We start from the raw sequence: 144,179 nt of genomic DNA on the forward strand, positions 1-144,179 counted from the left end.
TCTAGATAGGCTAATTACAAGTAAAGCTCACTCACTCTCATAAGAAAATGATCAACAAATGAAAACCCAAAAGTCTCTCAAGAATAATCTAAGGTAAAGGCACAAGAGAGAGATGGAGAGTGAAGATCTTGAGGAGAAGGAGAATGAATGCCTTTTAGTACTCTTAAAATATTTATAAACTCCTTTGTTGCTTCCCCAAGAGTCCCAAGGTTCATATATATAGAGGGGAGAAAAATACACAATTTTTAAGCTCCCCAACGGTCTTCTCGGACTCCGGGCTCAGAGCTCCGAGTCCTTTTTTTTTAACCTGGAACCATTCTCGGAGCTCTGAGAATTTTCTCGGAGTTCCGAGAAGCCTACGAACAGCAGTTTTTTTTCTTATATTTTTGCTGTCTTTGTTTGGGCTTTTAGAACTTTAATTTATCAAGTTAAATGGAATGTCATGAAGGTCCAACAATGTTGGGACACCACTATGAACATTCACAAACCCAATAAGTTCTACTTAGGTTGATTTTAACTCTCCTTTGTGCCATAGACCTAGATTATACATGAAGGACCATTTACATTCTAAATTTACTTGGTCTTCAATCTTGTTGGCACCTTGTAGAGGCTTTGACATGTCTTCACTCAGCTCCATTGATGCTTGAGCCAAGCTTGAACTTTTGAGTTGATTACCATTCTTGTTAGGCTAGAGTTCAACCTTGTCTTTGAATACCTTTGAGATGGTGATGCCTTCTTCATGCCTTTGATATCACTTTGAGCTTGAATAATTTGCCATTTGTCATGCACTCTTGAGGATGCTACACTATCAACACCATAACTTTGCCAATGGAAATCATTAGTGTATAAAACATTTATTTTATAACAAATTGAGTTTGTTAATCATCAAAATATTTCAATGGGAGTACTTGTTGAACCTTTGGGCTAACAAAGACCAAGTTGGACGTTTTTTTCAGCCCTTTTCTAAGGTTGAATTGATTTTCTTTATACAAAAAGCTAGGGTTTGCAAAGAATAGGTAGTTTCCTTTGTGGGGAGTCTCACATTAGCTAGTTTCTTATTTTTCTTCCTTATCTTTCCTTCTTTTTAGTTTCCAAATCAACTTGAATTCTAATTGTGATTACTTGCAAACCAAGGCATACTATTTTGCAGAAGGTAGATCTTTCAAGACTCTTCTAGAAGCTCTCATACAATGGAAATAACATATATATGAAAGATTCCAGTCCAAAAAAGACTGCTTAATGTTAGAGCTCATTTTTACCTATTTAGGAGCAGAATTAAGAAAAGTCGTAAACTAAAAAGTTGTATATCTTTTCGAGACGTTCGAAACAAGTATAATTATAAAATTTTTAAACGAGAAAGTAAAAAGTTATGGCCATTTTACTAACATGACCATACTAGCACTTTCTAATTATAACTCTTCCTTCTTTTCATTCTTTTTTTTTCAAACACATCAAATATGACATCACAATCCGACCTCATCTATGTTGGATGCCCAACTAAGTGGGCCACCCATGTGGGGCGCCCACTTATGTGGCCGACCCCATGAGTGGGTCCACTTGGGCCCCTTCCTATGTGAGCTTGCCCAATGGGCCTTCTCACATGGGTTTTGGGTTTTTTTCATAAAAATTTGATAAAGTTCTTTTAAATTCAATATTTTATGGATGGACCTAATCCATGTGACCTTTATGGTGCACCTCTAACATATGGTTGAGCCATCTCTTTTGGAAAAAATAATTTATTGGACCAAACGCTCTCATTTGACCAATATGCACTCGAAAAGGGACCAAAGTGCATTCAAATCAAGTTGCCCTTAAAGGAGGAGTTAAAAATGAAAAGTCTTCGTGGTCAAACTTCAAAAATAGAAACTTTTTAAGATGGCTCTTTTTGATGGGTGATATCAAACATGATTACTTGGGATTCCCTGAAAATGCCCAAAATGCCCTCGTTTTACAAAATTTCCAATTCAAGTCAAACCCCTAAGAGTTTCTAAATTTAGCAGGTTTTCAAAAACTCATGAAATCATTTAAGACTCCTTAGACACATTCTAAAGGTCAAGTAAAACACATTGGAAATGACCAAATTACCCCCGAGGTGCAAAATAGGTGAAAATAGGGAAAATCTTGAGAAATTCTAAAAATAACAGGTGTTTTCACTTGATTGGAAACTTAAATTCTCATCTTTCGGAGACCATTGGAACATCCTAGAAATCTTTAGGATTGCGAATCAAATTCAAAACACCTAAAATGAGATGAAATCTACCATAAAATGCATGGATGCCTAATCTAATGCGGAATACAGACTCGAGACTTGACAAATCAACTAAATCTTTCGCTCTTTAAAGTGTAGCAAAATGGGGGGTGTCTACGCGTACCGGTGTCGTTCCCGGTAGCGTAAATTTAGATTCCAGTGGCACATTGAACTTCTAGATAGCTTCTGTTGAAGCTCCGCATTATATTTCTTTGTGGTTGCATTGGCTCTTTACCCTATTCCCGTGTAACAAGCTAAAGAGGGAATTTGTTGAATTTGCGTTCGAAATTTTCCATCACCTCTTTGCAATGAATTCTACCCAACAACCTACCAATGTAAAATGGAGTGAAATTTACTAACTTAATTGACATGTGCCTTTTCATTAGGGTTGGTGAGATTGGTGGGGAATATACTGCTAATCTATAGGAGTCATAGTTGTCTGCAATGTGGTTACTCTATAGCAATTTATTTCCCTCTATAGTATCGCAGCAAGAAGCGACTAATATCTTCTGGACCCGTAACATTAATCAATATCTTATTTAAATGAATTCGTAGGAAGAAAGGGGTGGGGAAACATGAGTCTAAATTAGTAGGAAGAAGGGATTATAATATAATCAGTAGTTTAAATTATCAACCATTACATCTTACAATGTCATTTCTCACTAATATTTTCCCCACAGTTACATTGTCATTCCCTCGAATTGTTTGTTGTTAGTATAACGATATTGGGAGTGAGGAGGCGAGTCGATTCCCTTCGGGCAGAGAGGCAATACCATTTACTCTAAAGGTGCAGCTTTAGTTTTTGGTTGACCTAAAGTTGGGCGGTTGAAAGAATTAGTAGGAAGAAGGGATGAGGAAGCAGTAGTAGAGAGTGTATAGCTACTTATAACGTTAGTCATAACTCGCTTCAAACAAGTGGAAATAGTAACCTTATAAGGAGCCGTACAGATTCTACTACTACTTCTCCACCCCCTCTTCCTACTAATACTTTCAACCCTCCAACAGTACGCCACCAAAAACTTCGTCTGCACATTAGGAGTAAATGATATTACTTCCCTGCCTGGAGGGAATCACCATGCCTCCTCACCCCGACATCACTTATACTAACAACAAATTTGCTACAATAAGTGATAACAACACTAGAAGAAGCAGCGCCAGAAGAGTAATGACAGATGTAGGTGTAGGTTGGACGTTCACATGATCCTCTACTTCCCCTCTTTCTGACAATGGCACTTGCCGAAGCGTGTACTCACTTAATTGTTCTTCAGCCTCCTCCAGCGCGGTATAAGAATAATGTACGACGCCACTGTAGCCTATACATGGCGCTCACACTCAGGCCATGAAGTGAAGATTTCTTGTTGCCTTCCCCTGAAAACTACATTGTACTTCTTCCTCTCCATAATTTTCCAAGGTTTTTGGTGAGAATGTATGTAAGCCCAAGGGTTCCCATGGGTTCAATCATTCACCTTACCTTCTTATTTTGATTCTAGTAAACCCAAATTGATTAGCATTTATGGACTAACGTGTTGCTTTGAGACGTGCTTTATACAGGAATTAGATGTCATATCACCATTACACAACTCAACACAACACATGGCATGCGGATCCACGTACACAATGATCAAGGAGCTTGCACTCACATTGGAGACATCGCCATTTGGAGATGTTCAAGTCAAGAAGATCGAGATGAAGATCCCACAAGTTACCTAGCAAGTGTCAAGAAGAAGCTTGGAGATGAACCAACATGGTGACACATCATGCACCTTTCAACATGCATTGAAGATTGGAGGAAGTCACAAGAGCCAAATCAAGTTCAAGATGTTCACTCGCAAGTTGAAGAAGTCCAACGAAGTGCGAAGGAGCCGATACATTCCAAGAAGACTCAATGGTAGTATTTTTATAATGTATTTAGAGTTCTCTTGATTTTATGTTAAATTCACTTTCAAAGGTTTTGTAAGCCCAATGGTTTCCACCTTGGCATTCCCATCTTATTTTGATGATTCCATTACACAAGTGATTTATGATCACTAATGTGTTTGAGTGTCTAAGTTGTAGATCGCATTGGTGCTAAGTCAAGATTGCTTGGATAAAGGTCAAAGAAGCTCTCATTGGACCACATCATGACGGCCAAAGACATCGAAGTCCAAGACAAATGAAGACTTGAAGAATCCATTGAAGACCAAAGTCATATTTAGATTGTAAAAGATCCAATCTTAGTTTTAGATTTTAGAGGCATAATTAAGTAAATAAACAAACACCCTAAATATATAAGTGATTGTCTTTGTGGAGTTCCAACACCTTGGAACCCTCATAGCAATCCCAACTTAGTGTTAAGTTGGAAGCCTAAAAACAAGAAATGAAAATCTGCATGAAATAGGCTTCTCGGAACTCCGAGAGAAATTCTCGAAACTCCGAGAAATATTCTCGGAACTCCGAGAAATGGTCCAGTAGACTTTTTTCCAACTTGTGTTTGTATTCCCGGAACTTCGAGATTTTTTCTCGGAACTCCGAGAATACTACAACAGTCGGATTTTTAGCCGTTGCGAATTTTCCAGGAATTACAACAATGCCATTGAACGGTCATATTTGGCTTTTCCTATATATATGGGCATTTCAAACATTCCAATGATCAATCCTAACACTCCTAAAACTTCATTTGAACATCCAAAGAGTGAATCAAACTTGATTATGTCTCTCATCCTCTAAAGCTTAGGATTTGGATCATAGGCTAAATTTGTACATCTTCTACAATTCCTGTAAACCCTTGTGAGGGATTTTTTGTTCTTTCTTTCTTATCAAGAATGTTGTATCGGGCGAGTGTTCGGAGAAGCATAGCCTACTCTCTGTGGTGAAGATTGCCACCAAGGTTAAAGGTAATCGGAATTTGTAATCGGCACCGATCTTCGCCGAAGTTAAGAAGATCACATAGTGAAGCCATCAACGGGTTTGGTTGGTGGAGTGGAATAGGCCTCGTGTTTAGAGGACCGAACCACTTTAAATCTTGGGTGCAATCTCTCTTACTCTTGCTCTTTATTTGCATTTGCACTTTAGATTTAACTTGTGTGCTTGAATTTCTTGTTGATCTCTTAATTTCCAAAATTGAGTTTGAGTTTTCAAAAGAGTTAAAACTTGTTAGAAACCTAATTCTTCCCTCCTCATTTGTTGCCAATTCGGGACCACCCTTGGAATTTCACTTGGTATCAAAGCAAAGGCTCTTAAAAGATTTTATTTTCTATAAATCTTTGGTAAATTTTTCTTTAAAAATTTCAAAAAGGGAAAGATCATAAGATCTTTGGCAACTTTCTAATTGTGAAATGGCGGATAGAAATGGAACCGGACTTCCGGAGGGCCATTCCACAACTAGACCTCCCTTCTTTGATGGGTCCAACTATGGACATTGGAAGACAAGGATGCGCATCTATCTTCTTTCGATAGATGTGGAACTTTGGCACATTGTTGAAAATGGATACATGTTGCCTTCCAAACCATTTGAAGAATGGAATGTCGTAGAAAAAATGCATGCAAATTTAAATTACAAAGCCATAAATTCTTTGTTTTGCGCCCTATCTACTGAGGAGTTTAATCGAGTTGCTCTTTTTGATTCCGCCAAGGTTATTTGGGATACACTTGCCGTTACCCATGAGGGAACATCTCAAGTTAAGGATTCCAAAATAAACTTGTTAAAGAGCAAATATGAAATGTTTAGAATTGATCAAAACGAAAGCATTTTCAAAATGTATACCCGCTTTTCTAAAATTTCTAATGAACTAGCAAATCTTGGTAAATCTTATCCTACTGATGAGCTTGTGAGTAAGTTGCTTAGGTCTCTTCCTCCATATTGGGATCCAAAGGTAACCGCCATACAAGAATCAAAGAATCTCAAGACGCTAACCATGGAGGAGCTTGTAGGATCTCTCATCACCCATGAGATGCTCCTCACTAGCCGACAAGAGGAGAAGAAGCCGAAAGAGAAAGCAAAAGAGAGTCGATCTCTAGCTCTAAAAGCCTCCAAAGCGAACTCATCATCCTCTAGCGAGGCGGATAGCGATGAAGAGAAGCTTTAAGAAAATTTAAAAGCTTATGGAGAAAGAAGCATAAAAAGGATAAAAAAAAAGAAGAAAGAAGAAGGTGATGTTGAGGGAGCCTTAAGATGCTTCAATTGTAAGAAGATTGGACACAAAAGACCGGATTGTCCACTTCTCAAGTCATCTTCCTCAAAATACAAGGAAAAGAAGGAATGGAAGAAGCACAAGGCTCTTGCCGCCGGTTGGGATGCTTTGAGCACCTCGGGCAAAAGCTCAAGCGAAGGGGAAGAAAATAAAAAGGATGATCTTTGCTTCATGGCACTCACCCATGAAGATGAGGTAAATTCAAACCCCTCTTGTAATTCATCAAGTAGTGATAGTGAAAAAATATCTTATGATGAATTGTGCAATACCTTGCATTCTCAAATTTCTAAAAATAAAGTTCAAAAGAAATCTATTTCAAAATTAGAAAGTGAACTTAATTTTTTGAGGAATGAATCTTCTTCCAAATCTCAAGTTCAACTTGAAAATTTTAAACTTGAGATTGAAACCCTTAAGGGTTGTTTGGATGAGAAAACTTGCCAAATTGCAAAACTCCAAGATGTGGCAAGCTCTTCCAAATCTTATGAAGATGAATTTAATGATTTTCTAAATCAAATAATCCATCTTCATAATGAAAATAAAAGGTTAAGATTATGTCTCCATGGATTCTTAAATGGTGACAAAATTATTGACATAATCTTAAAGAAGACTAGTCAAAGACCTAAACATGCATATGATAGGACTAGCGTATCTAACCCTCATGTTAGATGCCATTATTGTGGAATAAATGGTCATTATCAATTCCAATGTGCATCTAAAATTAGGGATAGTGTTGGAACCAAGAAATCTTGGGTTCCCAAAGCCCCCATATAATTTTCATCGTATGTGCTTAGATTAGGGGCTTGCTCTAAAATTGAATATCTTTTTATGGTTAAATACACCCTCTTGTATTGAATTTGTTTTACAAATAGGGGGAGTTCTAGGTTTGTCTTTAAATTAAATATTGCATCCCTCTGTTTCTCTTTTACCTCAATCTTTTTGATTGATGCCAAAGGGGGAGAGAATTCTAGTGTAAGGAAAATATGAATGCTTTTATTGGAAAATCCCTTGTGCTTGTCATCATAAAAAAGGGGGAGATTGTAAGCCCAATGGTTTCCACCTTGGCATTCCCATCTTATATTGATGATTCCATTACACAAGTGATTTATGATCACTAATGTGTTTGAGTGTCTAAGTTGCAGATCGCATTGGTGCTAAGTCAAGATTGCTTGGATAAAGGTCAAAGAAGCTCTCATTGGACCACATCATGAAGGCCAAAGACATCGAAGTCCAAGACAAATGAAGACTTGAAGAATCCATTGAAGACCAAAGTCATATTTAGATTGTAAAAGATCCAATCTTAGTTTTAGATTTTAGAGGCATAATTAAGTAAATAAACAAACACCCTAAATATATAAGTGATTGTCTTTGTGGAGTTCCAACACCTTGGAACCCTCATAGCATTCCCAACTTGGTGTTAAGTTGGAAGCCTAAAAACAAGAAATGAAAATCTGCATGAAATAAGCTTCTCGGAACTCCGAGAAATATTCTCGGAACTCCGAGAAATTGTCCAGTAGACTTTTTTCCAACTTGTGTTTGTATTCCCGGAACTCCGAGATTTTTTCTCAGAACTCCGAGAATTTTTCTCGGAACTCCGAGAATACTACAACAGTCGGATTTTTAGCCGTTGCGAATTTTCCAGGAATTACAACAATGCCATTGAACGGTCATATTTGGCTTTTCCTATATATATGGGCATTTCAAACATTCCAATGATCAATCCTAACACTCCTAAAACTTCATTTGAACATCCAAAGAGTGAATCAAACTTGATTATGCCTCTCATCCTCTAAAGCTTAGGATTTGGATCATAGGCTAAATTTGTACATCTTCTACAATTCCTGTAAACCCTTGTGAGGAATTTTTTGTTCTTTCTTTCTTATCAAGAACGTTGTATCGGGCGAGTGTTCGGAGAAGCATAGCCCACTCTCCGTGGTGAAGATTGCCACCAAGGTTAAAGGTAATCGGAATTTGTAATCGGCACCGATCTTCGCCGAAGTTAAGAAGATCACATAGTGAAGCCATCAACGGGTTTGGTTGGTGGAGTGGAGTAGGCCTCGCGTTTGGAGGACCGAACCACTTTAAATCTCGGGTGCAATCTCTCTTAGTCTTGCTCTTTATTTGCATTTGCACTTTAGATTTAACTTGTGTGCTTGAATTTCTTGTTGATCTCTTAATTTCCAAAATTGGGTTTGAGTTTTCAAGAGTTAAAACTTGTTAGAAACCTAATTCTTCCCTCCTCATTTGTTGCCAATTCGGGATCACCCTTGGAATTTCAGGTTTTCAAATGGTTTTCACACTTAATTTTTATATCCTTGAAAACCATACACACACCCAAAAATGTGTTTGAAAACCTAGGACTAAAGACCAAAGACCATGGCCCAAAGCCCATGAATTTTAAATGTTAAAAAGGAATTTCAAGTAGAGCCGGTCTACCGAGGTGTCCCAGGCGACCGCGGAAGCAAGGTTGGAAATCCAACACGTGGTTTCAAATAGCGGGTCAGTCGACCGGGGTGATCCGGGCGACCGCAAAAATTTCCAGCATGGTTTGGGCGGGCGACCGCCATGGGCCGATCGACTGTGGATAGGTTTTTAAGCGAAAATTTTAATCGAACAGGTAGCCCGATAAGGACGGGCGACCGTATAGCTCGCTCGACCGTGCCAGTCTGAAAAACTAGCTGTTGGAGCTTGCGGGGCTTGACTTTTTCAACCCAGTTATTTACAGTTTTACCCCTTAACAGTCATATTTTCAAATGCGCTATATATACACTATCAAAACCTATCTAAACAACCTTTTGCAAGATAAAATCCTATCCTTTTGAGCTTAAAATTTCATAACAAAGGTTTTACCTCTTTGAACTTGTATTTTTACATTCTATCAAAAGGAACTCCATAGGCTTTACATTTGTATCTTTTCTTGGAGTGTTTGTGAGCTTAAGAGTTTGTAATCCGTCTATCAAGAAGCAAAACGAGAGTTTTATTTTTTGTTCTTCATTTGTATTGAGAGTCTTCGATTCGGCCCGGTAATAAAGGTGAATTCGTTGTAAGAGGGAGTGTACCCTAATAAGGCTTCGTGCAGAAAGGGTTTGTTCCCTTTGGAGTTGGAAAAGGAGTTTTTACGGCGTGGAGATTCGCCATTGAAGAATCTCAACTTTAGTGGAGCACCCAAGGAGAAAAACTTGGAAGAGTGGAGTAGGTCTTATGATAGACCGAATCACTATAAAAATTGTGTGTTCTTGTGGTGTGCTTTCTCTCCTTCTTCTCTTGCACTTGTGGTGATTGGTAATCTCTAACCCTAGCTTGTATTTATGTTTTAATAGAACAGGGGTTAGTGAATACATGATAAAGTAATGTGTAAGCCCTAGCCTTCATTATTATGGTTATTTGAGCAAGGTTTAGACTAATAATTGCTTAATTAGTAAACCAACTTTAATAATCCACCCAATTAAGCCAAGAATTTTTAAATAGCCAATTCACCCCATCTTGGGTTGTCACACTTGCATTTCAATGTATTTGTGCAAAAAAATCAACAAAGAAAAAGAAGATCGAACAAACCCTAAATGCAACGCATATCTTAGTGATCGAGAAGAAGGAGATCAGTTACCCATGTACTATTGACAATATAACGAAATCAGGATAGGAAGAGCTGCGGTAGCAATACTGCGCTAGGGTTTCCTTAAGGAGTGATATATATATATATATGGAGAGAGAGAGAGAGAGAGAGAGAGAGAGAGAGAGAGAGAACGAACCGACAAAGGGTTAGGGTTACGGGTTGAATACAAAATGACATCGCCATTTCTATAATAAGTCACCGACACATTATGTACAAACTTCAGCAACATCATCCAAAAAAAAAAACCACGCCTAGCCGGTACGCCACCAATTCTCCACCGGATTTACCCACTTTGTGTTCGGTGGGTGTTTTTAGCCCAACTACGTGAGAGCGCAATTTTGAGAATAACCCACCTGACGTACCAAGGAAAGGCACCAGAATTCTTACTGAAATTTACCCAGTTACCAAGTTGGGAATCCTGAAGTTATACATCTGGATAGAATTCATTGCTTCTCTTGGATGAATTACGAGGAAGAAAACTGACAATGAAATGAGTATTGTACATACTCACGAATAAAAAGGTGGTTGCCCAACTATTCTTGACATGGAATCAACCAGAGAAAGGATATCACATTATTGGATTACAAGCAATACTAAGTTATACTGTTTTCAAAAATTCATGGTGTAGATTTTACCTACCTAACGGCCGTGAATGTAGGAGGCGGTTAACATCAACTGTAGGTCTCCTGATCGGATCATTCGCGCACCTTCGTTTGTTGTGGCCAAGTTGACCACAATTACTACATCTATTATGTACTCCAGAACTAAAGGCTGATTCTTTTCTCTTTTTCTTTGGCCTTCCAAGAAGTCTTTCAAATTTTGGCGGATCGATGGGATCAATTGAGCTTCAGGTTGTTGCCACTGCAACATGTCTAGTGTTGTGTCAATCACTTCTCTATACGTATCACGCAGAGTTTCCGACCGGTACCATTCCTCAGTGAAGTCAAACACATCGACTTTTCTGAAACCAATGGCTGCCATTGCATGAGCACATGGTATTCCGAAAGTTTGAAACGCACGACATGAATATGTCTTCTCTCGTAAGTCAACTTTGTCTTGGTGATACTTCGAGGACACCTGAAAGAGAAGCGAATCGAGAGTACTAACATTCATTCTCACTCCCTTCTCATTATCCAATTATGTAAGCCCAAGGGTGCAACCCATTCATATTTTGATGGTAGATTACTAATGGTTGCTCTAGTGTTGTGATTAAGATAGGAATCATTGAAGTCATCACTAGAAGCAAAGGGAAGAAGGGCTCAACTTGGAGCTAGTCAAGCCGTGGTGGTCATCCTACAAGTATTGAAGACTTAAGGAAATCACATGCACCCCTGTTTACATGTTTAGATCCCGTTCATTAATGTTCGGATTCGGACGCTCCATCAGAAGGTCTGATCCATTGACACCCCTAAACATCAGCCTACATTCCGTACTTTTCTCTAAGTGAGGGAGTAGTGCGGAGGAATTTGCTAGGGAATTTCTCGAAAACGTATTTTGCAGCTGACTGTCTCACGCCAGAACTGCCACCTCAAATGAACAACAAATAAGACAAAATCTGCTGACAAAGTGAGCCTATGTAGGCTGTTCTCTCATGCAACAGTCAGCCGCAAAATGCCATTTGGAGAATTCTCTAGCAAATCCCTTCCAAGAAACAACTCGCTCTATTCCGAACCTTCTCATGTTGTGCATTTTCTGGCTCTCACCCTCTCTCCATCCTTCCTTGAGAGAGTGAAGGGAGAGTGGGGCTTTCTTCTCAAACCCTCGCGAAAGAAACCCTAGAAAGCTTTAATCCACTCTGTACCATCTTCAACTGTTTCCGCACATCGAGTTCTTCAAAGCTCGTAACCTCCTCTGCTGTTGCTTGGAAATCATGGGTTCAGGTAATAGTTTCTCGTAGTCTCCATGTTTTTCTCCAATTTTTTCGTCGAATTTAGGGTTTTTAGGTTATTCTGTATGTTGTTTTTGTGCTGATTTATGCGAGTGGAAAGGGCCTTTTAGGTCGATTTATCATACTTTGGATTCTCTTTTTTCTTTTTTCAGGAGTGGATGAATCCTTTTTGTTGTTCTACGATTACACTGTTTTGCTTTTGTTTGAATTCTGGTTTAACATGTCTCAAACCTTTTTCGTCTTTTAATGAATGATTGATGGTTGTTTGGCATTAAGCGTGCAATATACCTAGTTTTTTTTCTTCTAGATATTTACTTTCAGGAATGCTTAGAGCGTTTGGCTTATAGGAAAATACCTTTGGTTAATCTGTGAGAAAATACAATGGTTTCAGCATCTAGGTTTTTAATTTCTCGATATCAATTCAAATGTTTGTTCTTGATTTGGAAATTTGTTGACGGTATCTTAGATGCGGACATGGAGGATTATGGATTTGAGTACTCTGATGAGGAACCTGAGGAGCAGGATGTGGATATTGAGAATCAGTACTACAACTCAAAAGGTACCTACTGAAATAGCAAAAAAAAAACATTTATTCTGTGGCATTGTTTGGGCTTTAGTAATTTTTGCTTTCTCCCACTTCAAGTGAAGGCATTATTGATATACATTATAAGCACAACGAGAAGGCGTTCTGTACTAATTGATCCTTGCATGGATTCGCTCTTGTATGCTAATTGTTCACATTTTACTAATGAGCAATACAATTACAAGAATGGTTGCATGCTAGGAGCCTTAGACAATGCCAGTCGTTGTTATACGTTAGACATGTAATGCTGTCAGTACTGGTGCTAAAAGATTGGTCCTTCACTTGTTGATCATTTGCCAGTCAAAATTGCTCTCTTTGATGGCTTTCACTTAATCACACATTATATGCAAATGCTTTGTATAGGGTTCTTTGGATCTTGGTGGTTGATATAGTGATATGTTCTCGAAGTAAAAGCAAATTTATTTTGAGCTTTCATAGGTAGTATGAGTTATGTTGGAATCATAGCGTATTGATTACGATCTATGAGTCGGGATCTTTCCATCGTATTCCTGATATGCATATCTTTTGTTGTGTGCATGATATAACAGATCTGTTAGGTGCGGAGGTAGTTGACAGGGTTGGTTTGTACCTTGGGCTGGTGTTTTCTCTTATATATATATGAGGAAAAAGAATGCCCTCGAGTGCATATCACTTATATGCGCTTGAGTTATAAGTCCTATTCCTATTGGCTTCTATATGTGGGCCCAAACGTCATATGAGGAAATGAAAAAGTTATCGAAACGCGTCTTGAAAGGAGAAAAAAGTTATCGAGGTGCATCTTCTTCCACATACCTCGCGAGGAAAAAACCCTAGAATTTCTCTCCTCTCTGCCTCGAGCTCTCTCTTCTCTAGCGCATTCGAAGGGGAGAAATACACTTTCTAGCCTCTCTCTCTCTCTCTCTCTCTCTCCTTTGACTCTCTCAGTTTCAACTATCTGTCTCTCTTTCGAATCTCTCACTTTCGAATCTCTCTCTCCTTCGACATCAGAGAAGCCCTAAATCAAATCTTGAGGATCTCTCCCTCGCGCTCGACATTCTCTCGAGGGTTTGAAAGTAAATGTTAGTTTTTTTCCCTTTTCTTTCTTTCATTTACATCGAGGGTTTGAATCAGATTCTTCGATTTATATTTAGGGCAGCCATTGTCTATGTTTTTTCCTTTTTTTGTATTAATTCATCTATTGTCCAGTCCACACACAAAAAGTGGAATAGTTCTCTCCAGTTCTGTCTCAAGCCCTAATCATTGTTCTGTCCAACTATTCATTTTTTTTTGTATTCCACAACCCTTAATACAGATTAACTTATCTATTCATCAATATGTTTTAGAACTCATAGTTCTATCCAATTTTGTTCAGTTTTAATCTGCATTAAAGCAAATCAGATTCTCATATTTTAGAACACATCAAAGTAAACTATTAAGTCCACTTTGATGAACTGGACATAATTATTCTTTTTTTTTTTGTATTGAAAAACCCTTAATACAGATTAATTCATCAATATATTTTAGAACAATGGTTAGGGCTTGAGATAGAACTGGAAGCATATTTCTGCGCTTGAATTTGATTTTGGGTGCAATTTCTTTGTGGACCGGCAATCTAAATTTATTTTGTAGAAAGTGAAGACAACTGCTATAAGATCATCCCCTAAGATTGTTGTTGATTTCAAATCAGCATTTGTTGGTTGTGGAATCAATGATTTGTCAAAATTTTAAAGATCTATCTTATTTTTAATGATCTGTCAAATTTTTAATCCTGATTCTTGTTTTCTAGATTAATTAACGATCTGTCAAATTTTTATTCCAGACAATTTGTTCTTACGTGGTATTTGTAGTATTGAAGCTGGTTAAAAAGGTAGAGGCATGCTCATATTTTGGGTAGTAAACTACAATAGTAATACTTATAGTGTATAGATTTGAATTTGTCTTTGTTGGACCCTTTGTGATGAATCTAATGATATTGGTTGCACCTGTTTTGGTGTTCAAGAATTTCGATTCAGTTATCTTGCAGTTCATATTGAAACGTAATGACATGCTGAAGCAATAATAGTGCTACCTCACGCGTACGACCAAACTCGAAGTTCTGTTTTTGTGACCATCTAGCAGTTCGGAGAATTACTCTGGGCGACATAAACAATAACCAAGGGCGGTCGTATTGGGCGTGCGCTGGTTACAATGTGAGTAAACGTTCGATACTTGTTATCTTTTTTTCTTTTTTTTTTTGCAAACTTGTAAGAATCTAATGTTATAAAACATGCAGTGCTACACTTGAAAATATTTTTGTTGGGGTGACGAGGCCGACACAGGCAGGGAGGTAAGTTTTCACAACGGATGCGCAGATAGTGGCGAGAAGGGGACAATCGAAGAACGCATCAAAGCACTTGAGAATGTGATCACCTTGCTAAAGAATGAAAACATGTTGGTTAAAGTCTTAGGAATTATAGGGTTTTTGTTTTTGTTTTATTTTGTTCATGTTGGAAAATAATTTTTTTTTTTTTGAATGGTAATGTTGGAAAATAATTGGCAACAGAAAAATTATATCTTTTGAATTTGAAAGAAACTCTCCCCTTTTCCTCCAAATTTGTATTTCTTTACCTAGTATCAGATATAGAGAAACAACTCAGAGAAACAACTCACTTCATTTAAGTAATCTCAATCAATAAATCCTTCTTATGTTACAAGAAAAGAACCAAAAAAAAAAAAGTGTGTGTGTGTGTGTGTATATATATCCAAGAGTGATGAAATTTTTGTTCACGTTCCTTTCTCTATGTTTGTGTTACTTCAATTATCAAGGGGTGGCCCGGAGATGTGCTGTAAGGTATTGTGATCTAGACGAAGGATTATCAGCATATGATGAAGCCAATGGCTTAAATGAAAGAGATAAGCTTGATTCCACATTTCCTGGTTCTAGACCTGAACATAGGGCAATGGACTTGTTAGAAACTGTTGGGACAACCCTCTCTAGTGTAAAAGAGAAGTCATATATAAATACACTAAAGGAGGCGGTCGCAAGTAAAAAAGTGGGGTGACTATATCACTTCCCATAGATAAAATGTTAATTTGTGGCCCACCCCTTAGATTTAAAAGAGTAGTAATTAATGCCTTATAACTTGCATGTCTCAAGCCCAACTAGGTCTATACGTCATGTGACACTGTTATGGTGGATCTCTCAAAGCAATTGTATGCTGAATTCGAGAACAAAACAAAATGACATGTAATTGTATGCGAAGGTTTTGCTAGAGGTTAGTGCATCAAGGGGAAATCATGTAGGTTTTTTCATCAAAAAGTTGGTGTAGACATTGATAGCCAGTCGAGTGAAGCAGACATGGCTGTGGCAACCGGGAAACAAGAACTCAAGGGTGTTACAGGTACATCAAGAACTTCTCTTGTGGAGCATGCATGTCGAAGAACACTTCTACAATAAAAGTTTCTTACAGGTCCGTTGCCTTATATTCAGGTCTAGAACTAGGAAATGTGGGATCAACCTTGTCTGCTTCATTTGAGCCATTGGCTTCATCATATGCTGATAATCCTTCGTCTAAATTACAATACCTTGCAGCACATGTAGGGGCCACCCCTTGATCATTGAAGTAACACAAACTTAGAGAAAAGAACATGAACATAACTTTCATGACTCTTTGATATATATTTTTTTGTTTCTTTTCTTATAAAATAAGAAGGTTTTATTGATTAAGATCACTTAAATGAACTGAGTTGTTTCTCTATTTCTGATACTAGGTAAAGAAATACAAGTTTGAAGGAAAAGATGATAGGTTCTTTCAAATTCAAAAGATACAATTTTTCCATAGCGATTGTTTTCCAACATGAACAAGATACAAGAGAAACAAAAACCCTATAATTCATACGACTTTAACCAACATGTTTTCATTCTTTAGCAAGGTGATCCTATTCTCAAGTGCATTGATGCGTTCTTCGATTGTCCCCTGCTCGCCACTATTTGCGCATCCGTTGTGAAACTTTACCTCCCTGCCTGCCTCGGCCTCGTCATCCCCATGAAAATATTTGCAAGTGTAGCCCTGCATGTTTTATAAACATTAAAGTCTACAAGTTTGCAAATAAAAAAAATAGATAACAAGTATGGAACGTTTACTCACATTGTAACTAGCGCACGCCCAATACGACCGGCCTTGGTTATTGTTTCTGTTGCTCAGAGTAATTCTCCGAACTGCTGGGTGGTCACAAAAACAGAACTTGAAGTTTGATTGTACGTGCGAGGTAGCACTATTATTGCTTGAGGATGCCATTACGTTTGAATAGGAACTGCAAGATAACTGAATCAAAATTCTTGAATACCAAAACAGGTGCAACCAATAGCATTAGATTTATCACAAAGGGTCCAACAAAGACAATTCAAATCTATACACTATAAGCATTTCTACTGTAGTTTACTACCCAAAACATGAGCATGCCTCTACCTCTTTAACCAGCTTCAATGCTACGAACACCACGTAAGAACAAATTCTTTGGAATAAAAATTTGACAGATCATTAAAAATAAGACAAATCATTAAAAATTTGATAGATCCTTAATTTCACAACCAACATAAGCTTATTTAAAATCAACAACAATCTTAGGGAATGATCTTATAACAGTTGCCTTCACTTTCTACAACACAAATTTAGATTGCCAGTCCACACAGAAATTGCACCCAAAATCAAATTCAAGCGCATAAATGTGGCTGCCACTTCTGTCCCAAGCCCTAACTATTGTTCTTAAATATATTAATGAATGGATGAGTTAATCTATATTAAGGGTTGTGAAATACAAAAAAAAGGAATAGTTGGACAGTTCATCAAACTGGACTTAATAGTTCACTTTGATGAGTTCTAAGAATCTGATTTGCTTTAATACAGATTAAAACTGGACAGAACTATGAGTTCTAAAATATATTGATGAATGGATGAGTTAATCTGTATTAAGGATTGCAGAATACAAAAAAAGGAATAGTTGGACAGAACAATGGTTAGGGCTTGGGTCAGAACTGGAGATAACTATTCCACTTTTTGTGTGTGTACTGAGGATGAATTAATACAAAAAGGAAAAAAACATAGACAATGGATTCCCTAAACATAAATCGAAGAATCTGATTCAAACCCTAGATGTAAATGAAAGAAAGAGAAGGAAAAACCATCGAGAGAATGTCGAGCGAGAGGGAGAGATCGTTAGGGGTGTGCATTACTCGGGTAAAACCGAAATAACCAAACCGACCGAACCGAAATGGTTAATTCGGTTCGGGTGTTTTTCTATTCGGTTCAGTTTTGGTCTTTGGTTGACAGAAATTTCGGTTTTTGGCTTTGGTTTCGGTTAGCTCGAACAAAAAATTCGGTTTACCCGAAAACCGAACTTTGTGTTCATTTATCACCATTTCTGTTTTGTACATCGGTTTTGTAGAACCAATTTATTTAGAGAAGTGATATTTACGCCCCTTTTCATTACTAGGGACACCCTTTGTCAGTGTATCAATGACTAAAGAGGGACTGATGTACTTTCTTTTTTTGGGTAGGTAGGGCTGATGTACTTTAGTCAAGAAGAACCCAGTGGATTTGATTGCCAGGATTGACTAAAGAGGGGCTGATGTACTCTTTTCTTTGGGTAGGTAGGGCTGATGTACTTTAGTCAGGAGAACCCAGTGGATTTGATTGCCACGATGGGTGTCCCTATTAATGAAAACATTGAAAAGGGGCGTAAATATATATATCACTTCCCTTTATTAAGTGGGAAAAGGTAAGACGTTAAATGCATATTTACCTGTTCTTTTTACTTGGGACAACCCTCATTCAATCAGTTAATCGAGTAAGACTAAAAGTAGGTTCTCATGGGTAAAAGAAGGGGGTGAATAATATATGAGGAAGTAAATAAGTAATGACAAAAATCAATTAAAAGAAAGTTAGGGTTCTCTTTTCTACAGTGGTCTTTGCCCTTTGCTCATTTGCTGTGAAGTGTGAACTTGGAGAAGAGAGGAAGAAGACCGCCGACTAGCGATCACCGTCACTGGCCACCCTGACTCCATGACCCTCCGTAAATCATGCCGAGGTATGCCACTATGCCATATGCCTGCTGCCGACATGAAAGGAACCCATTCTCTCTGAAATTTCTGGAATTTTAAGGGTTTTTTTTTAAGCCCTTTCAGTTTCAGCCTTTCTCTTCTGAAATTTCACGAATTTAGGGTTTGATTCTTCTATAATGTTCCGTTCTTTCACTTCTTTGTGTTCAATTTGAGAAGATAAAGGGTTTCATTGTTGGGGAATGATATTTCCCCCCCTTGATGGATAAAATCCCACCATTTGTTTTTCTGGTTTAGATTTGTGCTTCCCATTTTCAGTTATAACCGAAGTAACTGAAAACCCGAAATAGAAATTTGGTTTTGGTTATTTCAGATATCAAAATATTCGGTTGTGGTTTCGGTTAGTGTGTCCACATAACTGAAATATTTCGGTTCGGTTTAAACCGAATGAACACCCCTAGAGATCGTCAAGATTTGATCTAAGGCTTCTCTGATGTCGAAGGAGAGAGAGCGAGATTCAGAACTGAGAGAGTCGGAGGAGGGAGCGATAGTGGAAACTGAGAGAGTCGAAGGAGAGAGATTAGCTCGAAAGTTTATTTCTCCCCTTCGAATACGCTTCAGGCAGAGAAGAGAGAGCTCGAGGTAGAGAGGAGAGAACTTCTAGTGTTTTTTCCTCGCGAGGTATGTGGAAGAAGACGCACCTCGATAACTTTTTTCTCCTTTCAAGAGACGTTGCGATAACTTTTTCATTTCCTCAAATGACGTTTGGGCCCACATACACAATCCAATAGGAAGAGGACTTATAACTCGAGCGCATAAAATTGATATGCGCTCGAGCGCACTCTTTTTCCTCTAGATATAATTAAATATATATTTACTTTTCGCCTATCCACTCCCACTTTTTGTATCTTTTCTTTATATCTTGAATGTTATTTTTGTGTTTGTTCTTTTTCTATTGAATTCCATTATTATTTCTCAAATAAATACATAAAAGCCTATAACTCTAACTTTCAGTTCCACATTTTGTAATTTACCCACGGGGGATATACCTCAAGGTTATCTCATTAGATGTCTATTCAGCTGGCAGAGAAAGCAAGGGTGCAGAAATCAACCATCATGGAGTGTGAGTGTTTCCATTAGGCTACCTAATGATGAATCTTTTCTCGGCATAAATACAGCACTTCGAGAAATACATTGATCAAATTTTACAATGCCAAATCCCTTGCCTCAATTGCATTTCTGCCCTTAATCGTTCAATAAAAGTGATTGTTGAGGCCTTCAAAATCAGCTTTCCTTGGATTTCCTTACTGCATAGTTAGAAAGACGGTTTTGGGGGAAAAAATAGGGAGGCAATTATCTGTTATTTGGCAAATGTGGAATATAATTTGGGAAAAATGGCGTGATTTAGGATAAAATAATAAAAGTTAGGAAAATATAAGAAAAGTTATGGTGCAAACCTGGGGTTCACGATTAATTTCTAAAACTCTAGGAGCTCAATGGGGAGTATTCTTCTCGATGAAATTAGTTAATCCATATCCCAAACAGAGAGACAAACCAGATTTAAATAAAAGTCAGTAGAGAAAATTCTTTCACCTTAGTCAATTTGAGCCGGGTAGATTCTTTCACCTTCTTCATGAGAATTTTCTAAAGGATTCATTAGCTGACCCCAACTAGTTTGGGACAAAGGCTTAGCTGAGTTGAGTTGAGAGAAAATTCATGGGGTTAGTTTTTAAAGATAATCCATCAAAGAAAGATTCAACATGAGGCAGCCAATGCATAAAATCAATCCCCAATAAGAAAAGACATAATCTAGTAGGTCCCATTTAATAAAATAAACTCTGCATACAATCTGTCCGGAAATAAAAGATTATATCGAGGGCCCAAAAACCTAATCTAATGTGAGGAAAATAATCCTAAACAGGTGGAACAAGATGGGGATCAATCCTAGGATGAATGGGTGGCTAAAACATGAGAATAGGGCTGAAAATAACAAGGGGAAATCTCACCCAATGGCGCAACAGTCCCTATGCCTCGGATATGCATGAATGAGGTCCCAAGAGTATGTTGGAGAAGCTCGTCGGCGCGAACATGCGAAATAGAGGGGGAAAAGAAGGGAAGAGCAAGAAAGAGAGAAGGCGAATATAGTGCGAGCGAAAGAATAAGAAATTAATAATCCAAAAACCAAATATAATTTTCCACCTTTGATCTATGGTTCTTATAAAACCATAACCCAAAAGAGAAGAAGAATGGCTCACAGCCTATTTTGCAAAGCAATAATTCTTTATTCCATAAAAAAAACGTCTCTCCCATCTTCACACATTCACATATAAAAAGATAAAAGCCCTACTCCTTCAAGACTCTAGAAAATAGAAAGCATCCAATAATAAACTACCTTATCAAAATTCCTAACAAAAGAAAACTCTCAAGAGATAACTTCTAGGATTTCTAACTATGAGATAAGAGGATAATTAGAAATAAATCTCTAAGATAAGTTTGTTTCCTAAGATATCTCTTAGGCTTTATTTTCAAATCCGAACTGTCCAACAATGCGCCTGCATCTGACTCCCCTGGTTGGAGAAAATCCGTCCTCGGATTTGAATCTTCGAAGAGCGCACGTCTTGACTAATTTTCATCCCATGATTCAGAAAAACTCGCCCACGAGTTTTGAAGTGTTGAAGAATGCTAAACATCTGAAACTTTAGAGTATCAAACTCTTCTGCATAATCTCTAGGACAAAAAGATAATTTTTCTCGATCTTGATCCGGCTTGAATTCATAAAGATCCAGTGGAGGCTTCAATGTATAATCTCATAAAAATGGATCGACATAATTTGATGAAGAAATCAAATTAATATTTCGCCATCTACCTTCCACTTGGATCTCCACGCCGACAGATCCAATTTCATATGCTCCTTCATTCGTCGTTTCATAGCACACAATAGCCATCTCATCCTCGGAACTCCCACTTTCAATGATAGAAAATCCTTTTAACTCAATGTGTGATAGCTGGGGTAGGCCATTTGGGTTGTGGCTTTGTTTTGGAGGCTTACTCAAAGCTATAGATTCCTAGTTACAAAGAAAGAGATTGATGGGGCTGCCTTCAGAGTCAAGTTTATTTAATGCACAACAAGTTATGTTGATTTTAGTTTCGGATATTCTTTTGCCTATTCGTTAGAATTAGTTGGTTATTAAGTGTACAATATTATTTTGTAAATTCTTTTTTTTTTCAATTGTTTATATTCTTCAGCAATTACTTGCTAAATATTGGATTGCAGGGCTACTGATTTTAATATTGCTGGATTCTTTTTGTTGTTTTTTGTGTCAAAATTGTCATGTTTGTTGTACCAGTAAGTATAAATCCATCTTTAACATTATCCTTTTGTCAAGTTTACCTGGATACTGTGATGTTTTTCATTTGCAAATTCCATATACATGATTAATCCTTGATTTCAATTCCTTGTATTGACACTAGAACACAATTTTTTACAGGTTTGGTGGAAACTGATCCAGAGGAAGCACTTGCTGGTTTTGCTGAAGTTGTTTGCATGGAACCTGAAAAGGCAGAGTGGTGCGTCGCTTAGATTGATCTACTTTGTCATAGAGTGAGGCAAAGCCTTGAATGGCTTGAAAGGAAGTCTGAAATTGTATATCAATGGTTTATTTACTTTTGCAGTGGTTGCCTCTTTTTTTTTGCTTGTTCATTCTTAACAGTTTTTGTTCATATGACTTCCTTTGAGGGTGAGGTAATTTATGTTCGACAAGTGAAACATGAAGTTGATTTTTCTTTATCAAGTCTTTTAGTTTTTTGTTTCAATGGAACTTCTATAATCTATTGGACTTCTAAATCTTGTGCACATCTAAGTTCTAAGGTTAATCATGGGCCTTTTTGTGAGTTATCAAACAAAAGTTCCTTTTTATTAACTGAACCTTTTAATGCTAATTAGATTAAATTTGTCTGGTTTGAGAAACCCTCGTGTTATTGTTAGAAACATGGAGCAAACTTTATTCTGGACCAAAGGCAATGAATTTTGCGCATGTACATATTTTTACTGTGCATGTATGTACATGTGTATGCACAATTACTACCATTCATTCATACATGCACATAAACTACATGCTGTACCCAAACATGACCACGACAGTCTGGTTGGGATTATATGGTACAAATTTTAACCTGAAAAATTTCTGTATTTTATTGCTTCAATTGTCCTGCTTAAAATTTAGACCTCATTTTTCTTTAAACCAATTTCCTTTTAGATTCATCATTCTTCCAATTTTTCTTCGGGGCACTTACTGTACAAGCAATCTGGCCTAAAAAATTCAATTTGTTTGGTATTTGTTGTCATTTGCCTAAACGATCGCCATTTTTTCCTTTTATTCAGGGGATTCAAAGCTCTAAAGCAAACTGTTAAGATTTATTATCGGTTAGGGAAGTATAAAGAGATGATGGATGCTTATAGAGTGATGTTGACTTACATTAAGTCAGCTGTAACACGAAATTACAGTGAGAAATGTTTAAACAACATAATGGATTATGTTTCTGGGTCTGCAAGTCAGAACTTTGGCCTCCTGCAAGAGTTCTATCAGACAACACTACAGGCCCTTGAAGAGGCAAATAATGAGGTTAGAAGTTAGATTCAGTACTTAAAAAAAAAGTAGATTCAGTATCCAATGGTAGCGCCTCTAATGTCAAGGGTGGATGTATTAACAACCTTTCTTTTATTTTCTGCAGAGACTGTGGTTTAAGACAAATCTTAAGCTTTGCAAGATTTTGTTTGACATGGCGGAATACGGTTGTATGAATAAGGTATATTGTACGATCAGATAATTAAGTTCCGGTTAATTCTTGAATTATTGTATGCCTTTAGTTAGTGTAAATGTTTATTTATTCCTCTGGGCTCTTCAGATCTTGAAGGAACTTCACAAATCTTGTCGAAGAGAAGATGGTACCGATGATCAGAAGAAAGGGACACAACTTTTAGAGGTCTACGCAATTGAAATCCAAATGTACACAGTAACCAAGAATAACAAAAAGCTCAAGGTTCGGCACCTCTTACTAGTTGCTGCATATTATCACTTGTAAATTAGGTTGACACATTGCTTCTCATCATGGCACAATAAGTGACTGGAATTCAGTTAGTATTGTAGTATTTGTTTTTTTTTTTTTGAACGGTGAAATTTATCAAAAACAATCAAAAGCTCCCTGACTCAGATGGTCAAGCTACACCAAAACAAACAAAGGGAAAAAAAGAGACCTTCAAGGGGGAAGATGATCAAACATCTATAGTGTTACTCTCTCCATTCCCAAATGAGTGAGATGATCTGCCTCACTATTAGCCGATCGCAGAACATGCTGAAAAACTGTGTTATGATCATCGACCAAGTCCAAGATGTCCTCATTAGCATCGACGAATCTCGGAGCATATGTAACTCCATCTGTTATCCATCAAGTAACATTTTGGGAGTCCTCTCAACAATGATGAAGTCTAACTGAGACTGATCCATAAGTCTGATCCTACTCCGTATAGCCTCAACCTCTACCTCATTATCCGTCTTGCCAATTGGCTCGGAGTAAGTCATTTGATCTCATTCTTTGCATTGCAGAGAATGCCACATGTTCATGTCAGCACCAGATTTCCTATGCTCAAGCCATCAAATTTGCTTTAGAAATCCCGGGATGCGCTCCAGTAATCCTACTTAGCCCAATCTCCTCCCAAGATCTCCTCAATAGCATCAACAAACCATTGCTGTAGTTCTTCTCTCAATTCGTTCTTGTGACTCCCTAAGAGTGTTCATTTCGTCCCCTAATGATTTAACGCGGTCTTCCATTTTGGTTTGTGAACGTGTTTGTATGCTCATGAACTACGAGTAAGGAAAGAATGGGATTTTGGCTGATATACCACGCAAATAACTAAAAGTAATGCAACTAAACTATGCTAATGTAATGCAAGGAAACAGGTATGTAATAAAGGAAACTACTTAAGGTTGGTATAAAAATAGGGTTCGAAAAATCAAGGTAAAAGGGGTTTTTACGTGGAGGAAATAAGGGTTTGATGAAAACAAGGTGAATATGGGCCCTATGTGCAAATTTAACGACTATCTATTGATAGGAATATTAAGTCTTGATTTCAGTAAAGAAGATGCGTACCTCGGAAGCCTACGAATAGCCTAAGAAGTCCGGGTGGTCTTCTTGACAGCAGATCTGTCACGGATCGTCGATCGGATGTGTGAAAACTGATGATCGGATGAAGGAACGTGATCGACGGCTGTGATTGCTTCTGAAACTGTGCTGAAAATCACTGTGCTGCTGAAAATAGGCTGGATGTATTCTAGAAGTTGTCACGAAAAACTTCTGTGTTGAGGTCGAGGGCCAATTTTGAGCGGAAATAGCTCGGGTGAGGAGAGAAAATGCGATGGGGTAGAGAGAGAAAGTAGAGAGAGGGAGCGAGAAAAGAAAATTCTATTTTTTTTTTCTTTTTTTTTTGAGGGGGGTGCCTAAAGATAAACTAGGGGGTCAAATTGGGTTGAAAAAAGGAGTGGGGGTGCCCAAGGGAAGAATGTAGGGGATAGGAAATTAACTTTAAAAGTAACTAAGATAGGGGTGTCCCGGAGGAAAAGGCGTAAAACTTATCTTAGTGTATAAGATAAGTAATGATTTAAATAAAGGGGTGTCCAAGGAGAAAGTGGGGTTGGGAAATATGTATTTGTTAATGGAAGGGGAGTGTGCAAGGGAAAGAGGGGTATAAGGTATTAGGTAGCTTATCTTTTGCTAGAAGAAACCAAGTTACGTGGGAACAACAACAATAAAGTGTTGTATGAATGATAACTTGCTTCACAAGTTATTGTGGAATCGGTGGATTGAAATGGGCAATAGAAAAGTGGGTTGCCTTTATTGGTTGGCAACAGCTGGACCCACTTTGTTGCTTCCTTACATGAGAAGGTAACTTTCCTTTTACTGATCCTTTCCTTCTTTATAGTTCTCAGGCTATTGAAAATAACTTCCAAACCCTTTTTATTTCAGATTTGGGGATCTCCTCCTGCCCAAAATATAAGTTCAATAGAAGAAACTTACCAGTTCAATGGACACGACAAGAGAGGGTTCCTCTTGTATCCTGGTGGAATACGGCAACGGAAACTCCCCAAAATCTGGTTCTTGCGGAAATTGGCCGTGGCTTGTGGCTGGGTTGTGTGTTGCAATCGGAAAATCCAAGAGGATGTTGACTCAAACTCAATGATGGTCGGTTAGTTATGCAGGTTTTGTGAAAGGGCAGTTTTGGATTAATGGCATATGCAGGTTTTGAACAACAAGGGTGGTGGCTGGGAGATGAAGTAAGGGTTAGGTTGGGTATTGGGTTAAAGAGATGAAGGTTAGGGTTTTAAGAGGTTGAAGACAACCGAGTTGATTGGGTGAGTCAACTCAGCAGCACGAAAAACACCTTCGCAGATTTTCTTTGCAGATTTTCGGTGAAACACGAGAATCTTTGGATTGAGAAGACTTGGAAAAAAAAAATCGCTAGAACTCTTGGATCTTTTGGCTTTGATACCAAATTGATGTGGGCTGTAAAGAGAAAATTAGAAGAAGAAGAAGAAAGAAGAATTAGGGGGAGAATAGAGAGAAGAATAGGGGAAGAGAAAGAGACGAACACAAGAGGGGAAGAAGAATTCCCAATACTTAATCAATATTCATCCAAAATACCAATAACGTTGGTTTATGGCTTTAAATAGCCAAATACAACCCACAAAAATAGAATCATACTAAAACTAGAACTTTAATAATTAGAAACCTACTAAAATAGAACTCTAAGAGATAAAAGACTAAAATATCCCTAACAAAACTAATAATAACAAAAAGGTCCATGTGGGGCCTAAATAATAACAAAAACAACTCTATGGGCATTTCGGAGGGCGGGCCCGTCTCGAATAGACGCGCAAAGGGCGCCGATCTTCATCACTAGGCTCCCTGGGTTGTTCGTGGTGCAAAGAAATTCCTGATCCCTCATGTGCTTCCCTTCTTCCTTTTTGTACTACTCGGTTCTATAAGAACTTCCTTACCCCTTCGCTGAGGCAATGGTGTGCCAATGTCTTCTTCATCATCCTGCTTTTCTTTTTCGTCTGGTGTGCCATAAAAACCTCCAACCTCTGCTCTGGATACGCTCATCCTAGCCCTTTCTTTTCTCTTTGCATCTAAAAGTTGCTTCATTCGATATTTTACATCTTCAGTCACTTTTTTGCATGATGCTACTTCACCAGGAACAGTCGCTAAATGTTCTTTCAAGCGGGTTATACCTCCATCCAATATGACTTTGCCACAGAATATGCAAGTTACTTAATTTTTTTTACCAGGAACCAATGTACCGTAAGCCCATGCCGGGTCATCCGATCTAGCGGGTGCCGAACCAGTAGAGGATACTCCTGCAGAAGGTCCCGACCCACTCATTCTGAAATGAAGAAGAAGAAAGGGAAAAATGAATTAGAAGAAAGGAAATGGAAACAAATTACAAAAAAAATGAAGTAGAAGGTTGAACTTGAGGTTGAACTTGAGTTGAAGAGAACCTTGAGGTTGAACTTGAGTTGAAGAGAATGAGATAATATTAGCCTTTACTCACTTGAAATTTGTAGTGTAACTTGTAATCCTTCACTTGAAATTTGTAGTGTAACTTGTAATTTGCAAGCCTTTGGAAATAGTTCTTGTAGTTGTAAGTTGAAGGTAGGCCTTCCCTTTGCTCCAAAATGGACTTGGATTGAGTTGAAGAAGAGTGTAGACTTGTAGGAAATTTAATAGAATAGATAGTGTAAGTGAAAGTAGAAAAGAGAAGGAGAATCACTTATGTGAAGGTGGATGAGAAGAAGGTAGGGGAAAGGTTATTTATAGAGTTTTTTATTGTTTGTGCAAGTAAAAATGACTAAAATACCCTTCCCAACAGCTATAAACGGTCACATTTTGAGGCTAAAATGGTTAAAAATCCAAAAGAGCCGTTACAGGGGCATTGAGGTAATTTCTGTGAAAAACAGTCAAACTAGCCGTTATAGGCTATTTAGGACGAAATTCAAAATTTCGTCCATTTCGGACGAAATCCAAAATTTCGGACGAAATGATCGAAATTTCGGTAAATTTCAGACAAAACGAAATTTTGAGGATTTCGTTCCGTTTTCGGAATGAAAACGAAACGTTTCATCCATTTCGGACGAAACGAAACGTATTTTATAACATTGGTTGTGCGTGAAAAAAGGCCAAGAAAAATGATAGGAAAAAAAATACAGATGAAAAAGGAAAGGTCACCGTCAAGTGGAGAAATTGCAGAGGCTTACCTAGACCTTCAGTGGAAATTTTTTTTGGAGGAGGCAAAGGGTAAATAGGCCAAAATAGAAACCCTGACAGGCAAAAGAAACATAACAGATATATGTGTTCCAATGCACCATATTCCGTTCTTCAGAAAGCAGCTAGAGGAGGAAAAGAAAGTTTTGGAGGAGGAATATGAGTCGACATCGGAGGGCGAGGAGGGCATGGCTGAATCCAACGTGGTTCCTCCACGAGAACCGGCTTTTTCTTGAAACTCCATGGATGCTGAACTCAGTGGGAATATAAAAGAATGCATGGAAAGGGCTGTTGGCAAAGAACCTGTCGAAGGGGATGAAGAGGCTTCTGTGGAGGAAGACAAGGTTTTTTCTGAGGAATTTGAGAGGATGCCAAAGATGGGGACTGCTTTCGGGATCGGCTTTGAGGAAAATGTGGAAAAGACAAAGGAAATGCTGTTGGAATTTGAGAGGCGGGATAGGGCGGAGAAGGTGAAAACTCTAGGCAGGGGACTTAGAGAGCTCAAAGCTCTACAAAATTCCAAAAATGATGAGGGGTTCCTCATTCTGTGAAAAGTTTTTTGGGAAAGAGTTCTTGGTTATGGGATTGGGTATAATCTTTTTGGATGTAATGGAGTCAGACATTGAGACTCTGGATGGGAAGGTTTCTTTTCAAGATCTATGAGGAAGATCGCAAAAGGTTGTTCTTATGTTTTGAAGTTGTTCTTATGCTTTGAGGAAGATCGCAAAAGTCTCTGGGGAGTTTTCTTATGGGTGTTCTATTCAAGATCTCCGAGGAAGATCGCAAAGTTCATTTGGAAGTTTCATATGTTTTTTTTTTTGGTTTGGATTGGGAATGTAAATGGAGATAGTTTTTGGATAGTTTTTTTCTTATCTTTTAGGGCTATGGAGTTCTCTCCTTAGCCGCCTTACGATGTAATAATGGGGGACTCCTGGTCCCTTCTTCATGTATCTTTCGTATGAATTATCAATATAAATGACAAATATATATATATATATATATATATATATATATATATATATATTTGTCATTTTTCAAAAAAGAAAAGAAAAAAGAAACCCCCGATTTGGCTAGATGATCAGCTAGATCATTGGCTCTTCTAGGAATAAGCGAAAACGATATAGCTCTAAACAAACTCAGGTCTCTAGTCTCATCAATGAACTTGGCAAGTCTCCATGGGCCGTTGCTACTCCCTTTTTGCCCACCGTAAAGAATAGGACGAGTCACTAGCCATTTCTAGGTTATGCCTCATCTGACTAATGAAAATGCACAAATCGTATTGTAGAGCACATATCTCCATTTTAGTGCAATCATTATAACCTATTGGTCCAGCAAAAGAGTTGGATGTTTTCGCTATCATAGTTCCTAAAAACGCCTCCAATCCCTTCCATGCCTGGCTTGACAGGGGAGACACCACCGGCATTGAGTTTGAAGACATTCCTAGGAGGGGGTTTCCACCTAGCTACCACTTTTGTTTTGGGGATGCTTCCAGTAAAAATCGAATCCCAATTCCAAATGATGCTTTCCGTTGAATAACCCTTGGAGAGCTGATGAACAGCCCAAGATGCCTCTGTCAATCTAACTTTCCATACCAACCATCTTAAGCTACAGTCTTTATCATCAAATATTCGAGAATTCCTATCCATCCAAATGATCCATGAAACTGCAAAAGGTGTGAGTTGCTTAAGTATCAGACCCAAGGAGCCCAAACTTATTACTCTCCAATTTGAAATCATATCTTGGATCATATTGTGAAAAACCTAGCTCACCCATACCATGAAACTGCAAAAGGTGTGAGTTGCTTGAGTATCAGACCCAAGGAGCCCAAACTTATTACTCTCCAATTTGAAATCATATCTTGGATCATATTGTGAAAAACCTAGCTCACCCATACCATATGAGCACCTGTTTCCAAATAAAGGTCATATGGCAATGAATGAAGAGATGAGAGATGGATTCTTCCTCCGTTGTGCAAAGATAGCATTTGTTTGTCAAATGAAAATGTAGATATTGTAGCATGTCCCAAGTGTTAATCTTGCTGAGAGTTGTCATCCAGCAAAAATACTTTTTAACTGTAGGGGGGACTAAGGGTCTCAATTCTCTGCCAAGGAAAAGTAGCCGTGGGGTGGCCCAAGAATATGAAAAATAATTTGACAGAGAAGATGCCACTAATTCGGAGTCCATACCCTCCTATCTAGTTGATCTCTTGGGATGTAATATACCTCCAATCTACAAAGAAGCTTAGTATAGCTAATGGATTCAGGGTCTGATAGATACCTATACAACTCTACATCCCCAAACCATCCTTTCCCCACTCTTGGAAACACTATGAGTCACACACATTTATTCTTGGCAATACTAAAGAGGCTCGGGAATTTGTAGGATAATGAGACAATACCTGACAGTCTTGCTAAAAAAACCTACTCTCTTCCCATCCCTGACCCTAAATATAATCCCTTGGGTAAAACTCTCAGAAAAAGAAAATGGATTTCCTCGCACCCGGGCCTCGACTCCTACCTAACGCACCTGCCTCTCACCCATCCCTTGCTTCCCCAGATAACTTTTCTCCAAAGGGCATCATTTTCGTTTCCGAAAGACTAAAGCCATTTTCCCAAATGGCCATTGTTCGTCTAACCAAATTTCCTATTCTCAAACCCCCTTCTTTCCTTGACCAGCACACCTAATCCCCATTTACGATGTGCCTCAGCTTCTTACCTTCTTCCTTGCCTTCCCATAGAAAATTCCTTCGAAGTTTCTCCACTTTCTTCGCAACTGATGCCAAAATCCCAAATAAAAGCATGAACTAGTCTAGAAGATTGGTTAGGGCTGCTCTTATAAGAGTGATGTGTCCTCTCAAGGAAAGAAAGATTTTTCCCAACTGGTCAGCCTTTTCTCCATTCTCTGTCTAATAGGATTCCTTAATGTTATTGAGGGAATGCCCAATCCTAACGGTAAACCTAGGTAAACAAGGAGAAGAGAAATGAAGCTGTCAATCAACCCTAGACTTCATCCCATATTTGCCCACGACTTTGATCCACATTGCACCTTGCTATGGGGCTTTCTCCAAATTAACTTTCTATCCTGAAGCCACTTCAAATCATCTCAAGACGATCTATATGTTCTCAATCTATTCTTGAGATGCTTTGCAAGAAATGATCATGTCATCTGCAAATTGGAGGTGGGAGACAGCTCCCAAGGCTGACTAGATTCCTAACCACTTCAATCTGATTAGATTCCTTAGCTTTCACTAACATCCTGAGTTAAGTCTTTTTGAACAATCGTGAACAAGAAGGGGTAGAGCGGATCTCCTTATCTTAAGCCTCTTAAGATATGAAAAAGTCTCATTTGGGCTTCCATTGATGATCACCGAGAAAGATGGATTTGAGATGTGTTCTTTCATCCACTTCTTCCAAGTAAACCCAAAGCCCAATCTTTCCAATATATGGTATGTTAAAACCCAATTTATGTGATCGTAGGCTTTTTCATATCAATTTTACAACCAACCCCGGGAGTTTTGTCCTTGTGTCACAACTCGAAACATTCGTTTGCGATAGCACCCCATGTAGAATCTGTATGCATTCCAGAAAATTTCTTGATACGAGGAGATGATACAAGCCACAACATCTTTGAGCCGGTCTGCTAAAACTTTGGCTAAAATCTTCTAAATGCTATTGATGAGGCTAATGATTTTAAAATCGTTTATCTCCTTCGCCTCCATCCTTCTTGGGTATAAGGGAAATGAAGGTAGACTTGAAATAGTAATTCTGTTTGCACCTCATGTGGAATTCTTCAAACATCATCATTATATCTCCCTTTAAACTATCCCACATTCTGGAAAAGGCCATACTGAATCCTTCTGGTCTAGGCTTTTTATCACCATTCACAACAAAGATCTAATGGAGACCATCCTAGGATACATATTCTAATTTTTAAAGTATCCTTTATGTTTTTTTTAAATCCTTTTAAGTTATAGGAGGGGTAGAGCAGTATTTTCCCACCAATATCACTTGGTCTCTTTAAGTTGTAGGTGCTTAAAATAGGGTCCACATTTTTATAACAAAAACCCTAATTTATATGGGCATTTAAGTCATTTGTAATTGATAACTTAAGTTATTAAGTGACCACAAGGGCCTGCATGATAAAATAGGTGAGTCCTTGTAAATTGTTGGACTTGAAATGGGTTACATTAAATGATGAGTTAGGAGTGCTAGTGGGTTGGAAGCATAGTTGCCAAAGTGGAAGCAAGTGTGATAAGCTATGCTGGAAGCAAAAGCAGGAACCGAGAGGTTTAGAAAAGAGAAAATGCAGAAAGCGAAAAGTTTTAAAGAAAATTTAGAGAAAATGTGTGGGAGGCGTCATTGAAAGTCAACATGAAGCATATAATTAGCCTCATTGGAAGCATGGTTTTAAATTTCAGTTTTAGCTGCGACCGAAACGAAATTTACATGAAGTCGTTTCTTTACAAGATTTCGGCGAAATTTCACTGAAATTTCGAAATTTCGCCAATGAAATTTCATTTTTAGCCTTTTTTACAAAATTTCCACCGAAATTTTAAATAGATCCACCGAAATGTTATAATTCCCATCGAAATTTATGAAATTTCCGAAATAGCTGAAATTTCTATTGAAATCGCCGAAATTTACACCAAAATTTTAGACATTTCGGTTGAAATTATAAAAAAAAAAAAAAAATGAAATCATAACCATATTTTTACATGATTTCGGCCGAAATTTCGGCCCGAAACCGAAACGTTTCGGTTTTGGTGGCGACTGAAACCGACACCGAAACCGAAATTTAAAACCTTGTTGGAAGCAAACAAGAAGTACATAGAAAGAGTATGATTGTAGAAGATTAGGGAAGAATGGTTAATATAAGTAAGGATTACTAGAATTAATGATTGCAGGGGTCAGTCTCTGCGTTAGGTAACTCCAAATCCTAAATGAGTTGATAAAAGATTTAGCTCCTCAATAGCTTGAGAGACCATGGTCTTTCGCTAGCCTAGGCACTTTGGTCTGGGAGTCCTTCTTACTATGATTAGTCAAGAAAGGAGTAGACAAAGGAATAGAGGAAAGGATTATGTGCAGATTAGAATTAGGTGTAGTTCAAGAACTGTGTGCAGTACAATAGAGGAAAGGAATAGTTGGTTTTTTGTAATTTGTTCTGCCTACTTTTGCTAGAATGAATGATTGCAGGATTACTAGGTTGGGTGTAAGGTAATTTGCTAGAATGAATGATTGCAGGGGTCAATCTCTGCGCTAGGTAACTCCAGATCCTAGATGAGTGGAGAAAAGATTTCCTCAATAGCTTGAGAGACCATGGTCTTTCGCTAGCCGTGGCAGTTTGGTCTGGGAGTCCTTACTGTGATTAGTCAAGAAAGGAGTAGACAAAGGAATAGAGGAAAGGATTATGTGCAGATTAGAATTAGGTGTAGTTCAAGAACTATGTGCAGCACAAAAGAGGAAAGAAATAGCTGGTTTTTTGTAATTTATTCTGCCTACTTTTAAAATGGCTTCGGGTATGATTGTGCCAATTCATCTTAATATTTTGTATTGCAGGATGGGACTCCTAGTCCCGAATGCTTTTTGAATATTAATGAAATTTGTCATCTTTCAAAAAAAGAAGTAAGGATTACAAGTAGAAAAGAGAACTTCTTGACTAATTATTATTATTATTTTTAGGAATTTACAACTTAACATGTTTTATTCATATTTATCTAATGATAAATTTTTAGAAAAAGATCCACATAATTTTCATTTGAAACTTAAGATGAGTTTTCAAGTTTTAAATGCGCTCAATTTTAATATGATCCTTCATCATTACCAAAAGGAGAAAATATCCATCCATCTCCGTTTCAGCCGTACACAGCGACTTTCATCACAATTTCAGAAGCAATCTCAGCCGTCGATCACGTTCCATCTTCTGATCAGCAGCTTCCCGACTTTCGATTGACGATCTGTGACAGAGCAGTTGTCAGGAAGACCACAAGGACTTCTTCGGCTATTAGTTGGCTGTTAAATTTGCAAAAGGGCCTACATCAACCTTGCTTTCATCAAACCCTTATTAGCATACCCTTTTATCTTGAATCCTTTTTTGCAAACCCTTTTTTGTTGCACCATCTTTAAGTAGTTACTTTTACTACTTTCTTGTTCCCTCGCATTACATTAGCATAGTTTAGTTGCATTACTTTTAGTAATTTGCGTCATATATCAGCAAAAACCCCATTCTTTCTTTACCCGTAGTCCATGAGCATACAAGCACATTCACAAACCAAAATGGAAGAAAGAGTCAACACCTTGGAAGATGTTGTGAACACTCTTAGGGGAACAGTACAACAAATGGTGGGACAAATAGAACAACTCGAAGAGAACCTTAGGCAATTTTCCACATCGATGGGCAAACGCCCTGTTGAGAGTCAATTGGGTGACAGGTCTACCACTCACGTGGATGGACTTGGGCTACAGGCAGGCCGATCTGGTAATGCTCTTGGACATCCTGTCGGTCCAGGAGGCCTTCTCCCCACGCCTCAGAGACTTCGTCCCATTGCTAGAGAAACCCCTGCTAGGGAAAGTCATATGCAGGGCAATGATAGGAGAAATAACCATGTTGGCCAACCCTATCACGAGGGTTTTGTTGACAAGGAACAATTTCAGGAAGACGACCCAGAGAATTATGTCCAGTCACCTACGCATGATAGGTAGCCAGAGAGGTGTTTTGCTACTCGACCTCAGAGACAGGGTCCAGATCGTCACCATACTGGTCATATGGATATAACTAAAAGGTCAAACTTGAGGTTCCTAGTTTTGATGGAAAGTTGGATTCTAATGCTTTCCTCGATTGGTTAGCAGACTTGGAAGCCTACTTTGCGTGATATAAAATGGATGATTTTCATCGGGTGCAGTTTTCTAGGTTAAGTTAGTGGGATCTGCCAAGCGGCATTGGCAAACTGTTCAAAAGAACTTAGTGTGTTTAGGACAGCCATACGAATTCACCTGGGATGAGATGAAGATCAGGTTAACGAATAAGTACGTGGCCACCTTATATAAACATCTGAAAATCCAAGGGTAGGCCCGAGTACTTATCCTAATGGCAACATATGAGGAGGGAAAATTAGGTTACTAACAAGTTTTAAGCTTTTGAAAACTCTAACCCAATTTTGAAGATTTAAGAGATCAAAATGGCAATCAAGCACACAAGTTAAATCCTAAGTGCAATGCAAATATAAAGCAAGAGATAAGAGAGAGTGCACCCGAGATTTAAAGTGGTTCGGTCATCAAAACGCGAGGCCTACTCCACTCCACCAACCAAACCCGTTGATTGCTTCACTACGTTGATCTTCTTAACTTCGGCGAAGATCAGTGCCAATTACAATTCCAATTGTCTTTAACCTTGGTGGCAATCCTCACCACGGAGAGTGGGCTCCGCTTCTCCGAACACTCGCAATACAATCTTTTGAATAAGAAAGAAAGAACAAAAAATCCTTCACAAGGGTTTACAAGGTTTGTAGAAGATGTACAAATTTGAGCCTAATGATCCAAATCCTAATTCTAGAGGATGAGAGGCATAAACAAGCTTTATTCACTCTTAGGATGTTCAAATAGAGTTTTAGAGTGTTAGGATTGATAATTGGGAACTTTAGAATACCCACATATATAGAAAAACCAAATATGACCGTTTGAGGGGCATAGTGGTAAATATGGCAAAATCCCCAACGGTCCTAATTTCTTCCCGAACAAGTGGTCTCGGAGTTCCGAGAGATTTTCTCGGAGTTTCGAGAAATTCTCGAAGTTCCGAGAATTTCTCCCGGAGTTCCGGGAATACAAACAGAAGTTGGAAAAATGTTACTGAACCATTTCTCGGAGCTCCAAGGAATCTCTCGGAGTTCCGAGCTCGGAGTTCCGAGAAGCCTATTTCCAGCAGATTTTCAATTCATGTTTCTTATTTATTTGGGCTTCCAACTCTACACCAAGTTGGGATTGTTATGAGGGTTCCAAAGTGTTGGAACACCACAAGGACAATCTCTTAAACATTTTAGGGTGTGAGATTACTTTATTTATGCCTCTAAACACCTAAACTAGGATTGGATCTTTACATTCTAAAACGACTTCGATCTTCAATTGCGATGCTTCAAGTCTTCATGCGTCTTGGATCTCCGATGTCTTGGCCTTCCGAATGTGGTCCAATGAGAGCTTCTTGGCCTCAATCCAAGCAATCTTGTCCTTATACAATCATGATCTACAACTTAGACAATCAAACACATTAGTGATATAAAATCACTTGTGTATTGGAATCATCAAAAGAAGATGGGAATGCCAAGGTGGGAACCATTGGCTTACAATCTCCCCCTTTTTTATGATGACAAGCACAAGAGATTTTCCAATAAAAGCATACATATATTTCCTTACACTAGGTTTTTCTCGCCCTTTGGCATCAATAAAAAAGATGGGGTAATAGAAAATCAAAGGGATAAAATTTTCAATTTTAAGCTCCCCATTTTTCAAGGAAAAAGACAAACATAGAACTCCCCCTATTTAGAGTTTTTATTCAACACAAGAGGGGATATTTAAATAACCATACAAAGATATTCAATTTTTAAGTGCAAGCCCCTAATCTAAAAACACATATGAAGAAAATCATATGAGGGCTTTAAGAACCCAAGATTTCTTGGTTCCACCACAATCCCTAATCTTAGATGCACATTGGAATTGGTAGTGACCATTGATTCCACAATAATGGCATCTAACATGAGGGTTAGATAGACTAGTCCTATCATAAAATACATGATTAGGTCTATGACTAGCATTCTTGAAGATTATGTAAATAATTTTATCACCATTTAGGAATCCATGAAGACATAATCTTAACCTTTCATTTTCATTATGAAGATGGGTTATTTGATTTAGAAAATCATTAGTGTCATCTTCATAAGATTTGGGAGAGCTTGCCACATTTTGGAGTTTAGCAATTTGGCAAGATTTCTCATCCAAACAACCCTTAAGGGTTTCAATCTCAAGTTTAAAATTTTCAATTTTTACTTTAGCTTGAGATTTGGAAGAAGATTCATTTATCAAAACATCAAGTTCATTTTCTAATTTTGAAATAGATTTTTTTTAACTTTATTTTTTGAAATTTGAGAATGCAAGGTAATGCACAATTCATCATAAGATATGTTTCCACTATCACTACTTGATGAATTACAAGAGGGGTTAGAATTTGCCTCATCTTAATAGGTGAGTGTCATGAAGCAAAGATCATCCTTATTAGCTTCCCCTTCACTTTGAGCTTTTTCCCGAGGTGCTAAAAGCATCCCAAGCGGCTACAAGACCCTTGTTCTTCTTCCAATCCTTCTTCTTTCCCTTGTACTTTGAGGAAGATGAGTTGAGAAGAGGGCACTCCGGTCTTTTGTGTCCCGTCTTCTTACAATTATAGCATCTTATTCCTCCTTCTATTTCACTTTCTTTTTTCTTCTTCTTTTTATCCTTTTTGTGCTTCTTTCTGCATAAGCTTTTGAATTTTCTCAAGGCTTCTTCTTCATCACTATCCGCCTCACTTGAGGAAGATGAGTCCGCTTTCACCATGAGTGCTAAGGATCTACTCTCTTTCTCTTTCTCTTTTGGCTTCTTCTCCTCTTGTCGGCTAGTGAGGAGTATCTCATGAGTGATAAGAGATCCTACAAGCTCCTCTATAGTTAGCGTCTTGAGATCCTTTGATTCTTGTATGGCGGTGATCTTTGGATCCCAATGTGGAGAAAGTGACCTAAGCAACTTACCCACAAGCTCATCAGTAGGATAAGATTTACCAAGATTAGCTAATTTATTTGATATTTTAGAAAATCGGGTATACATTTCGGAAATACTTTCATTTTGACCCATTCTAAACATTTCATATTTGCTCTTTAACAAGTTTATTTTGGAATCCTTGACTTGTGATGTTCCCTCATGGGTAACGGCAAGAGTATCCCAAATAACCTTGGCGGAATAAAAAAGAGTTACTCTATTAAACTCCTCTGCAGATAAGGCGCAAAACAAAGAGTTTATAACTTTGTAATTTAAATTTGCATGCCTTTTCTCTACAACATTCCATTCTTCAAATGGCTTGGAAGGCAAAGTGTATCCATTTTCTACAATATGCCAAAGCTCCACATCTATCGAAAGAAGATAGAAGCGCATCCTTGTCTTCCAATGTCCATAGTTGGACCCATCAAAGAAAGGAGGTCTAGTTGTGGAATGGCCTTCCGGAAGTCCGGTTCCATTTATGTTTGCCATTTCACAATTAGAAAGTTCCCAATGATCTTATGATCTTTCCCTTGTTAAAATTTAAAACAATTTACCAAAGATTTTAAGAAAAGAAAATCTTTTAAGAGCCAAGGCTCTGATACCAAGTGAAAATCCAAGGGTAGGCCCGAGTACTTATCCTAATGGCAACATATGAGGAGGAAAAATTAGGTTACTAACAAGTTTTAAGCTTTTGAAAACTCTAACCCAATTTTGAAGATTTAAGATATCAAAATGGCAATAAAGCACACAAGTTAAATCCTAAGCGCAATGCAAATATAAAGCAAGAGATAAGAGAGAGTGCACCCGAGATTTAAAGTGGTTCAGTCCTCAAAACGCGAGGCCTACTCCACTCCACCAACCAAACCCGTTGATGGCTTCACTATGTTGATCTTCTTAACTTCGGCGAAGATCGGTGCCAATTACAATTCCAATTGCCTTTAACCTTGGTGGCAATCCTCACCACGGAGAGTGGGCTCCGCTTCTCCGAACACTCGCCCGAATACAATCTTTTGAATAAGAAAGAAAGAACAAAAAATCCCTCACAAGGGTTTACAAGGTTTGTAGAAGATGTACAAATTTGAGCCTAATGATCCAAATCCTAATTCTAGAGGATGAGAGGCATAAACAAGCTTTATTCACTCTTAGGATGTTCAAATAGAGTTTTAGAGTGTTAGGATTGATAATTGGGAAGTTTGGAATACCCATATATATAGAAAAACCAAATATGACCGTTTGAGGGGCATAGTGGTAAATCTGGCAAAATCTCCAACGGTCATAATTTCTTCCCGAACAAGTGGTCTCGGAGTTCCGAGAGATTTTCTCGGAGTTCCGAGAATTTCTCTCGGAGTTCTGGGAATACAAACAGAAGTTGGAAAAATGTTACTGGACCATTTCTCGGAGCTCCGAGGAATCTTTCGGAGTTCCGAGAAGCCTATTTTCAGCAGATTTTCAATTCATATTTCTTATTCATTTGGGCTTCCAACTCTACACCAAGTTGGGATTGTTATGAGGGTTCCAAAGTGTTGGAACACCACAAGGACAATCTCTTAAACATTTTAGGGTGTGTGAGATTACTTTATTTATGCCTCTAAACACCTAAACTAGGATTTGATCTTTACATTCTAAAACGACTTCGATCTTCAATTGCGATGCTTCAAGTCTTCATGCGTCTTGGATCTCCGATGTCTTGGCCTTCCGAATGTGGTCCAATGAGAGCTTCTTGGCCTCAATCCAAGCAATCTTATCTTTATACAATCATGATCTACAACTTAGACAATCAAACACATTAGTGATATAAAATCACTTGTGTATTGGAATCATCAAAAGAAGATGGGAATGCCAAGGTGGGAACCATTGGACTTACAACATCAACTGCGGGAAGAATTGCTAAATTTGACGCAGTCGAACTTTACGGTCACTCAGTACTTGTCCAAGTTTGAAGAGCTTTCGCTGAGATGTGATGTAACCGAAGAGCTTTCCATGACTATCCAGAAGTTCATACATGGGTTGCGACCTGAGATTAAGGGAGAAGTTGAACCCCATTCTCCTGAGACCATGGAGGAAGCCTATCATAAGGCTCTTGCATTTGAAAAATATCTCAAGTACCCCAACCGTAGAGGTGGAACGTCCCAAATGAGAGAGACCCAAACGACTAGATCGTGGTCATCACAGCAGACTGGTAAAGTTCTCCAGTCAGGCCCAGTTGCTTCATGAAACACCACCAATGTTTCTAGTAGAAGCAACAACTTTGGTCCAGCAGTTAGCACTAATCGGGGTAAATGACCAATAACTTCTTGTCAAGGACCGTTAACTTCAAATTAGGTCCGGAGTGTTTTAACTGCCACCGGAAAGGTCACATTGCCTCACGTTGTCCACATCGCACCCTTACTATAGAAGAGGAGCATGGTGATCCCTTCGAGGACCAAGATGACGAGCAAGAAGTCGAGTCGCTTGATCCTGTCGACTTTGCAGATGAAGATGACTTCGATGGAGCACTTGATGGCACGCGTGTTGGTGTAGTGCATTGCATTTTGTTTACACCTGCAGCAAAAGATGATTGTCAGCGCACTAACATTTTTCACACTTATCTTGACTGCGGAGGCACAGTGTGCAAAATTGTCATCGACGGTGGGAGTTCTATGAATGTTGTCTCCCAAGCGGGTGTTTCTAAAATGAAGCTTAAACCCGAACCACACTTGCAAACGTACAAGGTCACTTGGGTTGATAAGACATCCCTCGTTTCACAAAGGTGTCTTGTCCCCATAAAAAATGGGAGATTACTCAGATAAGATATGGTGTGATGTCCTCATGTTTTACTTGGTCGCCCTTGAATTTATGATATGGACGTAGTTCATTATGGGCGAGAAAATACCTATGTTTTTAAACATCGTGGTAAAACAATTAAGTTGAAGCTTGCACAGCCTACGGATAAAGCTAAGGGTTCCAAGCTTAATTCATCTTCAAAGCCAACTAAACAAAAGGGTCGTCATATCCTGAATCGCAAAGAAATTGAAGGAGCCAGTCAAGGGACAGGCCATATGTTGGCATTAGTGGATGAAGGAGCTCTTCAGCTCTCATCGGAGCAGCCAGTTGACCTACCACCTAAGGTCATCAGTTATTACAGGAATTTAACGATGTGATTCCTGATGAACTTCCTGCAGAATTACCACCCATGAGGATGTTCAACGTGCGATTGACCTGATCCCAGGTTCTCAATCGCCCAACCTTCCACACTACCGCATGAATCCTCTTGAGCGCACTGAGTTACGCCTACAGGTCGAGGAATTACTACAGTGGGGTGTGATCCGAGACAGTCTTAGCCCTTGTGTTGTACCTGCGTTGTTACAATCAAAGAAAGACAGGTCATGGAGAATGTGTGTTGACAGTCGCGCCATAAATAAACTCACAATCAAGTATAGATTTCCAATACCCTGTCTTAAGGATATGTTAGATCTTTTAGCAGGGTCTCGTTGGTACAGTATGATCGGCTTACGAAGTGGATACCACCAGATACGAATTTGTCCAGGTGACGAATGGAAAACCGCCTTTAAAACATCGGACGGTTTGTTCGAATGGTTAGTCATGCCCTTCGGGTTATCTAACGCGCCGAGCACATTCATGAGGGTAATGGCTCAAATCCTACGTCTGTTTTTAGGCAAATTTGTGGTGGTATACTTTGACGATATTTTGATCTTTAGTCGCTCAAAGGGAGTACATCTGGATCACCTTAGGCAAGTTCTTGAGATCCTTTGAGAAGCCAAATTTTATGCCAATCTCAAGAAGTGCTCGTTTATGCAGACATAGGTGATATTCCTTGGTTTTATTGTCTCGGAAAAGGGTGTTTCTGTTGACCCTGAAAATGTAAGAGCGATTCATGAGTGGCCGATTCCTAAGACACTTTCTGAGGTTTGAAGTTTTCATGGATTTGTCACATTTTATCGCCGTTTTGTTAAGGGTTTCGCTACCCTTATGGCTCCAATAACGGAATTGATGAAAAAAGGAGAGTTCCATTGGAAACCTGCTGCCACTCGAGCTTTCCATAATATCAAGCAGAAGATGATTGAGGCTCCTGTCCTAGTTCACCCTGACTTTTCTAAAGTCTTTGAGGTTTCCTGCAATGCGTCAGGAGTGGGGATAGGAGGTGTATTAAGTCAAGAAGGAGACCCTATAGCCTATTTTAGCGAGAAACTTAATGAGGCTAAACAATGATATTCTACATATGATATAGAGTTGTACGCTGTTATACAAACGTTGTTCCATTGGAGGTATTACTTATTACCGAAGGAGTTTGTCTTGTATTCTGACCACGAAGAGTTGAAATACGTTCATTCCCAAAAGAAATTAAATCAAAGGCACGCTAAGTGGATAGAATTTCTACAAGAATATACGTTCGTCCTCAATCATCGGATCGGAGTCGAAAATAAAGTTGCTGATGCCCTTAGTCGTGTGGTTATGGTGTTACAGTCTGTGAGTGTTAAGGTCAGAGGATTTGATAGACTGAAGAATGAGTATGCCACGTGTCCCGATTTTGGCCTCATCTTTCAAGATGTTCATGAGGGTAACCGTCGAGACCATGTTGATTTTTTAATACAAGACGGTTATCTATTTCGAGGAACTAGGCTATGTATTCCCTGTACTTCACTTCATGATTTCTTAGTTTGGGAATTGCATGCTGAAGGCCTAGCAGGACACTTTGGCAGGGATAAGACAATCACGTTAGTCGAGGATCGCTTTTACTGGCCATCTTTAAAGAAAGAAGTAGCGTGAATTGTGTCCCAATTTCGTACCTATCAATTGGGAAAGGCTAAGAAGCAAAACACTAGCTTTATACACGCCATTGCATATTCCCCACTCTCCATGGCAAGATGTCAGCATGGATATTGTCCTTGGACTGCCTAGGACAGCTAAAGGAAATGACTGTCCTCGTTGTGGTAGATTGATTCTCACGGATGGCTCACTTTATTCCGTGTAGCAAGACAGCTGACACCGTGCAGGTTGCTAAGCTGTTCTTTAAGGAGGTTGTCAAACTTCACGGGCTACCAATTTCCATTGTGTTTGATAGAGATGTTGAGTTCGTTGGCTATTTTTGGAGGACACTTTGGAAACTCTTTGGAGCACAATTGAAGTTTTCATCAGCATTTCATCCACAGACTGATGGTCAGACTGAGGTCGTTAATCGTAGTTTGGGTGATTTGTTAAGATATTTGGTCGGAGACCGTCCAGGTACATGGGATCTTTTGTTACCGACTGCCGAGTTCGCGTACAATAGTTCCGTTAATAGGACCACTGGAAAGAGCCCCTTTGAGAGTGTTCATGGCGTCAACCCTCGTCAGCCTGTTGATCTTATACCATTACCCCCTGATGCCCGTCCCTCTCAGTTAACCGATTCTTTTGCCCAGCACATCCGTGACCTACATGCTGATATACGCCGTAGGATTGCTACGAGTAATGTTGACTACAAACTAGCCGCTGATGTATATCGTTGGAATCTTGAATTTAATGAAGGCGACTATGTAATGGTTCGTGTTAGTCCTGAGCGTTTCCCTCATCATTCTTTCAAAAAATTACATGCTCGAGTCATTGGACCTTTTCGTATCCTTCGTAAGTATGGCCCTAATGTATATTTAATAGACTTACCTGCTGATATGAATATTAGTCCTGTATTCAATATTGAAAATCTTATGACATATCGAGGTACCTTCGAGCCTCCTACTATGCCGACAGATGTTTCTACAGGTTGGACTGCCAGCTCTTCTATTCCGGCCCCAGTACCAGTGGTTCCACCAGTTCCACCACTTCCTGCCGACCAGATTGATGCTGTACTTGCCAATGAGATCGTTTCCTCACACTGTGGTGGTTTTCAACGCTATCTTGTCAAGTGGCGTCGTCGACCAGATTCTGATGCCGGGATATTTTTGAGATTATTTGACATTAGTTGGGTTATTTTAGAATTTATTGCTTTTAAGGTAGTTTACTCTTTTAGGGATTCTTAATTTAGCAAATTTCTTTCTTTTAGGGTTGTTAAAAGCCTATATATAGGCTAAGCTACAACTCTTTTAGTTACCTTTGATGAATTATTGAATAATTAAGTGAGATTTCTTTCCCCTCTTGAATTCTTCGTCTTCTACTTCACCCTAAATCCTTCCCTTTTACTTCTTCTAATTTCTCCTCCCAGCCTACATCACCTCCCCTCTCCAGTACGTAACTCCCCCTCCTCCCCTCTTCCGTCCGTACACCCCCCTCTCCAGTACGTATCCCCCCTCCCCACTCTGTATCTACGTACACCCCCCTCCCGTACGTAGATCCCCCCTCTCCAGTCCGTATCCCCCCCGCCTCTCCAGTATGTAAACCCCCCTCGCCCCCCTCCGTACGTACGGCCCTCCCTCCCCCCCTCCCGTCCGTATATCCCCTCTGTCCCGTCGGTATCCTCTGCCCCCCTCCATACGTATATCCCTCCCCCCTCCATACGTATATCCCTCCCCTTAAAAGGAGAATTTATTGCTTTTAAGGTAGTTTACTCTTTTAGGGATTCTTAATTTAGCAAGTTTCTTTCTTTTAGGGTTGTTAAAAGCCTATATATAGGCTAAGCTACAGCTCTTTTAGTTACCTTTGATGAATTATTGAATAATTAAGTGAGATTTCTTTCCCCTCTTGAATTCTTCTTCTTCTACTTCACCCTAAATCCTTCCCTTTTACTTCTTCTTCTAATTTCTCCTCTCAGCCTACATCACCTCCCCTCTCCAGTACGTAACTCCCCCTCCTCCCCTCTTCCGTCCGTACACCCCCCTCTCCAGTACGTATCCCCACTCCCCACTCTGTATCTACGTACACCCCCCTCCCGTACGTATATCCCCCCTCTCCAGTCCGTATCCCCCGCCCCCGCCTCTCCAGTACGTAAACCCCCCTCGCCCCCCTCCGTACGTATGGCCCTCCCTCCCCCCCTCCTGTTCGTATATCCCCTCTGTCCCGTCGGTATCCTCTGCCCCCCTCCATACGTATATCCCTCCCCTTCCCATCTCCCGTAATCTCTCTCCACCATAAACTCTGCAACCCCCTTCCGTACCCCATCTACCCACGCCCCCCCCCCCCCCCCCCCCCCGAGCACTCTTTCTCTTTCCCTCCCTCCAATACCTATTCTTAGTCTCATACCTCTAGTTCCCTCTCTCTACTACTACTCTTCGTCTTTTTATTTTTTTTGAAAAATGACAGCTTCATTAATATTAAGATAGCAATCGGGACCAGTAGTCCCATCTCGCTTTACAGAATATTAATGGATAAGGGAACGGGCATCCCCGAGACCGAATCGAAGATGTACAAAGTAAGAGACGCACAATAAGCAAAAATAGGCCTTACTACCATTGAGCGATCTAATTTCCTGTCATTTCCTGTATCATTCTTGATGCACCTCTCAAAACACCGGTCAAACTTGCATTCTAAAATTCTAGAACTTTGGAGAGTGTAACACTTATATTAAACAATATCTAATTTGGGCAGCGTCAACTGGATTTATGACAATAAACCTGCCACCAGAAAACTATTCTTCCCAAAACAAACTACTAAAATTCAACTGAAATTCAATCGGCTAAAGCCTCCAAACTTATAGTGACAAAATTCTTCATTATGTCGTCCAGACGGATTCTTCGATTCTTCCCCAGGAATACTCCGTCTTCCCCAAGAATACTTACAGAACCAGGTCTGATTAGAACATAGCAAATCCTTGGGTGCAACTCGGGTCGGGTTGGCCTCAACCCGAACCCGACCTGACCCGACCCGAGTTCCAACCCGATGAGGTTCGACCCGACCCGACCCGAGGAACCCTTTTTGCCAACCCGACCCGAGTTCAACCCTACCCAACCCTAGATTTTAAGCTTAAAAACTAAAAAAATTATTAAAAATATCGGGTTGAACTCGGGTCGGGTTGCCCAAGCCCTCAACTCGAACCCGAACTCAACCCAATCCGTCTTTTTCCCAGGTTGAACCTGACGGGTTCGGGTTGAGCCCGCCCAAGTTGCACCCCTAAAGAGGATTGGCAAATGTGTCCCATATGGCGAATAGCTCTATCGAGCTTATCAAATTTCTTTCATGCTAAATTGTTCCTATGATCTCTGATACGGGTTTTAAAAAAGACTCGTTGAACTACCAGCTAATTAACAAGAATTCCTCCTCCAGTCATTCCTCAGCCCGTCTCAGAGGAGCGTACGGGCTAATTGCTTAAATCCCTTCCCCAATCTTCTTATCGGCTTCTTTTTTTCTTGCCTCCTCTATCTTATCTCTTGCCGCCATTGCAAGAATCATGTCTTTGGTTGCCCCCAAGTCTTCCTCGTATTCAATACCAAATACATCCCCTATTGTTAACAAATCATCAAACTCTTCGGAAAACATTCCAGGACTCCTTAATTCTTTTGACCTATTATCAACCCATTTTGCCTTACCTTTAAGGTCTTCATTAGGCCCTTGGGGCTCCTCGGCATGCATAATCCGGATTGTCCCGATTGTTCTCCAAATCCCTAATAACATTCTTCCTTTCGTCTTCCCTAAGGCGCCGCCTGGTACGTCTTTCCTTTTCTAGAATTTTGCTGAACATGGGAAGTTCAAGGAGAGGTAGATGCAATTCCTTGTCACTCATCGATTCGTAGGAATTAAGTACGATGCTGGTATTATTAGTAGAAGCTTTCCCTAACTGAGCCCAGCGCTTCTTTAGCGGGCTGAGTGAAGCCTCACAAGGGGTGGGTGACTCCTTCCTAGCTAGCTTTTCATTGTATCGAAGGTCTTTTAATAGCTCGATGTCTCCAGCCACAAACGAAAAGTCTTGGGTGGCCAATGAGTTTCCACCCTGAGCCGCTTCCTTTCCTGACATGTCCGTTGGAGAGGAGCTGTCAAAGTTTCGAAGGAATTTCTTGGAATCAACTGCCAATCTCCTCCTGCAATCCTCTTTCCTAAATATACCTTTAAGTTTTCTTGTAAAGACTGAGAGACCACCCCGAGTAGTTAATACCCGTACTTCCAAATTTCTACGGGGTATATTACCTCTTCCTGTACGAGGGAGCTTTTCCTTTGGCCCTTTACTTTCGTTATTATTAAATCTGTTTTTCATTTTTAGGGCTTTTTCTCCTTAGCTGAATTCAATACACAACTGTCAGCAATATCTCTACGGAAGGCTTTCCTTTTTTCACCTCGTGCTGCAGCAATTAATGATTTCCAGGTCAATCCAACAAAGGTTGCCAGAGCGGGAATCGAAGGCTCCCGGAATAGTCGGAAGCGGGAATCGTGAAGTCACCGGAGAGTCGCCGGGAAGTCACTGGGAAGTCGCTGGGGAATTGTCTGGGAATCGCTGGAGAGTTGGACATCGCCAGGGAATCGCCGCGAAATCGCGTTTCACATAATATTAAACCGCAGTTCCCAAAAGTAGGAATCGGGTTTCCGGAGAATCATAAACCGCAATTCCCAAAAGTGAGAATCGGGTTACCGGCGAATTTGAACCGGATTCCCAGTTTTTTGGGGATTCGAGAAGATTCCCGTTTCGGATTCGAGAACCCGGGAATCGAGGTTCTCCACTCATAAGGAAGAATCCTGCTTCCTTGGATCCAACTCCAGTCTGACCCCGCTTCCCAAGCATGACAGCTTTTCCGTCTTCTGACTTTCTAGGTGGGTGGTGGCGGTAGGGCCAGCTAAAGACATGGAAGATTCAAAATTCAAACAAGGGCCCACCAACGGCTCCCTAGCGCTTACATAGACCTCGGGATTAGCGTCTGTCCCTCTCTCTGGAGGACCAGCCATCGTCGGCGAGTGTTTGTCAGATTTCTGCTCAGGGCCCTCACAAGCAGCCAAAATATTCTTACTGCTTGATTCACCCATTATCGACATCTCCAAACTTTTAATACTGTCCTCAGAGATCATCTTAACTCCAACGGAGTAAATGATGTAGTCTACTCTTAAATTGATGGATGAGGGGATAGATTTCCAAAATGGAGTTATAACCAAGGCTGAAGCGAAGGTCATACAGTGGTCATGATTTCCAAAAAGCTGAGTCTGGACCACCTGGCCCCTAGAAAGCACGGGTACTCTCCCGGGCCTCCCGTACCCGTACCTGACACGTATGGGGTGCGGGTACGCCCTGGGTACGTCCCGGGTACGTACCCCTATAATTGAAAAAATAAAAAGCCTTTTCCTTGTACTGGGTGCATGTCGGGTGCGTTAGGGGTCGCACCCACGCGTACCCGACACGTCCTGCTTCTCTTACATGGTTTGTAAACCCTTCTTGCTTCTTCTCTTTCCTCTCATGTACTTAGTATTTACATGTAAACCATTTAGGTAAATGAGTTTCAAGACCCAAATCTAAAAAAAAAAGAGTCAACTCTCCTGTTCTAGGACAAAATTCGCAGAAAAATGGTCATGTCAAAATTTTAACTTTCTTAACTTCCAAACGGTGGGGTATTTTTCAAATTTTAAAAATTCATAAAATCTATCATGTCCAGACACTATTAAATCCCAAAAGTCCAGTAAAAAAAATCTCATAATTTGGTCTCTAAAAATTATTTATCTTGTCAGGCACTGGTCAACACATTGGCGACAGACTTTTTTTCAAATGAATAAAGTATTGATGCCTCATGTTATGAAATATGGAACTTAATCACTTATGAAATGAAGAGTAATATTAGAATTTTCCATTTTGGTGATATTATTGTTATTTGATTGCTCTCCAATTATTATTTTTAATTTTTATAAATAGATAATAAAATATTAAAATATATTATTATATTCGGCGTGCCCGAACGTACCCGCACCTAGTTTTTTTGGAAAATCACGTACCCGTGTCGTGTCGTACCCGCACCCCGTACCCGTACCCGTGCTTCATAGCCTGGCCCAGGTGTTGCCCAAGGGCCTCCACTGTTGACGTTGACCATACATGGAGGGGGATATCATAAAATCTGAGCCTGTTGGTTCTAGCACCTGTGTTATATGCTGGAAACCACGGCTTAAGGGAAGAGAGATATCCACCCAAAGCCTCACCCCCTCGCCTGAGAGTAGCAGTCGCTTGGGATTCTGATTCAAAGCGAAATAGAACGTCCGTTGAGTTAATGGAGTTAGGCTTTTGCAATTCCGGCAGGCCCAGCACCTTTTAACCCACTCCCATACGTCCTCCAGCAGACTCCCGATGGGGCAGCTCTTCAAGCTCTTCTTTCTTTCCTCCACCAAGGAAATCGGAACCTCAAGGGCCATGGGATCAGCAGGAAGTCGGCCTGACGGGGACCAACTTTAGGCCTCCAGACCCTGGGTGGGGCCATCTTGGTCTTCATCTCGGAACATTTTCTGCAGACGCTACACGCTCCAAAATTTTTGTAGTGACATTTTGAGCACATCCAATCGCTGCGATTAGAGGCCAATCGTCGGTTGGCTTCAGTGGCTCTTCGACCAGGGATTCTTCTGGCACCAAACTCCAATCGTCTTGCTCTAGTGTCTCGATCCTCAATACTTCCCAAGGACTCCGAATGGGATCTGGGAGGAGCCCACTGAGGCTTAACTAGGTTGTCACCTTGCCCGAACAATCTTAGAGTCCTGCGGCAACAAATATTAAGGACCCCCAAGGATTCAAAAACTTCCAGAGCATGGTATCCTGCTTAAAGGAAGTTTTGGAAGTGATCTACAGTATGATCGAGATTAAATCCGCACGAGCAGATAAAAGGGTCCATCGGGAAGCCCGAGACGGTGGCCACCGGGGCAAGAGTTCGACGACTTCTGAAAACATCCCTAATAGTCATCTTTTTTACTTATGTGGTATTTCTGAAACTAACCCATTATCAGTTTCTTGTAAGCCGATTAGGTTGAAAGGTGAACTGTACTCTTCGTTTTTTCCCTGACCTTTATTTGGAGACCCTACATCTTCGGTCCAACCCCGTCGTTTCTCAGCCACATGTGTTGATTTTCTTTTCATTGCCTTGATCTCTTTTTCGCGGCTTCGTCTCACTCTTTCGATGGCCTCCTCTTGCTGCTTGTTCCTGGCTCGCGAAGCCACGTTCTGAGCCACTTGTTTGTCTGTTGGTCCTTCAATATCTTTGGTCGATTGTTGTGTGGGGTTTCTCTGTTAGTCGCTTGTTCTCACTATGGAGCCACTTGTCATTGTGGATCCATCTCTGGGCATCACTACTGAGGTTCGTGCCCAACAATCCCTATCGACGGCCTCTTCTTCTGCTACCTTGGCACCTGTGGAGAGTTCCTACCCACAGCTGACTACTGGCAAGCTTGATGGGACCAACTATTTGTCATGGAAAGTTGCGGTTGAGACATATCTTCTAGGGCGAGGCAAGGCTAGTTTTCTTCGTCAGGAGCCTCCCTCCCCTAAAGACCCATGTATGCCCGTTGGGAATAGAAGGATGCACTGATTCCTACTCTCCTGTGGTAGAGCATGTCACCATCTATCTCGTTTACCCTGATTCTCCTACCGACAGCGAAGGAGATATGGGATCACACTGCCTTGATGCATTTTGGGGTTGAGAACCTCACCCGTATTTGCAACACGTACTCTGAGTGGATGAAACTGCACCGTAATGATATGTCTCTTGAGCTCACTATGGCCAGTTTGTCTCTTTGTGTTAGCAGCGTGACGTATTCATGCCCCCAACCCCTTACCTCTGATGTTGCTGTTCTTCGCCGGCAGCGGGAACAGATTCGAGTGGAGCACTATCTTGAGATCCTAGGCCCTAAGTTCCCGCACGTGCATAACAGTGTCTAGGCGAGACTCCATCACGGCCTCCTGTTGACAGCTCTGCTCTAGCTGCGTATGATGGTGGCAGTCGTCCTGTCAGGGGCGGTGGTTCCTTTCCACAAGCTCATGGCAATGGCCGTGGTGGTGGGCGTGTTGGTGGTGGACGTGGTCGCCCTTATTGTACCCACTGTCAGCGCGATGGTCACCAGATTGAGACTTGCTACACACTTTACCCTGAGCTTCGTTCGCCTCGCTCAACACATCTCATGACAGCTTGCCCATCCGACGCCGTTGCTTCCAACTCTGTACCTGCACCCGTTGATGATTCCTTCAGCTTTGCTAGGGCAAACTATGAAGAGTTACATCGGTTCCGTCAGAGTGCTCACCATCCCACCACAGGCTTTGCTCAGCCAGGTAGCTCACCCGCGACCTACTCTCTAGCTCCGGATCCTGGATTATTGACTCGGGAGCCTCCAATCACATGACTGGTAACGCCTCTCAGCTTTCTTCGGTTCGCTCATTTTCCTCTGACAATCATACCATTACTCTAGCTGATGGGTCCACTACTCTACCCTAGCATTTCGTTATCTTCTATATTATACTATTATGTGTTCCTAAATCACCTTTCAGTTTACTTTCTGTTAGTCAACTTACGAAAACTCTTTAGTGCTCCATCTCATTTTATCCCTCTTATTGTTTATTTCAGGATCTTTCGACTGGGAAGACGATTGGATTGGGATGTGAGGTGGATGGTATTTACCGTCTTGATTGCAAACCTCTTACTGTGCTGCATAGCTCTGTGGATGCCTTTCAATGGCACTATCGTCTAGGTCACCCATCTCTTCAGTGGCTCCAACAGACGTCTTTAGTTCGTAGCTCTGTTTCTTCATTCCAGTGCGAGTCTTGTGAACTTGGGAAGCATCACCGGGTGTCATTCGCTTCCCGAGTCGTTAGACGAGTGATAGTCCTTTTCTTTTAGTTCATTCAGACGTATGGGGACCTTCTAGGGTTACGTCAAATAATGGATTCAAGTATATTATAGTGTTTATCGATGATTATTCACGTATGACTTGGGTGTATTTGCTGAAAGACCGTTCTAAGGTCTTCGCTTTTCAAATCTTTCATGCTGAAATAAAGAATCAGTTTAGTTGCAATATCAAATGTCTTCGCACTGATAATGCTAGGAGGTTTTTCTCTGGTACCCATGGCTTTCAGGATTATCTTTCTTCTCACGACATGCTTCACCAATCCTCTTGTGCCTACACTTCTCAGCAGAATGGTGTGGCCGAGAGGAAACTGCGTTATTTAGTTGAGGTTACTCGTACCATAATGTTTCAGATGAGAGTCCCTAAGTCTTTTTGGGGTGAGGCAATTTTTGACTTCTTGCTTTCTTGCCAATTGCCTACCGTCATTTGTCTTTGGTGGTGGCTCTCCATTTCAGGTTTTATACCCTGAGCAGGACCCTTTTCCTCTCACCCCTCGTGTCTTTGGGTGTGTCTGCTTTGTTCATCATTTGGGTCCTGATTGGGACAAACTCGATCCTTGGTCGGAACGTTGTGTCTTTCTGGGTTACTCTCGCACTCATAAAGGCTACCGTTGTTATAGTCCCCATCTTCATCAGTGGTTTGTGTCAGCCGATGTTACATTTTTTGAGTCTAAATCCTTCTTTAGTCTTTCTGTACCTAGTTCCGATTTTCTGGATCTTGAGGTTTCTATATCCCTTTGATTCCTGACTCGGTCCCGGTTCAGGAACCTCTAACCATTGAGCCTCCTTCTCAACCTGCTCCTATTCCAGGTGATTCTTCTGTCGCACCATCTGCTCCAACTAGGGGTGTAAATTAGGTTATAACCGAACCGAATAGACCGAAATTTGATAACCGAAATAATTTTAGTTATCAAATTTCGATAACCGAAACCGAACCGAAATTTCTAAAAACCGAACTGATTAAAAGTTCAGTTATAACCGAATAACCGAATAGTGGGAGAAAAAGAGGAAAAAAAGCAAAGCCTTGGTTTGGATCGGAAGGCTAAGATCATCTTATCGAAATGATTTTTTGAGCACAACTTAATTAAGTTGTGATCAATCAAATGGACGGTTTTGATCATCCTATGGAGTGCCCATATAGCACTTTGTTTTGGAAAAATAATGGCTTTTATCCATAATTTCGGTTATTCGGTTAACAGAATTTTTTTTTTGAGATAACCGAACCTGAACCCGAATAACCGAATTTCCAAAAAAAATAATAACCAAAACCGAACCTAAAAGGAAAAAAACCAAACCGACCAAACCAATTCGGTTCGGTTATTCGGTTATAACCGAATAATGAACACCCCTAGCTCCACCACCTACTAAGAAGCACTACGAAAGGCGTCAGCGCAATGACGTGCTTCCACCTACTCCACTCGAGACATTGTCTTTGCAGGTCGAGATCCTAGTCACATCTACCCAGGTAACTTCTCTACCCTCTTCTGTAGTTGCTTCTGACTCGCCTATTGCCTCGTACTTGGTCTCACTCCACTGCACATCCTATTTCTAACTTTGTCTCTCATGACCGTCTGACCTCTACTTTCAAAAGCTTTGTTTCCTCCTTGTCTGCTGTCGTGTTACCACAGTCCTTACAAAAGGCTCTCATTCACCTAGGATGGCGTGCTGCCATGGACCTTGAGATGGGTGCACTACATTCTAACCATACCTGGGATCTGGTTCATCTTCCATCTGGTGCTCGGCCGGTTGGCTCCATTAAGTATTTGCCAGATGGAATTATTGAGAGGTTGAAGGCACGCCTAGTTGCTAAATGATATACTCAAACCTTTGGGGTCGATTACAATGAGACCTTCAGCCCAGTTGCCAAGATCCCTTTAGTCCGTGTTCTCTCTCTTGCAGTCAATAATGGTTGGACTATTCATCAGTTAGATGTTACGAATTCTCTTTTACATGGCGACCTCCATGAGGAGGTTTATATGGAGCAACCTCCAGGGTATGCTGCTTAAGGGGAGATGTCCTCATCTGTCTGTCGCCTGAAGAAATCTCTGTATGGTTTGAAACACTCTCCACAAGCTTGGTTTGGGGGATTCAGTGAGGCCATTATGCTGTTTGACCTGAGGCAGTGTGCAGTAGATCACTCGGTATTCAGTCATCAGTCCTTAGCAGGGTGCATCCTATTGATTGTGTATGTTGACAACATCATCATTACAGGTAGTAATTCAGCGGGAATACAGAAGCTGAAGACCTTCTTACAAAAAGAGTTTGCTACAAAAGACTTGGGACGTCTCAGATATTTTCTTAGGATAGAGGTGGCATACTGCTCTCGTGACTTGTCTCTATCACAGAGGAAGTATGTTCTGGATCCGTTGGAAGAGACATGGAGTCTTTGAGTAAAACATGTATCCGTGTGTATGGATCCCAATGTAAAACTAGTTCCAGAAGAAGGAAATCTGTTGGAAGACCTTGACAGGTATAGAAGACTAGTGGGTAAGCTCATATACCTTACAGTCACTCGTCCTGATGTATCTTATGTTGTAGGGGTGGTCAGCCAGTACATGAGTCCCCGCACCTCACACTGAAGTGCAGTGGTTCAGATCCTGAAATACCTGAAGGGTGCACCTGGAAAGTGCCTACTATTCAAGAGACATGGTCATATGCAAATTGAGGGATTCTCTGATCCTGATTGGGATCTCCTGCAGATAGGAGATCAACTACCGGGCATTGTGCTTTTGTAAGAGGTAACCTGGTATCATGGAAAAGCAAAAAGCAAGATGTCATTGCAAAGTCAAGTGCTAAGGCCGAATACAGAGCGATGGCACACACGAGTACAGAGATTATCTGGTTGAGATCACTTTTATCTGAGATTGAGATTGTTTCTTCATCACCCTCACAGTTGTATTGTGACAACAAAGCTGCCATCTACATTGCAACTAATCCAGTCTTTCATGAGCGTACAAAGCACATTGAAGTCGATTGTCACTTCATTCGTCAGAGGATTCAGAAAGGGGAGATATGTATTTACTCGTTCTGCAGATCAGTTAGCCAATATGTTCACAAAGCCATTGAATAAAGCAAAGTTGAGCGATGTTTGTAACAAGCTAGGAATGTATAATTTATACATTCCAGCTTGAGGGGGACTGTTCGAATAAGCCTAGTAGGGGCGTTCTTGTCGTTGTAGCCTTCTTTGATTATATAAATACTTCAGTGAGGGGGAGCTTAGCCCTAACTCTCCATTCTCCTTTTCTTCTCATGTAACAAAGTTAATAGGACCATTAACAAAATAGTTACGTATAATTGGAGTCTTTTATTTACGTTTTCGTATGACTTGCATATCTAATAATTATAAAAGACTTGCTGGCTCTGAACATAGTTGAATATGAATAAAAATTAATATTTTTCTGATGTTAATGGGGTGTAATGCTTCATGTTAGGCCAGTTTTCTATCCCTGAACTCCTCTTTCCCTTTCGTTCTCTCTCTTATGGTAATTTTTCTCTTTTCTTTTCTCCCTTCACCCCCACCTCCCACCTCCCCAACACACACACACACACACACACACACACACACACACACACACACACACCTTTGTCCTGTTCTTTGTAGTTCCATTTATTTCGCTTTTCTCTTCTTTCCCCCTCACCCCTTCCATTTCTCTTTTCATCTTCACCCCTTACCGATCATATTCTAATTTTTTGTATCCTTTATGTGTGCTATTTTTATGCATCTTTTATGTTTCTTTTAAGTCCCTTAAGTTATAGGAGTGGTACCACAATCCTTTCCCAGCAATATCACTTCGTTTCTTTAAGTTGTAAGTTCTTAAAATGAGTTCCACATGTTTATTACGGAAAGCTTTAGTGATAGGGGCATTTAAGTCATATGTAATTAATCACTTAAGTTGTTAAGTGACCATAAGGGTGCACATTGCAACGTAAGAGAGTCCTTGTACGGGACTTGAAATGTGTTAGTTTCCATGATGACTTCTAGAGGGTTTCAAGAGTCATAGTTTACTTGTAGTAGGAAGACGCCATGTAATAGGAGTTTTATTTTAATGAGTTAGTAGTTAAGTATACTAGGAGTTGCTTTACAAAAAAGATTATTAATCTTTTTTAAAGTTTTCGTTTGGCTTGTATTTCATATAAATATAAAATGCCTATTGTCCCTAGAAATAGTTGAATATGAATATCAATTAAATATTTCTTATAATGATGGGATGCGATGCCTTTTTTGAAGTTGCTTCATATTAGGTCAGTTTTTTTGCCTATAAACCCCCCTACTACTTTTTCTTTTCTCCTCTTCCCTCTTTCTTATGGTTCCTTTCTCTTTTTCCTTTCTCTCCTCACCTTCACTCTCCCTCTTACTTATCTGTCCAATTCTTTGTAGTCCCATTTCTCTTTCCCCCTACCTAACCCTTCTCGATTGGATTAATAAACCTCCCCCCTTGGTTGGGTTCATAAATTGCTTAAACTGCTCCCCTTTTCCACTCATATCACCCATCATCTTTCTTGATTTAGATCTTTCTTGATCTTGATTATCTATGTGTACTCTCTTTCTTGGTTGTCATGGATTCACATCAATTTGGTATCAGAGCCACAAGTCCTAGATTCACATGAAGACCGCCCTTCAAACTTCTTCCTCAAAATCTTTTTCTAATCTAGCGTGATCTTCTATGGAAATCATCCTTAAAGTAATGCCATCAAGATTGGGATGTCAACTTCCACAACCTTGAAATCGATCTTTAGATCCCTTCGATCTCGATCGCCTTTCATATCCTCCATCTTATATCTTCAAGAAAAGAGTCTGCATCCGAGTCCACCTCATCAGATGTTTGAATCTCCCGGCTTTCGGTACAAGAGGGGATGATATCTGTCCCTTCCTCACTGTAGGTGTTTTGGCTGCTCTGCATTCTACCCCCTCTGGGATGATCATATCCTTTCTATTTTTTTAAAATCTGGAGCTGATTATATCTAGTTTCCTTAAATGGTTCCTCGAGCCTTCAATCGTCACAGCTGACGAGGATTGATTGCTCTTACCTTGACCTTTCCCTCAGTAGAATGAATCGATAGCAGAGTCTCCCGTTGTTACAACATCATCCTTAAAATCCATGACCATTTGCTTCATGGATTTGATATAATCTTCCATGATGCGATCTATATCCCCTCTATTTGGCGAAATCGTTGTTTCAGTCTTCATTTTGGGTAGTCAAAGGCTTTGGATATTGGATACCATCTCCTCGCCTCTCAAACCCTGCCTTACTTCCAAGCTGGTTGAGTTAAGTTGTTTTTTGATTTTCTCTATATCCACCAATCCCTCCTTGCTGTAGACCATTTCCTTTTAAAAATTGAAATTCAAATCCTTTGGTTCCAGCACCCTGGGTCCTCCACGATGTGAGACATCTGTGTAGTGATTCTCGTTTTTGTCATTCATTATCTACCCTCGATCTGATCCCTGAATCAGAGCTCTTAATTGTGGGTCCACCCCCAAGGTGCCAATGCATTAATCATCCCTTCTTCAGTCATTTTGGAATATATTCTCCCCCCAACTATCTCCCTGAGTCGATCTAAGATTGGATTACTCTTGTACTTCTCTGCTTTTGCAAACTTTATATCCTGTTTGTCCACCGTTGATGGCTTGGATGAATCAATCTTCTGCACTGTGGCCTGCCTCTCTGTCCTTAGATGTTTGGAGACCTGAGTATTATTCTCCTCTGTTCCGTTTCTGTTTCTTCTTTCCCTTTCAACAAACCTGCAATCACTTCAAGTCCTGGCTCCCTTCAGCCATGATCGACATGAGTATTATTCTTGTCCGTTCTGTTTCTGTTTCTTCTTTTCCTTTTCTGAAGCTCCCATACCTCATCATAGGACCTTCACTGTCTTGTCTTGGTGGACGTGTGAGTGTGCTGTATTATTTATTTTTATTTTTTTTGGGGGGGGGGGGGATTCCAGAAAAAAATATTTTCTTACTGATTTTTTTTTTTTTTGGAGCTTTTTTGTACGGGACTTGGGGTTTGGTTTCCTTTTTCAATTCTAAAAAAATCTTTAGGAAAGCTATGCTCGGGACTGATTTGAAATTGGATACAATAAAAGTTGGTGGAGTGGGACTCAATGCAAGAGTTATAAAGAATTCTATACTTGGTTTCTATAGAGAAGGTTATCCTTTCATTAAATGTAGTGCTTATGCATGAATGCTCTTGTATGAAGGAAACCACAATCTTAGTATAGCTAGCTAATAAATGTATGTATATGTTTAAGTGCAAATTTATACATTCATGACCGTTTGTTAACATGTCATTTACCAAATTTTCTAGCCCTTTCAAATACTAGGCAAATATCTTGCAAGCAAGGAAAAATTGCATTTCAACCTTTTAACCTTCTCATGAAACTTACCATAAAACTATTTTTACAGGAGGCTAATGATGCACACATTTCTTATCGAAAGCACACACATGGTCTAGGAAAGAAAAACTCTCAATTTCCATCATCTACGGGAGAAAATGAAAAACACCATAGGCATATGAGGTAGCGGATACTGTTAAAATAGAGCATCCAGCTTCGTGAAGCCAATCCAGGAAACAGAACGTCACTATTCTCAAGATCTTCAAAGGACGGTGGGAGAAAATGACGGCACGTGATTTTTTCAGCCACCGGCGGGAGAGATCCCCGGGAGTGATCTGCCTGTGCAGTACTATCGGAAGAGGAGTTTGTAGGTGTGGCTACAAAATTGAGTGCCTGAAAGAGGTTTATCTTGATCTTATAGATGGAGGCTACTTTGTTTTATGCTCTTCAAGCGTTGAAGATTCATAGAGACTGTTGTAGAAAAAATCTCATTTTAGTAAGAGAGGCCAGCTCTCCATCGAAGATTCTGGCCGAATGAGAAGAGAGATGGGTGATGGGTTGATGGTTGTAAATCAAACATTAAGCCTTCAGAAAGATTGTCAAGGGTTTTTGAAGAAGACTGGAAATGTATAAACTGCGGTTATTTTGACTTTGGGAAAAGAAGTTGTTGGCGGGTAAACCTTAGTTGTAAATTTCGTTTCATTTCGGTCAATTTTGTTCGAAACTTTTTGGTCGAAGGAAAATATGGTAAAAAATATGAGAAAATCCCAAAAAATAAAAAATTGATAGAAAGAGATAAAAACAAGTAAATGAATCAAAATATGTAAAACAAAAGGCATTTTTATTACTTAAACACGAAATTTTCTTGCACAGGTGCAAGGGGATACATAGAAAAGCATAAAAAGGAAATACATGATATCATCTCTCTCAAGTCACATGTTTCAAGAGCATCATTCATAACCTGAATGATCATAATCAATGTCTTCGCCGTCGCCGCCGCCACCACCACCACCAGTAGGAGGAGCATCTTCTTCAAAAGGTATGTCATCATCGTTGGCCCTAACAATAGTAGGTGCTTCAAGATTTTCCCAACCAATATCTTCCGGCGTGAAACTAACATCTTCATCTTCCGCAGCCCAATTCGTCATAACATCCCGATGATCTATACTCAAAGGCTCGCTAGTTGTGGAAGATTTCTTCATCAAGTCCGTACCGTAAAAACATTATGATTAACATATGTTTAAGTTTAAACTTAACTTAAAGTTTTAAGTTATGAGGTGAGAGTTGAAAATATTAAATTAAGTTATATAACTTTGCCGGAACTTGATGTTGTAATGGACAAACACCAGGTCATTCAATCTCTGGTGCTCCAACCTGTTTCTTTTTGCAGAGTGGATGAGTTCGAAGGTGCTCCAGTTCCTTTCACATCCAGTCGCACTATAGGTCTGACTGAGGATTCTAATGGCAAAGCTCTATAATTTCTCCACGTCACTTCCGAACTAATTCCACCATGCGACTGTAAAGTAAGCAATAACCATGCATTTATTTGTTGAGAATTGAAAGTTAAAATGAAATAAACTTAATTAAACCAACAAATCAAATATACCTGGTCCCAACTTCGATCGGTTGCGGATTGCAAGCTTTATTCCAAACATACTGGTAGTTTCTCGATAAGTCTCAATTTGATTGCTGATGAGGTCCTGTGTAGCTTCATCAGGTACTAATCGAGTGACGCATTCCAACAAGCCTTGGGTGACTTCACTATGCTTGGAGAAGGTTGGAGTAAAAAAGAGGGGGGTTAAGAAAGTATCTTGCTGCATGGAGGGGACTGTGGAGTTGTCTATCCCATCTTTGGTCGATAACCCTCCAGATGGGCATATAATATGATTTTTTCTTCTTCCTCTCCTTCATGTTCTCTTTGGCCCTATTCATGGCCTCATATAGGTAACCCATCGTCGGCTTGTCCTGCCGATCTACCAAGCACTCTTACTAAAGGCTCGTTGACGTTTAAAATGTACTTGCAATTGTCCCAAAAAGATTTGTCCAACACAATACTAACATTATACTAATATTATACTCTTCGCTCAGTGAGTGTTGGACAAACCTACTAATATTATACTTGTCAGACACGAACATTTGTTGAAGTTCTTTTCGATTCAACACCAGACTTTGTATGCTTATAAATTTTGTAGCAGATCTGGTCCCACTTGTGAACTTCTTTCTCATCAAATTCAAGAGGCCTCCGTAGTTGTAGATAAACTTTATAATCGCTCGAACCCTCTCAATTGTGCTTGCTATGTGAGGAAATGCACTCGGTTTGCTGAAGTGCCTCAAGATTAGATCTAAGCAATGGACTGCACACGGAGTCCAGAAGAATGTACCATATTTTGCTTCTAATATTTTTCCGGCAGCTTTAAAAATTGACTCACTGTCACTTACAAATTGCACTACATTTTCTGGATTAACTTCTGTGACAATCCGATCAAAGATATTGAATAATTCATCGACATTCTTCACTATGCCAGATGCATCAACGGATTTTAGGAATATTACTCATTTAGCGCATTACACAAAAAAGTTGATTAGGGAACGTTGTTTGGTGTCTGTCCATCCATTAGCCATAATGCTACAGCCAGTGGATCTCGATGACATTCTAATCTCCTCCAAGTAGCTATTTACTTCATCCACTGTATTCTTTAAAATGGTCCCTCTTAAATTATGATAAGCAGGTGCCTTATAACCCAAACCCACGGCATTCACAACATCGAAAATAGGTTGCCAAAAAGGTGAATTGGCAACATTGAAAGGGAGGTTGGCATCATAGCAAAGCATGCCAACCGCCGTGTTTGCCCTATCTATGGTTTCTTTGGTTGCGAAAGCACTTTTAATGCTTGGCTGGGCTCGGGGGTTCGTGGCACAAAAAAATTCCTGACCCCCCCGTGATACCCTTTTGCATCCTCTTTGTACCACTTGGTTCTACAACAACTTCCTTTCCCTTTCGCCAAATCATTGGTATAGTTCCAATGTCTTCTTTCTCATCATCCTCTTCTTCCTCTGCTTCTTCTGGTGTGCCATAAAAACCACCAACCTCTGCCCTGGATACGTTATTCCTAGCCCTTTGTTTTTTCTTTGAATCTAAGAGTTGCTTCATTCGGTATTTACATCTTCAGACACTTTTACATGCTGCTACCTCACCAGGAACAGCTGTTAGATGTTCTTTTAAGCAGGTTATACCTCCACCTGATATGACTTTCCCACAAAATATGCAACTTTGTTTTTCTGACTCGGAACCAATGTCCGTAAGCCCATGCCAGGTCATCCGATCTAGCAGGTTCCGAACCAATAGAGGATGCTCCTCCAAAAGGTCTTGAACCACTCATTTTGTAATGAAAGAAGAGTAGAAGGGGAGAAATGAAGTTTGAAATGAAACTGAAATGAAAGAAAGGAAATGGAAACAAAAGCTTTAACTTTCCTGAAACTTGAAACTTGAAGCCTGTTAACAGAGAGATTTGAGAATGAATATTGTGTGTTAGCCTCCTTGCCCTAACACACACATATATATTTATTATGAAAAGAATATGAAAAGACTATAATGCCCTTAGGCTACATAAGCTTATTCTAACACTCCCCCTCAAGCTGGAGTATGAATGTCATACATGCCCAGGTTGTTACATAAATCACTCAATCGAACTCCATTCAACGGCTTGGTAAACATGTCTGCAATCTAATCATTCGTTCGAGTGAACTCGGTTTGAATTTGGCCTGTCTGAATCCTGTGACGAATAAAGTGACAATCCACTTCTATATGCTTAGTTCGTTCGTGAAATACCGGATTCATAGCTATGTGAATGGCTGACTTGTTGTCACAGTAGAGGGATCCAGGTGAGGAGTATGAGAATCCAATCTCTGACATAAACGACCGTAGCCAAATTAATTCACAGCTTGTGTAAGCCATGACCCTGTATTCTGCTTCTGCACTGGATCGTGACACAACGTCCTGCTCTTACTCTTCCAAGATACTAGATTTCCACCTATGAAGGTACAATAGCCATTAGTAGATCGCCGGTCAGCAGGAGATCCGGCCTAGTCTGCATCAGAGTATCCCTCAATCCTCAAATGGTTATGCTTCCTGAAGAGAAGACCTTTCCTGGGAGCTTTCTTCAGATACTTCGCTATCTGAATCACAGCTGACCAATGTGATGTCCGAGGCGCACTCATATACTGGCTAACCACACCAGCAGCATATGCAATGTCCGGACGAGTGACTGTGAGATAGATCAACCGTCCTACTAACCGTCTGTATCGACCAGGATCTTCTAGTGGCTCCCCCTGATCAGGTGAAAGCTTGACATTCGGATTCATAGGAGTCTGTGCAGGTTTTGCCCCCAGAAGACCTGTTTCTTCCAAAATATCAAGAGCATACTTCCTTTGGGACAAAGATAGCCCCCTTTGTGAATGTGCCACTTCAATGCCTAAGAAGTATCTCAGAACACCAAGGTCTTTTGTGCTGAATTCATTCTGAAGGAAATCTTTGAGGCGTTGTATTCCTGCTTTGTCATTCCCTGTAATAACAATATCATCAACATATACAACCAGGAGAATCAAACCATCCTTGCTTCGAGAGCTAAACACAGAATGGTCTACAGGACATTGTTTCATACCAAATCGTAGGATGGCCTCACTGAATCTCCCAAACCAAGCACGGGGAGACTGTTTAAGACCATAAATCGCCTTTCTAAGCTTACAGACGGTATGCTGCAACTCCCCCTAAGCAACAAACCCTGTTGGTTGCTCCATATACACCTCCTCCTGGGAGGAACTCATTCTTGATATCCAACTGATATAGTGGCCAAGACTGATTCACGGCCAAAGAAATCAATACACGGATGGATGGAATCTTTGCCACCGGAGAGAATGTCTCAACATAATCAATCCCATAAGTCTGAGTAAAGCCCTTAGCAACAAGACGGGCTTTTAACCTCTCAATAGAGCCATCAGGTAGGTATTTGACGGTGAACACCCACTTACATCCGACTACCTGAGCACCAGGAGGAAGAGAAGCCAACTGCCATGTCTGGTTTTTGGCCAAAGCATCCATCTCAGCCTCCATAGCTGCTCGCCATCCCGAATCAAGCATAGCCTCTTGAGCAGAGCGGGGAATAGAAATCGATGACAAAGATGATATAAATGCGGTATACGATGGAGATAACCGAGTATAACTTACCGCATCAGAAATAGGGTGATGAGTGGTACGAGAACGAGTACGGCTCGCAATGGGGGCATCAAGAGATTCATCAACCTGAGTAGCATCATCAGAGGATGAGGGTAAAGGACTCGCTTGCTGAGAAGTGATGGCAGGGTATGAAGGCTTAACTGAAGTAGTAAAACGCTTGCGAGTATATACCTGGAAGGGACGCTGAACCGGATCCGGTGGCAAACTGGGAACCGGAGCCGGCAATGCCAACGGAGGAGGAGATACCAGTAAAGAAGAGGAAGCAAGAAAGTAGGGAGTATCCTCAAAAAATGAGACATCAGCACTGATAAATTTGCGGCGAAGCTGAGGACTGTAGCATCGATAACCCTTCTGGGTTCGTGAATAACCCAGGAAAACACACTTGATTGCCCTTGGGGCCAATTTATCAAGTCCTGGGGTGAGATCCTGAACAAAGCAAACACACCCAAACGCCTTGGGAGGTAACGGAAACGGATCCCCAGAAGGGTGTAACACCGAAAAAGGGGACCGATTGCGAAGAACTGAAGATGGTAGACGATTAGCCAGAAAGCAGGCTGTAAGCATAGCATCAGCCCAAAAAGATTTGGGAACATGCATCTGAACAGAATGGTGCGAGCTATATCTATAAGATACCGTATTTTTCGCTCGGCAACACCATTCTGTTGTGAAGTGTGAGCACAAGACGACTAATGAATAATTCTACGACTAGAAAGAAACTCCTAAAAACCGTGCCGATCAGAAAAATACTCACGGGCATTATCAGTACGTAAATATTTAAGGGAACATGAGTATTGATTTGTAATTTCAGCATAAAATAAACAAAATGTAGAAAACACCTCAGAACGATCCTTTATTATATAAAGCCATGTCATCCTGGAAAAATCATCAACAAAAATAACAAAGTACTTCCCACCAAATATAGAAGGAGTACGACATGGACCCCAAACATCAGAATGCACTAACTCAAAAGGACTACTGACACGACTAACAAAACGAGACGGGTAGGAAACACGATAGTGTTTTCCATACTGACAGGACTCACAATGAAAATGACTAATAACACCAGAAACAACGGAAGAACGCTGCAGACGCTCAGGAGAAGGATGACCTAGCCGGCAGTGCCACATAAAGGAATCTGCTGAGGTACTAAACGTCGTGGGAGTGATAGCATCATCCAGGTAGTATAGGCCATCTGTCTCATGCCCCGAGCCAATCATCTTCCCAGTCGCAAGGTTCTGAAAAACACAATAAGACGGAAAGAATGTTACTGAACAATTAAGGCGATTAGTAAGCTGACCAACAGAAAGAAGATTGCAGGGAAAAGTAGGAACACAGAGTACAGATGATAAGGATAAGTGGGATGTGGCTATAACAGTCCCAGTGCCTGAAGTAGGACATCGAGTCCCATTGGCCAAGGTGACCATCTTAGTAGGAGCACAAGAAGTAAAGGAACTAAGAAGTGTATTGTTACCGGTCATATGATGAGAGGCACCAGAATCAACAAGCCAGGAAGCGAAGTGGCTAAGGGAGCAAGATGGGTTGCTACCTTCTGTGGCAAGTTGAGCAGCCGGTTGTTTCCCTTTCTCCTGTAGGCACAAAAGTGACTCATACTCAGTCCGAGAGACGAGCATGGTGTCTGAGGGAGCAGGATTAGGTGCAGCAGGTGTCTCAGAAGCGAAGTGGGCAGCTCGAGCGGGACGAAGCTCAGGATGGAGATCGTAACAGAAATCAATAGTGACCCTCCATGTCACAATGACTGCAATAACGTGAGCCACGACCCCCATAAGTACGGCCTCCCCCTGAATCTCGGCCAAAGCCACGGCCCTGTCCGCGATGACTGCGACCACGACCCCTAGCACGAGTGCCCCGAAAGGAACCAGACTGGGCAGCAAAGGCAGACTGGTCACCAGCAACAGAGATAACCGGATCGAGACGTAGAGCGCGTTGAACGAGAGAAAAGATCTCATCCAAAGATGGGAGCGTGCCTAACCCAAGGATCTGCTGCCGAAGAGGGACAAACTCAGGCCCTAAGCCATCCAAAAACCGAGTAGTACGGAGCTCATTCTTCTGTTGAGCCAAGACCTTAAGGTCGGTGAATGAGGAATGATAAATATCAATCTGCTCACAAAGACCAACAAAATCCGAATAATACTCAGCAACAGTCTTATCTCCATGCGAGATACGAAGAAGTCACTGTAAACATCAGTAATCCGCGTGAGATTGTTGCTGCCGGAATAGAGTGTCTCAGCACGCAACCAGACTGCCCGTGATGTATCCAGAAATAGCATGTGGCTCGCAATCTTTGGTTCCATACTCTGACAGAGAAGAGACTGAAGCTGGGCATCCTCCTAACTCCACTTATCATACCCAGCATCTTTAGGATCCGGAGGATCCGTCGTGATGAAACGTAACTTGCCCTGACCTCGCAAATAGAGGTGAACAGAACGAGTCCAGGCAGGGTAATTAGCACCATCCAATTTAATGGATGTCATAGAGGTCACCGGCACCGGAAATGAACCGGATGAAGAAGCTGATGGCAAGGCCATAATAAACTCAAATGGGATGTGGGTGAAGCAGACCAGACAAGACACACCACAACAATCACAGACAACCACAGAAAAGGGCAGCCAAATATAGGCAAGCAAATCACCACGAAAAATAAACAATCAGAAGGAAAAACCACAAACATCTGCCGGAAGGACCCCGAAAAAAACAAGCACGAAGCCTCATACTTGTGGAACTACAACGAAACATAGAGACAAAGCTTAAGTCATCAAGTAGGAAGCAAAGAAAAATGTAACAAAGCGGAGCCTCGACAAAAAAAAAGGTGAGAAATGTAACGGGAAGATTTAGGGCATGAACACCTGACGGCTAAAAGAGAAGAACACTATCCTTATAGGTCAAAGAAGATGGGGAAAGATGTTACAAAAGAAAAAGGGAAAACGCGCAGGGGGGGCAAACAGGGAAAAGTAGGGTTTTTCAGGGGGGCAAACAAGGACAGTTGGGTTTGTCCAGGGGGCAAAACAGGGAAAGTTGGGTTTTCAGGGGGGCGCACATGGCAAACAGGGGAAATTGGGTTTTCCAGGGGGGGCGCGCAAGCCAACCAGTGAAGAGTTGGGTTTTCCAAGGGGGCAAATAGGGAAAGTTGGGTTTCCCAGGGGGGGCGCGCAGGGGGGCAACCAGTGAAGATGGAGGAAGAAAAAGAAGAAGAAGAAGAAGTTAGGGCATGGGCATGAGCTTCAATGGAGGAAGACAAGAGGTCTTCAATGGAAGTCCCTAGGGCATCGAGAAACCCTAGGGCTCTTCTGATACCATGTTAACAGAGAGATTTGAGAATGAATATTGTGTGTTAGCTTCCTTGCCCTAACACACATATATATTTATTATGAAAAGACTATAATGCCCTTAGGCTACATAAGCTTATTCTAACAAAGCCTTTAGAGGAGAATCGAAGCCCTTGAACTTGAACTTGAGTTGAAGAAAGTAGCCTTCGCTTGAAGTTTGAAGCCTTTGGAAATTTGTAGAGTGGTGTTGTAGTTGTAAACCTTCCCTTTACTCCAAAATAGGCTTTAGATTAAACATTATAATAGTTGAAGAAGACTTAGTAGAAGAGTGTAAATGAGTGTAAAAGAGAAGGAATGAGAGATGTATGCGAAGGTGGAGGAGAAGTTGGTGGGGAAAGGGTATTTATAGAGGTTTAATGGTTTGTATAAGTGGAAATGACGAAAATACCATTCCCAACAGCTATAAAACGGCTATAAACGGTCACATTTTGGGGCTAAAACAGTAAAAAAGCCAAAATAGCCGTTACAGGGGCATTGTGGTAATTTTTGTGAAAAAGTCAAAACTAGCCGTTATGGGCAATTTCAGACGAAATCTGGAATTTCGTCAATTTCGGACGAAATTCCAGATTTCGGAAAATTTAGTCCGAAATCACCTAAATTTACCGAAATTTAAACCGAAACGAAATTTTGAGGATTTCGTTTCGTTTTCGGAACGAAACCGAAACGTTTCATCCGAAACGAAATTTACAACAAAGGGGTAAATAGAGTCAAAGAAATAACTTCTAGTGATTCTAATGGAGTGGTACTCGGCAACAGATGGGAGTAGGAGTTTAGAGATTCAGGTCTTGATGGGAGATTCCCGGAGATTAATTTGTTGGACAAGAGATAGAGGATCGCAGGGAACTGCTTAAAATGTTCCTTGTGGGGTGCATAGAAAGGGGAGGCTGGAAACTTGAGGAAATCTGGGAATGGGCTAAGAAATTATAGAAAATGCCAGGCCTTGCAAAACCTATTGCAATCAGTGACAAGGAGATTTTATTTTGGTTTGAATCGGAGGGGGAGATGCGCTGGGTCTCATCCTTGCATCCATGGAACCTGAATTTTGATACTGGTTCTAAGGCTATCTAGATTAGGTTCTATGATATTCCACTTGATGCTTGGTCGGTGACAACGATTGAGGCTCTAGGCAGGTTTTTTGGCTTCGTCCTCCAAGTCAAATTATCATGTCATCATGACCATTGTGTGGCCTTTGTCTCGGCGAAGGTTCTCATCTCGAAATGGAAATTCTAAGTCCATTTATTAGAGTGAACATTGAGAATAAATGCTATTTAATAGGTGTGGTGGGTGTTTCAGATGAAGGAATTTCTTATGGATTTAGTAAATATTGTCATTCTAATATGGGGGTTCCGAGTTCAATTGATGCTAAAACGGCTATTGAGAACTCTGAGGATGATTCGAGTTCTCAATCGTTGAAAGTTTCCTCCGCCGATAAATTATTGCCGGAAACGGGGAAAGTTTCTGATGAGGCGGGGATAGGGAAACCAGTCCTTCTGAGGCCCCAGAGTGGGGGGGGGGGGGGGGGGGGGGAGGGGTCGACCGTTGAGGAAACCTAAATTCAAATTTGAAATGGGGTCTAATCAGGCGGTGTGTTCTTTAGCAGGTACGTTGAGGCTGGCAAATACTAGAGGTGGAGGTGATTGGCTCAATGAGAAGGCGAGGAGACCTGGATTAAATGCTAAGACATGTGGTCAGAGGCGAATGGGTAAGCGGTTGATGGGAGAGGAGGGAGGTCCTGCAGAGAATGATGAAAATATGCTTTCTTCCTGGACAAAGAAAAAGGTTGCCAGACACCAAATCGATGAAGATAAACTTGGGAAAAAGAAACATGGTGTGTTGGACACACGTCTGGCTAGAAAACGTGTCAAGTTTGTGCCTGCGCTATTGTGGGACCCAATGCAGGGCTAAAAAGGTTATCGGTTAAGGGATGACTTCAACAGGCATAAAGTTTTTGGGAAGAAGGAAAATAATAAATTAAAGCTAAAACCAGTGATCAAAAGAGGCGGTTTGTTCTCTTATAAAAAGAATAGTAGCGGTGGACCTCTCTTCAGATGAGAAAGAAAAATGTCAGTGTCGAGTTTACTCCCTCTACTTAAAAGGTTCGTCCTCGTTGGGGATAACTCAGTTGATGAGTTTCAGAACCCTAATTTTGAGGAACCCTTCAATCGTAATCATAGGATGAGAGTGGGTGCTTCATCGAGATTCAAGCGGCTAGGGCAGGGTGGGTAGTGAAAGGAAGATGAAACGTCAAGAGCTTTTCATAAAGGAGGTAGTGGTGCTGGAATACCTTAAAGCTCCAATGGAAGAGGCTTCAAGAGGAGGCGAAAGGAAAGGAGGAAAAAATAATGGATATGATAGGGAAGAAAAGCCTGGAAAAGGCTTGTGTTCCGCTCTATGAACTGCCTTTTTTGTAACAAGATTTGGATGGCAGGTGAAAATCAGAAGGGAGAGAATACCGAAGACTTGCAAGTGCAGACGTAAGGGACTCATGGGGTCGTCTTACAAGGAGAAATTGGGATATCTCGAGACTCAATGGATTTGGATCTTAGTGCCAAGATCAAAGCATGTCTTCAAAGTGATGATGAAGAGTCGGGGGAAGCGGTTTTGGAGAGTGTGGAGGAAGAAAACAATGAGCTGTTGGAAGAATTTAAGGAGATGAAGAAGATGTGAAGTTTTTTTGGGGATTGGTTATGAGGAGTATGTGGACGTCTGGACGAGACAAAGAGGATGTTCTTAGATATTGAGAGCCGTGATGCTGTGAAAGGGAAGAAAGGGAAGACTCCTAGTAAAGGAGGCAGGCATCTGAAATCCCTGTCAAGTTAATTAGAACGTTTTGATGGCTGTACATACAGTTTTTGGGGACCTTTGACGGGCTGCCTCTTTGGATGTGTTTGGGAAGGTGCTTCTTTGATTTGCTACCATGTGATGGTGTAGATGGAAAGGTTGAAGGGATGTTTTGTTTTGATTCTTGAGTGGGCTTGAGGGACGTTGGTCCTTTCGCTGCTTGGGTTCTTCTGTCCTCTGGTCGGTCAACGTTTTGTTGTGTTCTTTGGTGGGGTTGCATATATGAGGGTGGATGAAGATAAGGTGTTGGAAGACTCGTCTGGTTGAGAGTCTTGGTTTCAATGTTTGTTATGAGTGGTAGTATTTTGCACTTTCGGGGAGTAGGGTGGAAGGCTATCTGGGGTTTATGGGGTTTATCTGTTGATGTTTTTATCCTTTTGGGCCATTGGAGAATGCTCCTATGGTATTTTATGATGTAATCTAATGTGGTGGGACAACTTGTCCCCATCACTTCTTACATCTTATCCAATATGAATATACTCAACTCAACTCAACTCAACTAAGCCTTCGTCCCAAACTAGTTGGGGTTGGCTAATGAATCCTTTAGAATATTTTCATGAAGAAGGTGAAAGGATCTATCCAATATGAATATATATGTCATTTTTCAAAAAAAAAATATATATATTATACATTCGTTTGAAATTGCTCATTGTTAACAAGATTCCACCTTGTCCTTCAGGGTTTTCAAAGTGATATTTCTATGTTGAGCAAAGGGCACAGTTACAACTTTTCACATTCTATCACCTATTTATAAAATCCTTTATAAGAGGAGATTAGTTGTGTGACTTTGGAAGTGATATTTGTATGTTGAGCAAAGGGCACAGTGAAATTTAAGATACAACTTTATATTCTATTTATAAAATATTTTATGAGAAGATTAGTTGTGTGACATCAGTGAGTTGAGCAATGTAATTATTTTCTTTTTCTTTTTCCTGGTAATGTTAATATCAATAATCTAATACTAGGGGATGAGCCTCTAGCTCAGTTGGTCAAGGCTTTGTTTTACAACCTCGAGGTCACAGGTTCAATCCAGCTTACCTATCAAATAAATAAACAAATAAAAATCTAATTCTGGGGAAGTCAAAATTTCAGTTGTGTTTTTTTTTTTTTGAAATGAAAATTTCAGTTGTGTTTAATCTTCATTTGTATCTGATTTCAGTTTCTCTTTCATATATGTATTTTGCATTTCCATACTTACCATATTAATTGAACTTGTTCAACAAATGCAATCATGGCAGCAACTGTACCACAAAGCCCTTTCAATAAAATCAGCAATACCCCATCCACGTATCATGGGAATAATTCATGAGTGCGGTGGTAAAATGCATATGGCCGAGCGCCAATGGGCAGATGCAGCCACTGATTTCTTTGAAGCTTTTAAAAACTACGATGAAGCCGGCAATCAGAGGCGTATTCAATGCCTTAAGTATGAATCTACAGATATTTTATTTACTATATTTCCACTGGTTGCCATCCTTCACTCATGTTCTCTTGATCTCTGTTTCATTACCGAACAGATATTTGGTTCTGGCTAACATGTTAATGGAATCTGAAGTCAATCCTTTTGATGGGCAAGAGGCAAAGCCGTAAGTTCGTCTTTCATTGATGAAAAATGTTCTTGTGCTCAAGGTTTAAAATTTCGGTTTCGGTGTCGGTTTTGGCGGTGGCAGAAACGGAAATTTCGGCCTAAATCATGTAAATTTTCTTAAAATAATTTTGGTATTTTACAGGATTTCGGTTGAAATTTTCCGAAATTTCGGCAATTTTAATGGAAATCTTAAAATTTTGGTGGAAATTTTAAAATTTAGTTGAAATTCCGGATTTAGGTACTTTCGGAGTCCGTCCTTTTCTGCCGAAATTTCAATCCATGCTTGGTGCTGGACTTGGTTTTGCATCTATTGGTTACTAATTTTGGCCTTCTCGCAGATACAAAAACGACCCTGAAATCTTAGCAATGACAAATTTGATAGCCGCGTATCAACGAAATGAGATACTGGAGTTTGAAAAAATTTTGAAGGTTGAAATTTTCTTATGCATGATATTCTGATATGCATATTCCTCATGTTATGCTTTCCGTATTCTTTTTCTCAAGTGGTTGCTGTGCAAAATTTTGGTCTAGACTAATCGGAGAACGATCATGGATGATCCATTCATCTGGATTTATATTGAGGATCTGTTGAAGAATATCAGAACCCAAGTACTGCTAAAGCTCATCAAACCGTATACAAGAATCCGAATTCTGTTCATTTCGAAGGTGATGGTTGTAATTTGCTGAATGCTGCCAAGATTTGCTTTGTGACCGTTGTTTTTATTAATTTTGTAAACTGGTTCCACTGTATTGAAACAAAATGTAGGTAGTAATAAATCAGGAAAATCCCTTTTTTTTTTTTGGGGGTGGGGGGGGGGGGGGGGGGGTTTGAATCAAATACTAATCTTTCTAACCTAAAAATGAGAAAAAAACTGTTTTTTTTTTATATCTTTACTTCAATTAAATTAACTTTTCTCATTATCTTGGTTACTTGGCCTTCAGTTTCTTTCATTCTGTTTCCAAACAAGTGCCCATCCATCTTTTAGAAGATATGATTTTGTATCATTCTTTTCTGCTTTGTGAATCTCGTGTAGTTCTTGTTGCCATTAAAAGCTCAGGTTCTTATCTCTAGCTACTGGTGAACTGTGGTGTTAACGTATAGGAGCTCAATGTCCCTGAAAAAGATGTCGAGTCTCTTCTTGTCTCCCTAATATTGGATAATCGTGTTCACGGGCATATTGATCAAATGAACCGGCTCTTGGAGTGTGGCAACAGGTGAAAATTCAATTCTCTCTTATACATCTCATCTTCATTCCACTAAAGGAGCTCATGTGTAAGACATACTGAAAAAGCCCGTCTTGCAGGTCGAAGGGGATGAAAAAATACGCCGCCATGGACAAATGGAACACACAGCTTAAGTCCCTTTACCAAACCATCTCAAATAGACTAGGATGAGATCCAAGAAGTACAGGTACATTCTCTGTTTAAGAGCTCCAGTTTTGCTGTATCCCATTGTAGTTTGAAATGGGGAGTGGACTTTATATTGATTCCCAGATCCCATATTATACATCATTGCAGAGTTACACAAGCTGTGAATAACAAGAGGAATTTCTATTATAAGGGAATTTGTGCAAGTTTACGTGCAGTTGGATTCTGTTTTGATTGCGAATTTGATGTAGGTGTGTATAATGTAAACAGAGTCTGTCGCTCAATGGAAGTCAGATATTTTAGTAGGTGTTTAGTCCAAAAATAGCTTATTTTCTACTGTTTGTTAGTCCTAGATGAGGGGCCATTTTTAGAAACAAGTATTATTCTGTTTTCATGAAATTGTCAATCAAAGTCCATCGACATGATCTCCATGCTTTTTGTCAATGGTCCATTTGATTTGTGCCTATTTGATAGAAAATTCAAGTAGGCTTGTGGGTATTTTTGGTTCCTGAAAACACAGTAAATGTAGACGGGGTAAGTGGACAGCACTCACTGCAAGCTTTGATTGAAATTTGATCACTGCTCTTTTATGATTCAGCTACTATGGGGCCCACCAGTTGAATGATCCGGATTGCTGTGCATGACTTATGTTCAGCCATATTTAGAGGAACGAGGGGGGGGGAATGATGTGTGGGTCCTGCAGACACCTCAATCAGTGCACATGGATGCTTATTTATTTTAGGGAAATTTTATCAGCACAACCATATTTTGATATTTGCACAGACCCAGCTGTCTTTTCTTGTTTAATTGGCTCCTGAGAGTTCTCTGAGAAATGTAATAACCTTTTGACAGCTCTTTTAATAGTAAAAGACAAGATTGTTTGTGAAAATATCAAAATATGATTGTGCTGATATCATTTCCCTTATTTTATTACTTACAAGCCATATCACTCTGGGCAGGTCCCATACCTTACCCAAGGTTAGTTGTCTCCTTGGTAATGGTGTCAATGCCGGATTTTGATCTAATTACAGCATGTCCAGGTGGTCGTGATCCACTCGGATCTTTATAGGAGAATTCCTCGGGCCATATCTTGGTTGCACAAAAGCCGGGGTGGCTTATGGGGTTTTGCTTGGCATTTGAGTGCCACATCAACAAAATTCCTTGTTTGGTTGCCAATATAGTATTGAAATTCCTGGGATGTCTCCTGGTAAATCATTGCTTATTTGCTGAAGTGTCACTCCTTTCTCCTCTCAATAAAATTCAAGCTAAAAAGACATAAAATGGTGGTTTTTACTCTCTTAGGAATGATGTTTTTTCTCTCTTTCTCATTCTCCAACACACACAACCACCCCCCCCTCCCTGTTGGTAATGATACTCCCTCCCGCTACTCATAACTCCCGCTACTTTATGAGGCTGACAACCAAAAACACTGCTTACCACTATTCTATGACGTAAGCTCCAGGTAAATACAATGCCTGTCTCCTTTATGTTGACTACTTACACCACTGTTGTATGAGGTAAATGCTTGAAACCAAACAGAGCCACGGTGTTTGAATCCAGTCATTCGGATTTGGACCATGATCTAAGAACACAAGAAAAAACATTTTATCAACATTATAAAATGGGCGATGATAGTCACCCCCCCTGCGTACGCATTCGCCCCCCTTATTAATGCTTTTTGACGTCAAATCAAGCCAAAAGGGGAGCGAATGCGTAATTTAGGGGGGGTGACAATATCATCGCCCTATAAAATTTATAAAAAGGTTTTTGGTCACCATCACAAAAATTATATTACGTGTTACGCATTTAGTTCCATGAATAATTTTTGAAATGGTTAGTTCCATGAATATTACCCACCTGATTCAGATTTTATGCTGATAGATACTTTACTTGAATAGTGATTTAAAGTCATGGATATTTCACTCTAATGGGGATAACTAGCTCATTTTAAGACAATTTGATATTATAATTCGATGTAAAATTTATGTTAATAGATGTTTTATTCCATGGGAAGAAAGAAACTCAAATTTAAACAGATTGATATTTTGATTTCAAGTCGATAAATATTTTACTCCAATACTTGAGTTATCTATAGAAATTTTACTCTAATAAGGATTTTACACCCATGGATATTTTACTCGGATGAGCTGATGATCTTTCATCATTTCAATTGCTGATTGATCATATCATTTCTATTTGTTGATTGACCATCATTAAAACTGAGTGAATGATGGATTCGTTATGATGGAGGCTATTGGGTAATGTAAGGGGTAGTACGAGGGGTAATATGCTTTTTTTTTGGGCCAAGGAGAATGCTCCTGGGCAAGGTCCCCATGTAAATTTTGCTAGTATGAAAATATTTGTCAATTTAAAAAAAAAAAAAAAAAAAAAAAAACTGAGTCAATGATAGTTCATCATTTCATTATTGATTGATCATCACTAAAGGTCCTGAACCATTGAGTGATCTTTCGTGATTTTCAGTTGTTATCTTTCATCATTTCATTGTTATTTATGGCCTTGGGCTGATGATCTTTTCATCATCTCTTCTTTGCAATATACTACTTTTATCTCATGTACATGGTTTTCAAGACACAAATATGGCCTCCAATAGAGTAACATGACAGCAGTCATATATCAAGGACCCATGTATTTCTAGCAAAGTCCTTGGTGTGATCAAAGTCTCAAAAAGCCAGAATTTTTCCCAACACTTTTCAGACTTCAACCTTGCTGTTAGGTCAAGTATCAAGTACCCATGATTTTTTCTTACTTCTCCATTTTTTCTTACTTCTCCATTTTTTTCTCAAACTTCTTCTCATGGTAAGAGAAAAGTCTATGTGGCCCATGACTCCCAACGAAGTTGTATGGTGAGAGCAAAGTCTCTAGGACCCATCCTCTTACTTTTCCAGCATGCCGAGGATAGAAAGAGATCAATCATTTTAAACTTTCAAGAGCCTTCTTCTTGGATTGTAATTCAACCTCCATTTCATTTGGAGCCGTCCCACCTCAGTGCCCCAATCTTCGCCTTTCATCTAGTCAATATAGAAAGAGGAATGGGACAGTCATAGGAGGCATACATAATCAAAGCCGTGCGATAGCAAAGTAACCTTATCATCTTCCATCTAGGGGGGCAAGAGCAGTGAACTCAGAACCAATCCAAGTTTCATAGCCACTCAATCCATCCTTAGGAGAGTAAATGGGTGCACAAAATCGATCCAATGATCTCAAAATATGGGAAATTCTGAGGGTTTAGCCATGCTTGAAAGATAGTACATTGAATGGCCTCAGCTTGTTGATCAACACCAAGAATAGTGGAACGACAGAGGTAGTAGTCAGATTGGAAGAGATGTAAAATATGCAGCCTAGGAGAGTATAAGACCATATTTGGCTGCCATGAATATTTTTGCCATGGAATTTTAGTTCATCATGTGGTGAGAGAGGCTAAGATAGGATGGGAGATGGAGAGAGAGTAGAGGGCACGAATGTGGGAGAGAGTGAGAAAAGGCTGGAAAACAAGGGAAAGAAAAACTCTAATCCAGATCCAACGTCTTTTTTTTCCTGTTTTGTAGCCATAACTTACTATCTCCTTGGTCATGTGATCTCAAGTCTCCTCATCCCCCATCCTCCCTAGCCCTAACTCACCCCTTGACAAACAAAATTACAAGGGTAAAAAATCCTCGGTTGCCAAACATGGACTTAATAGAGTGGCTGCTTAGAGCTTTTTGGGAGCAGCCAAGCTCTAATGATAAAAGAAGCTTGAGAAAAAAATGCCCTACGTATGCGTGCCAAGATAAATAGCTTTCCATATTCTATCTTATAGCATGGATTAAAACGATATGACATATCAATGATTAGACAAAGTTTACTAAATCTTATGGTGGTTTGATTGTAGGTTAGATTTTCTAGGATAACATCCATCCACGGATACAAGCCTCGTCCATTACTATCGAGGATAAATTCAACCCTAGAAAGCACTTCCATGCAAACGGTTCAGATAATTAAACAGATAAATGGTTTGGATCATTTAACAATTGGGCCCACCATGCAGACAAAATCCGAAGGTGTGAAAAATAAGACTGGCCCTACCACATCGTCGTCAATAGCGACACTTGTGTCCATAGGGCCCCGGAGGATCTAGAATGTCGACATTATATTCATTATGTTATAATTTTGGCTACTAAATTGTCACTGATGATTACACAAATCCAGCTTCTCTTTTTCTTCTTTCCATTGGCTTGTGAGAGCTTTTCCGAACTGTAATTGCCTTTTGACAGCTGCTTAAAAAATAAAAGACCAGAAGAGTTGGTGCAATTCTAGAGTCTCTACAAGACTGTAGAATGTCGACATTATATTCATTATGTTATAATTTTGGCTACTGATATTGTCACTATCATGTTTTAATAATTGCACCAACTCTTCTGGTCTTTTATTTTTTTAAGCAGCTGTCAAAAGGCCATTACAGTTCCGAAAAGCTCTCACAAGCCGATGAAAGAAGAAAAAGACAAGCTGGATTTGTGTAATCATTAGTGACGATATCTAGCCAAAATTATAACATAATGAATATAATCCAAACTATTTATCCAAAAGGCCTAGGTATGGATAGGTCATGCATCAAAATCAACTCTCCCTGGTCGACTCTAACCTTTCAAGTTGTGCATGTGAATACATATGGTGGATTCTTTATTTTCTTGCCATCCATTTAACGATCACAAATTGAAGGGCTAGAATCACTTGATAGGAGGGGACTTAAATTAGGGTTGCAGCTCGGTTGGGGCAGGTCGGGTTACCGTACCCTACGCAAGAAATTATCTCGGGTTGGTCAGGGTTTAATTTTTATGAGAAATCCCGATATTCATAAACCCGATCCTATCTCGGGTCAGGTCGCGTCCGGCCAAGTTTTTATTTTTTAGCGTAAGATAATGACTAATTTCAAAGAAGGTAGAAAACAATAAATCTCCACACCAAAAATCTCTAAATTTATGTCATCAAGTGTATAAATTTAACAAAGAAAGTTTGGTCGAGTTTTTCAACCTAAATCCCGACCCAACCCAAGACCCATGATTTCTAAACCAAACCCATGTTATTTTCAGGTCAGGTCGATGTGGCTCTGGTAAAATCCTACCCAAGTTGCAACCTTAATTTTGGTATATGACCAATCCATAGCAAGACCTAACATATAAATGGTTTTAATAATACAACAAGTGGGCCCAGTGTAAACTTCTAGCCCTAATATCCTTGAAAATATATGTGTATCAAATCTCCATATGAGATTTTATATGATGTGTGTCCGTATAAACCCGTATTTTTCAAAAAGTACGGCACGGCCCAATCCATAGGATGATCTAATGTACCTGTGGTGTGGGCCATACCATACTTTTTGAAAAATACGGATTTATACGACCACTCATTATTAGCTACACTCATTTTGGGGTTTAATCGGTCATAAACGACTGAATTATCAAGTGGCAGTCCATTTGGACTGAGTTAATGAGTTTGTGGGACCTCGATCTCGAGGTGGGACGGCGGGATGAGACCCCGCAGGCCTCTCGATCTTCCACACGAGTAGGAGAGCTCCGTTGCGGCTCTCTCAAAGTAGTGCCCTCACAGCATGAGACTATGGCGTGTGCGATACCTTTTGATTCGAAGTAAGAACTCGGAACCAAGATGTACCTAATTATAAAGAAGAGTCGTCATCCAAGAAGTAGGCCTGGAACCCATAAAGTACTATGTGCAACGGATAACTAGAGAAGAAAAGGTTCGTGCCTGGTTACGAGTAGGGTTCCTAGGCACGTAACATTTTCTTCTCTGGTTATCCGTTGCACAGAGTACTTTATGGGTTCCAGGCCTACTTCCTGGGTGGCGACTCTTCTTTATATTTAGGTACGTCTTGGTTCCGAGTTCTTACTCCGAATCAAGAGGTATCTCACACGCCATAGACTCATGCCGTGAGGGCACTACTTTGAGAGAACCGCATTAGAGCTCTCCAACTCGTGTGGAAGATCGAGAGGCCAGCCGGGTCTCATCCCGCCGTCCCACCTCGAAATCGGGGTCCCACAGAGTTATACGCCATGTTGGCATCTGGTGGACATGTGGAACAATGTGCATATACTAGAGCCAAGAAGGACCGACAGTTATTGAAGATTTTTCTTCAGAGCACGTTTATTTCTAAAGAGCCATCGATCAAATGTGGCCGACTTATCAAGACACCATCTAGTTGGATTGATTCAAGGATGTGGCACAACAGTTGCCAATCGTGGGAAGGTGAATGATAACCACCTATACAAGGGAGGACATAAGAATAAGGGAACCTAGCATGGGTAGTTACCAAAAAGTTCCCTCCAAGAGAACTTGAAATAATGAGGAGCAGTTACTTCAATAAAGCTATATAAGTAGGCATCTGTCTCTAAGGAAGAGGTCCCATAACCAAATTCAAACATGTATTAGCTTTTTTTATGTCTACTTTTCTAGCACTTGTATCTTTACTTTTCTGTGGCTGTAGCTTTTTCTGGATTAAGGAAGCAATGCATTCATCTTCCAAGGTGAGTCTGTCCCTTTAATTCAACTATCCTTCGCACTGGCGTCTCATTTGTGCCGGACGGTCTGTCGACCCTGAGAGTCGTTTGCGTTCTAAGAGCATCGACTAGTCGCAAGTCGTTCACATTTAGCGTGTGTCAACACCCTTGCATTTAGCGTCGTGCATGTACCAAAAAAGTCCTTTCCATCTGTGCAAAGGCAGAGGAGACCAAGGAAGAAGTGTTGTTCCCCTCTTCTCAATCGCCTGAAATCCAATCCCAGGGGATGGAAACATTTCGATCGTCGAACCCCTCGAATTGAGTTTCAGGTTTCTTGCTTCAAGAAAGGCTGGCATGACCGCACACACACGTATCACACGCTCCACATGCCCCACACACACCACAATCGCACTGATCGATTGTGCTGGAGCACCCTTTTAGACCGAATGCCACCAAATTTTTGTGGCACATCTGCTGGGACCCTGACTTCTTTGAGATCCAATCCCAATTGAATTCTCTTTGGCTTGTTCTTCCAAAGAACTAAAAGAGAGAGTGAAACGAACTTGAGGGAGAGCTTGGACGTTTTGTTCAAGTCAAAATGAGAGAGTCTAGAGTGAAAACCGTCCAGCCCTTGATGCCGTTTTTATAGAACTCCAATGAGGAATTCGTTTCCACCTAGAATCCTTGATGGTTTTGGAAACCTTTTAAAATAAAACTCTTTTGTTTCTACATACAAAAACACAGACATAGTGAAAAACAATTTTTCCATATTTATTAGTTTCCAAATCCAAATAGGATTCTATGAAATTAGAAATCCTTTTCCAATTAGAATTCTCCCTCCTTTTTAAATTCTAACCAATAGGAAACAAGATAAAACTAGCCAATAGAATTTCACTTAACTCCCAACCGATAGGATTTAAGCATCAATTAAGAACATGTTAATTAAAACATGTACACACCATAAGTATGGTGTATCTCCTCTAATAAACAAGTACGCACCCTATGTTTGGTGTTTGGTACACCTTCTCCTTGTATCTCAAAAAGTGGATCCAATCCATTCCATGGGTATTATCAAATTTGGAACTCGGATCGTCCCACAATCCTTAATTGTCAAGCAAGTCATGAGTGGAATCGATGCAGGGATCCGATGGTCGATCTTGAACACAATGGCCCTCACAGTAATCTCATGCAAGTAGTCCAACTGCGATTGCATTAGGCAAGTGGTCCCTACCAAGACATTATCTGGAAGATGACAAGTAGATCAAAATACCCCTAATCACATCTATTTTTTACATCCGTCCTCCAATCCTCATTTACCTAGTTGAGTCATACGGGGGGTGAACATCAATTACCCCCGGGCCAACTCAAAGGTATACCTTTCTTTCAATCAGCTCAAGCTCGCAAATGCATTTTCAAACACCTTGAAAAAAACCATTTCTTTTAAGCAAATCTTTTTATTAACAACTTATCAAACCAGCTGGTCAGCCATTATTTAAAGGCCTAGCTGAGGTCAAAAGTGTAAATGAATTTTGTCTATGAGAGAGGTGGAGGATTCCTTATTAGGCATCATTATTGATCTCACGGGTTACCCGATGACCAAGCACTACCCGTAAGCAATCTCAAACTAGGACCTACTCTGAGATAGACCAAAGCCATAATGCGTGTCCACAGACCAAAACGACCTCTCAGGTCTAAGGACATAATAAAGGGTTTTAACTGACAGAATAACCTTATACATATCCTCATCCACATCTATTCTATAAAGTGATCCATTCAATGCGTGAACCATTCATTGCATACATTCTACCTGCTTAGGGTCCACTACACCAGTGACCAAGATAAGCCACCCCAATGCATGTATGGAGGCAGGTCTGATGCAGATTGTGTATAGGTACGAGATGCCCAATCTCAACCCCAACAGGAACTTCTAGGTCTGTAAAGAACCGGAAGGTCATGTCTCCCCACCACATAAGCTTTATGTGCATGGCCAATCCTACAATGTTGCCTAAGGACAAACGTACGTCAAGAAGCACATCAAACACTCCTTTATAGTACCCAATAGATGTCATGAAACAATATATAGTCTCATTAAAATAATAGTTTTAATACAACAACTTGCTTTTACGGCATACACTTTAATAGAGGAGGTGATAGAGTTTAAGTATATCACCGATGATCAAGTGCTCCCTTTGATTACCACACACCTTAGGGGGTGCGCCGCTGCATGGTAGTAACAAATAAAGTTAACCAGGCACAAGTAAGGAAAGGAAAAGTTTGCTTCATTGGTTAAGCTGAAGAAGAAGATGAAGTTGGAATTTCTTCCTTGCAACTATACTCGTCTATTGTTCCAGCAGCTACAAAATCTCATGCAAGGGAACAATATTGTGTAGGAATATAAGAAGAAGTTCTATCATATAATTGCACGTAATGATCTCTCCAAACAACAATATACAACTGAATTCAGTACAAAATTGTAAAAACATCCATAATTACTGTTAACACACCTACATATAAAAAACACACTCTAGATTCATAATCTGACTTAAATAATTTTAATTACTTTGATTACCGCTAAAACACACATTCAATAAAAACACTCTAAAGTAAAATCTAATTGCTTGTCAAAAAATAATGCCTAAATGCTGACTAAATATCTAAAATATGATACAAACTAATAAGCATAAAAGACTTTCCTCGAACTTGGCCTAGAATTGGCCGAACACAAGGTCATCTTGGTCTGACTCAGGGTCATCTCGATTTTTTCTCGAGTTCATCTCGGATGGACCGGAACAACCCCGAGTTAGATCAAGATGACCCAGGTTAGACTGAGATGACACCAAGTTCGGCCGAAACGAGCATGAGTTTTCCTGAATGACCCTGAGTTCACCGAAATGACCTCAAGATCTGTCGGAACGACCCTGAGTTCACCGAAATGACCTCAAGAACTGCCGGAACGACCACGAGTTCGATCGAATTTATGCTAACTTTCACCGAAACAAACAAAAAAGGGATTTGCTAGCGTCCATTGCAAAAGGCATTTCGCAGATGGTCAGTCGCATGTCAGACCAGCCACAGAGGCTCACTTTTTAGCAGATTTTGTCGTCATTCACGAGGTGGCTGGTTTGACATGAGATAGACCATCTACGAAATGCCTTCTGCGATGGATGCTAGCAAATCCCCAAACCGTTGGGCAGAAAATGATTCACTTATCATTATTCGAGGAGATGGGACGCCGATGTCAAACTGCTCGCTGAAGCTAGTGATTCGAGGAGATGGGACGCCGATGTCAACGGGGATTACTGCCTCAGTTCCGAAAGTCAAATTGAAGGGTGATTCTCCCGTTGCAATGCGCAGAGTGGTACAGTACACCCACAGGGCGTGGTACAGTTCATCTGCCCACCACCCTGCTTTCTCAGCCAATCTCTTCTTGATCCCTTGGAGGAGGGTCTAATTTGTGACCTCTATCTGCCCATTGATTTGGGGATGTGCTACAGACGTAAACCGTTGTTCGATTCTCAGATCTGAACAAAATCTTCAGAAGCTCCGGTTTCCGAACTGCTTACCATTGTCTGTTATCAGGACGCGGGGTATCCCAAATTTGCAAATCACTAACTTCCAGAAGAAGGTATGTATGTTCTGCTCCGTGATCTTGGCCAGAAGTTCATCCCCCACCCACTTGGTAAAGTATTCTATAGCGACTACGACGAATTCACGTCCTCCGGAGGCTGGTGGGAAAGGTCCCAAAATGTCCATCCCCCATACTGCAAAAGGGAGTGAAGTGACAATTAGAGCCATAGGTACAGCTGGCTGGTGGATGGAGGAGAGATTTTTGACATTTTTTCACATCTTTTAACGAGGTCCAACGCGTCTTGCATCAAGGTCGGCCAATACAAGCCTCTCAAAAGCATCTTGATGGTCAGGGCCTTGCCCCCCAAGTGTTCCCCACAGATTCCCTCGTGAGTCTCTTGTAAGGCATATGATGCATCACTCGGCCGGAGGCATTTCATGTATGGGAGGGTGTACGACCGTTTGTATAGGTTCTCACCATCAAGGGAAAACCTGGTTGCTCTCTGGATTACTTTGCGTGCTTCTTTCTTTTCTTCAGGAAGTTTCCCTTCACGCAAGTAATTCATGATTTCGTCCATCCAGCATGGCTCATCATCGACCTGCATTATTTCGACGATCTCGTTCTCAATGCTGGACTTCTTCAGAAATTCCATGCATATGCTCCCGAGAGCGGTGTAACCGGAGGCTGCTAATTTGGAAAGCACATCTGCCTTTGTATTCTCCATTCTTGGGATCTTAACGACCTTGAAGCTTCTGAATTTGTCAGCCATGCGGCGGACTTTTGCCAGGTATTTGATCATTCGCTCATCGCGGGCCTCGTACGTTCCTTGAATTTGGTTGACGACCAGTTGGGAATCGCAGTATGCTTTCAGTCTTTGGGCACGAGTCTGGATTGCCAGGTTTATTCCGGCGATGAGAGCTTCGTATTCCGCCTTGTTTTTAGATGTGTGAGATCCAAACCTTACCACATAGTCCATGACGAAGTTTTCGAGCCCGGTAAGAATCAGGCCAGCTCCACTGCCTAGCTTGTTTGAAGACCCGTTCACATACAACTTCCAGAGTGGTTCCTTATCTGATTGACTTCCCCTTTCAGGCTCTTTCAACTCGTCTTTGTTGAGGTGAGTTTCTTCCTGTTCTTGCTCCCCAGGTGTAATTATGAGTTCTGCATTCGAAGGTTGATCCATATCTTCATGACTCTGCCCCTCAATGGGGTCAGGACTTCCCTGTCCAAGGGTCGACTTGATCTTTCTTGGGATCGGGCCATTGGGGTAGTCGTATCCTTTTCACTCAGAGATTGGTTTGCTTCTGTACTTTGGGTCACAATTTGCATCGGCAAGGTGCATTCTGTGACAAAATCTGCCAGCATTTGAGCTTTTATCGCTGGCCTCGGTAGATACCGGATATAAAAACTCGTTGACCTCCACTACCCACTTGACAAGCCACCCTGAAGTGTACACCTGTGGATGATCTGTCTGAGTGGTTGATCCGTCATGACCTTTATTGTGTGTGCTTGAAAATACGGCCTCAGCTTTCTGGCCGCCATAATGAGAGCATATGCCAACTTTTCTACCCGCTTGTACCTTACTTCAGCCTCGTGCAGGACCTTACTGACGTAATAGATTGGTTTGTGTTGGTTGTGCTCTTCTCGAATAAGTACCGCTGCCAATGCCATCGGGCTCACCGACAGGTATAGTACCAATTCTTCTCCCGGCTCCGGCTTGGTTAACAGCGGCGGGGAGGCTAGGTACTGCTTCAACTCCTCAAACGTTGCCTGACACTCTGGTGTCCAGAGGGGCCGTTTTGATCCCTTTGATTGTATTGAAGAAGGGTAGACATCTTTCCACGGATTCCGAGATGAAGCACCCCAATGCAGCCACCATTCCGGTAAGCCATTGTACTTCCCTTATGGTGGTTGGTGGATTCAGTTCCACTACCGCCCTGATTTTCTCTGGGTTTGCTTCTATTCCTCTTTGGCTTACCATGAACCCCAAGAATTTCCCAGCGGCAACACTGAACGTGCATTTTGTTGGGTTGAGTTTCATGTTATGCTCTCTTAGGACCTGGAACGCTTCCTTCAGGTCGAACACATGATCCGGCGCATTCTGGCTCTTAACTAACATGTCGTCTACATAGACTTCCATGTTTCGCCCGATATGTTATCTAAAAGGTTTATTAACCAGCCTCTGATATGTCGCCCCAGCATTTTTTAGACCAAAGGGCATCACACGATAACAGTATATTCCTTGATCTGTTACGAAGGATGTCTTTGGTATGTCTGCTTCATACATTCGGATCTGGTTATGCCCCAAAAAGGCATCCATGAAACTTAACAGTTCGTGACCCGAGGTGGCATCTACAGCTGGTAGATTTTTGGGAGCGGGTAACTATCCTTCGGGCAGGCTTTGTTCAAGTCGATGAAGTCTATGCAGATTCTCCACTTCCCATTGGCCTTTTTTACCATGACGACATTCGCCAACCAGTCAGGGTATTGGATCTCTTAAATGAAGTCAGCTCTCAACATCTTCTCGACCTCCTCTTTGATTGCTTGTCGCCTTTCTAGGGCAAAATGTCTTCTCTTTTGCTTTACCGGCCTGCAAGTAGGATCAATAATGAGCTTGTGCATGGTAACTTCAGGATCTATCCCGGGCATGTCAGCGGGAGTCCACGCGAAGACATCTGCGTTCTTTCTCAAAAACTGGATGAGCTCTTCCTGAATGCTACCGTTTAAAGATGTACCGATTCTGACCAGCTTTTCCTCACTATCATCATACAAGGGAATGGAGACAAGGTCTTCAGCAAGCTGTTTTGCAATTATTTGGGCCTCATCTCTTAGATCGAGCAACTCAATCGGTAGTGCCTCTGATGTGCTCTTCCCCTTTAGTGCCATCGCGTAGCACTCTCTTGATTGCGGTTGGTCTCCTTTGGTTTCTCCTAAGTCGTTCGGTGTTAGAAACTTCATTTTTAGGTGATAAGATGAAGCAATGGCTCGGAGGCGGTTTTGTTCGGGTCTTCCCAGGATAGCGTTATATGCCGAAGTGGCCTTCACTACTATGAAATTGACCATTACGAAGGCCTGGTGAGGTGGTTCTCCCACAAGAACGGGGAGTTCGATCTGCCCTTCGACCTTGACTACTTCTCCAGAGAATCCGAACAAATCAAAGTTCGCAGGCTTTAGGCGGTCGTCTCTTATCAGCATCTGTTTGAAGGCGTGATAATATAGAACATCTGCGGAGCTCCCGTTGTCTATCAGGATCTTCTTCAACTCCCAATTGGCGACGAGCATGGTGATGATCAAGGCGTCGTCATGGGGAAGTATTAAGTTATCAAGGTCTGCGTCCGAGAACGAGATATTGTTTCCCATTTTCATCTTCTTGTTGCAGGTATGGATGGCATTGACTTGGCGGGCATAAGCTTTACGGGCTGCCGAGGAGGTTCCCCCCGCTGCTAGTCCACCAATGATCGCATTTATGACCCCCGTAGGTTGGGATTGCTGCATTTCCAAGCGCGGGCTGAGAGGGGCAATGGATTCATGGCGCACCGGAGGCAACTGTGGCAGCCGCGGGCTGTTTCTGTCCTAAGGGCTCCTGTCCCTGTGCTCTCTTCTGTCGCCGCCGTGCTCTACATACTTCTTGAGGTAACCCCTCTTAATTAATAGTTCTATTTCTTCTTTACGATGCCTACACTCATCGGTGTCATGCCCATGGTCCCTATGGAACCGGCAGTACTTCGACTTGTCTCTCTTATTTCCCTTCGAGATCATTTTGGCCGGCCATCTCACGAAGTCTTCTTCCTTTATCGCAGCCAGTATGCGTCTTCGAGAAGTGTTAAGGGGAGTGTAACTATCCTATTTCCTCTGGGGGGCTCCTTTCGCTCCTTGGAGTTTTATCGTCCCTACGCTGCTTTGTAGGGTTCTTTTCTTCTTCAGAGGTTCTCCTCCGGTTCAGGTCCAGGACAGCCAGTGTCTCCTCCACGGATATGTACTCTTCAGCCCCAGCCATTAGATCCGTCAGCGATTGCGGATTTCGGCAAGCTACTGATCGTCGAAAATCGTTAGACCTGACACCTGCGAGGAGTGCATTCCTGGCAGTAGAGGGATCTAAGTTCGGCACCTGAAGAGCCTCTCTATTGAAACGGCTCACGAATGCCTTCAGAGGTTCGTTGTCTTCCTGTCTCAAGGCCATTAACGGCGCTGCTGTTTTTCTTGGCCTTTGACTACTCATGAAGTGTAAGACCAGATCATCTCCGAAATCTTCAAAATTGTCGATGGAGTTTGGTTTAATTCGTGAGTACCAATCTCTGGATGCTCCTGTTAGAGTGGTTGGGAAGGCCCTGCAAAGGAACCCATCAGAAGCACCGTGGAGGAGCATCATAGTTTTGAATGTCTTCAAATGGTCCACGGGATCAATGGTTCCATCATATTGCGGGACCGGTGGCATCTTGAACCCTTTGGGTGCTGGTGCACGTAGTACATCATCTGTGAAGGGCGGTCTACTTGAGAATGTCTTTGAGGTAGGCCGACCATGATATTTCGTCAGTTCTTTGATTCGGTGGTCTATCTCCTCAATCCTTCGTAACATCAGGTCAGCCCTTTTTTCTACTCGGCCCGCCGATCTGTTCCTCTCCTCCACAGTAGGACTCACGGCTGAGTCGGAATGACTTTCTGTGCTCCTTCGACGATGCCGAGATTTCTCCTGCTGTGCATGATCCCCCTGGCTCGGTGTCTTTGCATTGAACGAGACCGCAACCGGTGACAGTGATGGGGCTCTGTTTGTGCATGCCTTGTTCGGGAGTGATGGACTCACCTTGAGGAGTGATGGGTATGATCACGGCGGGGAGGTATAGGTTCTTCCCTTCGACGGGCTCACCCTTTCCTATACGAGTTAGGAGACTTCTGGGAAATGCTACTAAGGCGCTTGTTGGATCATGTTTTGTACTGATCAACAAGGGTTGTCATTTGTTGAAAAGATTTTGGATTTGTTCGGGGGTGGGAGCAGGATTCAGATGCTCCGAGTGAGCCGGGCTTTGTTCTGTAGCTGCCAAAGGAACCACGACCTGTGAGGCGATTCGTTCACTTCTAGTCATGCGGTGCGTCTCGGGCCTGGCCGCCTGCGCACGGGGTATCCAAATAGTCCTCCGCCCTGTCATTTTTCTTGAGACCTAGAATGACTTTTAGTTCAGAGTCCCACGAATGGCGCCAATCTGTTACTTTCAAAATCGGTAACAGATGCGGCAGTGATGAAAAAGCTGATCTGGTGAGTTCTTGTTGTCCGAACTGGCTAAGGAACTGTGTCCTGCGCAAGGAAGCATCCGCTCAGAAGACCAACCCGGAGTCGTAGCTCCAGATGGGTCCTTCGACAGTCAAGTCAGTAATGGGCACAGAAAAGGAAAAAACCAAAGCTATGGATTCTCTGTTTGGTTGCCGGGTTTTTTTTGTTCCTGGGAGTTATGTGGGAGAAAAAATACCCTGGGAGATAGGTGGGGAAAAAAAGTCCTAGAAGTATCCTGGTAAAATAAAAATCCCATGTTTGGTTGACCGGATTATATATGGTGGGAAAAAAAAAACCTTTGTTTGGTTGCTTGAACTGTGGGGTAGAAAAAAATTCTTCTCAAGCTTATTTTTGGTTCCTGAGTTTATTTTTGTTCCTGGGGTTATTTTGGGATGGGATGAAAAGGCAATCATTACAAAAGTGGGATTAAAAAATTCACCACACAAGCAATCATTACAAGAGTGGGATTAAAAAAAACCTAGTGCTAAAAGGCAACCAAACATGGGATGGGACCAAAATTTAACTAACTCTTCCTGGGACAAAAATTTAACTGGCAACCAAACGGAGCCGGGATTTGATCCCTCTCTTGGCAATTGTGAAAGCTATTTATAGTGAGGGCTTTGAGTATTAGGTTACCTGCCCCCCCCCAGGGACAGGTGTCGGCCTGTGAGTGGCCCAACTTCATCTCTCCCTATGAGATTAACTCTTTGCCCTTGGGGCAGATGTCAGTTTGTTATGGGCCATCCTCTGGGCCACGTGTCGGCATTGGATTGGGGGTTACTTTTCATACCCCATCACAAACCATTCATTTGTTGCGACCCAACGTAAATAGGCCTTGCCCCAAAAAGCATCTCCCTATGATGATCCTAACTCTTCGATCCATGGAGATGCATATACGGTCTCGTCGTATTCGATGGAGGTTTAGGATCATTGGAATGATTTTTGGGGCACAACCTATTTACATTGAAGCTCAACAAATGAACAATTTAAATCTTTGAACAAAGTGGTGAATTTTCTAAAAATACATGTTATATTGTATGCACATAGGTGAATTGGGCCCCAATATGTTGTGCATGTTTGTCGATGAGCATATAATTTGAAAAATATAATGAAGCCCACCTTGTTCCAAGATCCAAATTATTCACTGGTTGGACCTTAATGTTACTAGATTGTGCCCCAAAAATTAGCTCCATTGGATGATCCTAACCCTCTACGGCTCTACTCTATAGAGAAACTACATCATACAGAAATCTGTATTGATCAAAGAGGTAGATCATTCCATGGGGATGATTTTCTTGGTTCAACATTTTTCTATTAGGGCCTACCAACTGAATTGTTTAGATCTTTGAACAAGTTGGGCCCCACTCACTTTCAAAATATACGTGTAGCTCAGTACATACACCATACAACACATATTTATTAGAAAATTCATTGCTGTCCTTATTCCAATATCCAAACCATGTAAATAGGCCTTTCCCTGAAAATAATCTCCATATGATGATCTTAACACTCCGATCTATAGAAGTGGTTGTACTGAGGGTTTGGATAATCCTATGGAGATGATCTTATGTGCAAGGCCTATTTACATTGGGGCCCATTAAATGAACGGTTTGGATCTTTAAATCAGGTGGGGCCAAGTGATTTTATTTTAAAAAAATACACTTTTATGATGTAATGTGGGCCACAGAGAGAAGTGGGTAGGTAGTGTTGTACAAGTGTTGTACTGGAGGTGGCTTCGGTTGCAACTTGGGTCGATTTTTGGGAATTTGGGTTGAGCTTTTACCTTAAGATTGGGTCGGGGTTGGGGTTGGGTTCGGGTTGATTCCAATTCACTTTTAGCTAGAGCTCAACCCGACCCGACCCAAGTTGCACCCATTTGTAAGTTGTAACCGGTACAGGGGTGAATACAGCCTACTGGGGGTGAATTTAGAACCGTCCTTATATTTATGAAAGTCCCTAAAATTAGACTCACGCTATGCCAAAGTGGCAATCATGTTGACGCGCTTTGATGCAATTGACAGACAGCACTAAAGGCACCAATCGTGTCAGTGTCATGTTAATATGATTGGCAAGTGGGCGTACTATTACACCTTCCGCACATCATGTAAGTTCACATGAGGTGTGCTGGGCAAGTGAACGTACTAACTCCTAAATATTTGGACTTTCTATCTCATATTTACAAAACACTGTTTCAAACGTAGTTTCACCGTTTTAAACGTGGTTTCTTTTATAAAACAAGTTTTGTAGGGTTGTCGTTTACTACTACTCCGTGTAAAACGGTTACAATAAAAAAAATTTGAGGAAAAAGTTTAAATACATTTTAAGCTTGTCAAATGTGTTTAAACATTCCAACTTTACCCCCACAATATTAGTAAGGGCAGTGATAAATCGACTCCCCAAATGGATAGATTGACTCCCCATGTGTCTATCTCTCTCCTCTTTCTCTCTCTAACCTGGAGGAGAGAGAAAGACACATGGGGAGTCGATTTATCACTCCCCTATTAGTAAATGACAAAATTTAAGGCATATAGTCACATTTTTTGTGTTCCCGTTTAATTGGCAGTTTTTACTACGGTTTTTAAACCTGAATGTGTTCCTTTCCGTTTTTTCTTCAAATCACGTTGTGCTAACTATGGTCTGTCTGTGTGTTTCACCTTGGATTTCACCAATGCTTTAAAAAAAATTGCTCTAATTGAACGATACTAACATAATGAACCCTATATTAACCTTTGTACAACCAACACGACCCAATCACCCTCTGTGATATTGTACAAACCGACTCCTTGGGATCCTTATGCTCCAATGTAATGTCTTTCTTTAATTAATACACTGGTAGGGTTCTTGCCAAACCCCAGCTTACCTATTAAAAAAAACACACACACACACATGGCCCAATCATAGAAGAAAACAAAAAAATAAAGAGTAGTGCAGAAACTTTTGCTAGCGGTTTTGAGAAAAAGGTGAAGAAGGACAATATCTAGAGTACGAAACAACTGGTCGGCTGATTTTTGGGGTGATGGTTCTGAACTTTTTTCTCTTTTTTTAACTAATAGATCGATATGCTTTCAAAAAGAGGTGAGCAAAAGATAATTAGATGTAACTTGTGAAAGAACACAAAGTTACCAGAGTACCATACCATTAAAGAAGGGAAAAGGAAATAAAAAGATAGAGTTCGTGTATAATTTGAAGTTGGTACAAAGAGATGGGAAGAAAAACAGTAGCCAAGAGAGTGAAATTCTTGGGGGAATTAAATATATAGGTAACTTTGTTAGATTAAATTCAGGGAAATGTTATCAGCACTACTGTATTTTGATGATCGCACTCCTCACTTAATTAAATGCCCACACCATAGGATGATCCAAACCGTCCATTAGATGGGCCACAGCCTATTTAGGGGTTGCACCAAAAATCACTTCCATAGGTTGAACCTAACTCTCCGATCTGAATGTAGAGGGTTGATCTTAACCCTCTATAGATCAGAGGATTAGGATCAACCTATGGAAATAATTTTTGGGGCACAACCTATTTAGGCTGTGGCCCATCTAATGGACGGTTTGGATCATCCTATGTTGCGGGCCATACCGTACTTTTAATAAAGTGAGGAGTCCGATCATCAAAATACAGTAGTGCATATAACATTTCCTTAAATTCAATCTTAAGCCCCATTTTAAAAAAACCACCGATTCAAGGGAAAATGTAGGCCACCCTGAAGACTTTTCTAACAACTTTAGCATTAGTTACTTCATCATCTATCATAGGATAGAAAACTAAGAATTAACATAGAGAAACAAAAGAAAAAAGAAAAAGAAGCCAACAAAAAACACAACTAGAGGTTGGAATAATAAAATCTGCCCCAACAGGCAGTGTGAAAATCTCAGTCAATGCTTACCAACTAAACAAGTCACTGATTTTGGACAAATTAAGAACACTTTTAGTCAGTTAACAAAGATTCTTAGTAGACCAATAAAAATAATATTTAAACAATCAAGAATTTAATGCAGTAGATCAATAGAAAAATCACATATTTGGTAAACTGTCTACCGTCCAACATAAATGAAGCGAACAAAAAAAACAAAGGACAAAACTAATGGAACATTGTTACATGTCACAAGTGGAATGCAAACCCACATACAAATGTAAAAAATATAATAGACATTGTTCAATTAGATGCTTTGAATTGTTCAATTGCCGTTTATGGCTAATCCACAAGTTTAACGGACGTCACCACTTGCATCTAGGGGTGGCAATGGTTCGGTTTCGGTTCGGTTTGACCCCCAAATCGAACCGAACCGAAATTTGAATCGGTTTGGTTTTACCAAACCAAAACCGAACCAAAACTGAATTTTCGGTTCGGTTTCGGTTCGGTTCCGCCAATTTTGCCACCCCTTACTCATAATAATTACAAATATTCGGTTTCGGTTCGGTTTGATCCCCTAACCGAACCAAACCGAAATTTGAATCGGTTTGGTTTAACCAAACCGAAACCGAAACCGAATTTTCGGTTCGGTTTCGGCTCGGTTCCGGTTCGGTTCGGCCAATTTTGCCACCCCTACTTGCATCAACTACTCCAATCATGTAGGATTTAATCATTTAAAATAACACCACTTGCATCAGCTATTCCAATCATGAGTGGTGGTCTCATCGTTCAAAATAATTGTAAAACGAAATCACGAGTGGGACTAGTCTCATAGTTTATTAATCAAGAATCATATTAATAGTAGTTTTTTACCAACTAAATACATAAAGTTTCGGAAACTACCGAATATTTTATCACAGGCAATTGACACACTGAAAAAGTGAAAATCATCTCTCTCTCTCTCTCTCTCTCTCTCTCTCTCTCTCGCAAAGAACCTTCATCCAAGCTATTTTCATCCAAACAGCCCATAAAGAACCATTACAAGACCGTCTATTTTCTCTATGTCATGAGAAGACTTAACAATTACCATTGTAACCCTACCAAAGCCTAGAATTGTCAGTGAAGAACCTTCGCGTCCAAGATCCTATCTGTTGGGAGTAAATTTTGGCATCTAATCAGAAGCCGATAAGTGGCACCTAAAAAGACAAAGGCCGGAGAAGGGTAAAAGGGTAAAAGGGTGATTTCGTAGCTTTTCAAGAAACCCTAGAAATTGTTGGGTATATAGTATAACCCTAGATATGTTAATATAAGCCCAATAAGATAATGGACCGGTGTAGTGGGCCTACATTGGGCTAGAGTCCATTAACCAGTCAATAACCCTAGTGTGTGTGTGTGTGTGTGTGTGTGTGTGTATATATATATATATATATATATATATATATATATATATATATATATATATAAGGGCTGGAGGCAGCTGTCTAGGTATTCCAATCTAGATACCTAAAGTGTAATGCTTCAAGCAATCCTTGCTTGACCTAACAATCTTGAAGCATTACACCTTAGAACTTTGGTTTTCAGACTAGTCACTCAGATAAATGCCTTTACTTTCGTTATGTGTCGAATAAGGTTGCAATTATTTGTTTGTATGTATACGACATGTTGATTCTTGGTTCCAATCTCTCTGTAGTGAGTGACGTGAAATCAACATCGGCTAAAGAATTCGACATGAAAGATCTTGGTGTGGTAGACACCATTCTTGGTACGAAAGTAAGTTTTAGTAGGTAATAGATAACTCTTAGCCGAGCTCATTACATTGAGAAACTACTTTCCATATGGGGATACAATGATTGCAAACCGATTGAGACACCATTTGATTGTACCAAAAAGCTGAGACCTAATGAAGGAACAAGCGTGAATCAGTTGGATTATTCTAAATTGACTGGTAGTCTCATGTATGCGATGAATTGCACTAGACCAAACATAGCCTTTACAGTATGCATGCTGAGTCGTTTCACTAATAATCCTGGCCATGAGCACTGGAATGCCCTTATGAGACTGATGAGATACCTTAAGGATACTCTACATTATACTCTATATGATAGTGAAATTATTTTTGAAATAGGACTCTCCCAAGGAGCATTTGGGGGGTAAAACTTATCTAATATCTGTAAATAGGAGATAAAGTAGCTCATTTAGGGGATCTTCATCGTTTCTAGGGTTTTCATTCGATCAGAGAGCTGTAGAGAGTGAGAGGAAAAAACTCCTTCGAACCCTAACCCTATCTTTACCTTCTTCTCTGATCATGCTCCGGCCAAGCTCCGACCGGCCTCGTTTTCCTTCCCAAATTGCTTCATTTTTCTTCATTAGCTAGGTTTATCACCATTACACTCATCTGTTATCTCATCAAGGGGATTTTAGCTCTTGAAATTTTTTTAGCACTAAACTCTAGATCTGGTCATCTACATCTCTGATCTATATATGCATTTCATAGATCCAGCTAGTCCAAGCTTTTAATCTAGTTTCTAAGCTGCTGATTATCTTTTATTGAGAGTCTCGAATTTTGAAGAGGGAAAAGACAAGATCAAAGCTAGAATATCAAGAGGAAAGCTAAATTGCTAAGGTAAGATCCATTTCCTCATCTCTTTAAACATGTTTTGGTGATTTTAATGTTTGGACTTTATTTGGATGAGTTTCTCTTAGAATGAATAATGTTTGGTATGTGATTTTAGTTTAAATTGGTATTCACAGTTCATTTTATTCATAATGCTATAAAATTCGTTGAGTGATTTGTTTCAGGAATTGTTCCTTTTATTCATCTTTTGGATTAAATTCAAATTGCTTGACATTATAAATCAATTTTTTCTCTTTTGCTTTAGAATCAGCTTAACTATGCCTTGTTTGTATTTAAAAAATATTTTCATTTTTTTTCATTGATGTTCTCAGATTCTGATGATCTTAATAGGTCAGTACATGTTTATTGTGTTGTGATGATATGAACATTGAATGTATTAGAAACTGTATTTTTTTATGTTAGTTGTTATAATTCTTTCAGGTTCTTGATAAATGTATATGAAAATTGTTTCATTTTGAATGTAAAAAGATTTTAAAAAAAAATTCATGTGCCATTATAAAATAAAATGTAATTATTACTGTCAATAAGATCTTATAACTTCGCATTTAGTTAACTAGAAATATGCATTTACCTAATTAGGAAGTAGGATTTGCCCAGTTAGAAAACAAATATTTATCCAATTAAAAAAGAAGCATTTACTCGGTTACGAAGATGTATTTGCCCCGTTAGATAAATGTATGTTCTTATCCGGGTAGGTACCGATTTTCTAACCGAGTAAAATCTTATTTCTAACTGATAAGATTTTTTATTTCTAACTACAAAGATGTTATTTACTAATGGGTAATTGTTGTTCCTAACATCCATATGACCAATTAGGAAGAAGCATTTACGCAATCAAGAAGTAGCATTTACACAGGTAGAAAATAAGCATTTACCCAATAGCAGAATAAGATTTTATACAAATAGAAAAGTAGCATTTAGCCATTTAAAAATATGCATTTGCCTAACTCAGTAAATGCATCTTCCTAACTAAGTAAATCTAGTGTCCAATTTGAATAAATATTTGTTTCTGACTAGATAAATGCTTCTTCTCTAACTGAGTAACTAACTAGGTAAATGTACTGTCCTAAATGAGTAAACGCATTGCAAGATCAAACGATTGATTGAATGTTCCTAAAAATAAAATGCATGTTTCATAGGAAATAACCGTGTTTGCTAATTCAAAAAAAAAAAAAAGATATCTAAAAAAGGTCTAACCATATACCCAAAGCGGGGGTCTTCAATACAAATGATAAGACACCATAGCATGCAAATAGCAATATAAAATTACAAAAAATGTGCTACAAAAGCACAAATATGAACAAATAAAAAAAATATAGTAACCTATATGTTCATCATAACTCTTGCATGAGCATGTTAAGGATTGCTTTGGAAAGAAGATTCAATGAGCAAGAAAAAAGACTACGAACAAGTAAGAGATGGAGAAGGGAATCCGACAAACAGACAAAGTTTTCGATTCAAGCACTAATCTGTAAGACGACGATGATCTTTATTGCCATAGGGAGTAACAAGTAAGAGAGAAACCGTGCAACAAATAACGACAGTCATATCCACAAATGTGAGAAACAAGCGAGAGTGGCAGCCAACCTTCACAGGAATAGTGAGCAAAGAGGAACATGCCATCAAAGAGAGAGATTTGAAAAAGAAAATATGTGTAAAGAAAGTTAGGGAAAAGATATTCTTGTATCCTTTCATGTACGACAACCCTAGATTTGACATGTTATGGCGTCTACATTTAGTGATATCTCGTGGATCATGTATCTTTACAAGAATATTGAAGTTGAATATTCTTCACTCTGTCATTATGAACAGATACAACTTTGATGGATGGACAGAGTCGGCTGGAAATAACCTAACCTCTACCCATCTATACCTGGTGTTGAGGTTGTATTTGCCTTGTGCATGTAAAATTTTATAAATAGGTGAGGAGGTCAGTCATCAATTGAAAAAAGAAAATAATATAGAGCCAAGTAGATAATTTAAAAGAAAATATATGTTGGGTATCAAGTCCCCTCACTCTTTATAAGTAAGGCCTATTATTTATACATCTTATTCTTTGGCTAAGATTCAAATTTCAATCATTCATATTCATTTTCACTATATGCCATACTGGGTTGATTTATCAATGGATAAATCAATTGGGGGGAGGAAGTGATGCCTTTTAACCTAATAAAAGAAAGGTTTGATATTAATATTATGGGTGTAAACGAGCCGAGCCGAGCTTGGCCAGGCTCGGCTCGGCTCGGCCAGGCTCGCGAGCCTTACCGAGCTCGGATTATATTATGTTCATACCCCTCATCTTCCCTGGACAGCCCTACTAGTGTAATTTGACTACTTTTTTTACACTATGGGGGGTGGTCCTAGTAACAAATGGGATTCCAAAAATGAAGTGACATATTTTGCCCCCCTTTTAATGTATAAATTAATATAATATATATATATATATTTAAATATATTAAATTCTTAACGAGCCTTAACGAGCCGAGCCTGGCCTAAATTAGGCTCGGCTCGTTAAGCTTAACGAGCCTGGTGAGCAGGCTCGGCTCGGCTCGGCTCGTTAAGGATTCGAGCCGAGCTCGAGCCGAGCTTTTTTCGAGCGAGCCTCCGAGCCCGAGCTAAAATTGACACCCTTAATTATTATGGTTGAGAATTAAAGGATGTTTGTGTTTCTTAACCTAATAAAAAGGAAAGGATTGATATTAATATGGATCAGAATTAAAGGGTGTTTGTGTTTTTTTCTTTGAAGTTCCCTCAGAGGACATGAAGTACACTCAAGAGAGCTCAAAAAAGATTATGCTTATCCACCCGTGGAGAGAGAGAGACTTGTCTTTTTATGAAGGTAGAACCGTAGAGCTACGGAGGAGAAAGGGACACGTGGACCACATTTTTGTCACTGTCCGAGAGCCCACCACCCCTATGGAGAAGAAACACATGGACCACATTCTCTCGCCCTCAAACTGCCCATGCCCTTTACACCTCTTTCATTACGCATGTTTATCATTTGCAGTCTTATAATTCAAGTTCACCATCTTGACCTCATCACCTCTCAAGAGCCGTGAGAATCACTATTCCCTCTTCTTATCAGGTCCTTAGAAAAATGATTATACTTTATTTATTGTATTCAATCTCTCAAGCATACTGGGTTAAATACTTAAGTTCAATGCACTTTTGTATTTTTTGTGGGTTTCAGGATTCTAGGGTTTTGAGAGGTAAGATTTTTTATCTGGGTTTTGTGGCAGGTGGGATTTTTGAGGTGGGTTTTTTTGTTTGAAATGTTGGGGGTTTTGACATTTGCAAAGTCTGAGTTTCAGTGGTTAGTCTGTTATTTTGTTTTTGAGTTTTTAATTTTTTTTGTTGATTCTGGGTTTTGAAAATTTGGGTATTTTTTCTTCCTTTTGTGGAGGGAGCGATTTTGTAGGTGATCCTATGAATTTGAATTTCTGGCTTTTCTTCGTTAGTCTGTTCCTTTATTTGTTATTTTCTTTTAGAATTTCGATTTTTTTTGTTGTTTCTGGAGGTTGGAGGTTGGAACTTTTAGGGGTTCTTGGTGAGGTTTGAGTTATAAATTTATGGTTCTTTGTTTTTTACTGAATCTTATATCTTCTTTACACTTTGGATCTGAATTTGAAAGTATTGTGCTTTTGACCTTTTGCTACTTCTGTCTAAATTGATCCTTAAGTCGCTGTGTTTTTATCTGGGTTGTCTGGGTAGGTGGGGTTTTTGGGTTGGGTTGGTGAGTTTTGATTTAAAGTCTGTGGTTCTCAGTATGTTGCCAGGTCTGGAATTCGTGTTTCTGTTGTTTTGATTTTAAAATTTATTATCATTTATTTTCTGGTTTAAAAGGATAGAACTTCCTTTTTCAGGATTTTTTGTTGCTGTTTTATTTGGGAGCTCATTTAGGTGGTTTTGAATTTGAAAAAATTCAAAATTTTTGGTGATTTTGTTGGTGGTGTTGGTTTTGGGAGCTCATTTAGGTGGTGTTGGGTTTCTGGTCTGTTGCTGTCACTGAAATCTAGGTTTGAAGCTGGTTGGTTCCAACTCTACTGTTTTCACAGTAGAGTTCTTTTATTTGGTCCTATTCAGCGTTGGCATACTAGAATCCAGGGATAGCTGGAGTCTCTGGTTTCTTCTGTGGGTGGAGAGCATGAATCTATGATAAAAACGAAGAATTGCAGTCTGTTATTCATCTGCCTCTAAAATCTAGGATAAAAAAAATTAGTCATCTCCAACATCCCTCCAATTTCTAGGTCACGCAAGGAGGGTGGGAAGGGATAACCAAATCACGAGGAGAAAAAGGGATTTCATTATCCTCCCTGTCATCCTTGTGTGACCAATGAAACCGGTGGGAGGGAGATTTCAGTAAAACCATTGAAGGTGGGAGTAAAAAAAGCGACTATCCAACTTTTGCATTACCTTTCTTGTTTGTTGCCGATGATCAGTGCCCAGGGATGGCCATCCCTGGATTCTCTGATCCCCATGCTGTACATGGCCTTAGGGTTTTGCAGTGTTGGGGATTTTTTGATCAGTTATTGGAAATTAGTGTGAAAATTTTGGGTTCTTTGTCTTTTGGTTTCTCTACCCTTGAGCTTAAGCTAAGTTTTTTTTTTCTTTTATACCTATTTTGCTGCTTTTGGGATTTCAAAGGCTTACGATACTCTGTTATCAGAATATAGGATCTTGAGGTGGATTGGATGGTTTTCATCTGAAGACTCTGGATTCTTGATATGTTGTTCCCTCTTTATTCAAGGATATGTGCCTTTTGATATCTTTGTGTTTTCCTTTGGGGTTTAGAAGTTAATTTTTCATCTGGGTTTTGTAATGTGTTGAATTAAGGGTTTGTTGGTGGCCTTCCATTTGAGATTTGTTGGTGTTACCTCTTTCTTCTCTTCAAGGGGTTTTGAACTTCGATCCAGTGCTATAGAACTCTTACCTGGGTGGTGGGTGTAAATTGAAATTGTTGGGATTTTGGTCTGCATCCCTGTCTTACAAATAATTTAAATTCAAACGTTTGGGTTTTGGAGTTCTGATTTATATGGCATTTGAGAAATAGGATTACGAACTGAGGTTTGTAGAGATTGGGTTTTTTTTTTTTTTTTTTGGAAAGAAAGATTGGGTACTTTTTTAATAGCTGTAAAAAATAAACTCTAAACAGTTGGAATTAGATTAGGTGGGTGATCCTCATTGTGAAATTTGAGCTCAGTGAGTGTTTACATGGAAGTTTTTGACATTATTTTGTCTTCGTAAATTTGAAATGGAATTTTGAGTGGAACTTGAAATGTTTTGGGGTTACGATAAGCCTTGTTGGTATGATATGAGGATTATGCATTTAAATTTAGTTCCGGAGGACTTTGAAAACCTCTGTTTTTGTTTCTTTTCTTTTTCTTTTGTTGTTTTTAACGTTATGCTGCATTCAAACTTTGTAAGTATGCTATGGGTTTAGGCAGTTGCATTTTTTGTTAGTTTTCTTTTTCTTCTTTTACTGACCCAAAGTTTGACATGGATAGAAGTTGTAACAGCTTTAGGGTGTTTCCTTGGTTGGAAATTTGGTCTCATTGGTAGGTGTCAATCTAGGTTTTAATGGAGCTTAATTTTTCATGGTTAGCGAGCTTTGCAACATTGATTTACAATTTTGTCTACATTAGTTGGTTGATAGAGTTTGGTCTCATGCTGAGCATCCAATTTGTATTAAATGGTTGGACATTGGCAATTTATTCATCTTTCAGGACCGGAGGCAATTGTGTTTGCCATGGGTTTATCAGTTTCAAGATAGAGTTACTGTCTTGAGGAATTCATATTAATGTGTGGATTTTGGAAAAATTTCAGGGCTTGGCTTCAATTTTTTTTTCTGCAGACTTGTTTCGGGAATCTTAGGTGGATCTGAGCAAGGCATTCTAGAAGTGTGCTGGTTAGATCCCAAGAGAGGTACTAGGAGGATAGAGTGAGGATGAATGCACCTAAGATCAAGCGTAAAGTGGGTAAGTATGAGGTGGGAAGGACGATTGGGGAAGGAACATTTGCAAAGGTAAAGTTTGCAAGAAATTCTGAGACGGGGGAACCTGTGGCTCTCAAGATCCTTGACAAAGAGAAGGTTCTCAAGCACAAGATGGTTGAACAGGTCTTTCTTGAATTGCTATTTGGTTTTTGGTTCCTGTTTTCTTGTTGCTTTGCCACTGATTTTACCATTCATAGTTTCTTATATATTTTTATTGGATCTCATATTTGGTGAATATCCAGTTGGAATGTTTGAATCAATAGTGATGTTGGGCCTGTTTTATTGTATTTTCTCTCGTGTGTGGGAAAGGAAACATTGCAATCATAGAATTGAGGGTTAACGATGTGGGAGGGATGATTATCTTTGATCTGATTTAGTCAACTGGTTCAAGTGATTTATTCTAGAAAATCTCAGTTTGATTTCATGATGTGGGGTCAGATTCCATCTTTTAATTTTTAGTGGACCTTGGGAAGTCCTATCCTATGTTTCAATGGTGTCATCTATTGAGATAGGTACTAATATCTTGAGTTTTCTTAATTGTCATGTCTAAAAACCAATAACAATGAATGTGCTATGAGTGTTAATGGAAATACAATTTGGCTTGGACAATATGCATTTCTTTCCATGTTGATTGTCCATCTTAGATGTCAATTTCGTTTTGTTTCAGCTGAAACATTCCGTTTTGCCCGGAAAACCGAAACGGAACGTGGTTACTTTCTGTTTCGTCCGGCATTTCAGTTGATTTTGGTCCCTTTCGGCCGAAACACCCACTTTTTCTCTCTCTTCCCACCTCTTCTTAGAATTGGGTATGTTGGGGTCGAAATCGGCGCACCAGTCACGACGACACGTTGCTCCTGAGCCCACTAGGAGCCTTGAGGCCACGTGGCGAGATTCACCACCCAGCATAATGACTTCCTTGCATCAGCACGTTCGTCATCTCCAGCACGATGCCGCAAAAGGCCACACTCCACCTCACTAGCCAATCAAGAGCCACCGACGAACTGGGAAAGATGCAACATAGTGCCAAACATGGCAACTTTTGGAGAGGTTCTGTCTATGGTCAGAGCCACCTGAAAAGGCTAAGCAGATTGGCGGCACCGGCAAAGGCACCAATGCCAGTCCTCGCCAAGAACACACAACACTCCCACAACCCAAGGGAACTCCACCTATAAAAGGGAACCAACACCCAGCCAAGGATGAGGAGGAAAAAACAAGAGAGGAAAAGGAGAAGTGTAACCAAGGTACGCTTAAGTCCTTGCTTTGAGCGTAGTTCCATCTGTTACCTCCAAAGCTGACTTGAGTGTCGAAGGGTTCCCCCGGAGTTTCCAAACTCCGTGTTGCCTTAACACTTTGTCTTTGAACGCAATTACCTCTCCCAGAGTCATCTTGTAGACGTTTTGAACCCTGGAGCGCTTAGAGGCGGAACCACTTGAACACTTGGCCGGATTTGGACCTCAACAAGGTATTTACATGGGAATTCCCCCCCCCCCCCCCCATTTGGATTTATTAACAAAAATTCAAGACCCAATTCTAAAAAGATAAAAAGTTAACTTTCCAGTTCTACTACAAAATTCGACCTTTTTGATCATTTCAGGCCGGGTCAAAATCTTAACTTACAAATGATGGGGTATTTTTCCAATTTTAAAAATTCATAAATTTTATCATGTCCAAACATTATTAAAACCCAGAAGTCTAGTAAAAAAAATCTCATTATTTGGTCTCTAAATTTTTTTGATCTAGTTAGGCACGGGTCAACGCTGGCATTGCATTTGACAGTGATTTTCCTTTAAGTAAATGTTGGATCTTTACAACCTTGATGTTATGATGGATTGGGTTGTTCCAAGTTTTTGCAAATTTTTATTTCTTTTCTGGATTTTTTGAAATTTTGAAATATTTAAAAAAATTTCTTCGATAGTATCTTCTCTGAATTGAAAAGCCAAAACGTTCCATTACACCAACCAAAACAAAATGGATAACGAAACGGTATCGACAACTAAGCTGTCCATAAAACTTATACATACTGAATCGTTGACACTTTGATTGAGATTAGGCTTCATAATTCCGATTTGTGTTGAAACTAGTTTTTTTGACGAGAAGATGTGTAACTTTTCTGCATACCTTCCCGAATCGGATGAGAGAAAACATTGCTTTTCATGTATGTGAGTTTTAACTCAAATGAAGCATATGAAGGAGTTGAGATTTTTTAAGGGCATTTAGTATGATTTGTATCCAACAATATGGTCACAAATGCTTGGGAATGGAGAATTGGTAAGTATGTTGTTTTCCTTTTCCACACAGCTCCCAAAGAGGATGAGGGGAAACATAGCTGGCCAAGTTTAATAAAGGCTAATCATTCTACAATATTTTTGAAGGAATAATCGTAATTACATAGCTTTCCACGTATGTGAGTTTAGTGCTCAGTAATTTCGGTCTCAAACGATTCAGAATGGTGGGGTGGTGGGGATTTTTTTTCCTTTTTTTTTTTTTGGGGGGGGGGGGGGATGGGGGAGGTGTCTTTTCTGCACAGCTTCCCGAATAGGATGGGATAAAAACATTGCTTCCCATGAATGTAAGACTAAACACTCAATTGATTTGTGCTCAACAATATGGGGGGGGGGGGAGGGATGCGTGTCTTTTCTGCATAGCTTCCCGAATAGGATGGGAGAAAAACTTTGCTTCCCATGTATGTAAGTCTAAACAATATGGTCACAAATGCTTGGGAATTGAGAGGTAATAATTATGTTGTTTTCCTTTTCCACACAGCTACCAAACAGGATGAGGAAAACATAGCTTGCAAAGTTTATTAAAGGCTAAGAATTCTACAACATTTTTGAAGAAATAATCATAATTACATAGCTAAACAGTTTTGGATGTGTTTTTATATGGATATTTCAAGTTTGATCTTAATCTATTGCACTTTATTGTTGTCACTTTGTGTTGACTTGCTTATACTATGCTTCTAAGATACAGGCTTCCAAACCAAAAGGCATTGATGATTATTTTGTATTCATGTGATTTGCAACTTTGTTTTTGTAAACTTCTTTATCTAAGGGGAGATGCTATATATATATATATTTGTGCAGATAAAGCGGGAGATTGCAACAATGAAGTTAGTAAAGCATCCAAATGTCGTCCGCCTCTATGAAGTACTCCCTTTTAAAGCTTTTACATTATTCTCGTTATCCTAGATGGTTGTTTAGAGGATATAGGGTTGTAATGCCTTTTGTTCTTAATGTTATCCATGGTAAAAAACAATTGTCTTCCTCAAAATGATGATGAAAATTTCTCTCATGTTTCGTTCTATTTGTTTAATCACGAAAGTGGAATGAGCAAAAAATTACTGGATTGCAAGTGGAATATAATGGAGATCAAATATTAACTTATTACTCTTCAGGTAAACATTGTAAGACAGTATAATTCCTCAGTTCTCATTGCAAGTGCATGGCTGTAGTTTCCATAGGGAAATGGACAGGGATCTTGATATTTGTGACTCGAGCTTCCATTAGTTCTGTGGAGAACATGAAAGATGACAAACAATATGATGTATTTTCCCAAGAATAGCTTGGTTGAAATAATCTAGGGGAGAGGAGGAGTTTCAACCTTCAGAGGGGAGAGTTGGTTGGGACATTTTTTTTTTTTTTGGGGGGGGGGGGGGGGGGGGGGGGTGTTACACAAATCTTCTACTTGGACGCCTCGCTCCTATTTTTCAGTTTTATTATTTGTAGTTGCCTTGAGTCATAAATTAGCAATTTTTTACATTTTGTTGCTGGTCTGCCTGCACCTGCAACCACTTATTGTTGCTTCATGTCACTACTTTGCGTAATTCACTTATTCCCTAGCAATGGAGGTTCCAAGATGTACCTAACCCACTAGGCAGGCATGATCAAGCTTTGATACAGATTGTGATGCCCGGAAACCATAAACAATGTGATGCCCGGCAATCATAAAAATGTGTGACAGTAGTAGATAATAGTCTGACAACCACAAACAAGTATTCTATAGCTGTAACCCGATAAAAGTTAATGGAAAATAAATTCATCCATGAACGACAATTCCATTTAACCAACACCCTGGCACCTCCATCTATTTATAAAATCAACAATATGTTTCACACACACACACACAATCAAACCCCAAAATAAAATCACATGGGGAAAAATTATCGGCAAAGATTAAAACGCTCGCGATAGTCATGGAAATACTACACTCCTCACAAAAAGAATGATTTGTACCAACACCTCATACAACATTCATCACCACAAGTAAAAAGTATAATATCAAATACAAAACACAACGCATAATCCTACATGATGCCAGAAATACTTGCATATTAAAATCACACATTAACTCACCTCATCATCCATTAAAATAACCTTCCATAATCTACTCTTTCGCTAACTTATTGCATATTAAAATTGCACACTAACTTATTTCACCATCCCATTAAAAATAACCTTCCACAATCTACACTTTTGCTAAATTAATAATTGCATATTAAAATTGGACACTAACTCATCTCATCATCCCATTAAAATAACCTTCCACGCTAACTTCACTCGTAGTGTTGTATATCCAGTATTTTGTACACACAAAGAACAACATCCAATTATTCAACAAAATGGATTCTTGTTATTCGAGATATAGCGAAGATAATACCATTAGAATCCGTTCTCTGTTTGCTTGGTTTTAACTTCTAACCTTGTATCTTTAAAAAAAAAAAAAAAAACTTCTAACCTTGCATATGTTGCCACCTTCTTCCTATTCTCATTGAATTTTTGATCTGTACATTTCTTTTCTCTAGAAGAACTTGTCTTTTATAAGATTGCTCTTAGTACTTTAATCATGCACCCATTCCACTGTGATTATGGTGTCCAGCTCATGACTGATAATAAAATTCGTTACCTTTAAAAAAAGAAGAAGCTCATGACTGATAATGTTCGAATTGTGATTATTATGCTGGGATTTGTTCCAAGAAAAAATTGTTTCTTAGAATGGGCTTAGCATTTCCTATTCGATTTTATATGCATTTTCAATTGCTGTTGTGAGATAAGTTCATCACTCATATTGCCAACTTGTTGGAAGACTCTTTTTAAGCTGACAGCTATCGGCTGCCAAATTATGGTTTCTGTCTCTATCTTTAAACTAAAGAACATTGATGATCCAAAATACTTATTTTGTTCATCTGCTTGTTTTGCCTTCCTGAAACATAGTTCTTTGTATGCAGGTCATGGGGAGCAAGACTAAGATCTTTATTGTATTGGAGTTTGTTACTGGGGGAGAGCTCTTTGACAAAATTGTAAGTTGTGACTTTCTTGCTCATCCTATTTACAGCCGTTTTTGTCCTGAAGCAAGCTATTTTACCTAGATATGATATAGGTATCTCATACCGTTAGAAATTGAGTATGGGCTCCCCTGAACCTAAAATCATAAGATATGGGTACGGCAAGGATCCACTATGCTCTTTTCTGCATATGAGTAAGGATACTTAAAATCTAGGATATTGGAATACAATTTTGATGCTAAATTAGCCAAAAATTTTCATTGCTAATTTTAAAGTTTATTATACATAATTATAATAATATGATGAAGAACTAATAAAAGCCAAATCAAAATTGAATTTATCTTATTAAACATACATAAAGTACAACATCGAATTGATCTAGTCAAGCATGCATAAAGTACTTTAATAATACGTATAAAAAAGTACACACGACTATAAAAAAAGCAAATAAAAACTATACAGTATAAATTACATAGTTTTTTCATAAAGACAATGGTGTCTTCCTTTGCAGCCCATCTGCTAAGGCAGAATTAGTTATCTGCTCGTTGGTTCAAGTCATTGGTGGAACATAAGTTATTTACGTACGGAGGTATTATAGTTAAAACCATTATGTGACTTAATAACAGAATTTCTCAAATTTTCTACGTGTGGAAGGATCTGATGTGTTGCATTCTATGTGAGAATGGAAGGATCTGGTATGGGTATTGTTTTTTCTAATCCAGTATGGGTACTGTTGAAGTGAAAAAGAAGATAAACCTTAAGAGGAGACCACCCCAAGTCATGGAGGGTGAAGTAGATAAGGGAGAAATAAAGGAGGAGAAACAAAGAGGAGAAAATGGAGTTTCTAAGGTGTGAAATACAACTCCACGGCTCTCATAAATCTCATACATATTACTCAAAAATATTACAATCATGCCATTATGGCATCGATTATGATGGGCCCCGTCCTAACTACCAACAAATAACTTAAGAGCATATGCATATTATACATAGAAATCAAACATTACATATATTCGAGGGGTGTTTTAGTCTTTGCCACTGTTACGAGGGATTGAGAGAAGAGAAAGTGAGTTAGAGCTAGCTCCCCCTCACTATAGTATTTATATATTAAGAGATAGAAATAGATACAATGACTATAGTGCCCCTACTGGACTTATTCTAACACTCCCCCTCAAGCTGGAATGTATAAATTATACATTCCTAGCTTGTTACAGATATCATTCAACTTTGCTTTATTCAATGACTTTGTAAACATATCAGCCAACTGTTCTGCAGAACGAGTAAACACAGTACCTATCTCCCCTTTCTGAATCCTCTGACGGATGAAATGACAATTGACTTCGATGTGCTTTGTTTATTCATGGAAGACTGGATTTGTTGCAATATAGATGGCAGCGTTGTTGTCACAGTACAACTGTGACGGTGGAGAAGATATAATGCCGATCTCAGACAAAAGTGATCTCAACCATATAAGTTCTGTGCTCGTGTGCGCCATCGCTCTGTATTCTGCTTCAGCACTCGACTTTGTAATGACGTCCCGCTTCTTGCTTTTTCATGACACCAGGTTGCCTCCTACAAAGGTATAATACCCAGTAGTCGATCTCCTATCTGCAGAAGATCTAGCCCAATCAGCATCAGAGAACCCCTCAATTCTCATATGACCGTGTCTTTTGAATAATAGGCCCTTTCCTGGTGTACCTTTCAGGTATTTAAGAATTTGAATCACTGCACTCCAGTGTGAGGTACGAGAAGAACTCATATACTGGCTGACTACCACTACATCATCAGATATATTAGGACGAGTAACAGTGAGGTATATGAGCTTGCCCACCAGTCTTCTATACCTGCCAGGGTCCTCCAACAAATCTCCTTCTTCTGGAACTAGTTTTGTATTGGGATCCATAGGCGCAGACACAGGTTTTACGCCAAGATTCCCTGTCTCCAACAAATCCAAAACATACTTCCTCTGTGATAGGGACAAACCACGAGAGGAGTATGCTACCTCTATCCCAAGAAAATATCTGGCGCCCCAAGTCTTTTGTAGCAAATTCTCTTTGCAAGAAGGTCTTCAGCTTCTGTATTCCACCTGAATTACTACCTGTGATGATGATATCATCAACATACACGATCAATAGAACGCACCTGGCTGAGGACTGATTACTAAATACCAAATGATCTAAATCGCACTGTCTCAAACCAAAGCGCATAACGGCCTCACTGAATCTACCAAACCATGCTCGTGGAGACTGTTTCAAGCCATACAAAGATTTCCTGAGGCGACATACAGAAGTGGACATCTCCCCCTGAGCAAAAATACCCTATAGGTTGCTCTATATACACCTCTTCATGAAGGTCGCCATGTAAGAAGGCATTTTTCACATCCAACTGATGAAGATGGCAACCATGATTAACTGCAAGTGATAGAAGAACGCGAATAGATGGTATCTTTGCCACTAGAGTGAATGTTTCTTGGTAATCAACTCCAAATGTCTGAGTATATCCTTTAGCCACGAGACGGGCTTTTAGTCTCTCAACAATACCATTTGGCAAGTATTTGATAGATAATACCCATCGACAACCAACAGGTTTAGCACCAGAGGGAAGGGGAACCTGATCCCATGTCTGGTTCGAGTGTAGTGCACCCATTTCAAGGTCCATGGCAGCACGCCAACCTGGATGATCGAGAGCCTCATGTAATGATTGTGGTAACACAACATAAGACAAATAGGAAACAAAACTTTTGAAAGTAGGAGTCAGACTATCATAAGATAAAAAATTAGAAATAGGGTGAGCAGTAGAATGAGAACGAGAGGCAATAGGAGAGTCACTGAGAACTACATGAGAAGGAATAGACGATACCTGTGTAGATGTAATCGGGATCTCTGCCTGTGAAGAAGATGGTTCGAGCAGAGTTGGTGGAGGCCCATCTTTGTGCTGACGCCTATGATAATGCTTTGTTACTGGTGGTGGATCTGCTACAGGGACTGAAGTGCCATCTTGAACAACAATAGGCTGACTTGGAGGTACATATGGTACAGATGGTAAAGAGGTCTGTAGAGGAACTGACTCAGGAAGTACAGGAAGAGAGATAGGCACTTCAGGTTCCAGAAGAGTGGAAGTAGGCAAAGATGGAGAGTGGAAGAAGGATTCAGACTCAAAGAATGTAACGTCGGCAGATACAAACCACCGATGAAGACGAGGACTATAACAACGGTAGCCTTTCTGAGTTCTAGAGTAACCCAGAAAAACACACCGTTCTGACCTTGGATCAAGTTTATCACGACCTGGACCCAAATGATGAACAAAGCAAACACACCCAAATACACGAGGTGTGAGAGGAAAATGGTCTTGTTGAGGATATAAGACTTGGAAAGGGGAAGAACCACGAAGGACCGATGAAGGAAGGCGAATCGAAAGAAAGCATGAAGTTAAAACCGCATCGCCCCAAAAGGACGTAGGAACTCGCATCTGAAACATTATGGTACGAGTGACATCGAGTAAATAGAGCATTTTTCTCTCGGCTACACCATTCTGCTGCGAAGTATAGGCACAAGAGGATTGATGAAGAATCCCATGAGAGGAAAGATAATTCTGAAAGCTATGAGTGCCCGAGAAGAATTCTCGAGCATTATCAGTACGAAGACATTTAATAGTGCAATTAAATTGAGTTTTTATTTCAGCATGAAAAGATTGAAAGGTTGAAAACACCTGAGAACGGTCCTTCAGTAAATACACCCAAGTCATACGAGAATAATCATCAATAAATACTATGAAATACTTGAACCCAATATTTGATGCGATCCTAGAAGGTCTCCAGACATCGGAATGAACTAACTGAAAATGACTATCAACTCGACTAACGACTCGGGAAGAAAAAGATACCCTGCGGTGCTTCCCGAGTTCACAGGACTCGCACTGGAATGAAGACACAGAGGCAGGAACTAATGACGTCTGCTGGAGCCTCTGAAGAGAAGGATGTCCAAGACGACAATGCCACTGAAAGGCATCCACAAGGCTATGCAAAACAGTAGAAGAAGGTCTGCAATCAAGACGATAAAGTCCATCCACCTTACGACCTGAACCAATCGTCTTTACAGTCGAAAGATCCTGAAACAAACAATAAGAAGGGTAGAATGAGATTGAGCACTGAAGGTTTTTCGTTAATTGACTAAGAGAAAGTAGACTGAAAGGAGATTTAGGAACACAGAGTACATAAGATAATATGATACTAGGGGAAGGACATACAGTGCCAATACCAGTGATGGGAGTAGTAGATCCATCAGCTAGAGTAATGGTTTGATAGTCAGAGGGAAAAGAGCGAAAGGATGAGAGCTGAGATGAGTTACCAGTCATGTGATTGGAGGCTCCCGAGTCAATAATCCATGACCCGGAGCTAGAGAGTAAAGTAGTGGGTGAACTACCTGGCTGAGCAAATCCTACAGTGGAAGTGAGTGTACTCTGACTAAGGCGATGTTACCCCACATAATCTGTCCCGGTGAAGGTAAAGGCATCATCGGCATGTGCAACGACAGTACTAGGTGGTGGAAGAGGCGCCTCGGAGCGGCTGGCCGTAGATAGATGGGTGAAGCGAGACAGTCGAAGATCAGAATGGAGAGTGTAGCAAGTCTCAATCTGGTGGCCATCATGCTGAATGAAGGGTCTGTAGGCCAGGGAGGCTCCTGACGAAGGAAACTGACTTTGCCTCACCCTAGAAGGTACGTCTCAACGGCAACCTTCCAAGGTAGGTAGTTGGTCTCATCAAGTTTGGCAGTAGTCAACTTTGGATAAGAGCCATCCACATATGCCAAGGTGGGAGAAGAAGAGATAGTAGAGGGGGGGTGGCGAGGCACAGACCTCAGTGGTCATGCTAAGAGATGAATCCACAATGACAGAAGGGTCCATAGTGACAAAAAAGAACTAAGAGAGAATAGCCCTCACACGATCTACTAGACGGATAGGAGTAAAGGAGGGACCAACTAGACAAAGGAATGGCTCAGAATGCGGCTTCGTTAGCCAGGAACAAGCCAGGAGACGAAGCATGGAGAGGATGAGACGAAGCCACGAAGAAAGGTCAGGAGAATGAAAAAAAAATCAGCACATTAGGGCTGCAAAAATAAGGGGTGTGGAAAGGAGATTAGGTGTTCGTCTCGTCTCGTTTTCAGGGTTAGGGTTCGTCTCGTCTCGTCTCGTTTTCAGGGTTATGGTTCGTCTCGTCTCGTCTTCAGGGTTGTGTTCGTCTCGTCTCGTCTTCAGGGTTAGGGTTTGTCTCGTCTTTTCTCTTCTCGTCTTCAGTGTTGTGTTCGTCTCTTCTCGTCGCGTCTTCAGGGTTAGGGTTTTAGAAGTTCTAGGTTTTGGGTTTCTTCAAAGATGGGTGGTGGTGGAGGGTGGGTTTTGGAGGGTTAGGGTTAGGTGGGGCAGAGAGGAGGGGAGGGGATGGGATGGAGTTAGGGTTAGGGTCAAGGTTGAAGATGAAGGTTGATGGAAGTCCCTTGGGATCAGAAACCCTAGGGCTCTGATACCATGTTACGAGAGATTGATAGAAGAGAAAGTGAGTTAGAGCTAGCTCCCCCTCACTATAGTATTTATATATTAAGAGATAGAAATAAATACAGTGACTATAATGCCCCTACTGGACTTATTCTAACAGCCACCATCTTACGTAACCCTAGTATATGTTGTGTTACGTGAGAGGTCCACTTTCAGACTCAATTTCTCACCTCTTTCTCCTTTCTTCCTCTTTTTCTCCATCATCACCATCAATATGGTATCTGAGCTTATTTAGGATTGTCAATCGCCTTCTTTCTATTTCCCCTCTCTTTCTTCTCACTTAAAAAAAGGATAAAAGATCATACGGCCAACACTAAGGTATCGCCCCTGGGGGGGTGGTCGTGACCGCCTTGCCCCCATACACCGCTGTCACCCACCTTACCACCTGCGGCTTAGCCACTGCCGTCGTTGAATCCATCTCCGGCACTCTTCGATTCACTTGGTAGGGCTCATTGTTCCATAACCAATCACAGGTGCTAGTGAACCATCAGTTAGAGTAACAGAGGAATATCAAATATTGAGAAAGCTAAAGTCTCACTTGGCAGGTGGTTAGAGGCTCTTGAATTAATGTCCCAAAGTGAGGACTGTGTGGGAACAAGATCTATTGCCTGAATGAGCCAATGTAGCTGTTAACTTACCAGCTTCTCCAATAGCTTAAGCTGTTGGAGAAAGGCGTTATTTATCCTTTTATACTTTAACACTCCCCTGCATGTGTGGCCCAATTGGCAAACACGTGGCACATGTGGTCCCACTTTGGGCCGACCATCGCATGTGGATTTTTGCTATCCAGGAGGTTTGAACTCGAGACCTTTGGCTCTGATACCATGTTAACTTACCAACTTCTCCAACAGCTTAAGCTGTTGGGGAAAGGCGTTATTTGTCTTTTTATTCTTTAACAGTATCCATGGTTGAGGAATGACGATCTTGTTATTGCTAATTACTCTGCATAGATTTTTCATACTCTTGTGAAATCACAATTGAATCGCTAGTGGGAGTACTGTGCTGTTGATTTTTAATGGGAGCATGCTGTGAAGCTTCATCCTTGTCAGCTATATAGGAGAATAGATTCTCCCATGCTGGTTTTTTGAAGTCCCACCAATTCTCAGGTATATGATTGGATCTGCCGCAATGCGCATAGTTTTTGATGCCATATCCTCTACCACAACGTCTTCCCCTTACAACCATGTTCACTACCACTATCACTTTTGTCTACCAAGGATGTCAATGAAGTCTTCTTTCCAATATTGATATGTGAAGATGATTTTGATATCTCAACGCGCTGAAGTCATAAGTAAAGGATATATAAAGAGGGAAGCTCTTTGCTAATCAAATTGTGCCCAATAACTGATTGATATTCTGGACTCAATCCAGAGAAGAACTTAGCAACCTTAAACTTTTCTCGTTACCTTTTCAATAGTTAAGTCAGATGTGAGGTTGATACCAGTTTAACTCTTCCCATGTACTATAAAATGTTGTGCTCATTGAAACTCTTGTTTTCTTGTTGGAAGAAGAATATATTCTCAAACACAGTTTCGAAACTTGCCCGCATAATCATTGACTCACCCGAGTCGACTCTTTTTACTTTGGCTGCCTTCTTGTCTGATTCCCGCATTTGCCCTACAAAGTCAATCAAAACCCTTTGACTCTCCCGATTACTCGATTGCCTCAATCAAGTACTTGGCCCGTTAACCGATTACTCAACTGCGTCAATCAAGTACTCGGCCCATTGCGACGAGTCAACTAGGATTTTCATTGGGTGTGTTTAGACCTGATTCGTATTTTGAAACACTACTCAAACACTCATACACATGATATATTTTCATGTGAGGAATACTTTTCAAGTATAATTTCTCAAAACTCTTTGGTCACATCAAGAAACATATTTGCATTAACTTGTGGTTCCATATTGTTCTACATTGAAGTCATTCTCTTCGAGCCATTTTCCATTTTTTTGAAAAGATAACACAATATACTAAGAAGAAAAAAGCTTACAAGGGGGTTGAGGTTGCCCCTCACACATGGCATCCCGATGAGCACCTTATTTAGCAAGCAAATCAGATAAACCATTTCCTGATCTAAGGATACTAGAAAACGAGAAATCTAAGATTTTACAGCTGTCCACAATCTCATTTATGAAAGATGATAAACGTCAAGGCCCCAAACTCTTTCTTTACACCTAAGAAATTGCATTCAATGAGTCACCTTCGATAATAGTTGGTCCATTAAACTGATTCTTATAGATCTTTAATCCCATAAGGATAGCCCTGATCTCAGCCTTCTTACGTCTGATCTCCCGTTAGGGACAAAGAAAGAAAAAAATCTCACCGTTTTTGTTCCTGAATACTTCTCCCAGCCCAACTTGGCCCAAATTTCCAGGTAAAAGCCATCAATATTGAGTTTGATTGCATTCCCAATGGGCCTTCTCCATCTCGCCACATTCTTTTTCTTTTGAGACCTTTCCATGATAAAAAATTAAAAATATCCCATCTGCGATATAATCTTGGTGGTTGTACGCTTGTACCTAGGAAATTTCTGCCTAGAAAAAACCCAACGAATGTTGGCATCCTCGCTTTTCCATATCTAGCTCGCAATGGATGGTGGACAGTCCTCAAACGCAATCAGACTTACTGGGTCCATTTTAAGTTAGCGTTTTCAATTTTTCCTTGCCATCAAAGGCTACCTTCAAAGATTGATCCAATCTAAGGTAATTGGGCCAATTTAGGGTAACTTAAGAAAGCTGCATCCCATGCAACGACTTTTGCTTGGTCGGTTGCGCACAGATGCATTAATACTTGTGAAAGGCTTCAGAGGACGAGTGTTCGGCTGGCAAGCAGGTGTGCCCTATGTTGTAATTGCACTGAATCAATTGACCATTTGCTGTTGCTATGCCCTTACCCCTATGAGGTATGGATGGGGATCCTCAGATTTTTTGGAATGTGTTGGGTGTTCCTGAATAACATTTCAGAGATGCTCATGAACTGGACGAGAACTTTTCATGGCTGCTTGGGGCAGAAGATGTGGAATGCTATTCCATTTGCAATAATATGGTTCTTATGGATAGTACATAACAACAGAATTTTCAATGATCGGAGCAAGGCTGCCAGATTTTTATGCCTCTCCATTGTTATTGCAATTATCTCATGGGCAATCTGTAAAGGGAGTGTGCCATATTCAATATCACATATACTGCGGAACGGATTCACAGTCCTGGCGACCAAGCTGAATTGGTTACCACCGCTGGAGGGCACTCTTAAACTTAATTTTGATGGAAGCTTGCTGGGAAATCCAAGACTTGCGGGGGGGGGGGGGGGGGGAGGAATTCGTGACCACAACGGAAACATCATTATGACGTTCTCAGGACCGGCAGGTGTCTGCAATGTGAACGAGGCGGAGGCTAGAGCACTATTATTCGGGCTTCGTAGGTTTAGGAATCGTAATTTGGGGTCCTTAATCGTGGAAGGTGATTCAACCAACGTCATTGCATGGGCGAGGAATCAATGTCCTGGTCCTTGGCAGCTCGCAAATCAGATCGATGAGATACGAGATCTCATGGGTATCATACGTCCATTGCTGACGCATCGAAGGCCTACGGCCAACACTTTGGCTGATCGATTAGCAAACGACGGAGTGGGATTATCGGTTCCGAATGTTGTATTTAATGCTCTAGGTGCGAATCTCCTGTAATTCTCTGTAAACATAGGGACATCTTGTCCCTTCTTTGTGTAATTTTCTTTCGGAAATAAATAAACTGTTACCTTTATATATATATATATATATATATATATATATGAGAGAACGGTTCCTACACATATGTGTAGAGAGTTCTCTACACACTAGCTTAAAATACAGTGGGGGCCCACATTGTTTGGGTGATCCAAGCCATCCATTTTAAAGGCCCTCACATAGATAGGGTGTCTACAAAAAATCAGATCCATAGGATCATCCCAACCCTACGATTTGTGGAGGTAAAATGGATGTCTTTAAACCTTCACAAATTAGTCCATTTTTTGCCTCCACAGTTCGAATGGTTAGGATGATCCTATGGATCTGATTTTTTGTGGACACCCTATCTATGTGAGGGCCTTAAAAATGAATGGTTTGGATCACCCAAATAATGTGGCCCCCACTGTATTTTAAGCTAGTGTGTAGATAACTTATCTACACATATGTGTAGGAACCATTCTCTCTCTCTCTCTCTCTCTCTCTATATATATATATATATATATATATATATATATATAAGAAAGCTGCATCCCTTGCATCTACATGATGTTTGCAAAGTTGGGTTTATTTTTACTCATTATCGGGATTCACCAATAGGACAACAAACCCGATTTGTATGAAAAAAATCACAATAGGGAAACAACTTACCTATATTGACATTAAATCCTCAATTAGAAACTTGGGCAGCAAGTGAGCACAATCTGCAAGAGTGCTGCACAACCACAAACAGGGCAGCAAACTAGCACAATGGACACAAAGGCATCACAATCATGGTTTTAAATTTCAGATAAAACATTTTGTTCGGCCAAAATATTTCAATTTCTGCGCCTATCGAAATGAAATTCACTTGGATATGGAAAAATACCAGATTACGCCCGAAATTTCAGGATTTCATGAACGTTCAGGTCAAAATATGCGAAACATGCAATTTTTCATATAACATAAGAAGCAAAGTTTCTCTTGAAATGTCAATGTTTCGATAGAAACCGTGACATAAATTAACTCTACTCGAAGAAAAGAGAGCAACAACAAGATTCCTTTTAGATATTTCTAAAAAAAAAAGACAAATTAGAAGAAACACTAGAGGTGAAGAATCTTAGCTTGATTTCGGCCGTGATTTTGTATTGAAATGTTTCTATGATTTTAAAAGATTTTGGCCTAAATTTTGTATCGAAACCGAATTGTTTTGGTTTCCCTGATGACCGAAATCAAAATTTAAAACCGTGATCATAATCACTAATGTGGCAGCAAGGCAGCCTTTTAGCCAATCCGCATAGGAAATCACAATCACAATTTATGGTAGCACAGTAGCTACTTCACACGTGATATATTTTCATTTGAGGAATGCGTCTCACATATACTTTCATATACCTCTTTGACCATTTCAAGGAACATTGTGTTTGCATTAACCTTTTTTTCATATTGTTCCGCAGCCAAGTAGTAATTTGATAGTTCTCCTTGATCCATTCTTTATACTTACTGTCTGACCTATTTCGGTCCATTTCCTGTCAATGTTTTCAATTTCCCCTCTCCACCGAGGGCTATTTTCACATATTGAGCTCATATTATGGGGATTCACATATAGGTCAGCAAACTGTCTTATGCAAATAATCACAAATAGGGAGGCAACTGAATTGTACCAATGTTAATTCCTCGATTTGCAAATAGAGCAGCAAGCTGGCACATTCTACAAGAAGGCAACACAACCACAAAACAGGGCAACAAGATAGCAAAATCTGCACGAAGGCATCACAATCACAATACGACGGATGCAAGGAAGCACTCTAGCCAATCCACTCAAGGACAGCTAAATCACAATTTGATGCAGTACATTAGCTTCTCCACATGAAGGCAACGCAATCACAATTTAGGGAAGCACACTAGCTACTCCATATGAAGACAGAGCAGTCATTGTTTTGGGTGACACACTAGCTACACATGGTTTTAAATTTCATCCGAATTGGGACCATAGAATTTTCTATAGGATTCAATTCATAGAAGAGTGGCAAAGTTTAGGACCGGCTGCCAACCTGACACCAACCCTCCTTTATCCTGGCTTGGGACAGGCTGTGAAAACACAGGCGGAGTTTCGGTTGGGACCTAAACAAAAATTTCACGAAATCCGAAATTTCGGATTTCCCAAATTTCAGCCGAAAAGTTTCGGTCGAAATTTTGAGAAATTCATTTTTTTGTCAAAAAATTAGTATTTCCCGTTAATTTCAGCCAAAATTACCGAAATCATTAGCTAATTCTTTTTTTTTTTCACCGGATTTCAGCCGAAATTACAACGAAAACCGAAATTTAAATCCATGGCTACACTACATAAATACCGCACAGCAGTCCATACGAAGGAGATCAACACTCCACATGAGGCAGCACAACCACCCAATCATTAAAATTAACTTAGGCACAAATTAGAGAAATAATCTAATCAATCCACACAAGGGAGGCATTATGCTTCCATGCATACATATCATTCTTCTTGTAGAACTTCCTCATTGATTTATCATTGAAAGCGGAATACTTTTAGGCTCCGTTTCTTTCGACGTAAAAATGGACGTAAAATTTGTTTCACGTTCATTTTTTACGTCGAAAGAAATGGAGCCTCAAGGACACAAACTAGGGCACAAAAGCGTAGAGGCCTCCATGGTCTTTCTACATTCAAAAAGGGGAGAAAACTTGAAGGTTTGCTCATCACCAGAGATCTAAGGAAAGCAAAGGAGGGAACGGGAGATCAATCTACGGTTTCAAGGAGAAAATCTTAGAAATCAGACCAAGAATAATGTGGATCTTGGCTCTGATACCATGCTAAAGTGAATAAGAAAAAGTTCTTGTAGGAACCACCAAAGGTGTGGGGGGATGCAGTGGAGAAGAGAAAAGAAGGAAAGGAGAGGAAAGAAAACAGGAAAAGATGGGTTTATAGCATGTGAAGTACAACCCCACGACTCCCATAAATCTCTTATATAATACCCAAAAATATTGCAATAATGCCATTAGGGTGTCCATTATGATGGGCCCCATCCTAACCACACACGAATAACTTGAAAGCATAAATAAAAAGAAGGAAACTAGAAAAAGGATATGGATATATGGATTAGGACTATACCAATACTCAGATACTCTTGGCTTTTAAAGGATTCGAGTAACACAGGAAGCAAGTCAAGTCATTTTTTCAATTGCATCAAGACAAGTCTTGTTATGGGGTTCAAGACTTGTGTCTTGCCCTTGAAGACACAGCAGTGATGGCTTTCAAATTATGAGTTCACACACAGTTTACTCACCAAAAAGAACAGGTAAAGATCCACGCTTTTTTATTAAACATATATTTTGTGGTGATTTGAAATGATTTTACTTTGCTATACTTGTGCCGCCCACAGTATGGCTCCAATGTTAAACCTGTGTGTGAATTTTGTTGTCAAATAGGTCAACCATGGCCGGATGAGGGAAGATGAAGCACGGAGATATTTCCAACAACTTATTAATGCTGTTGACTATTGCCATAGCAGGGGTGTATATCACAGAGATTTAAAGGTAAAAATTGCTTTGTATGCCACATGACAGGGAGTGTCTATTTCATTTTGTAATGCGATATTCCAATGATTTCGGAAGAAGATGAAGGTTGATTGTTTTCATTCAATTTCTTGCAGCCTGAAAATTTACTCCTCGATGTATATGGGAACCTCAAAGTTTCTGATTTTGGATTAAGTGCACTATCCCAACAAGTCAGGGTAATAATAGCTGCACATTGTTTAAAACCATTTTTACTTCTATTATTTTTGTTTGCTTGAATGCATGTGCAGTTACTGGATCGTTTTGCCATAGATGAATGGTATGCTCTAATTATATTTCTGTTAAATGACTAGCTGTTAGTTGACCTGATCTAATTTATGATGGATAGTATGGCTGATACATGGGATACGTGTTTGTAAGGAAAAAATATTGAAGTATTCCTACCTTATGTATTTATTAGAGCTATACAGGGTTCTTGTGAGAATAATTTTGGAGGTCAACCTTCTTGAAATTTATTGGTATCTACCGGCAACAATTATGTCGGGCAAGGTGTGATTGAACTTGTTATCTTGTCACTAGCACCTTAATCTTACTATTGCAATATTAGTGATTGAAAATATTGTGCATGTTAAGGGCATTTGGGCGTTAACTAATTCCCTTTTTACCTTTTACCTCTGTTTCAAAGATTCAGATTCGCATGTTGGGATCTGACACGGATTTGAGGTGTTAGATTCGGCAAACCCCAAAAACTATGATTAGTCGATTCAATGATTTTTATTAAATAAAGTAAAAAATAAAAATAAATTTTAAAACTTTATACATGTGTGTGTGTCTTCATAAAAAATTGAGGGTGAAGGACCGAGGCATCAGGGTTTTTATTAAGAGAATCGAAGAGGAGGGGGTAAGTGGTTTAATGTTTGAGGGTGAAGGGTTGAGGCGCTAGGATTTTTATGAAAAGAGGATGGGATGTGCTTTTATAAAAAAAAAAGTTAAGAAAACACGTTTAAAGGAAAAGTATACAGGATTTGCATAAAAGAGATAATGATGTGTCTGATTCTTCTGAAAAAATAGAATTCGTGCGGGACATGGGTGCGGAACCAGTAAGCAATAAGCCCATGCCGGGTCATCCGATCTAACGAGTGAGGAACCAATAGAGGAGGCTCCTCTAGAAGGTCCCGAACACATTGTTTTTCAAATTTAATTAAAATGAAATAGAATTACAGTAAGGTATACCTGGGTACCTCTTTTGAATATGCAAAGAATATGTTCGCTACGTGGGGTACCGTTGTGAATGATAAAGAAATGGATTGGAAGTCTTCGTTTGGAGTAGAAGCCTTCACTTCATATCACTTGAAGCCTTTGGAATAGACATAGTGGAAGCCTTCACTTCACTTGAAGTCTTTGGACTTAGAAGAGAGTAGTACTTTGAATCTTTGGTTAGAAGCTTTGGATCTTTGGATTTTTGATGGAGTAGAAGCTTGGACTTTGGATCTTTGGACTTGAATCTTTGCATAATTGTAGTACTTTGAAGCCTTTGGTTTGAAATTGGTAGTAGTAGTACTGTAGTAGTAGTAGTAGTTTAGTGAGAATAATGTAGTAGAGAATGCAATGAGTGGAAGAAGAAAGTAGACGAATGTGGAGAGTATGTTGTGTAGATGTCTTGTATTATGGCTCTACAGGATCCTGCCGGACTAATGTGCCCCACTCACACTTGGGTCGAGGTACGCGGTTAGCTTGCTGTGGTGCGTGGGAAGTGCGCATGCTAGGGGTGGACATGGTTCGGTTCGGTTCGGTTCGGTTCTGGGTAGGGTATACCCAGAACCGAACCATATATAATCGGTTTCCTGAAATTGGAACCAGAACCGAACCATACATGTTTGGAACCGAACCGAACCAGAACCATATATAATCGGTTCGGTTCGGTTCAGTTCTGGGTTTACCCAACCTTCACCAAATGTAGATATTTTGCCTAATCGTATTTATAATCGGTTCGGTCCTGTTTATATATGAACTACAAAGACTAACATGCACGAATTTGGAATAATCAGGCACAAATTTGCACAATGCAAAAATTATATATGACCTACAAATATGCACAAATTTGGAATAATCAAGCACAAATTTGGGGGGTGAATTAAAATTTTAAAGGCAAAGCAACACGTTAAAGAGGGGTGAATTAAAAGGGGGTGGGGTGATTTTATCAAGCGATGAGGCATTGGGTTTTAAGGTGAGGGTCGGTTCTCGGTTCGGTTTTCGGTTCCGGGATCCCAAACCCAGAACCGAACCGACTTTCCATCGGTTCCAGGATATCAGAACCGGAACCGAACCATATAAATATGGAACCGAACCGAACCATATGTGCCGGTTCGGTTCGGTTCTTCGGTTCGAACCGGAACCATGTCCACCCCTAGCGCATGCGCCCCTAACGGGGCTTCTAGGACCGCGCCCCAGAGGGTAAATTTAATTTACGGTTTTGCTGTAAATGATATTTCGGTAAATTTCTACATATAGCGGCATTAATATATTAGCCACATGTTATGTTATGGGCTGAGAGAATTTGTTTTTGTTTTCTTTGCAAAGAAGAAGAGTTTTTGAACCTAGAACTGAAATAGTGGAAACTCCTCTCCCGTGGATGTAGGCGCATTGCCGAATCACGTAAACCTTGTGTTTCTTGTGTGATTGTGTTTCTTTGCATCGCTTCTTGGCATTTTACTACACATTGTGGTTGATCCTTGTCAAGAAGGTATTTCTCTGTCTTTCTTCAGAATACTGAGTAATAGAAAGTTGTACGGAAAAATTAAGGTAATTTGTAAGAGGTTGAAGAAGTGAGTAGGAAAATAAGGCGTAGATCAGTTTATATAGAGGTGTAGGTGCTTGTAGATGCCAAAAGGTGCAAAATACCCTTCTAATGGCTATAAAACATTAAAAAGGTCAAAAATTAAGGGTAAAATGGTCAAAAACAGAATATAGCCGTTGCGGGGGCAGTCCTGTAAATTTATTGAAAGAAGAGGTATTTTGTCTCGTGTTTAAAAACTCGTTGACTCGACTCGGAAGTCGCCTGAGTCGACTCCCTCTTATCTCTGTCACTACTTTAGATATCCTGTTAGTTGTTTCTGTTCTGATTCTTGTCCTGTATTTTCCAAAAATCAAAGCCAAATTTTTTTCGTTGCAAGTGCTGGAATATAAAGGAACTGATCCAGACGCCTCAGTGCTTAACCATTCATGAATCATTTTAGATTTGCTCTGAACAAAACCAGAAACTGCGAAGTTCTAACTTTCTGCAGTTTTGTTTACATCGTGCTGCACTTTAGTTCTATCTGAGCTGTTCAGAAACTTTCCTCTGAAACTGTTCCTATTAAAACTAATTGAAAATCTAGAATTATGAGGCTCATAGCTGGTCTTCAACTATTTATTGTCGATTTAAAAGGAAAGCTACAGTTTACATGTAGATTTCTGGTTCAGATCTGTGTTTACGGACCAGCAAGGTTGAGGTAAAGCTCAGTTCTAGACAGTCTGACCTGGAAGTAAAGAAAACATTGTTGTCTTGTAGTTTTATTTCATGGAGTTAGTTTTTTTATGGATTTTGTTATAGATATGGTCTTTCTCGAACTGAAACCAGTTCAGTTTTGACTGGATCAAAAGTTAGCTTTTTCAGGGAATTTGGTATAGATATGGTCTTTCTCGAACTGAAACCAGTTCAGTTTTGACTGGATCAAACCATGAGCTGACATGCCAGAATTAACTGTTTTATGAAACCAGATTTATCCATCTCCCTTTGAATTCTTTTACGAAACAGATCAACAAGACTTGATTTAGATCTGTAGGGAACCAAATCTTATAGAGAATTTTCAGTTCAGAAGCCAAGAACATCTAAATCAAAACCAATAGTTTTCTGGAATCATTCTCTACTGGAAATTCAAGGGCTGGAAATTCAAAAATTGAATGCGGATTGACATAGATCTGTTCCTACAGATCAATAATATTGTGGTTGGTGTACTTTTCAACAAATTCCAAATCTTGGAGTTTCTGTTCGAAAAAAGGGAGGGACTGTAGCTGCATTTCCTGTTCAACTCAAAACTGAGCAGATATATCCTGTGCAAGCTCAAAGCACTGTACCGAATCTGCGAGAATTATATGCAGATTTGTTTCACTAAGAACTGTTTTGGAGTAAACAAGGATTGAACTGCAGTCCGCAGAATCTGAAGTGATAGTGCAGACAATTCAGTTCAGCTTGGAAGTGAACTTATCAAGATTCTGGAATAGAAGTTGAAAATGCAGCAAATTCAATGCAAACTGAATTGCTTTGAAGGTGATAGATCTTCCCATCCAAGGACTGAATTTACCGTGCTCCATATCAGAGCATAGCTTCCGTTAAGCGCTCCACATCACAAAGTCTCTTCTAAGCCAACAGAGGTCTCGGGGCCAGTCGCTCGAACCCCACTCAGCTCCTGAGAGCATGACCATGAGGCCACTCGTAGGTGAGATGAGTACAGGTCATGGGCCCAAACCACAAGATACCACCTTCGAATATTTCACATGTGGTCAACAGGGTCAGATGCTTAGAAGCACGAAGCAGGTGAGGGTGCTGGGGCGGGGGCAGGGAGGCGTGGTAATCAAGAAGAGTCTAAGGTTGGGAGCGTCGTGGGAGCATTAATGTAATATTTTTTATATGTTTTTCAAAATTCAAGTAAATAAAAAAATAGTAATTTCGAACCATCTTCACATATTTTTCAAATTTTAAGTACATCAAAAAGTAATAATTTCTAACAATCTTCATTTTTGTGCTCGCTTTCATCTTGCCTTCTGAAGATGCCTTTGTGCTCAATAAAGTACTTTGAAGAGTTGGAGGAGTTTGATGCAAGAAAATTGGCGATCGTGGGGCTGATGGTGTAATAGGAGGAGGTTGGGAGTGCCATGGGAGCGGTTCCAGTCTCTTCGAGAGCGTCATGGGATCGGTTCTCTAAGGAACGCCGAATCACGGTTTTTACATGAGAGCGGCACCCATGAGGAAGGTTCTTGCTTCTAAGGTCAAAGGTCATTAGATTGTCTGCGTGGGGCATTCAATCCCCAGACTAATCTAACATAATCCGTAGATGATGGGGATAAAATTGACCGTGAAGGAGGAAATGATCTCCTTTCTGATGTTGCTCCATGCGAGGGGACGGATGAACAATCTCGTGCTCACCAGCACGATGAAACTGTACTTGATGGGGATAATGTATAGACAGTTTGTGTGACCAAGTGTAATGTAAGACGGTCCTTTAAGAGTCAAACTCCCAACACTGTCATGTATTCCTATATAGTTTGAGCTAGGAGATTTGAGTCCATCGTCGTTATAGCTGATAGGTTCTCTAATATATCTCATTTCATGTCGATTGTATAGCTGGGTTCTTCATGCGTCTCATTTCTAAATAATTTTATGGAGCAAATAGGGGTTATATTTCAATTTGACAGTACATACTACTCGCGAACAGATGGACAGACAAATGTGATCACTAGTAGCTTCGATCATTTGTTGAAATGCTTAGCTAGCAAGGAATACCATCAATGGAACTTAATTTTGTATGTAACAGAGTTTGCGTATCATTGTTTCGTTACCCATTCCTTTGAGGCCATTTGTGGCATTCGCTTAACATACGGAGATGTGTTAGAGAGATTGCAACTGAGTATTGAGAGGAATGAGGTGGCCGTTCATCGGCACTTGAGAAGTCACTTCTTTGTCCTTGGGGTTTAGTTCGTCATTGGAATCTATCATCATCCACACTTTGGAAACTTGCCAGATCCTATCATCATCGCTTTATTTTCTTCTAGAGTTTACGACATAGACATTCAAGCAACGGGGTCTGCCTAGGATTTTTCTTGAGGTACCTTGTTTGTTGGCGAGGACGATCTCTGATCAAGTGTTCGTAGTTGAATGTGGTATAGTTACAACTACTTCGCGAGGACCTGTTTCGGCACATGTAGACATTTACTTCGCAAGGACCTGTTTCGGCACATTGTAGACATTTACTTGACAGAGTTGAGTTTCCACATGCGAGGAACAGACGTGATTCAATAGTCTTAGTCATTAGTTTCGGTTATTTTATATCGGACTTGTGTTTTTTTCCTTTTATTGTGGATTTTATTTGATTTAGTAACATTTATTTAGCTTAGATGTGGGAAATGCCCTCGTCAGCGTATGACCATCAACTGGCCGTTACCGAGCTCAAACACATCACTAATTCAAAACATGGACTTACTATTTTTAGTCAATATGAAATTACTGTTTTTTGTAAATACAAACCTTTGCCAAAGACAGCTTCAGCCCCACATAAAAGACCTAAAAGGAGGAAGTACTAGAGTAATTTTTGGATGTTTGAAAGAAAGCTCAAGGAGCTCCCAACGGCAGGGTATACTTCCCCTTCTCCCACTTCTTGCTTCTCTCTCCCTTCTTTCCATCTTTCCCCCCTTCTTTCCCTTCCCACCTTCCCACCTTCCCACCTCTATTATTACTTCTCCCTCTTTCTCCTTTGTTACATCCTACATTCGTAATCTTTCTTCCTCTCATAGTTTTCCTTTCCTCTTCACCATTCTGTTCCCCTTTTCTTCTTATCTTTCTTCCCCTTTGTTGAAGAGGAAATTAGAGAAGGAGAAAAGTGAGTTAGGGCTGTCTCCCCCTCACTCTCACTGATTTATTTATATAAGGAAATGCAAAGTACAATTACTAGAATGCCCATAGGCTTATTCTAAAACTCTTCCTCGAGCTGGAATGTATAAGTTATACATTCCTAGCTTGCTACAAATGTCACTCAACTTTGCTTTATTCAATGGTTTTGTGGACACATCAGCCAACTGTTCTGTAGAACGAGTGAATACAGTACATATCTCCCCCTTTTGAATTCTCTGACGAATGAAATGACAATCGACTTCGATATGCTTTGTTTGCTCACGGAAGATTGGATTTGTCGCAATATAGATGGCAGCCTTGTTGTCACAATACAACTGTGAAGGCGAAGGAAACACAATACTAATCTCAGACAGGAGTGATCTCAACCAGGTAATCTCTGTTCTAGTATGTGCCATTGCTCTGTATTCTGCCTCAGCACTTGACTTTGCAATGATGTCCTGCTTTTTGCTTTTCCATGAAACCAGGTTGCCTCCCACAAAGGTACAATACCTGGTAGTCGATCTCCTATCGGCAGGAGATCCATCCCAATCAGCATTAGAGAACCCCTCAATTCGCATATGACCATGACGTTTTAATAATAAGCCATTTCTTGGTGCACCCTTCAGATATTCGAGGATTTGAACTACTGCACTCCAGTGTGAAGTACGAGGAGAGGTCATGTACTGACCGACCACCTCAACGGCATAGGATATATCAGGACGAGTAACAGTAAGGTATATGAGCTTGCCCACAAGCCTTCTATACCTATCAGGATCCTTCAACAGGTCACCCTCTTTTGGAACTAGTTTTACATTGGGATCCATAGGTGCAGACACAAGTTTTACGCTAAGATTTCCTGTTTCCTCCAACAAATCCAAAACATACTTTCTCTGTGATAAAGATAAGCCGCTAGAGGAGTATGCAACTTCTTTCCCAAGGAAATATCTGAGACGTCCCAAGTCGTCTGTAGCGAACTCTTTTTGTAAGAAAGCCTTCAGTTTCTGAATCCCCCCTGAGTTACTACCTGTAATAATGATATCATCGAATATACAATCAACATAATGCATCCTACTGAGGACTGATGACTGAATGATCCACATCACACTGTTTTAGGCCAAACCTCATAACTGCCTCACTAAATCTGCCAAACCATGCACATGGAGACTGCTTCAACCCATATAAGGATTTCCTGAGGCGACAGACGGAAGAGGACAACTCCCCCTAAGCAACATACCCTAAAGGTTGCTCCATATACACCTTTTCAAGGAGGTCGCCATGCAGGAAAGCATTCTTCACATCTAATTGGTGAAGATGCCAACCATTATTGACCGCAAGGGATAGGAGAACACGAATGAAAGGGATCTTCGTATCTAGAGAAAATGTCTCATTGTAATTAATGTCGAAAGTCTGAGTGTACCCCTTAGCAACGAGACGAGCCTTCAGTCGCTCGACAGTACCATTAAGTAGATATTTAATGGAGAACACCCAACGGCAACCAACAGGTCGAGCACCGGCAGGTAGAGAAACTAAATCCCACGTCTGGTTATAATGTAGAGCACCCATCTCAAGATCCATGGCAGCCCGCCACCCTGGGTGATTGAGAGCCTCATCCAAAGACTGGTAACACAACATAAAACAGAGAGCACAACTTTTGAAAGTAGGAGTTAGACGATCATGGCAAACAAATTGAGATATTGGGTGTGCAGTAGAATGAGAATGAGTACGCGAAGCAATAGGTGGGTCAGAATACAAATACAGGAGAAGGGGTGAAGGATACCTGAGTAGAGTGTAAGGGGATCTCTGCCTATGAAGGCGATTTGGCGGGGTGTGCTAGAGGCTGTCGTGCTTGCTGCTGACGACGTTGATATTGAAACTTAATCGGTGGAGGATCCATTTTGGGAACACATGAGTCGACTTGACCAGGAGGGCTGTCAGAAGTGGATGGTAAAGATGCCGGAGCAATGTCCAGAAGGACAGGAAGAGAAATGGACACCTCAGGCTCCAACCTGGAGGTGGTAGGGACAAAACCAAAACCAAAGAAGGGTTTGGACTCAAAGGATGTAACATCGACCGATACAACCCACTTACGTAGACGGGGACTGTAGCAGTGATATCCTTTATGGGTACGAGAGTAGCCCAGAAAGACAAACCGTTCTGACCAAGGATCAACTTTATCTTGACCAGGACCCAAATGATGAACAAAGCAGATGTAGCCATAGACACGGGGCGTAAGGGAAAGGGGTCTTGCTGTGGGTATAATGTGTGATATTGAAAATCGCCATTCAGCACAGAAGACGGAAAGCGATTTACCAGAAAACATGCAGTAAGAATGGCTTCCCCCCAAAAAAGATTAGGAACTTGCATATGAAAAAGTGGAGTAAGTGCAACCTCAAGGAGGTAGCGCAATTTCCTTTCAGCTACACCGTTCTGTTGCGAGGTGTACGCACAGGAGGATTGATGTGTAATACAATAAGAGGAAAGGTAGTCCTGAAACCCATGAATAACAGAGAAAAACTCACGAGCTTTATCTGTACGAAGACATTTTAGACTGCAACCAAATTGATTCTTTATTTCAGCATTGAAAGTTTTAAATGCAGAAAAGACCTGAGAGCGGTCCTTCAGTAAATACACCCATGTCATACGTGAATAATCATCAATAAAGACAATAAAATACTTGAATCCATTATTTGACGCCACCCTAGAAGGTCCCCATACATTCGAATGAACCAACTGAAACTGACTATCGACTTGACTAACGACTTGGGAAGGGAAAGACACTCTGTGATGCTTCCTGAGGTCACAAGACGCACACTGAAAAGGAGAAACAGAAGCAGGAACTAAAGATGTCTGTCGGAGGCGCTGAAGTGATGGGTGACCAAGCCGACACTGCCACTGAAAGGCATCCACAGAACTATGTAAAGCTGTAGAAGGACTGCAGTCAAGGCGGTAAAGACCATCTACCTCACGTCCCGATCCAATCGTCCTCTCAGTCGAAAGATCCTGAAACACACAATAAGAAGGGAAAAATGAGAGAGCAAGCAAGATTCTTCGTAAGTTGACTCACAGAAAGTAAACTGAAGGGAGACTTAATAACACATAATACAGATGATGGTGGTAGATGAGGTGAAGGACAAGTGATGCCAATCCCAGCAATGGGAGTAGTGAAATCATCAGCTAGAGTAATAGACTGGAAATTAGAAGGAAAAGAGCGAAACGAAGAGAGCTGAGACAAGTTACCAGTCATATGATTTGAGGCTCCTGAGTCAATGATCCAGGACCCTGAGCTAGAGAGTAAGGTCGTTGGTGAACTACCTGCCTGAGCAAAGCCTGCAGTGGGATGGGAGGCGCTCTGTCGAAGCCGCTGTAACTCCTCATAATCTGCCCTCATAAAACTGAAGGACTTATTAACAAAGGTAGAACCAGGCACAAAAGTCACTGTGTCAACAGGGCTAGCTGTGGTGAGATGAGTTGATCGAGGTGGGCGTAGCTCTGGATGAAGTGTATAGCAAGTCTCGATCTGGTGGCCATCACGTTGGCAGTGGGTACAATAAGGACGTGGGTACAATAAGGACGGCCACGTCCACTACCAACACAACCATCACCACGGCCACGATCACGAGCTCTGGAAAAAGATCCGCTTCCTCTGGGTGGCCGAGAACCACCACTACCATCATATGGTGCGAGAGCCGAACTATCGGAGGGGAGCCGTGATGGAGACTCGCCAAGGCACTGTTGTGCACGAGAATAGGCCTCACGCAATGATGGAATGTTGCCTGACCCGAGAATCTGATGACAGAGATGGGTAAACTCGGGACCTGTGCTCTCAAGGCAGTGCGCCACTTGAATTTGTTCTCGCTGCCGATGGAGAACATTAACATCGGAATTGAGGGGCATGAAGATGTCAAGCTGTTGACATAAGAAAATAAACTGCCCATAGTAAGTCTCAAGAGACATGTCACCACGACGCAGACGCATCCACTCAGAGTAAGTGGCACAGATATGGGTGAGGTTCTCAACTCCAGAATAGGTCAAGGCAGTGTGACCCCAGATTTCCTTAGCAGTCGGGAGGAGTATCATGGTGGAGGAAATGACAGGGGTCATGCTTGCTAGAGAAGACTACGAATCAAGGCATCTTCCTGTTCCCAACGAGTATACAAAGGGTCATTGGGCGGAGGGGGATCCTGATGAAGAAAACTGACCTTACCTTGTCCCAGGAGGTATGTCTCAACTGCAACTTTCTAGGGTATGTAGTTGGTTCCATCAAACTTGACAATGTTCAACTGTGGGTAAGAACCCTCCACAGGTGCCAAGGTAGGAGGAGAAGAGGAAGAGGCCGAAGGTGGAGCAGCATGGACTTCCGTGGTCATGCCGAGAGATGGATCCACAATGACAGGGGGATCCATAAGGACATCAAGTGATGAGAGACTGAAATACTAACAACCAACGGCTACAAAGAGAGGAAAAAGGAGCGATGGACAAACCAACTAATCAAAACAACGACTCATAGCCCGGCTCCACGGGCCACGGATAAGAACCGAGAAGGAGACATATCAAAGACGGGACGAATCCGCGAAGAGAAAGTGAAGAGAATTGACCTAGATCAGTACATGAGAGTGAAAAGAAGAAGACTAGTGGAAACTAGGGTTAGGTTTTTAAGAAAATGTTGGATTTGGAGAAAATGGGGGGTATCGTGGGGTTGGAAGAGGGCCCACAAAGTCGTGGGAGGGCTGGGGTTGGGTCCGTAGGGTCGCATGGAGGGGAAGATAGATGGATGCCGGAGGGATCCCAGAAAGTTGCGAGGCCCACAAAGTCGTGGGAGGGCTGGGGTTGGGTCCGTAGGGTCGCATGGAGGGGAAGATAGATGGATGCCGGAGGGATCCCAGAAAGTTGCGAGGAGGTGGGTGGGTGCTGGAGGGCCGCTGGAAGGGGAGGGGGGGCGGGGTGTGCCGGAGTGCACGAGGAGGGGGCTTTGGGTTCCGGAAGGTCGCGGGGAGAGGGATTGGGTTCTGGAGGGTCGGCGTGGGTGCTGGAGGGTCACGGGAAGGAGGGTTGGGTTCCGGAGAGTGGTGGGTGGTCGGGTGGGGCAGGATAGGGGACTGGAAGGAGCGGGAGGGTAGAGGTGGGTGAGGGAGGTGTCGGGCGAGGGAGGTGCGGGAAATAGGGGTGGAGTCGGGGAGGCTTCGAGCAAGGGAGGGGAGGAGACGGGAGATGTGGGAGAAGGGGAAGGTTAGGGTTAGGGTTTTGGTCGTGGAGAAGATGGAGGTTTAGAGGCTGGCTGTCCCTAGGGATCAGAAACCCTAGGGCTCTAATACCATGTTGAAGAGGAAATTTGAGAAGGAGAAAAGTGAGTTAAGGCTGTCTCTCCCTCACTGATTTATTTATATACTGAAATGCAAAGTACAATTACTAGAATGCCCATAGGCTTATTCTAACACCCTTGTTCCTCTTTCTCCCTTTTCTTGATCTTGATCTTTCCTGAATCTTGATATCTTTTTCTTTTCTTGATCTTGATCTTTTTTTGGATCATGATCTTCCATTCTGTTCATCTTCTTGATCGTTTCTCGATCTTGATCGTTCTTGATCATTAATTCTTTCATCTCATTGTCTTGGATGAGAACAACCATTCTTTCCCTCACTCTAGGTTTCTCACTTTTTCCTCCTAGCCTTTACCTGCAGCAGACGATCAAGGCACAAAGCTAGTAACGTTACTTTCAGATACAAATCTTTTTTATTCATTTTAACAACTTACACTGATATTCCCTACCCTGCTAAACCTTTTTCAATGGATCTACAACTTTATATTTTGTGATTAGACCTATCCTTATCATCCTACCCTGACCACATCATCCACGATCATTCCCTTACCTCCATTAGATGTTGATTGGGCCATAATTACGTTTTTTTTTTATCATAGATCTGATTTGTAATACGTTATTTTAGTCTTGTTTATTGTTCCATCATCAGCTCACAATTTTGTATATGGACTTGATGCATGAAACCTACTTTGTATGAATGAACTCTTAAGTTTAGAATTTCTATGAACAACTTGGTAGCTAAGCTAGGATTCAAATTCAGCTTCAAGGCTGCAAGTAGGGGTCACTTTCTCCGTGATCTAACCATGCAAGGCTTGCTATCTATTGGTCACATGCACCAAAATTCTCTCCCATCGATGATTCTAAGCTTCGTAGCCTAATGGACAAGCAGAAAATAAATGAACATCAATCCACATTTATTTGAAAACCTCCACAAATCAAAGGGTTGGCCAGTTTGGTGATAACCCAACCCTCGCCACCAAATTTTTAAATTTTAGTTTCGGTTTCGGTCATCAGCGAAACCGAAATGGTACGAAATTTTTGCCAACATCTTGTAAAATTATGGAAATTTTTCAGTACGAAATCACGACCACAATGGGTGTTCTTTTAATTTTTGTTCTTTTTTATAAATATCTTAAAGGAATCTCATAGTTCTTCTCTTTTCAGCGAGTGGAGTTGATTTTTTCAGGGTTTCTGTCAAAATGTCTTTGTTTTTATCTGAAAAGTTGCATGTTTCACACATTTCGACCGAAATATTAATGAAATCCCAAAATTTCGTGCGTTCTCATATTTTTCCGAATCCAAGTGGGTTTCGTTTCGGTCAAGGTTGCCAGAGCAGGAAGCGAAAGTGGGAAGAGAAGCAGGAAGCGGGAAGCGGGAAGCGAAGGCTCTCAGGAAGGTGGGAAGCAGGAAGGGTCGGAGAATTTTTTTAATAGTGAAATATTTTTAAAAAATAAAAAATTACTAAAAGATATAAGAAATACTTGTATGAACCAAATATTAAAAATAAATATTTTTTTATTAAAAGATCCAACATTTACTGAAAGGAAAATCACTATCAGCTGAAATGCCCGTGTTGACTAGTCTGTTGACCAGTGCATTGACTAGTGCCTGGCAAGAAATAAAAAATTTAGAAACTAAATTATGAGATTTTTTTACCGGACTTTTGAGATTTAATAATTTTTGGACATGATAAAATTTATGAATTTTAAAAAATGGAAGAATACCCCATCGTTTGGAAGTTAAGATTTTGACCTTACCCTTTTTCGTTTTTTGTACTTAGAACTGGAATGTTGACTTTTTATCTTTTTAGATTTGGGTCTTGAAACTATTTTTAATGGATTCAAATGGGGGTTATTCCCTTATTTACATGTAAATCTTAAGTACTTAAATTACTTTACATGTAAATACTAAGAAGAAGAAGAGAAGAGGACTAGCAAGAGACAAGGAGGGTAGATAGGAACCACGCTTCCTATAGAGTAGGATACGCATTTCCCATAGAGTGAGAATTGAATTTCCCATAGAGTGGGAATCGTGTTTCCCACGTTTCCGAAACGGGGTTCCCAAAAATTGAGGAATCGATAAGATTCCCGTTTCGGAATCGATTTTCAGGGAATCGAGATTCCCCATTATGAGTAGAGATTCCTACTTCATTCGTTTCGGTAGCACTCGAAATCGAAATTTGTTGACCAAATGGAAAGGTTTCGGCTGAAATTTAAAATCATGCCCACCGCTCCCTCCCCACTCTTGCCTTTACTCGCAATACCACCATCACCGTCACTGTTATGCAAATCACGATATAGGGTATTTTTATGCCTCTTTGATGTTGTGGACACCAAGCCTAAGAGTAGCAATGAAGTTTCCAATCCATTTCTATTTGAGCCTTCTTTGGTGCTCTTAAGGTTCCGCAGGTGTTACTTTTCTGCAATTCTTTTGTAATGATCTGCTTATTTGATTAATTTTTGTGGTTCCAGCATGCTATTTCTGTATGATTATCGTTGTTGTTACTTGTTAGACATACGTCACATACCCTTTAAGAGCCTCAAACAATAAGATACAACCCTCTACACTGACCCAAAGTTCTACCAATAGTAGATACCTGCCCTACTTAGGTTGTTAGTAACTTAGTAACAAAAGCTGTAGGATTTGTCAACTTGTGACCTGTCCTATATATATATATATATATATATATATTATATGTATGTGCCTATGTATATATATACATACATGTCAAGAAACAAACCTTTATTGATAAAACAAGAATACAACAGTGGTATTGTGCTTGGGAAACGGACAGGACCCCCTCCCAATCACATACAACTTTGTGATTGCTCAATGCCTTGGGTAAACAAAGAGTCTGGCACAGCATTTTTTATCCCCTCTCAATTCGTCTTTCATATTCCAAATCTCATAAAAAAACCCTGTGACCGTCTGAGGAACATCATCATCCTCGTTAGTCCACATTAACTCGGTTATGAGGTTGTCTATTATTTCTTTATAGTTTTGATATCCTTTCTCTCTAGTTCTTTTTGAGAACCAGAACTTAGTTGAGAGTTTAAACATGGTTCATTGCAGGATGATGGGCTCCTTCATACCACTTGTGGAACTCCGAACTATGTTGCTCCAGAGGTGCTGGTGGCTGTTAATTGACTTAATTGCTTCATAATTCTTATTCACGCAGTTTCTAATACCATCAATTTACTCTCTTTGGCTAGGTCCTCAATGATAGGGGGTACGACGGAGCAACTGCTGACTTGTGGTCTTGTGGGGTCATCCTATTTGTATTGCTTGCAGGTTACTTGCCTTTTGATGATTCTAATCTTATGACCCTGTATAAAAAAGTGAGCATTTTACCAATTTTAAACTGCCACTTTCTTATTTTATTCTCCATGTCATTTATTAGATGCACTTGTGTCATGCAGATTTCGGCTGGTGAATTCACCTTCCCATCTTGGCTTTCTTTAGGTGCCATGAGATTAATTACTAAAATCTTGGATCCGAACCCAATGACTGTAAGTAACTCGCTTTTGCCAGTATCTAATGCTTTACTTTAAAGGAACACTCCTGTTTTAAAATCTGCTGTGTTAGGATGAGTTTGACCTACTTCAAAATGCTTCTCGGAAAGAACCGCAATGTCCCTTCTTGTAAATTTTTTTATGTAGCATTTGTATGGATTAAATTGTTTCTATTAGAATGGATGCTTTTTACATCAAAACATATCTACAAGAATTCCCCCAAACTTTTCTCAATTACCAATAGTAATGTCTTGTGCCACAAATAGCTTTTAATTTTTTTCTTTTACCCATTTTACCCTTCATTATATTACCCTCAGTTAAAGATAATATACAAATCCCTAAAATCTTTCCCTTCATCAATAAAGGCAACATGCCAATATGGTAGGGTCCACATGGTCGGATGACCTAAAGTGTTCATTTATTGCTCCCCAACGAAAATGCATCAATTGTATTTACGTACATGTTTATGACTGAGACGGGGTTGGACATGTAGCTCAGTGGTTGAGGCTTTGTATCTCAACCTTGAGGTCGCAGGTTTGATCCCAGCTTACCAACAAAAAAACATGTTTATGAGAGAGAGAGAGAGAGAGAGAGAGAGAGAGAGAGAGAGAGAGAGAGAGAGAGAGACTAAAGGTGAGGAGGTTCGTATGGTGTGTAGAGAGAGAGAGAGGGAGAGGGAGAGGGTGAGAGTTCAAAGGAATTAATTCTACCTTGATTGATTTTAGGGAGGGAGGGAGGGAGCTGTGGTTATGCATATGTTTGTGAATGAAAGAGAGTGAGAACAGCGAGTCAAGTGAAATTGAGAAATAGGGAGAGAATTACTAAAAGTGAGGAGGTTCGCATGGTGTGTGTAGATAGAGAGAGGGTGAGAGTTCAAAGGAATTAATTCTACCTTTATCGATGGAGGGATTGATTTTAAGGATTTGTAACTATGGGTAATATAATGAACAGTAAAATGTTTAAAAGAAATAATTAAAAGCTATCTATGGTGCAAGACATTACTATTGGTAACTAAGAAAAATTTGGGGAGATTCTTGTATATGTTTTGATGTAGTAGGTTTTTAGTAGTTTTCCCTTTTATATATTTGAATACTTATACATAAGTTTATGATGTGTTTTTGTGTGGGGCATTCTAGATTCACTTTTTACGCTCTTGTTGCTCTTTGTAATTGTTGTGTCTATGTATGATTCAATTGACTAATGGAATAATGACTAGCTTGTGACTTGGCCTGTATATAGAAATGGAAAATATGTTCTGATCAAATGAATGGTACTGAATTTGCATTATAAATAGAGTTGGTAAACTGGAAGCTATATCTTGGTCATTATCTTCAGTAAATTTGTGAAGTTACTGCGATCATCAAATTACCATTCTATTGTGAAATTTAATGTACCATGGCTGATGGCAGCGCATTACTATCCCTGAGATTTTGGAGGATGAATGGTTCAAGAAAGGCTTTAAGCCACCTTTATTTGAGGAGAAATATGAGACGAACTTGGATGATGTGGATGCCGTCTTTAAGGATTCAGAAGTGAGTTAACGATGAGATCCACTAACAATTCTATGAAAGTTTGATTCTTGATGTTGTCAAAGGCAGTTTCTTTGTTTCCATTACAAGAAGCATTTTCTTTGTTTTGTACTTACATAGAGTAATTTCCCCAGCCCGCAATGGCGGGAGCCTTGTGCGCTGGGCCGCCCTTTTATAGAGTAATTTCAACTAAATGTGTGTTGGATCTTTATCAGGAATACCACGTAACAGAGAAGAAGGAAGAAGAGCAGCCAGCAGCTATGAATGCATTTGAACTGATTTCCATGTCAAAAGGGTTAAACCTTGGAAGTTTGTTTGAGATTGAGCAGGTTCACCTACAATTTATGTTTGTTTGCCAGTTTCAATTTATGCCCTGTTCATTTGAGATTGTGAGCCCCAAACCTATTATCGGACTCAAATTTAAATGTAATTTTGAGTCTAATAACAGGTTTTGGGCTCACATCGTTTGTCACAATCTCAAACGAACATGCCCTTAATGTTTTGTCAATTGATGACACTTATGGTTGTGTGTGTGTGTGTGTGTGTGTGTTTTTTTTTTTTTTCCAAATGTAGGTGCTTTTGATATATTAAACACGATCTTTTAACTCAATTTTGAGATTGCCCTCTCTTGAAATGACATTAGAGAACCTTTTGTTCCCAATGGATTGGAAATTATATCTAGCATACTTCTGATTGGTTCCTTCTCTTTATTTCACCCTTGATAGGAATTCAAGAGGGAAACAAGGTTTACATCAAAATGTTCAGCCAATGAAATCATCAGTAAGATTGAAGAAGCTGCCAAACCTCTTGGCTTTGATGTTCATAAGAAAAACTATAAGGTGTGATTTGTACAGAATTGCAGAATGCATTTGATTCACGATCATGTCCCATGTTTATCCATGATCAAGTGGTGCAGCATATAAGTATGGTTTGTTCTGATTTTCACTTCCCCCTGAAATAATGTTCCCTTATCTTTCTCTTAGATGAGGCTGGAAAACATGAAAGCTGGTCGAAAAGGAAATCTTAATATTTCTACAGAGGTTGTTACTTGAAAATGGTATTCGATAAAACTGGTTCAAGGGTTTAGAGTAATTCTCATGTTGTTCTTACAATCTCCTCCTTTTAATCAGGTATTTCAAGTCGCACCTTCACTTCATATGGTTGAGGTACGGAAAGCGAAAGGAGATACTCTGGAGTTTCACAAGGTATTCTTTTTTTTTTTTTTAATTGTTTCTTGATAAAATAAGTGGCATAAAGATCACTAACAAGATATCAGAGCTCGGTACCAAAAAAAAAGCTATGTAAATATTATATATATAATCAATGTATATGGTTTTTCCTTACCCTTGGTTTCAGTATTGTTTGAACTGGCAGAAATCATTTTTAATGATATTTCCCACTTGCTGCAATGTCCCATTTGCCTTAAATTCCTGGTTTTTTTTAGTTATGCCTATCTGAAATCTGATGAATTGTGATTCACTGAGGAAGTTTCAGGGTATGTTAGTAGGATAAGTGAGTCAAGTAAAGAAATGAATTTGCAAACTATGATTTTTTTGGAAATTGGAAAGCTCCTAGTTGCAGATGTTCTGTTATTTCTTCGAGGCTACTGATATCCGCATGACTAAGTTTTGATAATGGGGCAAACATGTTTTGATAAAGGGCAAATTCACTGTGTGATTGGCTTCTGAGAGCTCTTTGGGGCTTGTAATAGCCTTTGACAGCTATTTATGCAACATCAACTAGGTTAGTCCGCCCTATATCAAAACAAAGTCATGCAGGTGTCAGTTCCCTTTATTAAATCACAAAATTATTTATTTTAATTGAACCTTATTGTTCTTTTTATCAATGGATAAATAGGTGAGTTATGATTTGAATAAATATATCATTTAGTTTCTAGGAATATTAACCAAGAACCTAATATATTTGTTGATTAAATCTGCGTAGCAGGAAGTTCTAATATGTCTTCTTTATTGATTGCATGTGTTGTGATATTTTAATTGCAGTTCTATAAAAACCTTTCAACCGAGCTGAAGGATGTCGTTTGGAAGAGTGAAGATGATATGCAAGACAAAAACCAGGGTTGATCCACTCTGAAGAGCCAGGATATTCATTTTCTTTAAGGTATTTCCTTATCAAATACTATGCTATTGGGAGCAGGTTGCTAGGAGCTTATTGTTCGCATTAGATGACCTTTTGCGTGACTGCATGCTTATTTTTTTTATAAGACCTGATTTTTCTGCTGTAAAGGTGAGTCTAAGGTGAGTCTGGACGTGGCTTCGTCATTGTTTTCAACTATTGATTCAAAGCATAGACGAATTGCCTACCAGCTTGTTGGACCTGAATTTTCTGATTTCATCCAATTTCATTTATGAAATATATGTAAGCATATCAGCTCATCTTCTGGAATATTATTGAAGGTTTCTCTCCATTCTTGTTAGAAGACATTCTCACTAAAATTAGTTTATCTTGTTCGATTTGCTTCTACCTTTTTACATATAGGATTAACCACTATAGGTGTCCAGTCATGCCGAGTTTTAAGAGTGTCTATAATCTATTATGGGTCTGAAACGGTTTACCCACCACATCAGCAGCCCACATCCTCATGTCGTCCGAAGCACCGCAAAAGATAAAGATCCAGTAAGAACGCTTTATTCTCTATGCCCATTGATTTCTTAGAGGTTTTTCAAATTTTTAGAAAGAAAGTCACATCTTTTGGTTCTGCAAAGAACTGAAAGGCTGTATCTCCCCGCCACTTAACTCTATGTGCATGGCGTATCCTATGATGCTACCTGAGGACAAGCTGATGTCAAGAAACATATCACACACTCCAAGAATTACCCAATAGATGTCATCAAACAATCAATTTATTCATTAAATATAAAGTTAAGTACAAGTTGAACTGCATGTAACCTCTGCCAGGTAAAATTGTTAACCCTTCTGTTAAAAGCAGTGAATGCGGGACTGGACGGTGGTGAAAACTTGGGATAAATGCATATTTGTTTTGCTAAGCATCCAAATATTAAAAATGAAATTAGACATGTATCTCTAGGAATATTGCTAGTGTCCACCGCAAAAGGCATTTCGCATTTGGTCTGTCGCACGTGAGACCAGCCACCTCGTGAATGGAGACAACAACGCTTTTGTCTTCATTCACGAGGTCGCTGGTCTGACATGCGACACACCAGCGGTGAAATGCCTTTTGTGATGGACCCTAGCAAATCCCTTAAAAGGAAATGAGGGAAAGTGGACACGTACTTCTTTCTTTGTTCTATGTTACCCAACCCATAGAGTTAGTTAGCCTGTAGTGTATAAATTTACCATATCTAGAAACAAGAACTATGGTTTTTTAAACTTCTTTTTCCCTAAAGATTCTCCGTTGAACTTGAAAGAGGATGATAAGACGAAGTGGCTCCATCCCACACCGTTTGGAACAGAAGCAAGCAGCAAGCTGAAGAAGCCTCACTCTTTTCAACTATTCGGCTACGCAATGAAGATATTTATCTTCTAGTAGAAATTAAAGCATCCTCTGTTCTGTACGTCTGATCATATGGCAGCATGTGTTGGGGTTCCGAGTAGTCCCACCTTGGTAGAGTGAGATGGATGGTTATTAGGGAATGGTACCCTCTCTCTCATCCGGTTAAATTCACGTGAACGTTCATGATGTGCTATCAAATATTTGATATCTTAAAAAAAAAAAAAACCCTTCCAGTTGGCCCCACGTTATAACAGGTATCAAATATTTGATAAGGAAAATGATTTCAGCACAAACATGTTTGATACAAGGCGCTCATGTTTCTTGTCTTTTATATTTAAAGGGCTGTAAAAGGGTTTTTACGGTCCCCAAAAACCTCTTCACAATTATTCAATTAAATGCTAATAGACAAGAAACATGAGCATTTATCAAAACATAGTTGTGCTGAAATCATTTCCCTTTGATAATCTCAAAAAAAAAAAAAAAACCTTCTAGTTGGTCCGACGTTATAACACCTAAGCTGGTCAATTAACCAAGAATATTTTTCACGCCTTGAGATAGCAATTTGTATAGAAAAATAATATGTTCGACCCTTTTCTTACTTGGGACAGCCCTTCTAGTGTAAAAGGGTGTAAACAAAAAAGGGGCTGCCCAAGTATAAAAGCGTGGGGGAATTCATCACTTCCTTTTTTTATGGTGATGAGAGGTGTCACAAGCCTACTTCTCTACGATGCAACATGAGTCAAAGTTGCATTTCGTAAACTGCTAATTACATTTAAGCTTCCATCAATACCCGTCAGTCCAACAGCGGGCCTATTAAAATATTCCATATCATTACAAAAAATATTCCCTTCCTTGAACTGATAAAATTTCCTAGGGGTGCAACTTGGGTCGGGTTTTACCTGACCCGATCGACCCGACCCGAAAATAGCATGGGTCGGGTTTAGATATCATGGGTCTTGGGTAGGGTCGGGTTTTAGTTTAAAAACCTGGCTCAATCTTGGGTAGGGTCGGGTTTAAAGGAAAAAAACCCGAAACCCGACCCGACTTATGTAGACTATGACATTTTTAATTATCTCTTGAATAACATAACAAATTATTTTTCAATATATTGATATAATCGTTTTCATTGAGGTGATCATGTTTGTGATGTGGAAATATAGTTTCCTTCTTTGATTACATAAATTTAGAGATTTTTGGTGTGAAGATTTGTTATTTTTCCTACAACGCGTCAACACGAAAAAAACCCGACTCGACCCGACCCAACCCAAGAATTATCATGAGTAGGGCCGGGTTTGGGAATCGTGAGTTTTTCGGAAAAAAAACTGGTCCTAGATTTTCAAACACATTTTTGGGTGTGTTGATGGTTTCCAAGATATAAAAGTTTAAGCATGAAAATCATTTGAAAACCTTTTGAAAGTGTATTTAACATAAAATCAAGAGGACTCTAAATACATTCTACAAGTAAAGAACTTTGAGTCTTCTTGGAATGTCTTTGCTCTTTTGCACTTTCTTGGACTTCTTCAGCTTGTGAGTGAACTTCTTGAACATGTTTGGCTCTTGTGACTTCCTCCAATCTTCAATGCATGTTGAAAGGTACATGAGGTGTCACCATGGCATGTTCAACTCCAAGCTTCTTCTTGACACTTGATAGGCAACTTGTGGAATCTTTAATTTGAGCTTCTTGACTTGATCATCTTCAAATGGTGATGTCTCCAATGTAGGTGCAAGCTCTTTGATCATGTGTGTGTGGATCCACAAGCCATGTGTTGAGATGAGTTGTGTAATGACGATATGACATATCAAAATCCTGTATAGAGCACAACGTCTCAAAGCAACACATTAGTCCATAAATGCTAATCAATTTGAGTTTGCTAGCATCAAAACAAGAAGGAAAAGGTGAATGTTTGAACCCATGGGAACCCTTGAGCTTATAAAAACCCAACACGATCAGACCCGAGATATTTTTCGGGTAGGGTAGGGTTCTTCAAAACCCGACCCGCCTGACCCGAGTTGCATCCCTAAAATTTCCCCTTTTCTTCACCGGGTAAGCTACCTTCAGTCTATTTATCATTCTCTTTTCACACTACAAGGGCAAAAAAGGGTGAAAATTATGATTCGCCTTCTCTTTCTCACCTTTTCAGGGACAGGAGAGGGAGATAAAGATGGGATGGAGGTAAAAAGATGGGATTAACCAATGGTGACCCGAGATCCTGGATATTATATTCTTATCATTTTTTTGTAGCACGGACATTATTTTCATAGGGAAATGATTTCTACGCTCCAATGTTTTGATAAACATGCACTCCACATGTTTTGAAATAAAGGTCTATAGAACCAAGAGGGAGGTGAATTGGTTTTATCAAAAATTTATACCAGTTTAAATTCAAGTATTAAACCTAATTTGATTTTTTCTTCTCTTACTTAGATTTTGGTTAGTTCAAATAATATCAAATCAAAAGGAAGTGCCAAACCAAAATAAAAATGAAAGTGCAAGACAAGGAAGGAACACACCGATGTATAGTGGTTCGGGCAAAGCCCTACTCCACTCTTCTTGAGATCGTCCTCAAGGATTTTCACTATGTGAGACCTCCACGATGCCCGGCTCCGAGGTGATTACACTCCCAAGGGGTATTAAATGAGGATGCCCTTGACACATTTACACCGACTCTCCTTCTTCGCCGAGTTCTAAGCGCTACTCCTTAGGGTATTAAAAATAGGATGCCTTAGCCACCTTTACAATGAATAGAAGATAAAGATTGCTTGGCTTCTCTTGAAAGCTTGATCCACAATGAAGTCCCCTTGAGTGCTCTCCACAATAGGTTGCAAATGAAAGCCCTAAATCCAAACTCTAATGATTTGTAAGTACAAGGCAAGTTTTGGTCGAGAAGAAAAACAGGCTCAAGCTAAAAGGGTTTGCAAGTTTTTTTTTTTTTTTAAATGCCTAAGGATGTTTTTCAAATCATTCAAGAGAAGTAGATGATCATCTTGAATGTGTAATTATAGCCCTTTGAGAATATATGACCGTTTGGGGGTGTGAGTCTCAAAAGACCCTAAAAATCAATTTTTAATTTCAAACCCAACGGCTATTTTTTCTGCTGTCGCGACGTTCTCGAAGTTCCGAGAACCATTCTCGGAGTTCCGAGAAAAATGCTCGGAGTTCCGAGAGAATGGCTAGAAGTTGGAAAATACTTACTAGACCATTTCTTGGAGTTCCGAGAAAATTCTCGGAATTCCGAGAAATTGTCCAGAGTATGAAATATACTAACTGGGAGTTCAGAGAAGCCTAAAATCAGCAGATTTTCCCTGATTTTGGTGCTGATTTATTTTGGGCTTTTAGAACTCAAATCTTATGATAATTTGGAATGTTATGAGGGTCCCAACATGTTGGTCCACCACATAACCATTCACTTAACCAATTAATTTTAATACGGGGAGTGCGGTTAGTTTTGAAAAAAAACATTTGAAAGATTTTGCCTTGACTTAGAAATCAAAGAGAGAGGATTTACAACAAGTCTAAATATGATTACGCTCCTCTTTGGTCTTGGTCTTCATAGATCTTCTATTGTGTGCTTACTTTGCTTGAGTGTGTTGAGGTGAGCTCCACATTGATTGTTCTTCCAAGGTAAGTTGTCCTATGTGGTCTCTAGCTCCTTTGACTCTTGTATGGTACATCTTCAAGCACGATCAAGTGATGTGATGGTTCCTTCTATGATCAACCTATCTTATCACAACACTTCAAGGCAAATTGATTAGTATTCAAGAACATAATCAATTGTGTTTAAAATCATCAAAACAAGATAGGAGGGTAGACCCTTGGGCTTACAATCTCCCCCTTTTTTATAATGACAAACAAAATTGATTATGAGGTGTGTGTGTGTGTGTGTGTGTGTGTGTGTGGAGTGACATAATAGGCAAGTGAATGCAGGAACTCCCCTCAATATATGCACAATGATAAACAATAACAAGTAAAAGCATATAGTGCAGATATAACATGAATAGATAATCAATTTCCAAACTTCTCCCCCTTTTGTCATCGACAAAAAGGCGAGTTTATCAAGTTTTAAGCGTATACATGAACAAGGATATATTCAAGAAGTAATTGACGTTGATTAGCTATAAAACTTCCTCTCAAACTTTTGAATGAGGCAAACTAAGATGGATAAGCATGTGATAGTAAATTAAGCATGCAAACTCCCCCCCTTTTTTTTAATAGAATGAGATAGAGTGTGAAACTAACATGATGAGCAGGAGTAAAAGATGATTGAGTTAGGTACTCCCCCTAAATCAATGCTTATGGTATAAAATATATAGCAAAGTAATGAACATATACATGTTCATGATCGAGATGTTGGCATACTGCCAAATTGTTAGGTATTTTAATTAAGGTGAAGGTATCTCTCCATCTTAGAGAACTAAGATGGCTAAGAGTACCAATTGAGTGATTTTTAAGCTTAGAGTTTAACATCTCATTCATGCAACAGGAATGATATATGTATACTATATAGATAAGCAGGTGAAAGGGACAAAGTATTTATCTGGCAATTTCTTTGACTTGATCTGCGCTCCAAATGTTCAAGGCACTTCGGATATAACATTTTCTATCATCACTAAGGGGTTTCGTAAAGATATCAGCCAATTGTTGATATACTTTAAGCAAATATTCCCTTTTTGTGAGTGATCTCTAATGAAGTGGTGCCTAATCTCAATATGTTTGGTTCTAGAGTGTTGTATGGGGTTCTTTGTCAAGTTTATAACACTAGTGTTGTCACATTGGATGGAAATATTTTCCAATTTAATTTTATAATCCATCAATGTGCTTTTCATCCATAGGACTTGTGTACAGCAAGCTCCAGCTGCCACATATTCTGCTTTTATTGTGGATAGAGCTACTGAATTTTGTTTCTTGCTAAACCATGAAACAAGTGATTTGCCCAAGAATTGACAAGTCCCACTAGTGCTTTTCCTATCCACTCTACATCTAGCAAAGTCTGCATTTGAATATCCAGTCAGAGTGAAGGCAGTAGATCTTTCATACCATAGTCCCAGTATTTGGGTTCCTCTTAAGTACTTGAAGATCTTCTTGACTGCAGATAGGTGAGACTCCTTTGGATCCGACTGAAATCGAGTACAGAGACAGACAGTAAACATAATATCTGGTCTGCTGACTGTCAAATAGAATAGGCTACCTATCATACCCCTATACATTTTTTGGTCCACAGATTTGCCAAATTCATCATTTTCTAACTTAGCAGTTGTACTCATGAGAATTCTTGATGTCTTGCTGCTATCCATACCATACTTCTTTAATAACTCATTTGTATATTTTTCTTGATTTATAAATATCCCATTTTGGTATTGTTTGATTTGGAGTCCTAAAAAGTAGGTTAACTCACCCATCATGCTCATTTCAAATTCATTTTTCATTAGAGTTGCAAATTCATCACATATTTTTTGATTAGTCGAGCCACAGATGGTGTCATCCACATAAATCTGGACAAGGAGGATATCTTGATTTTCTCTTTTGATAAATAATATTTTATCCACCTTTCCCATCTCAAAACCTTTTTCTACTAGGAAGGTGCAAAGCCTTTCATATAAAGCTCTAGGAGCTTGCTTTAAACCATATAAGGCCTTATCAAGCTTGAAGACATGATTTGGATGTTTGTAGTCTTCAAAACCTGGAGGTTGCTCAACATACACTTCTTCTTGGATATAGCCATTTAGGAAGCACTTTTGACATCCATTTGATATAATTTAAATCCTTTATGAATGCATATGCCAAAAGTATTCTAATAGCTTCCATACGGGCAACATGAGCAAA

At 40.2% G+C, this 144,179-nt stretch overlaps 3 protein-coding genes across 12 annotated transcripts; 2 read left to right on the plus strand and 1 right to left on the minus strand.

Annotated features, from left to right (window-relative positions):
* Positions 1-11,695: 11,695 nt before the first annotated feature.
* Positions 11,696-72,895, plus strand: LOC143888445 (COP9 signalosome complex subunit 2-like). 5 transcript variants are annotated; one of them, XM_077392874.1, is made up of 13 exons: positions 11,705-11,907; positions 12,382-12,474; positions 22,003-22,081; positions 22,896-23,136; positions 23,246-23,320; positions 23,420-23,554; positions 70,277-70,464; positions 70,556-70,624; positions 70,965-71,055; positions 71,158-71,292; positions 71,729-71,841; positions 71,931-72,037; positions 72,593-72,895. In XM_077392874.1, exons 1-12 carry the CDS (start codon positions 11,898-11,900, stop codon positions 72,019-72,021), a joined length of 1,320 nt encoding a protein of 439 aa, XP_077248989.1. In that variant the 5' UTR covers positions 11,705-11,897; the 3' UTR covers positions 72,022-72,037; positions 72,593-72,895. The 5 variants fall into 5 exon arrangements, with proteins under 5 accessions (XP_077248991.1, XP_077248992.1, XP_077248989.1 ...); XM_077392875.1 differs by lacking the exon at positions 72,593-72,895 and adding an exon at positions 72,145-72,438; XM_077392873.1 differs by lacking the exon at positions 72,593-72,895 and having other exon boundaries at positions 11,707-11,907; positions 71,931-72,438.
* Positions 72,896-82,037: 9,142 nt separating this feature from the next.
* LOC143888935 (uncharacterized) lies at positions 82,038-83,254 on the minus strand. Its single transcript, XM_077393315.1, has 2 exons — positions 82,348-83,254; positions 82,038-82,264 (listed from the first exon to the last, which is right to left on the minus strand). Exons 1-2 carry the CDS (start codon positions 83,252-83,254, stop codon positions 82,038-82,040), a joined length of 1,134 nt encoding a protein of 377 aa, XP_077249430.1.
* Positions 83,255-96,749: 13,495 nt separating this feature from the next.
* Positions 96,750-137,357, plus strand: LOC143888446 (CBL-interacting protein kinase 32-like). Of its 6 annotated transcripts, none has more exons than XM_077392883.1 (15): positions 96,750-96,913; positions 99,652-99,943; positions 102,904-102,966; positions 105,045-105,116; positions 117,795-117,902; positions 118,019-118,099; positions 132,915-132,968; positions 133,055-133,351; positions 134,764-134,886; positions 135,099-135,212; positions 135,609-135,722; positions 135,867-135,923; positions 136,014-136,088; positions 136,887-137,004; positions 137,131-137,357. In XM_077392883.1, exons 2-14 carry the CDS (start codon positions 99,773-99,775, stop codon positions 136,965-136,967), a joined length of 1,410 nt encoding a protein of 469 aa, XP_077248998.1. In that variant the 5' UTR covers positions 96,750-96,913; positions 99,652-99,772; the 3' UTR covers positions 136,968-137,004; positions 137,131-137,357. The 6 variants fall into 6 exon arrangements, with proteins under 6 accessions (XP_077248998.1, XP_077248996.1, XP_077248999.1 ...); XM_077392884.1 differs by having other exon boundaries at positions 96,757-96,913; positions 133,055-133,180; positions 133,262-133,351; positions 136,887-137,357; XM_077392881.1 differs by having other exon boundaries at positions 96,751-96,883; positions 136,887-137,357.
* Positions 137,358-144,179: the final 6,822 nt, after the last annotated feature.

The sequence above is a fragment of the Tasmannia lanceolata genome, unplaced genomic scaffold (assembly GCF_043159265.1).
Source record: "Tasmannia lanceolata isolate RefF3 unplaced genomic scaffold, GAP_Taslan_0.1 ptg000012l, whole genome shotgun sequence".
NCBI lineage: Eukaryota > Viridiplantae > Streptophyta > Magnoliopsida > Canellales > Winteraceae > Tasmannia > Tasmannia lanceolata.

Bases quoted from the DNA above. Each gene is read 5' to 3' on its own strand.
- LOC143888935 (XM_077393315.1), bottom strand. From the start codon at position 83,254: ATGGATCAACCTTCGAATGCAGAACTCATAATTACACCTGGGGAGCAA. The intron at 82,265-82,347 runs GTGAAAAAATGT...TCCCTTTTGCAG, and splicing joins GTTGGACCTCGTTAAAAGAT to TATGGGGGATGGACATTTTG.
- LOC143888446 (XM_077392883.1), top strand. From the start codon at position 99,773: ATGAATGCACCTAAGATCAAGCGTAAAGTGGGTAAGTATGAGGTGGGA. The intron at 105,117-117,794 runs GTAAGTTGTGAC...GTTGTCAAATAG, and splicing joins GAGAGCTCTTTGACAAAATT to GTCAACCATGGCCGGATGAG. The intron at 135,723-135,866 runs GTGTGATTTGTA...TCTTTCTCTTAG, and splicing joins TTCATAAGAAAAACTATAAG to ATGAGGCTGGAAAACATGAA.
- LOC143888445 (XM_077392874.1), top strand. The intron at 12,475-22,002 runs GTACCTACTGAA...AATTTTTTACAG, and splicing joins TCAGTACTACAACTCAAAAG to GTTTGGTGGAAACTGATCCA. The intron at 71,842-71,930 runs GTGAAAATTCAA...CCCGTCTTGCAG, and splicing joins CTCTTGGAGTGTGGCAACAG to GTCGAAGGGGATGAAAAAAT.